The sequence below is a fragment of the Dipodomys spectabilis genome, unplaced genomic scaffold (genome assembly GCF_019054845.1).
Source record: "Dipodomys spectabilis isolate Male_0828 unplaced genomic scaffold, ASM1905484v1 ptg000347l, whole genome shotgun sequence".
NCBI lineage: Eukaryota > Metazoa > Chordata > Mammalia > Rodentia > Heteromyidae > Dipodomys > Dipodomys spectabilis.
Genome location: NW_024871024.1, coordinates 555430 through 699608, shown reverse-complemented (window position 1 = coordinate 699608; position 144179 = coordinate 555430). Strand labels below are relative to the sequence as shown.

Genomic DNA, 144179 nt, shown 5'->3' with positions numbered 1-144179 from the left:
CGGCAAGAACAAAGTATGCCATGTGAGCCAAAGGAAGGAAGGAGAGAGAAAGCCAGGAAAGGCTGCTCTGAGGAGGTGATATTTGAGCTGGGTCAGGTGGAAAAGCTATTCTAAGCAGCAAAAACTGTGAGCAAAGGCATACATATTTACCATCTTTGGGGAAACCCTGATGGACAGATAGGAAGTCTCCTATGGATAGTACTTTCCCAGGAAATTTATTAAATGAACGATATGTGGCTATAGAAAGATTCTTTTCAACTACGATCTACCTATTAGGCTGGAACCCAATGCTGGCCAGCATTTATAGGTGTCTAAGTGTGAGGAATTGTGGGTGGCTTCTCCTTGGGTGCCTAAGTTAGTATGTAAGTACCTTCCTTTAAATAGTGGCAGCAGTGGTGGCAGCCAAGGATGGCAGCTTTGTGACAGAATTAAATCTGAGAAGATTGAATTCACTCTTTTGCTGAGGAAGGCTTAACAAGGGGAAAACTCCTAATGAACCCCTGAGTATCTCCAACGTGTTCAGTATTGGTTTGAAAAGCCAAAGAAGATGAAAAGAAAGAAATCAAAGAGTCCTTCAAAGAAAAGAGGTAGACAGTAATGGCTATAGGATTTGGAGTCCCTTTTTTCCTGATTGGCAGGTTGGAATTGCAGCTTAGCTATGTTGAAGGGTAGTTCCTGTCTAATGTGGTTGTTCATACACGGATTCTCTGGGGAGAGCTGGGGGGGGGGAGGATAGAGAGAGGGGGAGGTGGTAGGGGAGGGGGAGGGGAAGCTCCCAAAGCTAAATTTTTCTCTCTGATGATATCCTTTTATTTGTTTCTCCTCAGTTTCTCTTCCTTTATCTCCCCTGCACTTCTTCATCTTCCTCTTATTTCTCTTGCCTTCTACAAATTTTGTTTTATTTTTACAAGAATGGAATTTTATGCATTCAGGAAATAAGGAGACCATATGTGTTCTCCCTAGCAGAGACACACACACAGACCCAGTGAGACAGAGAGAGAAAGAGAGAGCGATGTGTTCAGGAAGAAAGAATATATTTGATGTCTGATTCACAGGCATGCGGACTGGCCCATGCATTGTGGCAGAGAATGCCTTTTTTTCTTTTTCTTTTTTTCTAAACCAAAGCAAGCAAAAAAAAAAATGGGGGTCGTAAATGGCACACCATTACGTGCCTTTATTTTCCACGCCTTGCAAACTTACTGTCCTTACTGTAGTCAGGAGTAGAATGTTAAACCACTAGGTCAAACCACGAAGATCAGCATTTTCTGGTGCCCCCAGCAACACTGTTCGCTATAGAATCTAGTTTTACCATTGTGCTTGTGTAACATTGGCAAGGAAAGTATCTGAGTGCATCAGGTCTTGGGGGCCCCTTCCTTGTACAAATGGGGAATCTGAGGACTACAGAGAGTAGGGGCCTTCTTTGTGGTCATTCAACTTTTGGAGACAAAGACACGATTGGAAGTCAAGATTCTTTGTCCTAATCTTTGTACCAATCACAGACTGCTTTTGCCCAAAGCAAAACAAGTTCTCATGGAGAGGCAGGAGAGTGATTTCTCCATTACCCAATAATCAAGGTCTTGTTGCTTTCTATTCCTTATAAATGGGCCTATTTCTTTCTAGTGATTTCCCAACCACTGAACTTGTTGCCTAGATCATATGCCCAAAGCATCAGTGGACATAGGAGATCAGTGGCATAGGAGATACAGGTAGACAAAGTCATATTATGGATCTAAGACTCTTTGAAACAGGTTTGATCCTCAAACTGCCATAGGCAGACATACTTTAGCCCTCACATGATTTGATTTTGAAGATTGAGCTGCACAACCCCTCTCTGTGTTAGTCTGTAGTCCACTGTGTATCATAGGATAATGAGCTTCTTCTTCATGTTCCCAGTGTATACAATCAGGTATAACCCAAAGTAGACTATAAATTTTTTGTGTCAGTACTGGAATTTCATCTCAGGGCCTGACTGCTGTCCCTTTATTTTTGCTCTCAAGACTGGCACTCTATCACTTGAGTGACATACACTGATACTTTGGGCATTTTGGTGATTCATTGGACATAAGAGTGTCATGGATTTTCCTGCCCAAGCTAGCTTCAAACTTCAATCCTCAGATCTCAGTCTCCTGAGTAGCTAGGATTCCAGGTGTTTGCTACCAGAACCCGGGAATATATATTTTTGAATGCCTAAAGACTCAATTGGCCCAGGTAACAACATTTGCTTCTTGTTTTTTCAATTATTTCAAAAGCCAAAGATTCCAGGTGGAGAAATGGGCACTCCAAGTGAGATCTTTGTTGCTTGCTGGCCAGGATACTTCAGGGACTCTACTAGCTTGGAAAATAAATGATTATTCTCTGAGATAATGTGTTTGCCTTGGGAACAACAGGATAACCATTAGGGTTGGTTTTTCTTGGTGTCTATGTCTGTAGAGTTTAGGAAACACAGCACATGTTGATTGAGGAGATTTCAGTTGTAACAAAAGGCTGGCATTGGGTTCTGTTGTATTTGTCTTGAATGGCACATGAGTGCGCATCATCCAAAGCCAAGGTGTTAGCACGGTAATCACCGTGCTCTGAGGCATCAGAGCTTCAGGTGAGAACATATTGTCTCATTGGAATGTGACTTGGGGTTGCCTCTGTGATCATACATTGAATTTCCCAGGGTTCTCTTCAAAGGTATTGTTGTTTCTACATATTATATACCTGTAGGATTTTGGTCAATGGATGCAATGGCTTTGACATCGACACCTTTGCTCCGGGAAAAATGAACAAAGCATCTTGTTTTGTGTACTGTCGTCAAGATTGGACATGTTGAAAAACACTCATCCAGAAATCTGAAATCTGGAATATTCCAAATATGGAACAGTGACAAGATGCCACAAGTAGAAAAGTTCACATTGGCACCCATTGGTGGTCGTTCTCCATCCCACTTCAGCCCTGTGTCAGTTTGTCTAAGGTCACTTGGAATCAATCTACTATTCTTTCTGCATTTAACAAGAAGGTTATTAAAGAATAACTGAAGGGGGGCTGGGAAGGTAGCTCAGTGGTAGAGCGCTTGCCTTGCATGCATGAGGCCCTGGGTTCGATTCCTTAGAACCACATAAGCAGAAAAAGCCAGAAGTGGCACTGTGGCTCAAGTGGTAGAGCGCTAGCCTTGAGCTGAAGAGCTGAGGGACAGTGCCCAGGCCCAGAGTTCAGGCCCCACGACCGGACCCCCTCCCCCAAAAAAAGAATAATTAAAGGATATTCGAAGAGTGTTTTTTTTTTAAATTAAAAAAATACCTTTAAGTAGTTCTGCAAAGGCATTTGAATTCAATGTTTGTTTTTTTTTTTTTTTTTAATTTTTGCCAGTCCTGGGGCTTGATCTCACTGTCCCTGTGCTTCTTTTGCTCAAGGCTAGCCCAGTACCACTTAAGTCCAGCTCCACTTCTGGCTTTTTGTGGGCTTCATACATGCTAGGCAAGCAATCTACCACTAAGCCACATTCCCAGTCCTCAACATGTTAATTTTTGGAGCACAATGCATCTTGACCATCTGACAAGTATTTAAAACATTGTATAAAATTACCTTCAGGCTATGTCTGTACTGTGTATATGAAGCAAATGAATTTATATTTAGACTTGGGTCCCATCTGTAAGATATCTCATTACATATATGCAAATATTTTAAAATCTGGGAAAAAATCTGATATGTGCTGCACTTTTGGTACAAAGCATTCCATATTTACTTAAATTTTAGTAGCAGGGCCACCTACTAATGGATCATAAGAGATAAACAGCTTCTTTTCAGTTTCTTTTTTATTGTTATTATAAAAGTGATATACAAAGTGGTTATAGTTATATAAGTCAGATAAAGAGTACATTTCCTTTTGGAAAATGTCTACCCTTTCTCTCAGTGCATTCAGTTTTTAATTGGTCTGAGTCCACTATTCTGTACATGCATGTACTGTATATTCAAACCCTTTTATATAATACTAAGAATCTATTTTAACATTGTAGGTGAGGGGGTGGGGGAGACCATGGAGACCAGAGTTAATAGGAAAAACAATTGACATTCAGGGCCTACCAAAAGCAATTTCATCAGAATCTCATGGGTCAGGCCTGAAAATTTTAAAAACTCTCCAGATGATTTTAATGCACAGCCAGAATTGAGAACTACTGGTTTAAGTAGAAGGTGATAATGTTCTCACTCTTTATTCTCAGTGACTTTCTAAGGGACTCTAAAAGCTGGTGAGTCTTGAAACCAGACCTCTGCAATGGTCTGGGACTTGACAGATTTTTGAGAGAGATACTACTTTTACTCTCATATGGAGTTTGTTTCAGTCTCAATTGGGTCTGAATTGACATCACACCTATGGTTATGCGTACTAAGTTTCTGGATGAGGCTGTTCTATTCCTGCCCTGCCTTACAAAGCCCCTAGACGCTAATGAATTTGTTTTTCATTCTTTGGTTGGTAGACACATCTGGTTATTTCTTACAGTTCCAGAATTTCCTATGAAGCTTTTTAAAAAACAATAGTTCCAAAGTGCATTCCCAATAATATGTGCAGAACAGCTTTATAAAGCAATTTTCAGTCATTTTAGAGAGAACGAGAAAGTGCTTGCTACGTGTCCTCCATTCATTAATGCCTTTAGTCTGATTGTATGGTGAGCACATGTGTGGAAATAGAACTTTCACTTTGGGGCTTTTGAGGTTTGGGGCTTACTGAGAGAGCTCTTGTTGGGCAGGGTGCTTTGCTTATATAACCCTGCCTTTGTCTTTCTCTATATTCTGTATAGTCAACAAGATCAATGGAATGGAAAAACAATCTAGCCAAGCTATGGTCTGGTGGCTCATACCTAAAATCCTAGCTATTTGGAAAGTTGAGATTGGGAAGAACAAACTTTGAAACCAACCTAGGCAGAAAATTGTGCACGACTCATTCTTTATTCATAGCTGGCCATAGTAGCATGCGCCTGCCACCCGAAGCTATTATGTGATGCTGAGATTTGCAGGATTATGGTTCCAGGCCAACTCAGAACGAAAAGTTCATGAGACGCCATGGAGGAAAGCTGGATGCAGTTGAATGAGCCTGTCATCCCAGCAGTATCAGAAAACCTGAATTAGGTGGATTATAGTCCAAGTATATACCCGGGCAGAAAGTTAGAACTTATAAAAAAAAATAACTAGAAAAAAGCATGACTGGATGTGGCAGAATGACTCAATGATAGAATGACTACCTAGAAAGCACCAAAGCCTCAGAGTTCCAACTCTACTCCTGCCAAAAACCTTCTTGCTATAAGAATCACGAAGATAAGAGTCATGGGGATCTTGTATATTCCTTTTTCTAATTTGGGGAGAGGAAGGGAAATAACAAAATGCTGAAATAAAGTTACAGGTTGACCCATTATAACAATTAGATATACAAGACACTATGTTGAAAATGAACTTTACAACTTCAGGCGGAGGGGGAGGGAGAAGTTGGGGATGTGGGGAGAGTAGTTATGGTAGGGGAAAAACAATGGAGGAAGTAACAATGCTCAATAGGAAATGGACTCATTACCTTACTCATGTAACTGTCACCCCTCTGTACAGTATTTCTACAATGAAAATATATACAAAAAGAGAATTGGTATGATATTTTGAAATACAAAAGAACAAAAAAGATCTGCAGCTTAATGCCAGCACTAACTTGGACATCAATTGGTGGAGCCTAGTTGATCCAAGCCATCTGAACCACATTTGAGGAGAGCTATCTCCTCTATAGATATAACCACAAAATTGGATGAATCTTCTTTGTTGTGCTGAAGTACTTGAAATCTCTGGAGTGCCACATACTGAATACTTCTAAGTTTCCTGTTCAGAAAGGAGACAGGTGAGCATGGCTCTAGAATCAGATTCTTGCAGCTTAACGATGTCAAGCTGAAGGAGCAGCTTGACCTCTGGGCATTCGTTGATTATTCTCTCAATAGAAACAAGAATATTGTGTTATTTATTGGGGTTTTGGAGGGTTTTATGAGATTAAGCATAAATAATGCTTAGAAAGATCCTTGATGCATATCCATAGAATGCACCTAAATCTAATAAATACCAGCAATGAAGGATTCTGAAGGCAATTAATAATGTAATGGGTTGCAGTGTTTAGAATACTGACTTTAGTGTCAGATGGCCTGGGTTTGAATTCTGGCTTTACCATTTCCTGGGGTTGTTGGCTTCCGCAAGTTCCACTTTTCTCACACTGTCATAGTGTGCTCATAAGTACTCAAGAAATGATGTGTATAGTGATTAGCAATCATTACCCATCATGATATTTAATAGGGCATTCCCCTGTCTTCAGTGACTTTTCATTATGTTATATTCTTTTTGACTTTCCTCCCCCATTCGATTGGTTAGACTTTGGTTTACCATTAGCTTCTACAAGGAATGTAAGATAAAAAATGTACCCTTCCCTTAGAAACTGACTCTTTCCTCCACTGTTGCCAGCATCCTTCTGTTCAATCCTGCTAAGCTTCTGGTCAATAAAAGCCCCAACGTCCTATTGTATAGAATTTTGTAACTTTGGTCTCCCCCACCTTTTACCTAACTGATGTCCTCAAAATCTCAATCTACCCTTTGCCTTTTGTCATTGTCAAATACCACTCGAGTTTTGGCCAGCAATTTCAGCCAGTCACCAGGCCATTGTCTCCCACTTTCCTGATTCTCTCCTTTCAGTTGTGTTTGCTATGAAGTGTTTTGGGGTTGGTATTCATTTCAATGGTTTGAGATCATGTACAGACTTGCTATACTGTGTCCCATTACTTCTTGTGATTTTGTGAACCTTGTGTTCACTTATCTATTCTTCTCTTAGCCTTACAGAGAATCCTGACTGCTAAATGTATACTCTCAAATAGGCCTCACTGGTCATCTGCTGGCATTTGCCAGAAATGTTGCTGTTGTGTCTGGACAGGACATTGCAAAGCTTACCTCAGGCTCCTAAATCCTGTAAATATTGAGGAATGTCTATGCTTTTAACTATTGACTTGCGCTTCAGAAAATTAGGAAAACAGAACACCAGATGTTCATTACTGGCTTACAGATTAGACATGTAATTGTTTTCTTAAATGGATACACAAAAAATGAAGAGACAGGCTTTGAATGAACAGCTACACCAACAAAATCCACATTTGCACCTGTGGTTGGCAAAATATGTCCAATCATAATAATGTTAGCTGAGGATATGCAATGATAGGTTGTCCAAATATGGGATAATCTTTGTTTGGCCTCTGTGCAATGATTCCCATGCTAGCCTGCCAAGGGGACCTGGTACAGTTGCAATCCCACTCTATGACCTTGGCATTTGGAATCCCTTGTCTGCTAGATAGCTGATTTCCTCCATGACTTGAGCACACCATTGCCCATCTCTAAGTTTCAGTTCTCCACAGGGTTTGACCTTTGACTATTCTGGTAACTTCAAGAGACACAGCTGAATAATAGGGCATACTTATGTCTCAACCTTGAGCCATATTGTAGGCAAATGGCTCTGTTTGCCATAGCAGATACCAGATTGGGATCTGGTCGTGTTCTGTGCTGGCTCCTGTCGGTGCTCACTGTTTCTCAGTTCTGCCTATTGTCATACATTGCCTAGCCCCACCAATTTATGTCAACACTACATCTACAGGTCCTATTCTATATTCTCTCTCTCTGTCCATCCTGGAGGTTCTGTCTCCTTCTCCCTTCCTCTCCCTCTCTCCCTTCCTCTCCCTTCCTCTCCTTGTCTCCCTGTCTCCCTCTCCCCCTCTCCCTCTCCCTCCCTCTCGCCCTCTCTCTCTCCCTCTCTCTCTCCCTCTCTCTCTCTCTAACTCTCTCTCTCTCTAACTCTCTCTCTCGCTCGCTCGCTCGCTCGCTCCCTCCCCCCTCTCTGTTTTTGTTGGTCATGGGGCTCGAACTCAGGGCCTTGGCACTGTCCCTGAGCTTTTATGCTCAAGGCTAGCACTTTACTACTTTGAGCCATAGCACCACTTTTGGTTTTCTGGTGGTTCATGGGTCATAAGAGTCTCATGGATTTTCCTGCTTGGACTGGCTTTGAATCATAATCCTCATATCTCAGCTTCCTCAGTAGCTAGAATCATAGGCATGAGCCAACAGCACCCAGCCCTATTCTGTTGACTATCCTCAATGAAGCTTACTAGAGCGTTTATATCATTCTATGGCCACAGACATAACTAGCACTTACCACTCATGGGATGCTGTTAGACCCTGTCCTGTGTGACTTGTGACATTTTCCTTTTCTCTTCATAAAAATGCACTTTAGTAGGTTTTATTATTATCTTTACAGATGACACATGTAGGACAGAGAGGAGCAATGACTCTTTCAGGTGATACAGGTAATAAATACATGGCAGGTCCATTGCTAAGGATGTGGCTCAGAGGCAGAGCAGATGCTCAGTACATATAGAGACCCACTTTAACCTCCAGCAGATATATATAAGACAGACAAATTGCAGGACCACATTAACACCTTCAACTGTTTGTGCCTAACCCCTGCCTTTCCTGGTTCAGGGGCATGGGGGTGGTATATATGAACCAAGCCATATGCTAGGCAATTGCTCTGTGTGAAAATCATACTCCCAGCCCCAAATCTCAGAGTCTTATTAATATATGCAAGGCCTTTTGCATCTCTGGATAGAACTTGGATGTAGCAATAATAACAGTTGTAGTATGAGTATGTTATTGCAGGCTGTGAGGTAGGTACTCTATCTTTCATTTTACATGGGAAGACACACATTACAGAGATAGAGTAGTGTAGCCAACCTCTATGTGGACAAGGTGAAATGATCCTAAAGTTAAAAGCTTTCAAGCCTGTGCTATTTCTCCTATACCATGCTGTCTTTAAGGTAAGAATATGCCTTAATGGGATTTGAGAGGTCCTTTTACATTCTCTGCTTCCAGAACCTTCCATCCTTGTCTTCCTGAACAGCTTCACCAGCACAGCTGGCCAGGCCTGGGCAATTTAGAGTACAGTAGAATCCAGGCTCGCCCCTCAGTCCCCCTCCCCTATGGTTCCCAACAAGCATGAAATACTGACAATTGCAAGCCTGAAGTAGGTAATTTTGCCTTTTCACACACAAAGGAGTAAATCAAACGATACCCAAAATAGAGCAGAAGAAAAGAAGGAGCAAGCCAAGTAGGAAGAAATGCATTCTTCTATCTCTGATCCTCTTGAGCCAATGTAGTCTCATTGTCTAGAATGATTCCTCTGCTCAGCATTGCCTTCTACACTAGTGATCCATGCTCAAAATGCTGTCTATAGGACACTTGTGTTTAACTACTTACTATCTTCATGTGCCTGTCCGTCTCCACAGCTGTTTCCTCAGTTTCCCTAGCTTTAGAAGATTTAAGGTTTTTGTCTAACCAATGGAGGATTGCCATCCAGTGGTACATGTGGGGAATTGCATGGTCCAGGGGGGAAAAATCTTAAATTTTTCCCCCTTTCTAATGGCAGACTCCATCCATTCCTCAGTCCTAGTTAAGGGATTAAGCCATGTCCTTTCTTCTCTCTCTTTTTTTCTTAGTCTTTTGTCAACATTGCTGCCCATTAGCTCTAATTCTAATACTAGAAGCAGAGCAAGAGAAGCACATGTAAGGAAATACAAATCACTGCTGGATTTTTAACACTCCTACCCCACCCACCATTGTGAATAGTTTTTGGAGGGAGAAGCTGTAGAGCTTCTGATTGGGTGGGTACATTCAGAGAACACTATCCTCTGTCGTCCTGATCCCCCTCCCCTTCTCCTTTGGTATTGATAGCTCAGAACTGATTACATCTGCAGAGCAGTGTGAAGTGTAAGTCTTAAAAGGGGATAACACAAAGGACAATTCACAACGGATTAGGTACAAATAGCTAATAAACAAAAGGCAAAACATTCAACTTCACCACTAATCAATGAAGTGTAAATTAAAACTAATAGTGGACATTACTTTCACAGATGCAATCAGCTGAGAAATGTTAAAATAAAACTTCCCTGGGTTCATGAAGAGTGACTCAAATGGATATTTTTATACTGTGTTGGTAGGAGTCAGAAATCACTCAGCTGGTTCTGGAGAGTATGTTGAATAATGTCTTTAAGGGAAATGAAAACATTGGTGTGTGTTGACCTTACAGCTGTTGCTACTAGAAATGTCACCTGGAGAAACATTAGTGTATACAGATAGCAAAGCAATACTTACAAGAACATAAAACTTCCAATAATAAATATGCAAAACATGTTACCTAAGGTAATGTATAATTACAGATTAGAATCTTAAGCTGTGTATTCAAAATCATAGTCTTAGAAAATATTTAAAGATTTAAGATGATAGGAAAATGGTTATGAGATATTTTAAAATATCCTCTCAGGGTACAAAATTAATCATATCCTCCCTTTGTCAGTTATATCAAATTTGATAAAGAGATGCATAGATTACTAAGTATAATATATCATGCAAGTACTGACTATCTCCAAGATAGAAGATTATTATTTTTCCTATACTTTTACCTATTTTCCAATTTCCTATCATGAGTATGTATTCATTTTAGTTTGTGCTTTATCATTCTTTCAGTCCTAACAATCAAACCTAGAACGTTGCACTTGCTAGACACGCAGTCTGCCACTGAACTATATACACCCGCCCTTCATTTTGTAGTTAAAAACAACAACAAAATACTTGTGGGGCAGTGGCTTCCCAGGCAGGAAAATCTGTGAGATTCTTTTTATTTATTTATTTAATATTTTTTATTGTCAAGGTGATGTACAGAGGGGTTACAGTTATATGTTAGTAAGTACCGTTCTTGTCAAATTTTGTTATCCCTTCCCTCATTTCTCTCCTACTTTCCCTCCTCCCATTCTATCTCAAGTTGTACAGATCATTTCCAACATATTATCTTGTGTATATCGCTGTTGCATTGGTTCCCCCTTGTCCTTTGTCTCACCATTCTGTTGTTCCCCTTCCCTTCCCTAATTCAGATAAATGTGTATACAATACCAGGGTACCAAGATCAAATACAGTGACAGGAAGAACATACAAAAGAAACAAATCACATAGTACATTAAAACCAACAATAATAAAGAAAAACCTCTTGTATCAATGTCTTGGAGCAGAAAGAACAGTGCTGGAGGAATAGCAACACCAAACTTTTAAACTCTTACAAAGCCATAGTAATCTAAACAGCACAAGAACACACCTAAGGACCAATGGAATACAACTGAAGACCCAGAAACAAACCTGCAGGCCTATAACCACATAATCTTCAATAAGGGAGCAAAAAAAAAAAAAAAAAAAAGATGAAAAAAGACAGCCTCTATAGTAAATGGTGCTGGCAAAATTGGTTTAACACCTGTAGAAAACTAAAGTTAGATCCTTATATATTAGTCTGCACCAGAATCAACTCCAAATGGATCAAAGACCTCGAAGTTAAAGCAGACACTCTGAAACATTACAGGATGGAATAGGAGAAACCCTAGGTCTCCTTGGCACAGGCCGAAATTTTCTCAATAAAGACCCAGAAATAGAACAAATCAAAGAAAGGTTGGACAAATGGGATTGCATGAAGTTGCAGAGCTTCTGCATAGCAAAGGACATAGCTAGCAAGAGCAATAGAAAGCCCACGGACTGAGAGATCTTCACTAGCCATACAACGGACAAGGGTCTCATATCTAAAATATACTTAGAGCTCAAAAAACTAAATACCCCAACAACAAATCCTCAAAGAAACAACTGCCCAATAAATAAGTGGGCTAAAGACTTAAAGAGACACTTCTCAGAAGAGGAAATAAGAATGGAAGAGGAAATAAGAATGGCCAATAGACACATGAAGAGATGTTCAACATCTCTGGCTATTTAAGAAATGTGAGATTTTATTATCAATTAATTAAGTAATTAATTTGTTGGTTGTAGCACTTGAACTCTTGGCCTAGGCTCTGGCCCTGAGCTCTTCAGCTCAAGGCTAGCACTCTACCACTTGAGCCACAGCACCACTTCCCATTTTCTGGTGGTTACTGGAGATGGGGGGGGTAATAGTTGTGGAGGTGGGAGGGAAGTGAAAACAAAACAAAGGAGGAGACAACAATGCTCAATAGGAAATGTACTCATGACCTTGCTCATGTAACCCGTCTGTACAGTATTTTTACACTAAAAAACGTACAAAAAAAATAATCTCACAGACTTTCTTGCCCAGGCTGTCTTTGAACTGTGATCCTCAGATCTCAGCCTCCTGAGCAGCTCTGATTACAACCCTGAGCCACTGGTGCCCAGCAGAAATGTGAGATTCTAATCAGCAATGAACCACCTAAAATCTGGTAGTGGAGCTGTAACTCACGTGGTACAGTGCTATCCTTGAACAGGAAAGCTCAGATAGGGTGCAAATCCTGAGTTCAAGCTCCAGGACCACCCTACCTCCTTTAAAAAAACAAACCTAGAAATAGAAAGACAAGTTATTAAAAGCCTGAGCATTCTGTACTCACAGAATTAGAACTTAAAAGGACCTAGGAGAACATCTAGTGTGAAACGCACCAATGCAACCAAAACCCTCTCATTGCTTCTTGTTTCAAATGTTCATAAGCCTTTCTTTACACATGGTGCTTGAAAAATAGAACTGTAATGATAAACCCATCATTTGCCTCTATGTAGTGATTTATGATCTATGAAGCTTCTAAAGACATCTTTTTTCTTTTGTAACCCTTGTGATGGAAAACATATTTATCAGCATTTTTTTTTTTTTTGGTGAGTCATGGGGCTTGAACTTTGGGCCTGGATGCTGTCCCTGAGCTCTTTTGCTAGTTCTCTACCACATTGCATCCTAGGTCCACTTCTGGTTTTCCTGTGGTTAAGTGGAGATAAGAGTCGCAGGAATTCCCATTGGACTGTCATCCTCAGGTCTCAGTCTTCTGAGTTGCTAGGATTACAGGCATAAGCTACTGGTTTTCAGCTGTACCCAGGGCCTTGTTTTGATTGAACGTATATCGACCTTTCCTCTAGGTGCCATCCTCATGGCACCTGCTATAGTCTTTACATCATTGGAAAACATGCTTGGATAAAGTGCTGGATGCTAGTTAAGGTCCAGAGTAGGGGAAACATGGTGAAGCATGTGGAAACAGACAATGCCCCTTTGCTGCATATACTGGCAGTCTCTACTCAGGAAGCTGCAATCATATTTATGAACTCTTATTTTCCTAAACTGCTGGTTGTTCAATAATCCATAAATAGTATAAGATAGTTATTTCCTCTACAAAAATCCTTCAGTGTCAGAGCAGTTATTGCACGTTGTTTAGTTTCCTAAGAGATATGACACAGTGATTCACTGTTGATATCACACGTTGATATCAAAGTGCAGAGAGTCTCCTGTAGCTGTCAGCTGTCTCGTTCCATTTTTTCCTCACTGCTCTCCATCCTCTTGTGGGAAAGCATTTGTACACCTCCACTGCGAGGTGTACTCTAGCCCTGCACCCATTTGAATTTGCTGACATCAGGAGAAAGCAACAGGCAGGAAGACAACTTTCTTTGTTCTTAGGAGAGTATCTGTGACCAGGCCCTGGTGTTTCATGCCTGTAATCTTAGCAACTCGTGATGGATGATGCAATCTCAGGATCATAGTTCTAAGCCAGCCCTATTTGGGCATGAAAATTCGTGAGACTCTTTATCTCCAGTAAACCACCAAATAGCCAGAAGTAGAGCTGTGGCTCAAGAGGTAGAGTTCTAGCCTTGTGTGAAACAAAAAAACTCAGGGACAGCATCCAGGCCCTGGGTTGGCAAAACAAACTAATATTAAGTGCATGGAGGGTTACCCTTATAAACAGATGTCAATCCCGACCCTTCACTTGGCCCCCGCCATCCATCACAGAGTCTACAAAGAAGTGCAAGGAAGGCACCATAGATTTTTATTTTTACCCTAACTACGAAGGCAAGTGATTCCTATTAGAAGGGAAGAACAAGCCAGAAAAGATAGTATAGTTCACTCGTCAACAAGCAGTATGAGTTCCTCAGGGTGGTGACTTGCTGACAGCTATGAGTTACAGTCAGAAGAACTAGGTCAGGAAACTGCCCTGGCTTACATTCAAGGGTTGGATCTGCTTAGAAACAGCTCAGTAGGTTTGACACCACTGGCTAACATGGTAAGATCCTGATCAAACTTGGTGGCATCTTGCCTAGTACAGAGGTGCTGATTTCCAGGAACTGGATCTTACAGTTTTGCAAAAGGCTCCACTAGCCCTCCCATGCCTAATCTAGCTGCTATAGCTGGCACTTCCCCTGGGACCTCAATACTTCCCCTAGTGGAATGGGGCAGATTCTAGCCAGGGACATACCAAACTGTTCTGATGCCTTCCGCTAGGTTGACTGTTTTCCCAGAACTGACCTTGAAGGATTCAGTGAAAAAGATTAGATTCTATTAGAAAGTTAGTCAGACTGGTATCTAGGCTGAATTTATTATGGTGGCTGCAGCTGGGTTGCAAACCTAAACTTGTAACACAGGCTCTGACCATCTCTCCCTGCCAGAGAGAGGACAGATAAATACTTTAGAAAATAGAGGCACAGCAACTTTATTCCTTCATCCCATCTGATAAATATTGTTTCACTCTCCAGATAGCCCCAATCCTCTCTAGTAAGTTCTCATGATAACAATGCACATCTGTTTTGAAAAGGATCAGAAAATATTCTCTTTCACAGATGTTGGGATATGTAGATTTTCGATTTAACAAAAAAAGCTCCATAGGCCCATATGTTGGTACAAAGTCTATCTTGTGATCCTTTATTCAGTATATTTCTTAGTTTGGCTTGTATTCTTGGAACCCAAATTATTCTCTTCTAAGACGTTTTTCTTATTGGCACTAGGGATTGAAGTCAGGGCCTTACATTGACGAGGGAGAAGCTTTACCACTTGATGCATGCCTCTAACCACTTTTCCATTAGTTATTTTTGAGATAAGGTCTCATTTGGTGCCTGTGTCAGTCTGGATTGTGATCCTCCTATTTGTGCTTCTCCACATCGCTGGGGATGACAGGTACACATGAATACACAAGCCATTGTGCTTCTCCATGGAGCTCCGATAACAGTCATTGGTTGAGATGGAATCTCACAATCTTATGGGCCCTCGTTTGCATCCTAAGTGGCTAGGATTATAAGCTTGAGCCATGGCACTGTGTGTAAGATTCTTTTTGCTGAGGTCCCCACACAACTTAGCTATTTGGCCTTTGTGAAGTGGTATGTTTTCTTCTGAACCTTAACATCTTCTGAGCCCCTAAATGAGAGGATTTAAGTTTCATGAGGTCAGCAGGATCGTCTAGCTCAGGTATTCATTCTATGAGTTTCCGATTGTGGTTTCTTTGTTGTTGCCGTTTTTTTTCCAAACAGAAATTGCTTTTCTGGCATAGCCCAGATTTCTCATCCCTACCAATATTCTTATGAACTCAACTGTTTTCTATCTTCTCTGTCCTATACCATTGTGTACATACAAGTTCTTTTTGTTCCTTTCACAAAGTGTCCATTTTGTTTCTTTTCAGGAAGGCCAAGTAATGATCTTGTGTTCCTCTAAGATGCTCAGAAAGGTAGTATGAGATCTCATACTACTACCTTCATTTGTTTGATTTATTTCTTTGTTTTATTATTCATTCATTTGTGCATACATTTAGTTATCTGGGCTTACTATAGAGTTGCTTAGCATGTATGTAAAACATTGTACACCACGATCATTTTGGTAAGATCAGAAGAGGTTTGTGATGAGCACTGCTGTTCAGTTATTAAGCTGTGGGAGTCCCCTACCACCCTCAATGGCGAATCTACACCTTATAACTTATCAATAGGAATATAGTTAGCCACCTTGTATTTAAGATTATTACATATGATTGTTTCATAGCCTAAACAATGATTACTTGATAGGTATGTGCATATGATGATATACTGTTTATTGAAATGAACTCCAAGAAATGGAAACAAGGTTTTTTTTTTTAATTAATTTTTCTGTTTTTTCCCCCTATTTGTCCCTTTTGTCACTGTTTTTGAGTTCTGTACCTTTTGTCTTGTATATAAGTTTATCTGATTTCAGGAGGGGAAGGTGGAGCACAGAATTGGTGAGACAAAGCATGAACAAATGCAGCAGTGATATCCACTAGACACTATGTTGCAAATGAACTATACAACTTGTGGGGGAGGGGAGTCAGAAGGATAAAAACTGGGAGAAAACGAGGGAAGAGGTGACATGGCTCAAAAAAATGTACTCATTCTCTGACTATTGTAACTTCAAACCCCCTGTACCTCCCCTGTACAATAAAAATTTTTTCAAAAAACAAGAGAACAGTATATTAAACAAATAATAGAAGGTATGTGAGGGTTTTTTTGTTATCCCATGGTAGGATATTCATGATATATTTTACTTAGAGACTTTGAATATGAGACTATATTCAGAGCTATTTTTATATCTTTAGATTGAACAGACACTTTATATTATTCTTGTATAACTTCTAATCCTTTAGACAATTGACAGAATGGGAAATTTGGTATTTCAGTGCTCAGAGCATAGTCATGAAGCAGGTAAATAGGGTCCAATCCAAATTATGCAATAAAGTTACAAAGCCCTTAGTTTTCAGCTCCAACTGTATCTCCTTTGGGGCATCCTAAGATTCAATCATGCAATCCCAGCTCCATGTGGACTTGCATATGGACAAAGCATAATCAGAGGAAGCCTTAGGATCAGATTTTTTATTTAAGTGCTCATGATTGCTCGCTAAGAATTCTCATCACACTCCTTTCTTTCACAATGCTTGCATGTGCACACCTCTATAACCTGCCTGACCCTACCAGCATAATTAAGTGCCTGACTTTCTTTCCTTTTCGCTCTCTTTTTTTCTTTCTTTCTTTCCTTCTTTCTTTCTTTCCTTTCTCTCCCTCCTTCCCTCTCTTCCCTCCCTCCCTCCCTCCCTCCTTCCCTCCCTCCCTTCCTTCCTTCCTTCCTTCCTTCCTTCCTTCCTTCCTTCCTTCCTTCCTTCCTTCCTTCCTTCCTTCCTTCCTTCTTTCCTTCCTTCCTTCCTTTTTCCTTTTTCTTTTTCTTTTTCCTGTCCTGGTGCTTGAATTCTGTTCCTGGGCACTATCCTTGGGTTCCTTTTGCTCAAGGCTAGAGCTCTACCACTTGAGGCACAGCACCACTTCCAGTTTTTTCTGTGATTAATTGGAGGTAAGTCTCACCAACTCTCCTGCCTGGGCTGGCTTCAAACTGTGATCCTCAGATATCAGCCTCCTGAATAGCTAGGATTGAAGGTGTGAGCCGCTAGCTCTGCGCCTTATGCATTTTTCTTCTTGAAACCTCTGGAGTTTTTCTCTTTTGTTTTGTTTTGTTTGTTTACATGGGTTTTTTGTTTACATGGTCCTGACACCTGCTTTGACCTTTCAGATCTTTGACCTCTTGCCCAAGAGTATGTGTAACATATATCTTGCCTAGGGATTCCATGTTCTGGCCTGAATTAGTTCTGCCTTGATATCATCCTTCTCTGTGGGACAATAACTTTTCTAGCCAGGAGCTGGTGGCTCACAGTTGTAATTCTAGCTACTCAGGAGGCTGAGATCTGAGGATCACCAATTGAAGCCAGCTCAGGTAGAAAAGTCTTCCTGAGACTCATCTCCAATTAACCACCGGAAACCAGGAAGTGGCTCTGTGAGCTCAGAGACAGCCCATAGGCTCTGAGTTCAAGCCCTACAACTGCCACAAAAAAAGGGGCATTTGCCTTTATCATCAGAGCCCATGTGGGGAAAAGGCATGCCATCAGAGAGAGAGAGAGAGAGAGAGAGAGAGAGAGACAGACAGACAGACAGACAGACAGACAGACGAGAGAGACATAGAGAGTTCATAAGTGAGACAAATTTTCATCAGCTCTGTATACCTTATATAATTTTTCATCTTTAAATCTGCTTTCTTTGGGTTGGACTGATTGATACCATACTATTTGGTGCAGTTTTCCTCTACTTTTATTCCTTCATTGATACCGCTTTGGTTCTCTTCCTTTAACTGGCATTTTGTTTTAGAGGTTTGTTCTTCTGCTCTTTGCCTTTATACTTACTTAAAAAGCATATGGTATGAGAATTGCCTTAGTGTCACTAGATTAGATCTTTCTCAAGTTCTAGTTCAGACATACATTTGAATATAGTAAAAGGAAAAATTTTAGAATATTTTTTTTAAATAAAGAAATTTGAGGCTCAGAAAGAAGAAGATATTGTTCAAAGTCCTTTCAGTTATTTGACTCCAAATGGTACAATGGAAGTCAGGTACTAACATCAGGTACTGGTGCCTCACACTTTTAATCCTAGCTATTCAGAAGGCTGAGATCTTAGGCCTGCAGCTCACAACCAGCCCGAACAGGGAATCCTGTGAGACTCTAATCTCCACCAAATTATAAAAAACAAAAAAACAAAAACCAGAAGTAGAGTTGTAGCTCCAGTGATAGAGCACCATCCTTGATCACAGAAACTCAGGGACAGTGCCCAGGCCCTGATTTCAAGCCTCAGGACCAGCACATGCACCAAAGGTAAAATGGTTGCTATTGAGCTAATATTTTTGAGTGTAGACATGATACAGACAAATCGTTAGTATTAACCTACCATACTGAGAGAAAATAAGGCACCTACTTAAACTCGAGAACCAGCTTGATTTGTGTTCCTTTCAGAAGGTGGCTAAACTGAAGTTAGAAGACTAGTTTGTCTGACCTTTGTAGCTTTGATAAAGGCAACCTTGATTCATGATGCATGAGCTTGGGTCTTTGAAACCGATAAGAAATGTTTTGTTCATTGAACATGCAAACAAATTACTTTCTAAGGACTGAAATTTAAACTGACATTAAACTCCAAGAACATCTATATTTAATTATACATAAAGGCCAGAAAACAATTTGTAACCTTAAAATAGGAAAATTAAAAGAAAAGTCCCCCTATACAAATAATTTATTTCCTTACCAATGGTACCTTTTCATTTTGCCATCATTTGTCTGCATTAGGCATGCCAGGTTCACTAATCTTTCCAGAAAAGCCTTGAACTTTGTACACTTATAGAACCAGGGAGTACTTCTAGCTTAGTACCCAAAACAGTCATATGCTTTGTGGACCATTTCACCATTTGCTATTTAGAGAGACAAGTGAGCAAACTCAGTGCACCTTTTCCAGCTGTGTGCCCTGCTTCCACCACAAAGGTACAGCACATTTGTGTAGGGCAGGAGGGGGGAGTGCGACCACAAAGCCACATTCTGTGGAGTCACTACATGGCAAATGGCCCAAGGCACTGCTCTTCACTTCCCAGTTTTTACCTATCTGGGCTTTTCTTGAACTGTAGTTCTCTATTTAGGAGCCTGATTAAATCAATTGATTCCTGGCTTTTCAAAAATCTCTCTGGTGGGTTGCATGCTGCTTATCAAGATGTGTTAACGAAACTGGTGCCAGGTTGAATTCTTTATCCTGATCAGAGCTGGCTTGATACAAAAATGTATATGGTAGAAGGGGGAGAATGGCCTGTTATTCTCATTTACTTTAGTAAATAGAAGAGCATCACAGACCAATTGTACTTGCAGAGTGGAAAATGGAGGCACCACTGGGTATGGTCCCGGGTGGAATCTGTAGCTTATGGTACTCTTTAGCATAGTTTTGAGCACAGAGGAACACTCCCACAAAAGCTAAGTGCTCATGTTATTTTTGTGGCAGCCAAAAGTAAGGGAAGAGACGCTCCCTCAAGACGACCTTGATGTAACTCCAGCTATTCTTCACTTGCAAATGCTTTACACTTGCCTTCTGTAAGTTTCCTGGTCTCTAAAATGAGAGGGTTGAGTTCTATTACTTATTTCAAATGTAGTTCCTTGGAGTTCAGAGGAGGTACTTTCAAGTCTACCATACCCTCTCTCCTTCATCACCCAGAATCCCCAAGTCTTGGGTAAAACTTTACCATTCCTATCATATTCCATATTGGTGATTCTCAAACTTTCAGTCCCAGAACTCTTTTATATTCTTAGAAATTATGGAAAAGTCCAAAGAAATTTTGTTTATATGGGAGACAGCTAATAATAATGACTATTTTAGAATATAAAACGGAAAACCTCATAAACATGCATTAATTCATTTTTGTTAAAATGGCAGTATGCCTCTTAAATGGTATCATAAATAACATTTAATTCAGTTTTATTTACATAAAACGAGCTGCTTTTCATTGCCAAAAGATTTTGTGAATGGCATTGCTTTGTATTTTATAAATGTTCGTGATCTTGAGATCTTCATCAAAGATCCATGGGTTTTTATAGCAACTTCTGTATTTTATCTATTGTGGTAGGTTGTTTGGATTGAAGTTCAAGAAAAGAATTGAACTCCTGTAATCCTAGCTACTCAGGAGACTGAGTATCTGAGGATTGCGGTTCAATGCCAGCCCAGGCAGGAAAGTCCATGAGACTCTTAACTCTACCCACCAGAAAACCACAAATGGTGCTGTGGCTGAAGAGGTAGATCATTAGCTTTGAGCAAAAAGCACTCAGGTACAGCACCCAGGCCTTGAGTTCAAGCCCACTGTGGGAGGGGGGGAGAAAGAGAGACCGAGAGACAGAGAGAGAGAGAGAGAGACAGAGAGAGAGAACACTGAGCCATAACACAGAAAGGTACTTGGAAAGGATGACCTCAGAGATGTCCTTAATCATCCTAGTGGCCACCCAACTTGTGACTCCAATGAGAACTGCTGCTGTATATGAGTGGTACCCCTGGAGTGGTGCCCATTCTATGGGGGCGGTAAATAGAATCTTACCTCCTCTCTCTTGATCTCATCCACTAATCAAGTAAGAGGAGTCAGTTTTTTTGTATTTATACAATGGACTTATTGAATGATGTTGTTGGTAAAGGGGAGTCTACTAAAAAAGATTTGAAATCTCCCTAGTTCAGTGTTAGTTTATTACATCCCAAGGATTTGGGAGCAGATCAGGACCATGGATGCTCCATCTCTAGCACATTCTTGGGCTTTAAGAAGGGGGTTTTAGCCGGGCCCCGATGGCTTACACCTGTAATCCTAGCTACTCAGGAGGCTGAGATCTGAGGATCACGGTTCAAAGCCAGTCCAGGCAGAAAAGTCTGTGAGACTGTTATCTCCAATTAACAACTAGAAAACCGGAAATAGTGCTGTGGCTCAAGCGGTAGAGCTCTTGCCTTGAGCGGAAGAGCGCAGGGACAGTGCCCAAGCCCAGAGTTCCACTCAATGACCGACAAAAAAAAAAAAAGAAGGGGATTTTAGAATTGTGCCTCAGCTCCTCCTTGACAGCAAGTGGCATGTCATATTGACAATGACACTTTCAGTACCTGAAAATGGCATTGAATGACTTAAAAGATTTAATGTCACTGCAGAATAGAGCTGACCTATTGAGGGTATTATATAGGCTGTAGGGCAATGGATTGGTTCTGTATTTGTCGAGCTATCTGATCACTGAAGGAGACAGACGCGCTGTAAGGGCAAGTGTCAGTGATATACTTATGTTTCATCATCTTTAGAGCCGGACATTCATCATTGCTATTTATTTATTAGATTTATTTCAGACCTCTATTCTATGGGATAAAGGCTATCAGTGGTTGAATATTGTGAGATGGAAATGCCTTCAAAACTCACTGAAGCTTCTGCTAATTTCTTATGTAATAGACAGGGCCGTTCTGTTCTTGACCTTATTGCTATAATCATTCTTGATTTCCTATCATTTTTCACCATAAAATTACCTCCTGGGTTCTGCTGGGCCTGGCTCTTCTAGCCGAGGGGTGGGGGGAACATATATATATCGTCCTCTGCTGTGAACCCTATGATGTGAGTGAGGAACAGTTCAACAGCAGTTCGGTGCAATCTTTGTGAGCATGCACAAAGGCACTCCCAGAGATCTTGAAGGCAGGCTTTCCCATCCTCTGCTGTCCTCATTTGCTTTGTTTAGCCCACTGGCTTAAGCATTAATTAAGAAGAACCAGACCCAAAGACCTACCATTATGGTACATCATTTAGGCTAATTGGGTATCTTCAATTCAATGAAACTCTTCTTAGGAGTTAAAAGTAACCCTAGGAGAAAGTAGAACCCTTATACATTACTGGTGCGAATGAAAAGTGGTATAACTACTAAACAGCTTGGTAGTTCTCAAAATGTTGAAGTGAGTACTCCCTTAAGGTGTCCAGTTACACTCTTAGATATGTACCTAAGAGAAATGAATACATTTGTCCATATAGACACTTGTTCAGGAACCCTCAGAGAAGCATGAGTTATAATAGGGCAAGGTGGACAAAAGAAAAATGCATATTTGTGGATGAGTGGATGAACAGAGTGTCGTGTATCCATTCAATAGAATATTTTTCAGATATAAATAGGATTGGAGTCCTGATACAGGTTATGACATGAATTAATCTCAAAAGTCTTAGTGAAGTATAGTGAAACAATCCAGACTAAATGGGAGATATATATTTTATGATTTGATTTACATGAATAATATGCAATTGATATAGCTATAGAGACAGAAAACGTATTTGTGATACTAGATGATGAAGGGAGGGAGAAGACTGCTGGCTTAATGGCTGGCTTACTGGAGTGAATGCTTCATGGTTATGCAGATTTGTTTTGGGGTAATGAAAATGTTTTCAAATAGAATACATTGCACAACATGTCACCGTACCACACTCTTTTGAATTACATACTTTTCCTTATTTTGTCAGTTGTGGGGCTTGAACTTGTGGCCTAGATGCTGCCTCTGAGCTTTTTTGCTCAAGGCCAGCATTCTACCACTTGAGCCACAGCACCACTTCCAGTTTTTGAGTGGCTAATTGGAGATAACAGTCTCATGGGGACTTTTCTAATTGAGCTGGCACTGAACCAGGATCCTCAGATCTCAGCCTCCCAAGTAGCTAAGATTACAGGCATGAGCCACTGGTGCCTAAGTGAATTATATACTTTTAAATGATTCATTTGCTTCATTTTTCTTCAGTGTAAGTAGTTATTACTGGTGCATATTAAATTGTAAATAGTAAGAGGCTGGCTTTATCTTGACATTTTCTATATATGCATATAATGTACTTTGATCATATTTACCCCTTTATTACTCTTTTTTAAAATTTTTTTTGGGGGGAGTCTGGTCGTGGGGCCTGAACTCTGGGCCTGGGTGCTACCCCTCAGCTCTTCAGCTCAAGGCTAGTGCTCTACCACTTGAGCCACAGCGCCACTTCTGGCTTTTTTTTTCTTTTTGCTTTATGTGGTGCTGAGGAATCGAACCCAGGGCCTCAGGCATGCAAGGCAAGCACTCTACCACTGAGCCAACTTCCCAGCTTAAAAATTTTTTTAAAAATATTTTTGATTGTGAAAATACCATACAGAGGGGTTACAATTATATGGGCAAAGTAATGCGTACATTTTTTATCAAGCATTGTTGCCTCCTCCTTTGTTTCTCCTTCCCATCTCACTGTCACCCATCCCCTCCTGCCCCCCCGTCCCCCTCATCCCCCCCCATCCTCCCCCTGTGCCAAAGTTGTAAAGTTTGTTTTTCAACATAACTACTTGTACACCTCATTGTTGCAATGGGTCCACCTGTATCCCTAATTAAACAATTTGTTTTTTCTCTTCCCCTCCACAAATTATACCAACATCAAATACAGTGAAAACAGGAGTTATACTGTGGGGGACGGACATACAAAGCAACAAAGTAATATCTTATAAATACGTTAGAAACAATAACAAGAAAGAAAAACCATTTGAGTCCTTATCTTGAAGTTCATTTCGCCTAACATCAACTTATCTGACCATTTCTGCTTGTCTCAGACATATACTAGTTATTGCAAATAAGGAAAACCATGGGACCTATGTTTCTTTGGGCCTGTCTTACTTCACTTAATATAATTTTTTCCAAGTCTTTCTATTTCCTAACAAATGGGGCAATGTCATTCTTTCTAATGGAGGCATAGAATTCCATTGTGTATATATACCACATTTTCTTGATCTACTGAGGGGCATCTGCGTTGGTTCCATATCTTAGCTATGGTAAATAATGCTGCAATAAACATAGTTGTGCTGGTAGCTTTAGTATGGTCTTGTTTGTCATCATTTGGGTAAATGCTCAAAAGTGGGATTGCTGGGTCATAGGGAAGCTCTATGTGGAGACTTTTGAGGAACTTCCATACTACTTTCCAAAGTGGTTGAACGAGTTTACACTCCCACCAACAATGCAGTAAGGTTCCCTTCTGTCTACATCCTCTCCAGCATCTGTTGTTATTATATTTCTTGGGAGTGTAAACTTGTTCAACCACTTTGGAAAGTAAGTAGTATGGAGGTTTCTCAAAAGACTCCACATAGAGCTCCCCTATGACCCAGCAATCTCACTTTTGGACATTTACACAAATGATCACAAACAAGACCACACTAAAGCTACCAGCACAACTATATTTATTGCAGCATTATTTACCATAGCTAAGATATGGAACCAACACAGACGCCCCTCAGTAGATGAATGGATCCAGAAAATGTGGTATATATACACAATGGAATTCTATGCCTCCATCAGATAGAGTTCTTGATTATAGCCATTCTAACTGGGGTGAGGTGGTATCTCAATGTTGTTTTGATTTGCATTTCGTTTATGGCTAGAGAGGTTGAGCATTTCTTCATGTGTCTATTGGCCAGTCTATTACTCTTTCTTATTCTCCTTGCACTGTCTTTCCCTTTTCCCTTCAACCCCATTAATTACTAGTCTTCCTTTCACTTTCATCATGTTGGGGATTGTTTTTATTTTGTCTGATTTTTTTCCCTCTAGATTTGACAAAAAGAATAAAAACTGATCATCTCTCTCTCTTTGTGGGATTGACTTGTTTTCTTTAGTATGTCGATCCCTGGTTCCCCCATTTTCTCATTATTTTCTTCTTAATAACTGAATAAGTTCCCTTGTGCACATACAGCAAATTTTTAATCCACAGACTTGTTGATAGGCATCTAGCGTGATTGAATAATTTTGCTATCATGAATAATGCTAAAATAAATATGGATATGTGTATAGCAGCCTTTTTTCCTTTTGGATATACGCCCATAAGTGGTATGGCTAGATCATATTGGAGTTCTACTTTTGAGGCCCTCCTTATTGATTTTCATAGTGGCTAGACTGATTTACTTTTCTCCCACATTCTAGCCAACATTTGTTGTTGTTTATTTTCTTGATGACATCCATTTTGACTGAGGGGAGGTAGAATCTCAATGTAATTTTGATTGGGTTCCTGATACCTAAGCATGTTGAACATTTCTTTGTGTAGCTATTGACATCTGCACTTCATTTAGAAAGTTTTCAGTTCATTTGCTGTTTCTTGATTTGGTTATTCGGATTTTAGTGTTTAATCTGTTCACTTTTAATATAGTCTAGATATTAATCTCCCTTCAGGTGTTTAGCCAAGATTTTCTCTCATTTTGTAGGCTCTCTTCACTCTGAGTTTCTTCTTTGTGTGCAGAAGCTTTTTAACTTGATATATTCCCCTTTGTTGATTCTTGCTCTTATTTCCTGAGTTATTCAATCCTATTCAGAAAGTTGTTGCCTGAGCCTGTACTTTGACGTCTTTCCTCTATGTTGTCCTCTAGTAGTTTCAGAGTTTCAGGTCAGACATAGAGATCTTTGATCCATAAAATGGTGCATTTTATGCTACACGATTTTCATCTGAACTGAAAACAATGCAAAAAACACCTGATTCCCTTGCTACTGCCCTTTCTTGGGCTGCTTACCTTAATTTATGTTACTTTAGGGAGTTATGGCATAGTAGTTCAGGAATGAGAATGATGCCTGGTTTTGTATATTAGTGTCTTGCCTGTCTCTTTATGGAAGGCAAGTGTCTTGCTGACACTCCAAGTTTCTAAACAGCATTGCTTGTACATAAGAGACAAGCAATAGATTTTTTTATAAAAAGGAAGAACTGACTGACTGACTGAATGAATGAATGAAGAAACCTGTTCGTTATATGATTTGTGCCACATAATGCTACTAAATGCTCAGGACAAATTTGTGCACTTAACCAGAGACTGAGGACAAGACTGCTTAGATGTCTTTTACCTTTGGCAGTTTGGAAGTATCTATACAATGGAACACTGTTTGGGCTACAAATAGGAATGAATGTCTGCTCTGATATGTTCTTAGAAACATAGTAAGTGGGAAGAGCCTGTCACAAATGACGATTACTATATGATTCACTTTATTTCAAATAAGCATAACAGCAAAATCTATGGAAGCAGAAAATAGACTAATGGTAGTCAGAGTCCAGGAGGAATCGCAGATACAGTAATAAAAGCTAAAATGTATGGGGTTTCTTTTGTACCTGGTGAAAATATTCCAAAATCCATTGGAGTGATGCTTGTACATAGTAAATACAGTGCAAGACCACTAAATGCTACAATTTGAATAGATGCATTGTATGATATGTGAATTATACCTCAATAAAACTGTTACAATTTTTTGATTCAACACAGGTTGAATCAAAAAGAAGTGTTGGGGGGGGGGGGGAAGAGTTCCACTTAAAATGGAAAATAACTGGTCCAGCTATACTCAAAGGGTTTGTAAAAAATAAAATCCCTTTTATATTAGACTTCCCTTATAGGAGTAGCTCCTACAAGAGTAAAATTCTTTGAGTTTCCAGATTATTACCCACCTGATAGAAAGCTGGGGGCAGAGTCACTTAAAGCTAGAGTGTGAAGGGCAAGTGTCAACTGTTGGGTAGTGGGAGATTGATTGGAATATATGTCCAGGATTTGATTTACACAAGCTTAGCTGCCTGGTGCTTTCTGCCCGACTGTGATAGCCAGTGTACTTCAGTTTGGAGGCAAAGGAATGAAACAGCAGCTGGATGAGAAGCTGCTTGTGCAATGAGATACCAGCAAGTCAAACTTCCAATAAACAGTTCCAAATGCTCTTCCTACACCTAGGGACCATGCCTACTACTTAGGTGCCTCTTAAAACACAAGGCACTGATCTGCCACTTACAAGATTACCAAAATGGGATTGAGATGTGCCTCATTGAAGCCATAGTGGTGGAAATGTGCACTGATTAATGGTGGATACAGCAAGCAGTTGTATCCCTTGCTCAGCCTCTTGAGCTTCATCTCTACCTTCTGTGTTCCACTCATGCATCCTCAGCTCCAGTGGGGGCATTACAAAGTCCTTGGCAGTTATGAGGGAGTCTTGGTCTGATGGCTTCTTGTTTTCCTTGGCCTCAAGGCCAAAGGGAGTCCAAAGTATTTTAATAAAGCGGAAAATCCAGGTGCTGGTAGCTCACAACTGTGATCCTAGCTACTCAGGAGACTGAGATGGGTGGATGGAAGTAGAAAGTCTGCGAGACTCTTATCTCCAATAAAACACCAGAGTCAGAAATGGAGCTGTGGCTCAAGTGGCAGAGTGCTAGCCTTGAGCAAAAGAATCCCAGAGATAGCATTCAGGTCCTGTATTCGTGCCCTAGAATTGGCACAAACAAAAAAACTGATAATCCAGGTTGGATATGGACTGGCACATTAATGTGTATCCCATTACCATGATTGCCATAAATGATCAGGTAAAACTCACTTGTCACTTTGGAGGGACCTTTTTTTTTTTTTTTTTTTTTTCCATTTGGAAGATGGCTACCGAAAAATCATACAATCTTGTGTTGCTAGTGTTGAGAATCTCATAGCTTTTGGTATCCCCAAAAGCTCAAAGCTCCTTTCTCACTCTGTATTATTCAACTGCATGTCCTAGGGCAAGGTGCTTCATCTCTCCGATGCATGATTTTCTAGCCTATAAAAGGAGAGAGGAAGGAGCAGTTTACACGTTTTTGTTCTATTAAAACAACATGTCATGCCCAGGTCTCTACTGCTGGACCTCAACTGGCTTTTTAATTTTTTATTGTAAAAATACTGTATAGAGGGGTTACAATTACATGGACAAGGTAATGAGTACATTTCTTATCAAGCATTGTTGCCTCCTCCTCCGTTTCCCCTTCCCATCCCTTCTCATCTTCCCCCCACCCCCTCAGCCCTGCCCAGCCAAAGTTGTAAAGTTCATTTTTCGACATAACGACTTGTACATCTCATTGTTGCAATGGGTCCACCTGTATCCCTATTTAAACGATTTATTTTTTCTCTTCCCCTCCACAAATAATACCAACATCAAATACAATGAAAGCATCTTTCTAGTATACATGGCTACATTTGTTTTCTTGGAAAGGATGCTGGTCCTGTGTGTGTGTGTGTGTGTGTGTGTGTGTGTGTGTGTGTGTGTGTGTATTTGTGTCACTCCTGAGGCTTGAAGTCAAGTCCGGGGTGCTGACTATGAGCTTAAGGCTAATGTTCTACCACTTGAGCCACAGCTCCACTTCTGGCTTTTTGGTGGGTAATAAGTAAGACTTTTTTTCCCCCCAGGCTAGCTTTGAACTACGATCCTCAGATCTCAGCTTCCCGAGTAGCTAGGATTACAAGCATGAGCCACCAGCACCCAGCTAAAGATGCTGGTACTTTAAAGAGTTACCAAAAGTCATGAGGTCTAGGAGATAGTTTTTTTGTTTTAAGTCGTGTGACTCTGTACAGCTACCTTTATCCCTCAGATCCTAAATGCAGTTTATTTTCTCCAGCTACCTTCCAATTTTGACTTAAAACATGTAATTTTCCCCCCTCTTTCCTTTGAATATCTGGCCATGAGTAGACTATAAGTTCTGTCTGGAAAGTATTAATTCATTCCACAAACACTACAATTTGATAGTATTTACTTGCTTATTAAAGGTCAATTCACTCCTGAAAACTTTTTCGAGGGCTGTGTAACATCACTAGATGACTTAAAAAAATTTCATCCATATGACTGGAAAACAATTGAATTATCACCTGGGTGTGTGCCCTTAAACAAAACAACCTGAGCCAAGATCAAATTGTGAATGGCATTGCTCACCATGCTGGAGGTTAGTACATAAACCTTACTATTCCTACCAGAACCAGCCTAGAAGCAACAAGCAAGCAAGGACCTTCTTCCCTCAAATAGACTCACATGTCCCTGAAAAACAAGTCAAGAGCAAGGGCTGCAAAAGATAAAAAAGCAACCATAAAAGAACTCACGGATTTTAAATTCTTCTTGCCCAGTAACTCTCAACTTGCAAATGCATTTTCCTATGCTCCTCTGTCACATTTTGTTTTCTGCCTAAATATGATTTTACTCTATGATGTATGAACAGTGAATCTTAACATTCTTTTCATTGGAAAAATAATGAGGAGTACCTGGGCCATATATTGCTTGAGCACAAACATTTTGGAAATAAGACGAGGGAGATCACTGGAGAGCCCTTTGCAAATAAATGTTTTCTTATTCACTAGCAAGCCAGTCAGTCCTCTGCATGTGTATTCTCTAAGCTCTTCAATGTCCCAAGTCTCTACCAACTATGTCCTCTTTCTTCCCTGGCTTCCACCCTACCCACCCTATTTGGGGAGCAGGGGCAGGGGGAGAGCAGTTTGCCATTTTGGCATCATACAAGTGCCCCCTAGTGCTGATCTAATTAAGAATCTGGAGATTGAAGGACTCTTGTCATGGAAAATGGTTTGGCTCTAGCAAGCTGAAAACATTTCTACAAACATGTGTTCCATTTAAGGTTTGGGAAAGTAGTAAGAGGGATATTTTGTCATCAAATAAAGGAAAACACAACAAAATGGAGTGTGGAATGATTTAGAAAACATGACCTGTCTTCCCTTCCAAGAAGTAATTCCATTCATGACACATGCTCCAATCTGAGCAAAATAAGGTATATACATACAGAGTGAATCCAACAACTAAAAGCTAACAGTGATTTTCATAGGCGCCTTAGAGATCTCTAAACACAAACATCTGTATTTGCATGGTAAGTGGCTGCAGGTATGTGTTTCCTCAATTTGGTCACACAGATGCTTTTATCTCCATAGAAAGCAAAGAGATAAGAATCCTTTAGAAATTTTCTGGTTGTGATACAACTTCTTTTTTTATAGGTGCCTGAAACACATATCATTTACAATATAAATGTGTATGTTAGGAGCCATTTTGTCCCATTTTAATTCTAGGATTACAGAGCTTTGGGTCTATCACACAATGCGGTTGACCTTGTATGTTTTATCTTCTACTTTGCAAGGTGCTTCAACTGCATTGAACCCCAAATATTTTATGCTGAAGCAAACCATGACAAGCCACCAACATAAGAGGTCATTGTTTTATTCACATTTTAACATGTGTCAAACACAAGGAATCAAAATTTTCCTAAAAAGCAATGGTTGGACCAAGGCTAAAAGAATCCATAAGATCATTCTCAGGAAATGCTCAACAAAGTAATTAAGAGGATCAGACAATGGAGACATATGCAACCATCTATTTTATACATAATGTCATCTACTTGAAACATATTTTGGTCTCTAATGAATTAAACCATGGTGTCAACCAAATGATTTGGTCTTAAACTTCCTTTAAGCTGGTCCCAAATAAAGAGTGAATGGCGATCTTCAGAAGACAGAATGTGCTAAAGTGAAGAAGAGATGGGGCTTGACACTATTATTATTATTATTATTGTTATTATTATTAGTGTGTGTGTGTGTGTCTTGGACCTTGAACTAAGGGCCTAGGTGCTGTCTTGAGCTTTTGTATATAAGGCTAGGACCCTACCAGTTGGACCACAGCTCCACTTCTGGCTTTTTGAGTAGTTTATTAGAGATAAGGGTCTCATAGACATTCCTGTCCAGGCTGGCTTTGAACCACGATCCTCAGATCTCAGCCTCCTGAGTAGTTAGGATTGCAGGCGTGAGCCACCTGTTTCCTGCTTATTGCTTCAGCCTTAGTGTCATGTGTTACTTGAAGTTTCAAAACCAGGAGCCAAAATACTCAGTGTTTCTGCCCCAAGAATGCAAAATCTAGGGCAAGAATTATATGAAATTATACCTACATGACACTAATAGTCGTACTTATAGCAAAGATTTAATGAGTACGTCCTATAAGACACAAACCAAGGACTTTAGAGGAATTTGCTTATTTCATCTGGATTAAAATTCTTTTTTATTTTTTATTATTCTATTTTTTAAATTTTTATTTATTTTTTATCGTGAAAATACTGTGCAGAGGGGTTACAATTACATGGGCAAGATAATGAGTACATTTCTTATCAAGCATTGTAGCAGCCTCCTCTGGATTAAAATTCTAAACTCTTTGTTCAGCTACGAAATCCAAGTCTCAGTGAGCCTAACACTGTAAGGGGCAGAGTCTGGATTCAAATGTATTCCTAGGATGTCAGCACCCAACCAGTCTCATTGTCCACTACGTTGTACTAATTATACTTCTTTTTACTTTTATGCAACCCTGTGAGTATAGGAATCAACCTCATTTTACATGGAAGTAACCTGAGCCTCAATAGATAATGTGCTCAAGATCAAAGGCCTAAGTGAAGACACAAGGATAGCAACAGTCAATGTTCTCATATTTCAAATCTTATGAGTTGTGCTCTGTGCTCTGTTACCCTGATGGGGAAGCTCCTCTGTCCTACAGCACACTTCCACTGAAAGCTGGGACCTACACCCTAGTGACTGCCTAAGACTGCACCAGGCTCCAAACTACCTTCTGTGTCTGCCTTTCTTCAGGCTTCCCATAGGACTATTTTTTCATTTGAAATTCCAGGATAAGCTGGCAGGCTATGTGTGCCAAGCACTTGAATACCCAAGGAACAGATAGTAGTTCATTTGAAGATGAAAATTGTGTGTAAATCTTCACCATAGTGACAGTGCACCCTAGACATAAATCAAGTGGCAGCAGGTGGGCCTGGGGCCTGTAGAGAAAAGAAAGTGGGCCAGAAGATCAGTTCTCCTTCTGCAAGAGTAAGGAATGGGGCTGCTCTTAGCTGTTCTAACTACCTATATTTCCTAGACAGCAACAAAGACATTTGAATTAAAGACAACATTCAGAAAGTCCTGGTAAGAAGAGCAAATATAGAAGACAGAAAAAAACGCAACATAAGAATATGGTCATTTTAAAGATAAATAAAAGCACATCTAATTACAGTGCGAAAGGAGAATCATTGCCTTGTTGAAGAGTTTTAGAGCTGAGTGCCCATAGCTGACACCTGTAATCCTAGCTACTCAGGAGGCTGAGATCTGGGGATCACGATTCAAAGTCAGCCCGGGCAGGAAAGTCTGTGAGATTCTTATCTCCAATAAACCAGTCAGAAACCTGGAAGTGGCACTGTGGCTCAAGTGGTAGAGTGCTAGCATTGAGCAAAAGAAAATAAGAGACAGCACCCAGGCCTTAGTTCAAGCCCTAGGACTTCTGCCTTTCCTTCCCTAAAAATAAATGAAAGGAAGAAAGGAGGAAATGAAGGAAAGAAGGAAGGAAGAAAGAAAGAAAGGAAGGAAGGAGAGGAAGGAAGGAAGGAAGGAAGGAAGGAAGGAAGGAAGGAAGGAAGGAAGGAAGGAAGGAAGGAAGGAAGGAAGGAAGGAAGGAAGGAAGGAAGGAAGGAAAAGAAAGCGACGAGTAGATTTGGATCCTAGTCTTGGCTCTGTCACTGTTGATGCCCTGTGATCTGCTCCAAGTTTTTGCCCTCTTAGTGTGTCAGGATCTAGAAAGGGTTGGTTGATTCTAATAGCCCCTAAAAGATGACTAGAAAATGCCTTCTGGCCCTCGGAATCTATGATAGATGCAACAAGAGTTTTGCCTATAGAGATTTTTTTGTTTAGAATAGCCAAATTTGGTAGACATCTTGGAATAGAGGGCTAGCTAACTCCACACTGACAATAGAGGTTGTAAAGGAAGACCTTTCCAGCCCAGAGGGGCTCGTCTTCCCACACTGATCAGTCCAAACATAACCTCAGTGTCTTACCATGTTAAACCCTTAGTAGAACCCCTCCAACTTGCCTATTACGTCTAAGTTAGTTCCCAATTTGTCTTGTTTGGTGAGCATAATATATCCAAATGCAATTCCTGGAGGAGCGAGTATGCTGTTGTCATCCTAATGTCAACAGGAAGCTACTGAAGACCAACTTGCCTACACATAGTGGGCTCCTGGATCCTTTAGAGAAATACAACATTGTATGGCTCTATCTAGGTCTTGGTTTATAAGAATTTAGGCTATAGCTTATGGAAAAGTTTCTGACTGCATCAAATTTATTATTAAGTTATTAGTAAGGTTGTAGTTAATAGGGGACTTGGAAGTCATACCTAGTCCATCATTTCATTATGGAGACAATAGAAAACCATTATTCCCCTCTTGGGTATAGGCAGGTACAGGTTTTCACTGCCAGTTAATGACCAATCCTGAATAAGCACTTGTTTTTGACTTGTGTTACAGGCTTCTTTCTTTTTTACCTCTCTGCACTTGTGTACAGTAGCTTTGTGATACTTAGGTTGTTATTTAGAGAAATGTGCAGACTAGTTCTTATAAAAAATATTTCCCTGCTGGGTGCCAGTGGCTCACATCCATAATTGTATCTCCTTAGGAGGCTGAGATCTGAGGATTGAGGTTCAAAGTCAGCCTGGGCAGCAAAGTTTATGAGATTCTCATCTCCAATTAACCACCAGAAAAGCAGAAGTGGTGCTCTGTCTCAAAGTGGTGCTAGCCTTGAGTAAAAAAGCTTGAGCAGTAAAGCTTAGGGACAGCACCCAGATCCTGAGTTCATTCCCACAACCAAAACCAAAACAACAATAACAACAAACATTACTTTCTGTCATAGGACTAGAGATTAAACCAGTAGAAGGTAATTTCTTTGCATCAAAAAGTCTCTGTATTCTTAAAATGCCCTTTCCTAAAGAATCAGATGGAGATCTTTGTCATTTTTCAGAAAGTACAAAGACAAGAAGATGGGACTGAATGACCAAGCTTAGTGTCTTTGAGGAGGGGAAATATTGTGAAAAGAACAGTGAAACAAATTTAAAGGAGTTTACAGTTATGCCAAAGGCTGAGGCTTAGGGGATTAAAAACAAATAATCTAAGAATAACAGAAAGACTGTTCTAGATTCCAATATTTTCAGTCCAACTCTGAGGAGCTCCTCATGTAGCATGTATGTTTCTGGTAGACTTGGCATTGAACAGGAAAGAAAAGAAAATGTGTCTATATATGCACAATGGAATTCCACTCGTCCATCAGAAAGAATGATATTACACCATTTGTACGGAAATGGAAAGACTTGGAAAAAATTAAGTGAAGTAAGCCAGGCCCAAAGAAACATTGGTTGCCTGGTTTCCCTCACTTGTCGTAATTAGAATGTGCCTATAAATCCACATGTAAACACACTGGATGCTAAAAGACAAAAAAGTACTCTTGGATATTATAAATTATATAGGACTCTAGACATTCACACAGTGAGACCCAAGGAGGATATTCTTAGGATAGGATCACAAAGGCTCAATAGCTATGTGCATATGAGCATATAAAATGATGTTTATTGAAATGACCTCCAAGAAATGGAAACAAGAAGTTTTTCTTTTTTCCCGTTGTTGCTTTTTGGTTTTTGTAACTTCTTTCTTGTTTGTAAGTTTATCTGTTTGCAGGGAGAGTAAGAAGGGAGCTGAAATGGGGGAGGACAAAGAGTAAACAAATGCAACAGTGATACTAGATACTTGATTGAAAATGAACTATACAACTTATAGAAGGGGTTGGGAGGGGAAAACTAAGAGAAAATGGGGGATGGGGTGACACTGTTCAAAAAGAAATGTACTCTTTACTTGACTCACATAACTGTCTTGCCTCTGTACATCACCTTTACAATAGCAATAAAAAAGTACATACAGCCAGGCCCAAAGAAACATAGGTCCCATGGTTTCCCTTATTTGCAATATCTAGTATATGTATGAGTCAAGCGGAAAAGGTCAGATAATGTGATGTCAGGAAAATGAACCCTTAGATATGTATTTTAATGTTTTTTTTTCTTTCATGCATGTGTTTCTAACGCATTTATAAGATTATCTCTTTGTTGCTTTGTATGTCCCTCCCCCACAGTATAACCCCTGCTTTCACTATATTTGATGTCAGTATAACTTGTGGAGGAGATGGGGAAAAACCAGTTGTTTAAGGATACAGGTGGACCTGTTGCAACAATGAGAAGTACAAGTTGTCATGTCCAAAACGAGCTTTACAACGTCGGGGGGGGGGGGGGAAGGGGGGGAAGGAGAAGGATTGGGATTGGGGGGGAGGGGGGAGGCTGGGAAGGGATGTGAAGGGTAAACAAAGGAGGAGGCTGCAATGCTTGGTAAGAAATGTACACATTATCCTGCCCATGTAACTGTAACTCCTCTGTACAGTATGTTCAAAAATAAAATAAACTTAAATTAAAAAAAAAAAAAGTACACACACAGAGTAGTCAGAGTAAAACTCAGATGTTGGGTCATACCTTTCTACCCGACTAATAAATGTAGCTGCTTTCATTGTAGCCTTTTGTGTACATGTGTTTTTGACCACTTGCTTTGATAGGCTAGTTCTGTTTCCAGACCGATAAGATAGCTCTGCAACAGAGGCGTGGACGTTGTGTCTCTGGTTGCCATAGAGTTCCTATCATTTCAAACTATTTTCATATTTAGCCTTCTTCCCTAATAAAAGAAATAAGCTTACATAAAATTTACTACATCGTGAACTCAGGTAATCGTTACATGTAATGCGAGAGTCATCCTTTGAGACTCGACATCATTGGTCTGCTCATACAAGTTGTGAGCAGGTTTCTGCTCAATGTGGACTGTTTTCTCTTCTGATCTGGCAGCAACCATATCTTTGGTTATGGGTGGTGAATATCATCCATCACTAGTGTGCGTTCTTTGTAGGTGGGAATATCATGCAGTGAGTAAATGAGTCTCTGGATTATATTACCCAATCTGTATGGCTCCTGGGCTCATTTCATGGCCCCAGAATACCTCTCAGGCTTGACAATAAGAGAAAAGCTAAGGCTAAGCATTATAACACTTCATAAGTACAAAGACAAGTAGCTTTCTTTGCCCTTTGCCAACAGCAAATGGGTTCTCCATTTGCCTTTACCAGTTTGAACAGTCTTTAATTGGAGTCATTGGAGATTTGAATGTCTTCCTATTCAGGACAACTCAATTTAGCCATCAGACTATAAAAGGTGGGGTTTCTTTTTGTTTTTAATTATATTTTTATTATCTTTAAATATAAATAGTTGTACATACGTGTGACCAGTCTACAAATCTTCAGATAAGCATGATGTGTTCTCTTATTGGTCAGTCGTGGGGCTTGAATTGAGGGACTGGATGCTGCTCCTGAACTCTTTTGCTCAAGGCTAGCACTCTACCACTTTGACCCACAGTGCCACTCCTGATTTTCTGGTGGTTAAATGGAGATAAGAATCTCACAGTGACAAAAGCCAGGGCTGGCTTTGAACCATGATTCTCAGATCTCAGGCCTCTGAGTTGCGAGGATTGCAGGCTAGAGCCACTGGTGCCCAGTGTACAATGCATGTTATGCACAATTTTCTTAGTAGGTTATGCATTGAATTTCATGATTGTATTCTCCATAATTTCTGTCTTCATTCATCTACTCCCTCCCCTGCACCTCCTCCCCAACATCTTTCAAATGCCAGTTTCTTGGTATTCATATTGCCGCACTGTGAGTTAATATTTCCAAGGAATTTATTTGAATTCTCCCCTGCTAGTACCGTATTTCGATTCATACATTTGTGAACCCCTTGCATACAATCCCATATGTGTTTAGTTGTACATTTATAAATTAGAGTCCACATATGCAAGAAAACATATGTCGTTTGTCTCTCTGGATCTGACTTCACACAATTTTTTTCAGATCCATCCATCTCTTTGCAAAGATGTGTGTGTGTGTGTGTGTGTGTGTGTGTGTGTGTGTGTAACTACTAGTATTTATTGTATTTGACCTTCAAAGACTAAATGAAGAATGTAGCCTGTGCTACATAAGATGGTGTGTTAGTATACAGACCAGGATGAGGGTGGAAGGTCATTCTACTAAGGAAGGAAGAGCAAAATCACTGGTATAGCAGCTCTCCATGCAGTAGTTGGAGAGAGAGTAAGCAAAGCAGTCTAGTAGCAGAAATCACAGGTGGAATAGGCCATTTGCTAGGCAGCTCTGAAGCCATGGTAGGCAATGGCTTGCCAGAATATATTATCTGCCACAGATTTGTAATCAGACCCAAACAGTGTTGATGTGGGGTTTTGAATCACCCTTCACACAGTCTGTGCATGAATCTGGCTTTTCCTAGGAGCATGTGGGTGTGGAGATCTCTACTGACAACTAGCCATCAGTAGCATCTCAGGCTTTTGGCAGATGAAAAACCTACACAAGCTGAAAGAGAAATGGGGGGTAGGAGCAATTGTTCATCAATTAGATTTTTATGTTTGTCTCAAGCTTCCTTGATTAATTTCCTACTGTGAAGAGCCAGGCACTCTATATTTCAAATAAACAATGCTGTTTCCCTGGGCAGAATAACTTCAGCCACATTTCAATTTGGCCATTATTGTGTTGGCCCTGTTCTCATTTTCTCATCCTTGCAGGAATGCTGGGCTCTCAGCTCTCTGAACTACTAGTGGCATGTGGTACTAAGAAAACGGCTGGAGAGTGATATATTTTTAACAGACTTAGATTGAAAATGGAAGGCAATGCTAGTAGATAAATAAAGGCTATTGGAAGTGGGAGAGGTTTAGAAACTTCATGTCATACAGCTTCCTTGAGAGAATAGAGAAGAGAAATTTTCCAAGATCAAATGAATTATTGGTAAAATCAGGATTAGAAATCAGAGATATTGATTTCACACAAGGGCACCTGGGGTCTGATATCATTCCCCCCCCCCCCCCACCATAGCTCTTAATTTGGATCCTTAATATTAAAATGAATTACTTTACTTTATTTTTGAAGGCTTAGGTACTTACACTGGAGAATGTAAATACCATACATGTAAATATCATGTCATAGTGTTAGGGTGCTGGTAAAGATGAATTTCTAGCTCCAGTTTGAAGACTCCCAATTCACCTCTAAATTCCCATTACTCTAGTGATGGGGGGTGGTGGTCGTGCATGCTATCTTCCTAGCTGTGTTCACATGGTGGGGCAGTGACTGCTATTTAAGAGGTTACTCACATATTCCTGAAGTTAGTGGAGAGGAAGTTCGCCTTTATTGTTTCTTCTCTAGCTGGGTCCTGGGAATGATACAGGGCTCTTTTTGTTCACCTACTGCCATTGTTTTCCCCCTGAGATGGCTTGCTGGGGCCTGTTGAATCCAATCTCAGCATGTCACCTGGGCCAGCTCTTAGAGAAAAACAACAGCAACCAATGAGAAAAAGTCTATTAGGATGTGGGAATACAACATTACTGACACTGACACTGAAGAGAAGTGTAAGTTAATGGGGCCCACTGAACGAAAACCTGATTGACAGCCTTTTAGGGGGCCTTTTCACCCAGAGAAATCATGAATTTGTAAATGGCCTGTCTAATAAAAAAATGAGAGAGAATTATTTCTAAGACAGATGTTGAATCTGATGTTATGGGTATGTTCTCTATGTATATGCTATAACATAAATAAATGGGGAGATACTCTTTGCTAGAACTAATCATATACAATATATTTCTGCACCCTCATTCCAAGCAGATGGCCTACAAATCATTCCACAAGCTGGTAAATGTCACAGTGGCAGAGATGGTTGTCTATCTTATTCACTGATGTAGCCATTGTACCTATAACAATGTTTGGCACATAATCGATCATAAATATTTTAGAATAATTAAAGGATCTTTTTAAAGGATTCTGAGAACCTTCCCAAAGGGAGAATGTGTGTGTATTTGTATATAACATGTTCTTAAAAATTAAATCTATCAGCTGATGTGTCATACCTGAAATCCTAGCTGTCAAGGAGGCTGAGCTCTGAGGATTGTGACTTAAAGCCTGCCTGGGCAAGAAAGTCTCTGTGACTCTTACCTCTAATTAACCACCAAAAAACTCAGAAGTAGAGCTGTGGTTCAAGTGGTAGAGTGCTGGCTTTCAGCAAAGAAATCTCAAGGATAGCACCCAAACCCTAAATTCAAGCCCCTTCCCCCTTCCCACCCCCCCAAAGAAAGTTAAAAGCCTGGCCCCAGTGGCTCATGCCTGTAATCCTAGCTAATCAGTTAGATGAGATCTGAGGACAGCTGTTGAAAGCCAGTCCTGGTAGGAAAGTCCAAGAGACTCTTATCTCCAATTAATCACCAGAAAACCAGAAGTGGCTCTGTGACTCAAGTGGTAGAGCGCTCACCTTGGGCTGAAGAGCTCAGGGACAGCGCCCAGGTCCAGAGGTCAAGCCCCATGAATGACACCCCCCCCCTCAAAAAAAACCCAAAAGAAAACAAAAGTTTAAATGAATCAACATTCTTCTAATCGCCTTTCTTCTCCACTCAACCCCTTCTCTGGCCTGGCCTTCGGTTCACTTCCAATGACCATTCATCTTTGTGATTGGTGGGACCTGAATCATCATCATGGCTCATGATTGGATACTCCTCCTGGCCCTCTGCATTCCCAGGTAAGACAAAAAGCTTCTAAAAGCCCTCTAAGCAAATTTCAATCGGCAGTTGGGACGTTTGCCTAGGTGGTTCAGTGGTAGAGTGTTTGCCTGGCATGCATGAGGCCCTGGCATCGATTCCTCAGCACCACATAAGCAGAAAAAGCCAGAAGTGGTGCTGTGGCTCAAGTAGAAGAGCACTAGCCTTGAGCTGAAGAGCTAAGGGACAGCGCCCAGGCCCAGAGTTCAGACCCCATGACTGAGAAAAAAAAATTAGAAATTAGAAAGATACTAATCTCAAGAGAAAACAGTACCCTGATTAAAATATTTAACCCAGTCCCGAAATAATGTATATAGCTACATTATGTGCAAACTAAAAATCATGGTTTTAGAAAGTGCTACATATTTGGCTTTGCATGTTGCTGGTACTGAAAATCAACATATGGCTTAATAATTTTATTTTAAAAGTTTTTCTTGATGTTCTTTTTCTTGTTCTGGTGTTAGATCTTGTTTTGTATTGTATTTTACCCAAAGTCACATGTTTTAAAAAATTGCTGAGGCCAAGTGTGGTACAAGTGTCCTAGCTTCTGTGTAAGGAACTTAAGTCATGGGGTAGGTTAGTATATTCTAGATTATTTCTTCAGCTGGCTGGAGTGAAAGAGAACTCATTGGACCAATGAATGGTAAGTCAGCCCCATGAGTGTTACATTTTATCAGATGTGAAGTGAGGATTCACCAGGTTCCTAACACTTGAGTCTTAAAGACTGGCTCATTATCACATCAGGAAGTTATGATAAACGACATTGCTTGTCAAATGATGACACATGAGCTCTGCTACTAACCAGGTTACTAAAAACACTCAACTCATCTCTGAAATTGGCATTCACATTGTACCAAAAGAAACATTTCTCCCCAGTTAAATACAAAGGCTCTATAACCTACATACAGGCACAGAAATGTTGTAATGTCCCTTGTTTTGCTGTATAGAGAAGCAAGACGCTAATGGAGCTCACTAGAACCATCAGATTAGCAACTAACCTGTGCACAACTTCACAGACTGTGCTGATAGCAGACACAGTAGAATTTGTGTCTTATGACCCCTCTTACATGCATCATGAGAAGAGCTAAGCTAGTTTGTTCGTTTATTTTTGAATGGAGATCCATGCTTCCTTTGATGGATGTCTTCTGTTTGAGTGGAAAGAGCTAGAGAGATGATTTATGTATCACTTGGTGTGTGTGCTTTGAATTTTCATCTTTTTGAAGAGCATAAGCAAGGTCTAATCATTCTTTTCTTTTCCTTTTATTTGTTTCATATATTCTCATGTGTGAGGCATCTCTGCTAGTTTCTCTTCAGTCCTTTTATGTCATTGGTGGCACAGGATTGGACTTGGTTTGTGTTTAGGTTTTGTGGCTTTTTTGTTTGTTTAGATTGTCATCATTCTTTGTGTGTGTAAATGGAATTAACATGCGTGATCCAACTTCCCAGCCCATAGCCCTTTGGTGGACTGGCTTTTTCATGTTTCCCTGCCCTTTTCTGCTTCATGATCTACAATTCTCCCCCTTAAATTGGCAGGAGCTTATAGAGAGAAAACTGGGAAAGCCAACCATGAGTTATTTTTCTTACATTTTGGAAAGCTGGAAAATTATGATATCTAAGTGCAATTGGAAAAAATAATATTATTTCAACTCTTTTCTTGTCAAGCTCTTGCTAGCAATCGGTTTTACTGTTCCTTTTAACAGGTGGAAGATTTTTCAGATTCTAGATGCAGCAAGGTAAGTAAGAATAAATATTTTTTAGTTTAATGGAGCTCAAGATAGCATTAAAATAAGTAAACTTCACAGTTATCTGTTAGGTCAATTTTAATACAAAACATAGTTTACTTTTGATGTAGACATATTATTGACAGGATTCTTTCAATTTAAATAGCAGCTAATGTCAGATATGTTGGTTGACCCAGTTTAGAAGTAGGATGAATGCCATGGCTAACACCCCAGGCAGTTTGACAGTAGGTCGTAGGCTGCTTTTTATCTCCTTGCTGAAATGGGTTAACTAGATCCCACCATTAGCAACGTTTTCTTCCATGTTCCCAACCGTTCCTGCCTGTCCCCATGATGAATGGTGGTCTAAAGCATAGTTAGAAGTTGAGGCTGTTTTCCCTTATCTGTAATCCTAGCTTCTCAGGAAGCTGAGATCTGCGGATGATGGTTGAGTGCCAGTCCTGGCAAAAAAGACTATGAAACTCTTAGTCTTCAGTTAAATGTGCACATATGCACACGGGTGCCCTCTCTCCCTCTCTCCCTCTTCCTCCCTCCCTCCCCCTCCCCCTCCCCCTTCCCCCTCTCCCCCCACCTCACACACACACACACATGGGTGTGCACGTGCGCAAGCACTCCTCTCTCAGAGATAGCATCAGGTCCTGAGTTCAAGCCCAAGGAGAGAAAAAGAGTGGTGGACTCTAGTTGCGTTGTATTCTTTTTGGCCTGTCAGGCTTATTGGCTCCAGAAATATTTACCAGTACCTCTATTTTCTCTTCATACCCACTTGTACCTACAATGTGCTTTCTGGCCTTATGGCTTAGAGAGAATCAAGTTGATAACTTTAGTATTCCCCTGGTTCTCGGGCTTGAATTCAGGACCTGGGATATGTCCCTGAGCTTTTTGTGCTCTACCAGTTTGTGTTCCAGTTCCAGGTTTAGTTTTCTGGTGGTTAATTGAAGATAACTTTTATGGACTTTCTTTCTGAGGCTGGTTTTGAACTACAATCCTCTGATCTCATCCTCCTGCATAGCTAAGATTACAGGCATGAGCCACCAGAGCCTGACTGAAATGCACTAGTTTTTAAGATATTCATTTTAGCTTTCAGTAACTGGAGTTTCATATTCTCATTAGAGCCTGGGTAGATTTACTTAATAGCTGAGAATAGTAAATTCTGTATTTAACATTTTAGTCAGATTGCAATTCATTGACAGATTCCATAATAAATAAAAATTAAAGGTCATAGATTTCATGTGTTTTGGTGGCATGAATACTAGGTTCTGGTACTATGTAGTGGGGTGACTTTGAGCATGTCTCATGACTACACTGAGCCTTGATTCCTTTATGTGCAAAACAAAATAAAGTGGATGACTATTAATAGAGTAGCCAATCGTACATGTACTTTAGTGTCTGATTGATTTTATGACAGACATTTTGAGAATGCTTTCTTTCTTTTTTCCCCCCTATAAAATGTACTACAGGATAGCTTAGCAACATCTCTGTATAGGAGTTGTATTCTGTAACAAAACAAATCCTGAAATACTCTTAATTTCTGTTATGATGTTGATCATTTGGACCAGAGCAACATGTCTGTTCTCAGTAAGGAATAAGAGAAGAGTACAGATGGTGAGGTGGGGAAAAATGGCCTTGGTAGATATTGATGGAACTATTTTTTAAAATTTGGATAGACTGACTGATATCTGAAAAGTATTTGCAAGACTAGCATATTTTTTCAACTGCTGGTAAAATAATAGAGCAACAATTCATTTGGTAATCCCTATGGTATCTGCAGTTTCACAAATGTACAAGATTATGATTATCTTTGTCTCCTAATTAACAATTTACATAAGTACTAGCTGTTATTTAGTTGTTGGAATGGATTTTTATCATTCAGAGGAAGAAAGGAACAATCAGCAGAAACCATTGCAAAAGCCTAGTATTATTGCTATGCACAGGCACAATTAACAGCGAGACTAATTGCTTCAGACTAGAACCTCATTTATTTTTCCATAGACAGTAAAGACATTAATTGCCAGAATTTTTATCACTCTCTGTCTCTCTCCCTTTTTACTGCTGGTAAAACTGTATCATGTTTGGTCTACAATTGGTTGTAAGCAAATTATTCGCATGGATTTTCAAAGTACCACTTTGTGATGGAGTTTCCAAGCTTCTGTTTAAGTTAACAATCAATATTTATAATATTTTAATGTCAACCACTTCTGCTGCTGCGTTTACATCCTACTTCCTGCTTTATATCTTCTAAAAGTATTGGCATTAAGCTTGAATACAAGAATCATAGAAAGTCAGGCTAGAAGAAGATTTTAAGATCACCCTGCCAAATTCCCTTATTTTTCAGATGAGCCTGATTGTCAGTAATTTGAATTTCGCTAACAACCACCAAATCAATAATACCACACTTCTAAAAACATTAAAAAACCAAGAACTTTCAAATCATTAGAAACTATTGTAACATAATGCATTTGGAAACTATTGTAGTAAATATTTGTCCAAACAGATGGGTTAGAATTCTTAATTCTTTTAAATATGTGTATATGGAATTTACTTAAATATTGCCAGAATGATGATGATGGTGGTGGTGATGGTGGTGGTGGTATGTGTGTGTGTGTATGTATTATTAAAGGAGATGTTTTTCCTGATAATAGAAGCCACTCAACCCTTTCCCTTATGCATAGATTGCCTAACTAATGTGAGCATTGTGGTGTATTACTTCAGTAGGCCTTTCAGATGCAGAAAGACATCACATCCTATCCTGTAACACCTTGAGCAATTTATTTAACCTCTGTTGGCTTCAATTTGTTGTCTCTGATATAAAATGTAGCTACTTTATAGACTTGTGAGAATTCAAGTGAAATGATGTTCATTAAGTGTTCAGTACTACTCCTAACCCACCATAAAGACTCAATAAAAATTCATTATGTTGCACACCCAGTGCCAGCTTTATTCTACACAAATATTTAATCTTATGTGGCTTGGGGTACCTTCATATACAGCACAAGACTAGCATGAGGAATCCCAGACTGCTCACTCAAAGGTTATCACTGGTCACCATTTTTCCAATTCCAATGATTACCTCTCTAGTCTCCGTTTTCTGGACCTCTTCGGAGATTTTGGTATTTTAGCACATCTTCTCATGCTTAAGATTGTTCCTCATTTATATTAGGTGTTTTAGGTCCGTTGTTGGAATCTTTTACACACACACACACACACACACACACACACACACACACACACACACAGAGTTTCTCGCTCCTCCTTACTCGTTTAAATAGAGCAATTCCCTAGGTCCTGTCATTGATCTGCTTCTTTTCTCTTGCTCTGATGTCTCCCTGGGTAATTTCATCTCCTCACATAGCTTCGCCTTTAACCTCTACACTAATGATTCCCAAATTGACCCTGCCAATCCTTCATACACTCTGGAGCTTCAGGCTAACTCCAGTTTCCAATTGCTTGCTGAGAATCTCCAGGGCAGGATATCCTAGGAGGCTGAAAGTAGTCTGGCTTTTGTCATCCCCTCAGGAATGCAGATGGAAGAATCTAGCTTCAACAGGAGTGAGACCTGAAAAAACAAGGAACAAGTACAGAACATTAGCGTGAGGAGAAATAAAAGTAGCTTACGTTAGAAGTGGTTCAAAATGGACTTTTCACTGAAAGCATAGCATTCAAACTAAATTTCTGTTATTATAAAGTGAAAGTTTAAATGGCAGTAGGAACTTTAAAAGTTATTTGGAGCTTTATTTTATGGAGAAGTGAGCAGCTTTCCCAATGGAAATTGAATTCATTCTTTAGGTACTACATGATGGTTGTGTTTGGAGGGAATGTTAATTAAAATCATGTTTCTTGGGAAACTTAGGGTTGATGCTGTTTCTGTGTTTTGTTAAATGAATATCCCAATGGGATGGATGATGTGTCATCTTGAAAGATGAGTGTATGTGGATTTTGAAAGCATGTGTCCACATAGGTGCATATTTACATACTGCATCTGGTTTGCCTGAGATTTTGAGTACCTGCAAAATAATCAAGAAAATTGGTTTTGTTTCCATTCATTCTTCAAATATTTACTGACTATGCCAAGCTTTCTGTGAATGAATGAGACTGTGAAAATAGATCATGTAAGATCACTTCCCTGAAATGCATAATACATTTTTCTTTACTCATATGCAGGTATATCGAGAGTTTAATTTGGTCTAGAAAATATCTGCCTGTGACGAATAGTCCAATGAATGACTATGCCTTTGCTGACAATCTTAATAACCAAAAAGGAACTTAAGGAAAATAAAGCAGGGCTAAAGTGGGGAAAGAAAGTACATAAATTTGAAATTAGAAATTGATTACTTCCTTTCAATTTAGTAAATACTGAATTGCTTTGGGTTTTGCATTTCAAGCTTGGCTCTTTAGTGCTTCAGGCCAGATTAAGAATGATTATGTCTAACCCTAAAACTTAATTAGAGCCAAGGGATAGACAAATCTTGGCTAATGCATGTACTGTCATTGGGGAGACTTAGTTGTAAATGAGCCTTTCCTATGGAAATTACAGGCTCAGGGATGATATCTTTAGCAGACAACAATATCCTTTTTGCAGAAGAGTGGGCTCACCTATTTTTCTGAATAAAAGTATAATCATTTATGGTGGATCCCCTATCATATGAGATACCTAAAAAAAACACACACCTTATATTCCAAATAGAAATGGCTTATTGCATTTTGCTTTCCAGCTTTCCCCTTGGAAATCCAGTATGGTTGTTTGCTTACAGGCCTTAATTGCAAATCTTCTTGTTCTCACTGTCAGCTTCAGTGTCTTATGAACACTCTCACATCCCAAGGGTCCCAAATTGCTCTGTGAAGCCTGGAGATTTGCCTGGACACATGCCATGGAACTCCTGCTGTGGTTGTTGTGATTAGGGAGATTATGCTCCCATCCCATTCCAATATGGTAGCACTTTCTTTCTTTCTTTCTTTCTTTCTTTTTGTTGTAAAGGTGATGTATAGAGTGGTTACAGTTACATAAGTCAGGTAATGAATTCTTTCCTTCCTTCCTTCCTTCCTTCCTTCCTTCCTTCCTTCCTTCCTTCCTTCCTTCCTTCCTTCCTTCCTTCCTTCCTTCCTTCTTTCTTTCTTTCTTTCTTTCTTTCTTTCTTTCTTTCTTTCTCTCTCTTTCTCTCTTTCTCTCCTTCCTTTCTTCCTCTTTCTTTCTTTTCTTTCTCTCTTTCTCTCCTTCCTTCCTCCCTCCCTCCCTCCCTCCCTCCCTCCTTCCCACCCTCCTCCCTCCCTCCCTCCCTTCCTCCCTTCCTTTCTTTCTTTCCTTCTTCCTTTCTCTCTCTCTCTCTCTCTCTCTCTCTCTCTCTCTCTCTCTCTCTCTCTCTTTCTTTCTTTCTTTCTTTCTTTCTCATGGGGCTTGAACTCTGGGCTTGGGTGCTGTCCCTGAGCTCTTTAGCTCAAAGTGAGTGCTCTACCACTTGAGCCACAGCACCACTTTCATTTTTCTGGTGGTTAATTGGAGATGAGTCTCATGGACATCCCTGCCCAGGCTGGCTTTAAACCACGATCCTCAGATCTTAGCCTCCTGAGTAACTAGGATTACAGGCAGGAGCCACCAGTGCCCAGCTTGGTAGCACTTTCTTTATGCCACAAAACTCTCACTATTATGGTGCATATATTGATTGGTACTATCACTTTCTTTTGGTATTTGTAAGCATGCAACTAAATGAGGAAGATTGACTGAGAGTAAGAAGTGTTATGAAGGAAATAAATCAAATTGGATTAGGAACATACATTCCCCAGCAGTTCATTCAGTACCAATTCTAGTTTTCCTGCTTCTGGCCATGCTCATTTGGACACCTACCCGTAGTCAATTCTGAAGCGTAGTCTCTATAGTTGCTTGTCAAAAAAAATTCTATTCCATTTTTTTCCCAGTATAAACTTTAGAATTAAGCAGGTTCTCTCCCTTTGCCATTGTGGGACATAAATTAGCCTGCTAATTTCTTAGGAATATGTGACTTGATTACTTAAAACATTTTATTTACTCAGACTACCTTTTGAAATAAAAGTAAGTATTGAAAATTAGTGAGCACTTGGCTTTGACTATTTATGTATGGCAAAGAGCCCTGGAATGAGTGTTGGTAATCCTGATTCCGTGGCATAATTTTTCTTTGGGGGGGGGGGGGGCAGGACAGTTTTGGATTTGAACTTAGAGACTTGAGATCTCTCAGCTTGTGTGCTTACTCTCCTGATACTTTATCACTTGCAGCCATCCCAGCAGGCTAGCTTTTAACTGGTTATTTTCAAGGTGGACTCTCTTGACTTTTTCATATAAGCTAACTTCTAACCATAATTCTCTAGATCTCAGTCTTCTGAGTAGCTAGGATTACAGGTAGGAGCCATTCATACCTAGACCATGTAGTCTTAACTGCTACAAATGAACGGTGTGACCTTACACACTACTTCCCCTTTCTAAGCCCATTTCTTTATTAATAAAACTAATGCTCAAAGTATAGGATCTCTAAGGTTCTTTCTAGCTCAAAAGTGGTACAATTAGTTGTCTTCAGAGACATATGCCAAAATCTCTTCCCAACATTCTGTTTAATTTTGTAAAGTGAATATGGAAAAGCAATTTCCTTGTGTATCAGCACTGCTTAGATTAAACATACATTTTCTGGCCAATGCCAGCTTTACAATTCTTGTAAATGTCACAAAAAGTTAAAACATTGCTTCTTATTTTAACCTCTGCCAGCTAGGACAACAATACACAACAAAGGCAATTGTCAACTTCTTAAATGTGAATATTTGAAACTCCACTAGCTTTTCAGCTTGCACATAGGGAATCTTCAAAAAGAACCAACACCAATAAAATGAAGCAAGGCATATCCGAGTGGGTTTCAAAGTAACATTGTACATATAGTATTCGTGCTACAAATATTGGTCCCAAGAAAAGCATGTTAACTCTAAGAAGGATACTCAGGATTTTCTGGACATCATTGTGTATTGAACATAGAGCCTTAAACTCAAGACACAAGTGAGCCAGTCTTTGAGCTCAAGCTTTAAATTATGGAAGAAAAAGAAAAGGAGTCAGTTGAAATGAAGAAAGAAATAATGGTTTGTGGCTATAGATCAGGTAGCCACACTTAAAATTATATATTATCTCTTGATGTTATTATCATCATCATCATCATCATCATCATCATCACTGTGTTGAAAATAAGACCCAGGGACCTAAACATGCTAAGTAAGTGCAGTATTCACTCTTAACCATACCATAGCTTATTCTCCAACAAAAGATTCATATGTCTTTTCCTGTGAATATTTGTAGCCTATTTTTGTTTTTGTTTTTTGCTTTTTTTTTTAAGTCATGGGGCTTGAACTCAGGGCCTGGACACTGTCCCTGAGCTCATTTGCTCACGACAAGCATTTTACCACTTGGAGCCACAACCCCACTTCTTGTTTTTTCTGGTGGTTTATTCGAGATAAGAGTTTCACTGACTTTCCTGCCTGGGCTGGCTTTGAACTGTGATCTTCAGATCTCAGCCTCTTGAGTTGCTAGGATTACAGGCATGAGCCCCCAGTGCCCAGCTCCTAGCCTATCCTAGCCATGTAGAATAGTGTTTTTTCCCTTAAAAAATTTATCTCAATGTTTGCATGTCTATGATGGTTTTCCATTATTTTGGTCATACTGCCCCATCCAAGGAATTCACAATGAACTATATATTCATAGGAGATTATTTGTACATAATATGGAGAACATAATATAGAGTTATAAATTCCTAAATAATTTCTATTCCCCTTCTACAATTGAATTATTTCCTATTTGGCAAATGGTCTTCTCCATAATTTTAAATTTGTACCTAGATTTAAAATAAACGGCTGTCATATGGCCAACCTGGGCCTTCCTGTCTCTTCATTCCCGTTAGCATTATGGCTAGAGTTCATATGGCCCAGAGGGAAAAGGGAACTTCTTCCAGGCCTTGTGTGGTATAAAGACCTTCTCTCCTTCCTTTTTCTTCCATCCTTCTTTTTGTTTTTATTTTTCTTTTTCCTTCGTTATGGGGCTTGAACTCAGGGCCTGGGCATTGTCTGGGTGCCCTTTTGTTCAAGGCAGCCCTCTATCACTTTGAGCCAAACCTTCACTTCCAGTTTTTCATCAGTTAGTTGGAGATAACTTTGTGCCTGGGCTGGCTTTGAACTATGATCTCAGCCTCCTGAGTACTTAGAATTACATGTGTGAACCACCAACACCTGGCCCTTCCTTCCTTCCTTCCTTCCTTCCTTCCTTCCTTCCTTCCTTCCTTCCTTCCTTCCTTCCTTCCTTCCTTCCTTCCTTCCTTCCTTCCTTCCTCCCTCCCTCACTCCCTCCCTCCCTCCTTTCCATCTTTCTTCCCTTCCTGCTCTCCTGTTTTTCTTCACCTCTTTCTCTTTCTTCCCTAGTTCTTGTACTTGCAGCCTGGGTACTGTGCTTTAGCTTTTTCAGTCAAGTCTAGCTCTGGGCTACTTGAGTCACAGCCCCACTTCCAGCTTTTGCCCTTTAATTGGAGATAAGCGTCTCACAGACTTTTCTGCCTGGACTGACTTCAAATCAAGAGCCTCAGATCTCAGTCTTCTGAATAACTAGGTGTGAGCTACTGGTGCCTGGCTTGAAAACCTTTTGACTTTTCTAATTTGGTTGCTGGGTATGGTAGAAACCATCTACAAATGGTATTTGCTGCCTCATTAGTCTTTCTTCTTATGTCTTCTATAATATCTGGTGCCTGCTTGCTACAGACCCCAGTTTAACTTCTCTTCTCTGGGTGATCTTGTTCATTTTTCCAAGATTGCTCATGTACAGTAGAGGAATGTCAGAGACATAGTAAACTGACATATGTGGACATTTAAATAGCCTTTACTGTTCATTTCTATATTAGAATGTAAATGCCCACGAGTCTATATGACGAGTCTGTGCAGCCTTTCTCACCTTTTTTTCCTTTGAACTGGTTTGACAATGTCATAGATGATGCACAATGCAAAAGAAAGTGTTTTTTTAAAAACCCATTAGAGCTTATTTGCATGGCTAGGACTAAAAGGTGCAGAGGAAAAATGAACATTGTGCATTGCTTTAGGCAGAAGCCAGTTCCCCACTCACAAAAGTGTGCTGGAGAAAGTGGCCAATGTGATATTCTTCTGCTTGAATAATCTTTTTGGACTAATTAGTGAGAATTAGCTTCTAGTTACATAAGAAACAGAGTGGGTTTTCTGAAATTCACAAAGGGTAAAATAAACTGAAAGGATCTAAAAAAAACCCTAATTAGTTGTAATTATAAAGGTTGGCATCTTCTGAGAAAATGAAATCGGATAGGAGGGATCAGAGCTTAAGCTTGTGTGAAAACCACACAATGGCGTATTATTGAAGAGCCCTGTGATTTAATACTCATTGCTCATGAAATCTTATGGAAAGCCATCCAGCAGGAGAATTCGATAAGCTTAATTTATTCCTCTCTATGTGAGCAGCTTCAGTGTCTCTTTTATAATGCTTGTGAAATATTTGTAAATAAAATAATACTCCAGGTTGATTTTCAATTCAGCCTAGATGAGCTATGGCAGAGCGTGAATGTACGCATATTGCATTACTAATCCAAGTGTAATGTAAAAGCAAGATGAATTGGGAGATGATCCTGCATCTCAGCCTTTTGGCCAATAGCACTCTGAAACACAGGATATTTGATTTCCCTTTGTGTTAGATATATTTGCTGTTTGGGCAATGGGTAGTTTTCTTCAGTAATTTTCATATCTCTCACTCATAGGTGAGTTGATATTGAGTCATTTTCAGAGTGAGGAGAAACAATTGAGTCCTCCATAGATTTGGGGAAAACAGAAAAGACCTGTATAACTTGGTGGTTAACCAGTACAGTGAATGCAGATTTTCTACACACTGATTAATTCATTTTGTCATTAGGAATATATGCATTGAGCATGTACAACAACACAGAACTGTTTTTAGCACTGCGAATACGACAAGGAAAGTTATATTTTAGTGGTAGTGGTAGTTACAAATAACCTAAAGGAAACAAGTCAATGCCTAGATTGTTGGGAGTGTTATGGAAGATACATGAAAATGCTTGATAGTGAATATCTCACACAGTACAAACTATCCTTCATGGCTGGATTTGAATTTTAGATATATCAAAATGGCCTATGATCAACATACATTACATGCATGTATGGAAATGTCATGCTAAAGCCCCATGCTGTGTATACCTTACTATATCCGAATAAAACTTGATAGATCTAAGCTAGTGTCAGAAACACAGTGAAAAATCAAATTATCTGTAATTACCATAACATTTTGGAGTATGTATAAAAATGTATACTATGATAATAAATGATAAACATTTTTAAGATTTTTTAAGGCAGTACTGGAATTTGAACTCAAGGCATTGTGCTTGCTAGACAAGCCCTCAGGGCCACATTATCAGCCCCTTTCCAAGTTCTAATTGTAGTAGAAAGGCTCAAATAATGTTGTCCTTTCAGAACCCTTCCTATCTCCAATTCTGTTCGTCTCATGTTATTATTGGAAAATATGCTTTAACTGTGATGTTTCTATGTAAAGTGAAAACATGAAATTTATACCAGCCTATAATTTAGTCCTTTCATTTCATTAGTTCAAATAAAGTGAAATGTAATTTATGGTATTTTGCATGGAAGAAATCTGTAGAGGTACTCTGATGAGGTATAATCAATTCGATTCAAAGAAAAGCCAAAGTATTATAAGCAAGAATATTAAGTTGATCCAGGTGTCTGTGGCTCACACTTAGAATTCTAGCTGTTCAGGAAGCTGAGATATGAGCATGCAAAGCCAGGCCAGGTAGTAAAATCTATGAGACTCTTATCTCCAATTAGACACCAAAAAGTTGAGAATAAAGCATTGGCTTAAATGGTAGAGGGCTAGCCTTGAGCACACACAAAAATGCTAACAGTCAGTGCCTATGCTCTGAGTTCACTCATGAAGCAGAGAGAGAGAGAGAGAGAGAGAGGGAGAGAGAGAGAGAGAGAGAGAGAGAGAGAGAGAGAGAGAACACAGTACAAACAATCTCAAGATGGAGGTAAATAGGTAGGAAAACGGAAAACATTTTGCTATTTCATCCTAGTTGCTATCACTTACCTTCAGTTATTCCATTTGTTCTAGAACTATCTTCAGTAAAAAGAGAGCTAATAAAGATGGTTTTGTAAAATGGGAAGAAACCAATGATAGGGATTTAGCTACATCTTTTGTGTGATGTGAGCTCCTTTATTTAAGAAGTATTGCTTAGATCCGTGAGTACTTATTTGAGCTGCTTCTCAGCTCTAGTTCTAGTTGTAATTGTAGCTGAACCCAAAGCTAAATTCATTATCTATTGGCCATTTGCTACTGAATAGGCACTGGAGTGAGGATTAAGATAGTCTTGTCTTCTGGGAGCTTAGAGTCTAAAACAGACAACAACCTGGAGAGAATATCCATCACACATAATACCCTCATTTCCTTTCTCACATAAATTCAAAGAAAACAAAAAGTGGCGAATTATATCCTACAGGATTGGCAAAATCTCTGAGAGAATATTCTGTGTCTTTTTGTGAGTTTTTTTTTTTCACACTGGTGTAGTACTCTGCATCTAATATGCAATAGATGGCAGTTTCGTTTTTTAAAAGTGAGGAAGGAAGAGTAAGCAATATTCTTTTTCTTCTCTGCTTTCTTACTATCGGCAAGTTACACTGGAAGGTATGGATTAAATTAAAATTGGATTCTTGATTTGCCATGGGGAAATATATGCAGTATTTCAAATACTCTAAGGTCAGGATCAACTGAGAGTAGAAGAACTATCATACAAATTAAATTTAGAAACTAGCCCTGAGATATTTCCTAATAATTCCAGAGGTGATAGTAACATATGTGGAGTATTAAATGTGCTCAGAATGACCTTCTTAACATAAGGACTTATTATGAAAATATGGCCAAATCTTGGTGTTAACATGATATACAGTACTATAATCAGGGTATACAAAGTATTTATAAGGATGAGATCATTGATGAAAATATGGTGAGGGCTGGGAAGGTGGCTCAGTAGTAGAGTGCTTGCCTTGCATGCATGAGGCCCTGGGTTGATTCCTCAGCACCACATAAGCAGAAAATAGCTGGAAGTGGCGCTGTAGCTCAAGTAGTAGGGCATTAACGTTGAGCTGAAAAGCTGAAGGACAGTGCACAGGCCCAAAGTTCAACCCCATGACTGACCAAAAAAAAAGAAAGAAAGAAAGAAAATATGGTGAAAAGCATATATGTCGGACAAAGATGCATTTCTCATTGCTCATCTGTGAGATACCAAAGGAAAATGAAAGATCTGAATAGCACTTGGCAGAAAATGGAGTGAAAATATAAAGAATACTATAGATCTAGGTTAAAGGATAAGGATTCCATTGCTTAGGAAAATGAGAATGGGTATGGGAGCTAAGCCAAGAGTAAAAGAGCAACAACTGAAAATCAGCCAATCTAGATCACATTTCAATTCAGCCATTAAATTGTTCAATTTATTTATCTTGGAGCCTCTATTTCTCTGTCTGAAAAAGAAAGAGTTTACTAGAAGGTGATTGTATAGAATTTGCCAACTGCCTTATTACTTCTTGAGGATACTAAGTAAAGGAGAATATGATTTGATAGGAAATATACACAGACAGGTATGCAGACAAAGTCAAAGAATCTTTGTACAATGTGTAAATTTAATCAAAATAGGACATGCCCCAAACCATGGTGTGCCAGTGGACCATGAGAACAACCATATCACCCAATTCATCTTTTTTGTTGTTTTTGGTGGTGGTGGTGGTCATGGGGCTTGATCTCTAGGCCTGGGCGCTATCCCTCAGCTCAAGGCTAGTGCTCTACCACTTGAGCCACAGTCCCACTTCTGGTTTTCTGAGTGGTTTATTGGAGATTAGAGTCTCATGGACTTTCCTTCCAGGGCTGGCTTTGAACCGAGATCCTCAGATCTCAGCCTCCTGAGTAGCTATGATTACAGGCGTGAGCCACTGGTGCCCAGCCCAAATCACCTTTTACATGATTGCCATAGTGAACTGAGCAATTGGCAGTATTCTATTGCAAGCGCTGGCCCTCATTTCTGGAAGCCAGTAGGTAAGTACTTCTGACTGGCTTGAATGATTCTCCTTCCTTCCTAAACTCAGAATCAAAGGTGTGCAAGGATCTGTAAATGACCTGTGATGTTCAACTGGCAGAACTCACAGATATCAGGCTTTGTATACAAACCTATCACCCTGACATCCCGCAACATATCTCCCATTGAAGAACAAAAAGTACTGTGCTGACCTGAGGAGAAAATTTGGTGAGCTATCATGTTTACTCATGCAGATTTTGTCTGGACACCTGTCCATGAAGGTCTGTGGATAATTTTGAACATATTGAGTCCCCCCAGGCTTTCACAGTTTAGTACTTTTAAACTTGTGTGAGGATCCTCATTTCCAGAGTCATGGATCTGATGAGAATAATTAGTAATTGGCAGGCTTCCAGCTAGAGAATGACTTCAGTAAGAATTCAGTGGACACCCCGAGAGAGGCACAGCAATGAGGCTTTACGTATCGGTGTGGACGCCTGGTTTATTTCACTTTAATTTGAATTTGCAAGAAATAAAATCCTGTGATTTCATGGCTTTGATTACTTACCATAGTACCCCAAAGGAATAGCCCAAGAGTTTAGCTCGGATGATTGCTAAGTCCCCAACTACAAGAAGTTGATTCCATATTGGCTTTTCAAGAAACTCCTGTGGCATCTAAGGTGCCATTTTGAATCTACCCAGATTTTTACATTCCCATGCAAATACAAGTTAGGAGAGTATGTGAGAAGCACCTTTGTTCAAAATATAGACAAGGAGGAGGAAGAGGAAGAGGAGGAGGAAGAGGAAGAAGAAGAGGAGGAAGAGGAAGGAGAAGAGGAGGAGGAGGAGGAGGAAACCATGCTACTCCATCTGACATGGTACCAGCATGGGAGTGTTACTCTACCAAATGGCTACTGGTGTTGTTTTAGTTTCATGGATTCTACTTGGAGAAAATGCAGAAAAGTGAGTCTTGGCTTCCCCACACATCTCCAGCATAACTTTGTCCCTGCACTACAGACTCCTATTAGCCAACATCCCAGTCCTCAGCTTTACTTCCCAGTTCCATTGGTTTCTCCAAGTTCACCTGCCCCCAAACAAACTCTTGACTTCCCTTTCTCCAGAACTTGTAGATCTCCTACTCTTTCCCATCTCAGGATGTGGCAACTCTGGCCTTCAAGTTACTGAGGTGAAAATCTTCAGGGTCCCTTTCACACTTCTTTTTGTCTTCTAGGCCCAATCCAAACCATTAGCACTTTCTGTCCACTCTGCATTCATTACAGATTCTGATGACCTCTCCCCACCATCACCTCGGTGACCATTCTAGCAGAGGTTTCTGTATGCCTCTTGGCTGGTCTACTATTGGCCCTCTACATTCTTTCACCCACCCAATTATGGCAATGATGAGCCTTCAAATTGAATGTCAGTTCTTAACTAGTTGTGCTACTGTTCCACACTCTTTGTTGGCTCTCCATGTTATTCAAAATATAACACTCCAGGGCCTTTCAGTCTGTTCCTCTTCCCTCTCTGATTTTTCATTATTCTTCTCCATACTTAGTCCCCTATAATCATAGCAATCTCCTTGCTTGATTAAAAATAACCAGGCCTGTTGCCACCTTGGGGCCTTTGTAGTTGCTTCTCTTTCTATGTGGAAAGCTCTTTGGCAGAATATCCTTACATTTATTTAGGTTTTTCTTGAGATACCTTAGCAAGAGGATTGGCAAGGAGCCCCATTCCTCAAAAGATCTCTGGAGGGAATCAGCAGGAAGTCACTGAGGACCTCAAAAGGGATGCAGCAATCAGGAGGTAAAGAGCAACCAGACTGATTTTCTAACCAAGCTTCTGTATGTTTGGTACTGATGTCTCATTCCTTCTTACATCTCCAGCATCCTTCATCATACTTGATACCCCCTGGGTCCTTGGTCAATATTTATAGAGTGAGGGTAGAACTTTTATTTATTATTTTGTCTTTATTTTTGTTGGTTGGCCATGGGGCTTGAAATCAGGGCCTCAGCACTGTCCCTGAGCTTTTTCTGCTCAAGGTTATGCTCTACCACTTGGACCCACAGCTTCCGGTTTTCTGGTGGTTAATTAGAGATAAGAGTCTCACAGACAGACTTACCCGCCCAGGCTGGCTTTGAACCACAATCCTCAGATCTTGGCCTTCTGAGTAGCTAGGATTACAGGCGTGAATTATTGGCACCCAGAAAACTTGTATTTTTAAACAATTGATTAAACACATTGCACTGCTGAAAGTTTGTGCTTGCTGCCCCAGTGTGTGTTCCAGGGAATATGCTTGAAAAATAAAGTGTGTCTTCAGTGTAGAGACAATTCCCCTAGTACTGATGCATGACAGAATGTTAAGCATTTGATTGAGTGGTTTTTAATGTACACAGGTAAACGAGATAAGAACATTCAGTCTTTCCTGCTCTATTCACTACATCAGTCCCCTTTGTTTGTAATACTGGAAGGGTTACTTAACTTCAAAAGCTATCCATGGAATCAATTAAAAATCTTAATGATTTTAGGGAAAGATGTTTGACAGGTAATTCAGATTGTTAGCACCCACTGGTACTCATTAAAAAAAATAATTTTCATTGGGTTTACCCTCATCTCCTTTATCTTCAAGTTCTCTTTTCTTCCAGGTCCTAGGGCTTGAACTCAGGGCCTAGGCACTGTTTCTGGGCTTTTTTTACACAAGACTAGCAGTCTACCATTTGAGCCATACTTCCAATTTCAGCTTTTTCTGGTTAATTGGTCATGAGAGTATCACAGACTTTTCTACACAGGTTGGCTTTGAACCATGATCCTGAGATCTCAGCCTCCTGAGTAGCTAGGATTACAGGTGTGAGCCATGGGTACCCAGCTATCTCTTCTCTTTTATTTTCTTGTGTGTTGTAGTTTGAAACTCCAGAAAATCATGCTTCTTCTCATACACTACTCCATGTTTCAGGATTGGCCCCCCAAAATAATTTCCTATCTACCAGCTACAGAAAGTTGTCCTTCCCTGAATTACTTTATTGTTCAGCCTTCTGGCTGCAGCAGTAAATCTTCCCTTCCTTAATTTCCCTTTCCCTTATCCTTTCCCTTTCTCTTTCCATCTGAGAATTGCATGAAGATCATTTCAACAGCATGGGCCTCTATGCTAATTGCCAAGATGACTTGTCTGTACTTGGCACCCATTTCCATCATGGCTCTCCAACCGCCTCTGCTTGCAAATGTCAGTCATAGATTCCTAGGCTGTATTTCCTGAATGAGATACCAATGTGGTATTCTATTATCTGAGTCAGTTCCCCTTACCGTGACGTGGATTGTGTTTATCATGTGTCCTTTCCCTATATAGAGGTAAACATATTACAAGTGTCCCTAGGAAGCAGATGCCATTCTGTCACGAGTACAGTCAGTCATACTTCTTCAAAAATATTTTTCTGGGCTATAAATATAGTACGCACTTAAATGTTTTGTATCATCTAGACTCACTGTCCAAATACTTGCTAAAATGCTCTTTGGCTTGGGTGTAAGGAGGGGGAGCAAATGAAAAGATCAAAACTTTCCTTCAGAAAGCCCACAGTTCACAGAACACAAAAATACAGATAGATCTTATGCTTTAATGCAATGTAATCAGACTCTATCAAAGTAGAGGCTATGGTAGGAAATCATGTTGCCTGAGGCTGTAGAGAAGACTAACACTGGAAAAGTCAACTTTTCCTAATAGAATGAACAAATTTGTAGAAGCCCAGAGGCAAGGACGAGCATGGAAGAACTGAGAAAAGTGCTGGTCTGGCGTGTAGATGAAGTGTAAGAGCCAGGGGCTGGTGGCTCACACCTGTAATGCTAGCTACTCAGGAGGGTGAGATCTGAGGATCGAGGTTCAAAGCCAGCCCATGCAGGGAAGACTGGGAGACTTTATCTCCAATTAAGTACCCTCCCTAAAAAGAAGCTAGCTGTTGAGCTGTGTCTCAAGTGGTAGAGCAATAGCCTTGAACACACAAGTGCGCAAGGTCCTAATTTCAAGTCCCAAGAGGCACTTACACACACAGGTGTGCTCATATGTGTGCCTGTGTGTGTGTGCATGCGTGTGCACGTGCGCACACGCACACACACTAAAATAGTAAGGCTAAGGCAAGAGTAACAATGCTCGATAGGAAATGTAGTCATTACCTTGCTCATGTAACTGTATCCCCCCTGTACAGTATCTTTACAATAAAAATATATATTTAAAACAATTTAAAAAATTGAAAGTTAAAAAAAATAGTAAGGTTAGGTTCCATCATGTAAGATCTAAGGACCCATGAACATCTGATTTGTTATGCACTAATAATCTAGTATAATCAAACAGGAGAGGGATGAAGTGGCTGGGTTTTTTAAAAATTATTTTTTAATTTGTATTTTTTTAGAGATACTACTGGCTACATTGGGGAGCAGAGAAGGGAGAGGTTGCTGCTTTGATAGTACTCTCCCTATCACTCCCCTCGCTGACCACACCAAAGAAACAACTGTTAGTGGAAATGGGGGGCAGGGTGAAGATGAAGTGCAATCACATCACTTGTTCTCATGGCTGCTACACTAAACAGGGCAGATGAGAGCTCCTTGTTCCTGGGCAAAGGCCCTCAGTAGGAGACTGTTTGTAATCACGTCTAAAATTACTTCATTATTGGAACCAGTGTTTGATCTGTGATTAGCAACTGGATGAAGAAATCAAGTAATCAACCACTGAAATTGTAACCACAAATTGTTCTATAAACAACTAGCTTCCCCCGACTCCCCTATTCCAAGCAACAAACTTGAAAACAGATGCTTTTTCTGTTGTTTTTTGTCCCCATGGGTTTTAGCCAGTGCTTTTAAGCTTTGCACAAGTCAGAGAGCAATGCCTGAAGCTACAATAACCTCCCCCCTCCCCCGCACCCCTTCCCCAAATCTGTATTACTCATGTTGTACCTTGTCAGACTAAGGATGCCTTGGGTATGTTGGAGCTTTTTAAAAAAATGCAACTTATTAAGATTTGGCTCATGGAGGTGAAGAGGTTTACTTTGAAGCAAACTGAGGAGAAACTGCCTGGTGATCAAGATGAACAAGATGAGAAACCCCTTTGGGGATTGGTGCCTTCTGAATGATTTGTTGGAAGTAACTTTTGTTAAGGCATTCAAAAGCTAGCACCCACTGAGGTGTGTATTTCTTTAGAAAACCCTTGAGGTATATTGACTTTTCTTAGCTGGGACATACTTTCCCCTCCACATATGTAATAGCCATAAATTCTACGTATTGTCTAACTTTCACTATGGAAAAGACTGAACTGCAACTAAGCAATAAGGTCATCAGTGCAGTGAAAGTGTAACTACAACCTAACTTGCCCTCTGATGCTTATGGACAACCAAACAGGGGAAGCCTAGAATGTTTCCTTGTTAATCCTATTTGCGAAGTTAAGAGGTAGGGCCTACTAGTCTCCCCATCCCACCCCCAAGAATCCTTATCTTCTTCAAGGATCTGGTTAGACTTTGCATTATACATAGGAAGCAAGAGAGCTCACTGAAGCCAGCCTCTTTCCCCTTTATTCTAGGCTACACAACAGCAGAAACTGTTTTTCCTTAATAGATGATGCCAGATTTCACCTGCCCCTTGGGAAAGATTTCTATATGCCATTAGTAACACTGCCTCTTTTACTCCCAGTCCCCTCCCCCATCCCTCTCCCCCAATTACTTACCCAAGTTTGAAGTTTGAAATGTAACTACTGGGGTTGTACTGTCCTGGGTGGCTATCAAGGCTACGACTCTACCTCTTTAGCCCTGCTTGGGCTGGCTTCAAACAGTGATCCTCAGAGCTCAGCTTCTTGAGTAGCTAGGATTACAGGTGTGAGCCACTAGTGCCTGGCTTGTTCAATTTCCTTGCTTGTCACTGGTGCTCTACCATTTCAACCACACCCTCAGCCCTACGTTTTGCTGGGTTTTTGTGGGGGTTTTATTTTTTAAATTCAAGTATATGTATAAAGAGGTTTAAATTTTGCTTGTTATTTTGGAAGTTGAATTTCTTATTCTTTTTTTGGCTAGGCTGGTTTCAAGCCTCCATTCTCCAAATCTCAACCTCACGAGTCATAGGATTATAGGCCTGAACACCAGTGCTGGGCTATAAATAATTCCGTTTTTGAAAAGAGAACTGAGGAAGATTTTGTGTTGTTTTTTTAAAACCATTTCCTAAAGGACTTGTGGATAAATACATTAAAATATTCTTAATAAAAAAAATAAAAGAACCTTAGAATTGGAATGGATGTAAGGAGCAATAGCACAGAAATAAATGGAAGACTGTAGGTCAGGAATAAATGCTGATAATGGAATTCTTGAATCCTAAAAGCAACATATAGAAAAGATGGTTACTCAAAAAATAGTAGGAGGTAAAGGAAACAGACCAAGAGGAAGGGAAGAAAAAGGTGGAGACTAAGCAAGAAACTTCTGTATGAGAAACTAAGAAATGTTATCTTTTTTTCCCCTCACACTTATGCATTCTGGCATAAACAGCTAATATTGAAATATAAAGTTCCTAAGTCTCCCACATATTTACTTGCTTCCTTTTAGAATTCAGTACCTTGAGGATATGAAGGTCCTCGTCTCCACCCCCCCACCCTGTCTCTCCCCTCCACTCCCGCCCCTTCCATTTCTTACTATGTAAGTTGCCAACTTAAGGTTTTATATCAAAGGTCACCAAGTTATATCCCTGGTCCAAATCTATATGGACTAACAGCTAAGAATCCTTTTTATAGTTTCCAATGAGGAAATACTTAAAAACCCTGTTCTGTGACACTTCAAAATGATCTGAAATGCTAGTATAATAAGTGTCTCTAAATAATATTTCATTGGAACACAGCCATGCATTAATTCACATGTTGTCAGTGGCTGGTTTTGTGCTACAGCAACAGAATCTACTAATTTGAAAACGTTTACTATCTTGTTTTCTCCCCAGCTTTCTATTGCCATAGCTCTGTGATTGGGAAGGGTTAAAGAACTTTCTGTGGGGCCCAGCTCTTAAGCAGATGCAGACACTAGGAAAGTCCCGTGTCTGAAGTTTAACTCAATTCAATGGCTTGCACTTTTAACCACCATACTTTTAGAATCAAGTTAGAACCGCACAATCTTAGGCTTAGAGTCTAACCATAAATTACGTTCTACAGAGGTATATCAAATGTTTACATTTTCTAAAACATAATATTAAGTTTCTTAGTCATTCCCAATGGGATTAAGGGGAAATTTTATCATTTGCCCTTTGCAAAAATCTGCTTCACATAACCAGAAGCAAGCAATTTGGGGTCTGTAGGCTGTTTGAGGACACATTTTGAATCGATTACTTGTAGTTAAAGGCTGAGTTGTTAAGTCAGAAATTTGACTTAAAAAAAAAAAAACCTGTAAAATGAGAGATGTGGAAATGACAACAACAAAAAGTAGTAGAGAGGAGTACATTTGATGCAAGTATATTGTATTATAAGTATATACAGAACGATCACAATGAATATATGCTAAAAAGAAATTAAAATTTGTAGGTCCTGATTTCTGGAAGTTTTACAGCAATAGATTTGCTATTTAGTAAGTTGTGGGAACAGATAATTATTTATGCCAATTTCTGGTTGCTTCCTCAGGCATTTTGACATCTCTTTTTACATTGTACCAAATCAAAACTGGGCTTTCCAAGGGCATGGCTGAATTTAATCAGGAATTTCAATGCTCATCTAAAGCTTCACTCCAGATCTCATCACTAAGGATGAAGGATAGTTGATCCTGTTTTGGGATAGACACCTGGGAGATAGATAAAGGGATGAGAATGAGCACTGGAAGGTCAGGCAGGACCCATTTTGCACATTAAGACACGGAACCTGTACTCATGTCTCTTGCATTTTAAAGAAATATTTTTGCATTGATTAGCTGTCATGGAAGGCCATGCATTTTAGGCACTTTTCTATTTTCTGCTTGTTTATGGAGCACTTGTCTTAGGCACAGCTTAGATCTGAGAGAAAAAGATGAATTCTATGCCTGGCTGAGAGGACCAAGGGCCTTTCAACTTCAGCTTTCTATCACTGCCTCTTTGAATTAGATTACTTTAATGAGTACTATACTTTGTAATTTGCCCCTTCGTTTCTTGTATTTTGAATCAATAGTTTCATATGATTATGACCTTACATTTCTATTATGCTTTCTTTTGGAGATCTTGCAGTTATTTATGCCTTTCTACGGCTCTCTCCTTTTGGTTCTTGTAGAGTCTAAGCAGAAAGGTTTTCCCCGGGTCCATCCTCTAGCTTTTCTGCTCTGATAAAATCATCAGTACTGATAAGTCAGGTTGCTAGACTGAAGATTTGTATGAGGATTATCAGAAATGTCACCCCATGGGCAATTTACAGGCAATACAGCTTTCAACATGGCTTCTTGTAGGCCCCCTGATTTAAATTCCAAATGTTTTCCTGAATAGTCTAGAAAGTATCACTTCTCTGATAACCTTGAATGATTTCTAGTCAGCCATTCCTTATCCCAAAGGAGTTTCACTTATGATGAAATTCATTCAGAGAAGTATTGATCTGTCAGTCATCACAGCCCATTGATTCTCCCCTCCCCCAAGAGCTGAAAGGGTGTCCTTCATGGGGGCTGGAATATTCATATGGCCTCTAGATCCAATTGTTCATTCACTAAAGGCCTTCACTAAACCAAGCAACACTACAAGTGAAAGGGGCTGCTGCTTTAACACAGCAGGACCTGGATATGAGTTTCCTGGTTCTTTTTTATCACTTCACTTTTTTCCATGAGAGCATGGGAGCATCCACTGACACCCATCTGAACCCTTCCCTTCCACTGATGCTAAGTTCTCCAAGAGATCTGTTCTCAACCCCTAACTTCTTATGACTCAGAGAAAGATAGAGAATGTGGAGAGAATGCATCCAGTCCACAGCGTGAAGTAGTCCAAGATGGGCAGAGAAGGAGAAGCCCTGAAGAAAAGAAGCAACACAGGACTTCCCTTTCCTTTTTACATGTTCCTCCAAGCCTCTTGCCTGCTAGAAAGATACTTTATAACTTGAGCCACGCCTCCCAGTCCATGTTTACTGTTAATTATTTGGGGGGAGGGGAGGGAGGGCCTCATGGTTTTTGCCTATAGGCAGCCTTGAACATCCTTCTTCCAATGGCCAGGTATGTAGTTGGGGACCACAGATAGGCATCACACCCAATTTATTGATTCAAATTTGATCTTGCTGACTTTTTGACCAGGTGGGTTTTGAACTATCATCTTCCTGAGCTCTGCTTCCCAAGTACCTAGGATTAGAGGTATAAGGCACCCAATTCAAACATCAGAGGGGATTTTTGCATATATCTATACAGGAGGCATAAAGTCAGAGTCAGTTTATTTCCCATGAACTGGGCTTTACCGAGCAAGTTAGCAGGCTTACTTTAGTGTGCTAGCTTCTTGTATCACTAACATTTTACCCGTAGCAGATGGTAAGTGGCTTGTTATTGGAAAAACAGTGACTTATTCTTGAGAAGTTATACCATGAGCCCTATACCACTGAAGTATAAAGCCCACTTATCAAATTTTAATTACAAAATATTAATGTTATACTCCATCACTTCCTGTGTGTCAGCAGCATGACTCTGTGAGGTCAAGTGTGAAGATCACAACATTTAATCTCATGGCTTCTTTCTGAGAAATGATACATAGCAATCAACTGGCAGACTAGTGTGATGGCTTAGAAGAAGAACCCCAGTTTTCCAAGTATCCATATGGCATTCCTCCTGACAATCTGGCTGAAATCAGGAGCTAGCATCATACACGGTTGCTATTTACAAAAGTCTAATTAGTACCTCTCACTTCCTCATGCGATAGTTTCCCCTCACCCCACCCCCATAGATGAGCAGAGCCAAGCAAGTGACGTCAGAAAGCCACAGTGAATTATTGGGCTTGTGTCAACTCAAGCAGGGATGAAAAATCACCCCTGCGAACTTAATCCAGGAGTAATCAAAGGACCAAAATTTTAATTAGTAGAGGTAGTGATTTACATTTGTTCTCAAGATCCTAAGACTCCACTTTTTTTCAAACTTCTTCATTTTCCTTGTTGTTGTCTGACCCTACTTAGGATAGTTAGTATGCTATTCAATAACTATATTTAATGAATCTTTGAAGATACTATTGTATGAATCCATCTCCATACCTGTCAACAGAACTCATTCAATTAAAATAAGTCAGGGAAAGATTGTATACACAACTGAGCATGGGGGGGAATTTCCACTTGGTACCTGGTTCTTTCACCTATCTATCTCTACTGTGAAAGCTCATGAAACCTATCCAGGACAATTGACATAATGATTTATCATTATGATAGTCAATGGGAGAATGATGCAAAAGTGCTCAGTGAATAGAAAATATAATGGATGTATGTTTTAACAAACATTGCAGAAGTGATCAATTGAAATGGGTGCTGATGTCTTCAACATGCCAACCTTTCCATGTTGCTTTCATTGGTGAATACACTTGATAGCTATAGCATTTTCTTTTGACTCTTCTCATTTGGGAGATATCATTGTCCTTTTATCCTTTTATGTGTGGTTGTGGTTGTGGTTGTGGTTGTGTGTGTGTGTGTGTGTGTGTGTGTGAGCATGTGCGCATGTGCTGATACTGGGGCGTGAACACAGGGCATCATGTTCTTTTTTTTCTGCTCAAGCCTGACCCTGTACTACTTGAGCCACATTTCTGCTTCCTTGGAAGTTGGATTGGATGGGTAGGGTCAGTCAAATGTCATCAGAAGGCAATTAGGAAATACTAATTGAACAATCAAGTTGAGTCCTTTCATTTTTTGGGGGGGGGGGTCCGGTTGTGGGGCCTGAACTCTGGGCCTGGGCACTGTCCCTCAGCTCTTCAGCTCAAGGCTAGCACTCTACCACTTGAGCCACAGCACCACTTCCGGCTTTTTTCTTTTTGCTTATATGGTGCTGAGGAATCGAACCCAGGGCCTCAGGCATGCAAGGCAAGCGCTCTACCACTGAGCCACCTTCCCAGCCCAAGTTGAGTCCTTTCAACTTTGAGTAGATATATCTACTCAAATATCACTAATGAATGATATTTCTCACATGTCTCATAACTGCCTGTGAAGATGTTTACCAGGCAAGAACTCTGAAAGTGTTGTAAATGTCACCAGTGGCCTTGAATTCTGAAACAGCCTTTTCGATGACCAATTTTGAAATGACCAGCATGCATTGCATGTAATATGGGAATTAGCGGGCTTGCTAAAGATAAGTTTCAAGACTCTGTCACAATGCCTACATCATCTCTTCCTTTTCCAAAGAACTCCAAGCATGGTTCTCCTTCCAGCAGTCTGCATGTAGTCAGCATCTAAATTTACAAAGATCTGATTAATACCTCTTACTTACTAATGAGTTACTCCTCTTAACTCCATAGACAAGTAGGGCCAAGAACATGGTGTCAGAATTCTCTAAGTGAATTATTGAGCTTGTGACAATGTGGGCTAGAATGAAAAATCACTCCTGTATATTTAATCCAGGAGCAATTAAAGAGTCAAAGAATTAATTAATGTGAGTTTTAATTTGCCAAGGTCTGGAAGAGGGAGCCTGTTTGTTTTGGGTGCCCCATTACATGTCTTCTTTGATTACAGGTCAATGTGCCTTTGGGGAAAGATAACTGTTGTCTGACACTATTCCTTGGTAATCCATGGGCCAGAAAGAAATGAGGCCTCTGACTCTGCAAAGTATAACCATTTGTTGAATTTGTACTTCAGGCCAGTGCCCTGCCCTAAAGGATGGCTGCTTGAGCAACTGATAGGAGGCAAGGGAACAGAACTGTAGATAATAATAAGAACAGTATTGTGAGAAAATTGATGCTATGCTTGGTAAGAGAATAATGCCTCCAGGAGTCCTGAACAAAAGATTAGGGAGAAGCCCAAAGAAAAATATGAGTATGCCTCCCTTCAGCTCTTGAATGAATCTCCATACATCTCAAAAGGATGGATGTAGCAGATAGAGTCACTGATATAGGGCCAGTGTCCCCATACATATGCTATGTATGCTTGTGGGGTCTCAGGTTCCCTCAACACAAGATGCTGTCCAGTTAGCAAGCATTTGGAGGAGCCGTTGGTCTAAGGCTCATGTTTCAATACATGCTTCTCCATAGAGTATTTTCTCCTTTTCCACAGAGTCAGGTTAGATGTCTAGAAACACTGCCCCTGTGCCATATTGTCTTAGATTAACTGCCCTGGCTTACCTCATTAAAATGCTATTCTCTGTGGCTATCAAAAGCTAAACATGGTTGAATTTTACTGAATAGGAATTATACCCCAATCAACTTGACTTAAAAAAAAAATGTCTTCATAGATAGTGAGAAAGACAGACAGATAGTGATTGTATATAACGAGGTCTGAGTCAAAGATTTTGAGAATGAGAAAGTCATTCTGTCCCTTTGGAGATTCATATCCCATTTTGGTTTCTGGAATGCTAATGCTGAATTGTAGTCCCATAAGCCCTAGACAAGCTAGGTGTGTCAAAGGTAGCTTTAATAAAAATGTTCTGGGGATATAGTGTCTTGTACATCTCAAGACATTATGTTGAAAACGAACTTTACAACTTGGTGGGGGAGGGAGGAGCTGGGGAGGTGGGGAGGGAAGGGATGTTAGGGGAAAAACAAAGGAGGAGGTAACAATGCTCAATAGGAAATGTACTCAATACCATACTCGTAACTGCCACCCCTCTGTACAGCATTTTTACAATAAAGATATATACTAAAAAATGTTCTAGGGATAGCATAATTCCCAAGAAAAAGAAGATGTCACAAAACCCGGAATTCTATGTCTCCCAAGCTAAACATTAAATAGCTTTTTATTACTTATTTTGTTTGTCCCCAAGCCACAAAGAATTGTTAATATCCCTTTCATGCAATTGGTTGGATATATCTCCTCATAATTCTAAGAATGAAATGCTATCTTGTTTTCCTTGAAGAACCAATTCTGTCTTTCCTGGGTAGAATCCTCCATGCTACTTCCAGGGACCTCTTTTCTATTTTTTGTTTTGTTTTGTTTTTGGACTTGAACTCAGGACTGGGGCACTGTCCCAAGGCTAAAGTTCTACCACTTTAAATCACAGAGCCACTTCCAGTTTTCTGGTGGTCCGTTGGTGATTAAGGGTCTCATGGCTTTTCCTTCCTGGGCTGGCTTTGCCCTGTGATACTCTGATGTCAGCTTCCTGAGTAGCTAGGATTATAGGGGTGAGCCACCAATGCCCAGCTTAGGGACCTCTTCTTAGAGATGCAATTTGAAGGATTGCTCTACTTCATCTGAGCGTGCTGACTGACTGAAGTTTTTAAGTGCAAGTGAGGTCTCTTAAACCTTTTGTTTCTTCATTACTATAGTTTTTACCTCTCCATTTCTACATTTTCTCTAAGCCAAGAAGTGTCCCCACTTACAGCAAAAACATGTTTGAAGTCCTCCCCATAGATAAATAAAAACCTGATTTTTTTTAGTTTATTAAATAAGAAGCTAAATGTCTCAGACTAGGGACAAACAGAGAGCTACTTCAAAGCCTAAAATCTAGATCACAAACAGCCGAGATGATATCACAAATCTCAGAAAGAATTAATCCTTCCCAAGGATTAATCAGAACAAGTTGATATTGGCATGATTATACCAGAGTCAAGATTTTGTTGTTGTTGTTGTTTGGAAACCAAGTTGAGGGCATTCGTGCAATTTCTGTTTCTGCCCATAAGAGGAACCAAACAGAATAATCAAAAGTAGATCAGTTGTTTCTTACAGAAATCATAATCATATTTGCATAAACATTAGTATAATTAGTAGTATACTAATGTTTGACTTCTTCAACAATTTTGTATTATATTGACCTTTGTTACAATAAAAAAGGCCAGACCTCCCCCCAAAATGCATCTAAAACCCAGAATTATGGGTTTGTTTGGCACAAGACTCTTCCCTTAGCATACTTCAGATTGTCCTTGCCAGGAATTGATGAGAACAGGCTATATATGATCAAGAGACTTCTTGCCTATCCAGTGTTCTTGGTGTGATAAATGCCAGAATGAATGATGAAATGCCTCAACAAATCAGGAAGAAAAGTGCCCTAGGAGAAAGCAACATGTGGAACAATGGGAGACTTATGACACAAAACTCTCCTATAATCAGCAATGAGTCTTTAATGATTGGAATATTCATGCCCTCTGATCTCATTTCCCCATTGGCTAGCATGAGTCTCTGTTTTCTTCTCTAGCCTGTCCTGAACCATCTTCCCTGGAGAATAACTTCTCATTCTTCATTGTTCTGCTGTGTAGTTCCTTCTCCTCCAGCTACTACAAGACTCCCATGTCTAAAAGCTCTTCTTTAGCTCAGATCTCTAGGTCCTGCCAAGTTCTATATCCTCCTACCCAATGACCAACCCAGCCACTCAACACAATAGTCAGCATAGTTCAAAATAAAATACATGCTTCTTATAATCAAAGCAATAAAAGGCTTCTCCCCCTTCTTGAACTACTTTCATTAGCAAATGGAGCCACAGTTCATGTTACATCACCTTTGCCCCCAAGCCTTCCTGTCTTCTCCATGGGAGCTATAACCTTCATTTTTCTGCCATTCAAGTCCTGTCATTAAGTGTATGTATCCGTGTGTGTGTGTGTGTGTGTGGGTGTGGGTGTGGGTGTGTGTGTGTGTGTGTGTACATATCTCACTTCTCTCAGAACCTTTCTTTTCTCTAGGGATCCCTCTCCATTCCTTATGTCCATGATCTTTTCCATTCTCTCAGTGTTTCACAGTCAATAAAGAGCCTTTATCTTTGGATCAGCTAAGTATCCTGTGTTTGACTACACATATTAAAACTTGAGTGTGCCGACTGCCAGTGGCTCACGCCTGTAATCCTAGCTACTATAGAGGCTGAGATCTGAGGATTGTGGTTCAAAGTCAGCCTGGGCAGGAAAGTCCATGAAATTATCTCCAACAAAACACTGGAAAACCTGAAGTGGAGCTATGGCTCAAGTGGTAGAGCGCTTGCCTTTAGCTGAAGAGCTGAGGGACAGCGCCCAGGCCCGGAGTTCAAGCCCCATGACCAACAAAAATGAAAATAAACCTCGAGAACAAGTAGAGAAATATATTACTAGAGATTATATAATGTCATACATCTAACATTGTATATGATCAAGAGACTATCTGGTGCTCCTGGTATGATCAGGGCCTGCATTCCTATCTTGCATACTACATGGAATGAAGTGACTTTTATTTTCATGAATTACTAGAATTTTAATCTTTCATGAGCATTCATTCTAAAATAATGCTGTTTTCCAAATGGGACCACATTAGAAAGAAACTGACTCTTAAGTTTCATGAACAAAATGAAAGTAAACATGGTCTATAAAGTGGAATGCCTAACTTTCAGCATTGACATTCTTGGTGCCTAAACACATGATGTAAATACATTAAAAAAAAAAATTGAAGCAATAGCCTGGCACCAGTGCCTCACTCCTGTAATCTTAGCTACTGAGGAGCCTGAGATCTGTGGATCAGGGTTGAAAGCCAGACCAGGAAGGAAAGTCTGTGAGATTCTTATTTCCAATTAACCACTCAGAAAACTGGAAGTGACACTGTGGTAGAGCACTCGCCTTGAGCTGAAGAGCTGAGGGACAGCACCCAGGCCCAGAGGTCAAGCCTCATGACCTATGATAAAAGGGAGAGAAATGGAAGCATTTTCAACTTTTAACTACCCCTCTAACACATGAAAAATGTACAAACTTTCAGAATCAGCTCAATCCCATAAAAAGGCAGGTGGGAGCATAGTTTTGGGTAACTTTTCTTAGTACTTCACAGGATATATTCACTAGTTCAGCAGAGTCATTTCTTTTCATCTCTAATGCTCCAGAGGCACTTTCAAATCCTGTCTACATTTGCCCCCTTGGAAATCACTTAAGATACCAACTTTAGCAATAAGGATATATTTCAATGCTCTTGACTCTGGACACTAAGCTAAGGATTGATCCTTTTGTCAAGATCAGAGGTCCTGGATAGGAGCAACTCACTTTCATGACCTAATTCTTCCCAAAGCCTCCTGGTAATACAATGCTAGAATGTGAATCCAGTTCTGCTCCATTCTAGTGCCGATGCTTCCTGCACAATTCTAGCATTGTCCCCAGGTAGTAAAACAATATCATTCTCCATCATTACTGTCTTTTACTGGTTTTACTCTGCTTGACTTTCATATCTGTGTGTCCTGGATCTTAGAAATGGTGTTGCAATGGTGGTCTCCATTTTTTAGCTATGCAATGTGATCTGTCATAAGTATTCAAGGAAAAATAAATGAAGGCCACAATACTCCAATAATACACTTCTTTTTTTTTAGTTTAAAAATGTTGTCAATATAAATCTTATGTACAGAGGGGTAACAGTTACATAAGTCAGGTAAAGAATTCATTTCTTTTTGGACAGTCACCCCTTAATATACTTTTAATGTAATATGTGTCAGTCATCCAGGTGAATTCAACTAACTTATGTTAGAAGCCAGATTTATCAGGGATGGTTGTCAATCAGCAGATATTGAAAACCTTCTGTGTGATAAATGTTGATACTTGGTGAGCGATACATTAACACACTTTGTCCTTAAGAAAGTTAATATGTAACATGCAGGCAGAGAGGCCATTTTTGAAAATCCCTTAAGAATACATTCAATAGAAAATAAAAATGAAAGATAATTCACCAGGGAAAAGGACATTCTTGGTTCATATTATTCGGCTGTATAAAATCAGAATCTTAGTTCCAAGTAAATAGACTGGTAGTCTTCCTTCCCTCCCTCCCTCCCTCCCTCCCTCCCTCCCTCCCTCCCTCCCTCCCTCCTTCCTTCCTTCCTTCCTTCCTTCCTTCCTTCCTTCCTTCCTTCCTTCCTTCCTTCCTTCCCTTTCTTCCTTTTTCTTCCTCTTTCTCCTCTTCCTCTCCCTTGCCTCTTTTCTTCTTTCTTATGCTAATTCTTGCCATAGCAGTTGGCTGCTTGGCTTTTCCTAAAAAGTTGACCTGAGAATTTTCTGGCCTACTGTGGAGAGTTCCTAATGTAGAATGTTCCCTAACTAGGCTCCAGTTGTGAATTTTTAATTATACGCGATCGTTTTCAGTAAACAGAACTATGGGTTCAATTAATGCTTGTCAGATCCAATTCTTGTCTAACCTGCAATTGAGCTTCACTCTGTGGTGTCTGCAGACTTGGATGTGGGCAGCTCTCTTTTCTTTTCATTTAAATATATATATATATATATATATATATATATATTGTAAAGGTGTTATACAGAGAGGTTACAGTTATATAAGTAAGGTAATGAGTATATTTCTTTTGGAACACTGTTGCCGCCTTCCTCATTTGCTCCCACTTACCCCTCTCCACTCCCCTCCTCCCCATGTTTTAAAGTTTATTTCCAACATAGTATCTGGTGAGTGTCATTGTTGCATTAGTTCATCCTTTGTCCTGCTGTTTCTCTGAGTCTCTTTCCTTTCCATGGATCAGATAAGCTTATATACAAGGGTACATAAAATAAAGACAAAGGGTACAGAAAACTAAAACTAAAAAAATAAGAGCAACTGCTAACAGAATGTAATAAGAACCTCTTTTTTCCAAATCTTAGAGTTCATTTTGATACATATGGTTCTATGCACTTAGCCATTGGGCTATTGTTGATACCCTGCTAAACATATCATTATATCCTCCACTCTCCTGCCTCGGGGGGAGGGGGGGGGGCTTCCAACAGTGAATTGTAATGGTGTTCCTTGGAAATCAGAGGCAATGGATACAGCTGCTTCTTTGGGGATTTCTGGGAAGGAACCTGTGTACCAGTGGGTTTCAAGGTATGATCCATAGGGAAGGAAATAGCAGCATCATGTGGGAATTTGTTAGACTCACCAATTCTCAGGGCCTGGATTTGCTTCAAACAGCTTTCCTGAAACCTAACTGTGGTACTGGAACTAAAGTGTGGCATCTTTGTGCTATGCAGAAAACTGAGAGACTATGCCTGGGGGAGGGGGTTGAGGAGAGCAATGAATAAACCATCATGCAGAGACAGAACAGGAAAAGGAAATGGAATTATATAGAAAAATCAGAGTGGATTTTTACTATACTCCTTAACAGATTTGTAGTCCTTGGTTCCAAGGAACAGAAGAGAGGTGAATGAGTAAAGCCCAGGTTTAAGACTCAGTTTTGTTCATCAGAGTTGTCCTGTCCCTGCCAAGGTGACAGTAGCATGGGTATACTTTATAAGGTATGTCCATTATGGGAAGGAGTTGACAATAATTGCCAAGCCCTTTTCTCCACCAGGTAACTTTGTCATCTGGAAACCATCTGGGTAGGCCAGGACATGGAATAAAGCAAGCCATAGGGCTACATAAGGATTAAGGCCTGTGCTTCCTCTCATTAACCTTAGCATTGATCTTTATACAACTAAGTTAACTAGATCAGGCTCTTTTATTTGATCTGCTCTGCTGATATCCAAGTCGTGTGTGTTTGTGTGTGTGTGTGTGTGTGTGTGTGTGTGTGTGTGTTTTCCAGTCCTAGGACTTAAACTCATGGCTTGGGCACTGTATGTGAGCTTCTTCTGTCCAATGCTAGCATTCTACCACATGAGCTTTCTTTTATATATATCTATATATGTCTATATATAGATATATATGTGTTTTCATTTTAAAAATACTGTACAGAGGGGTTACAATTACATGAGTACAGTAATGAGTACATTTTCTATCGAGCATTATTACCTCCTCCTTTGTTTTTCCTCTACCATCCCTTCCCTCTCCACCTCCCTAATTCCTCCTTCCCCCAAGTGTTTAATTGGGGATGAGAGTCTCACAAAGTTTCCTGCTCAGTCTGGCTTTAAAATACCATCCTCATATCTCAGCTTTCTCATTATCTAGGTTTATAGGCATGAACCACTAGTACCCAAACAAGTCCTTTTAGTACACTTGCAAATTCTGATGATTTGGGGTAGAAGAATGCATATTATGGCACAAGATGCCTCCTGAAATGTTTATTCCTTAATCCCAATCCATCAGCCTCCCATCAGGCCACACTGCTTGTCTCAAGACTTATAATACCATTTTGGAGCAATGCCAATGCATCTGACCTTGCCTTTTTCTTGAGTTCCAGTGACATCTTTCTCCTTGCCTTGTGCATATGGTTTATCAATACTCACAACTTGATATGAGCCAAACCAAATCCATCATCTTCACTAGCCCACATCCTCCACCTAACTCATCTGTCTCTCTCTCTCTCTCTGAATCAATTTGTTTTCCGTCATCTCACTTCCAAACATTTGCAGCAAGTGCTGCTTTGATTTTGTTCTCATTCCCCAGATGTAGTCAAACCCCAAGTTTGTGTATATTTTCTTTCAGTAGTAAAGTTTCTTTTTTCTTACCTCCATAACTACCTTATCAACCCATGCTCCTTTCATATTTCAGGTGCAATTACCTTCAACCATACAATCCCATGACTATGATTGTATGCATGTGTCCATGTGTTGTATGTGTGTGTGTGTGTGTGTGCACACGCGCACGTGTGTCTCAGTCCTGGGACTTGAACTCAGGGCCTGGATCCTATCCCTGATAACAGTTTCATGGACTTTTTTTTGCCTTGAATCATGATCCTCAGATCTCAGCCTCCTGAGTTGGTACAATTACAGGTATGCTCAGCACAATGATTATGACTTTTGCTCTTAACGCTCTCATCTGATGTAGGAATAGAGGGCTAGATATGGATGCAAGAACAGAGCAAGAGGACTGTGACTATCAGAGTTTCACTCTCATTTGATACCCTAACCAAGATCCATACTCTTAGTAAAGGCATACATGATTAGCCTGCTTACCCAAGAGAATAATATAATTTAGAAACTGACTCCTGTTCTCTGTTGTCCCCAATGAGGCATTCAGGGATGACATTGCCACTCCCTGGGCAAAGCCAGCACATGCTAAATGATGAAGAGTACAAAATAGCAACAATGAGTGAGTTCATCGCTCCTCTTCCTCATGCGCAGTGGTGAGCTGTTACAGTGAAAAGTCAATGGAAGGGAAGAGAGAATGATAATGGAAGGCTGCCTTTTCCCAATGCTTTGCAAGGACAGAGTCACTATGAGATTCTCTATGAATGGTTTATGTGATCCATTTAATTCCCTTTCTTTAAAGATGATAGTGCTAAAGCCATAAAAATTTAAATTTCTTGCTGGCAGCCAAGATTAGAACTCAAGATTCCTAATTACTTAGGAGATGAGCTTTCTTCTTCTCTCTCTCACACGCACACACACACACACACACACACACACAGACCACACACGTCATTTTCCCTATTTATGATAAGGAAAACTAGGAAAGACAGTTAAGCAAAAGTACATCTTAGCCAGGCACCAGTGGCATGCATCTGTAATCCTAGCTACTCAGGAGGCTGAGATCTAAGGATCTAGACCGGGCAGAAAAGTCCCCATGAGACTCTTATCTCCAACTAACCACTCAAAAACCGGAAGTCGTGCTGTGGCTCAAGTGGTAGAGCACTACCCTTGAGCACAAAGAAGGTGAGGGATAGCACCTGGGCCCTGAGTTCAAGCCCCACAACCAACAAAAAAAAAGTACATCTTAGAGAACTGAACTTTTTCTGCTAAATGATTAACAGATATAGATAATAAGTACTGGACACTTCAGGGAGTATGGAACTCTAATGTAGACAATTCAAATAGAAGAACTGAAAAAGGAAAAACAATGCAGCAAAGAAAGAAAATCACTCAAGACATAACCTTACAATGTAGAAAAATGAACTACAGAAGTCTCATCAGCTTTAATTAAAGGAAATCAATAGTTGAAGGGCTGTCTTGCTCTGTGACACAAGGGCAAACTACTTTAGAAATGCAAGCCTCTTGGAAAAGAAAAGCAGGCTCTCAGAGGGAGTCAGTCACAATTTTAAAAGCCTTCAAAAGATTACCATTTGGTGGAAGGCTTCTGGAAGGGACTCAGGCACCTGTTGGGAAAGCAAACTAGACGAGCTCCTGTCCCTGCTTACATACAGTTCTATGTGTGGTAAATGCATTTTTGCAACCTGGGAGCTCTATGAGTAAAGAGTAGCCACTGTTTCCCCCAGAGAGACTTGAAACAATCCATCAACTAGAGTTCACATTTTGTATTCATTATCAATAAGAACACATATTGGAAAGCATTTAGAGCTGTACAGTTAATGATAGATTTATTGTTGTTATCACAGATGTAGCTAACCATCCAGCCAAGCTTGCTTGATTCCTTTCTGATCCACATAATGATCAACCATGAAGAACTAACCTCCCATTCTCCTGAAGATTCCTCTTCAAGGATGAAAGAGATGTGACCTGTGCACCACTTTCTTCTCTCCCACTGGTTTCAGACATTGTAAACCTGCTAAACAGTCTTTTCTATTGAGCTCACATTCAGCCTCTTTGTCAGTGTCTGTTCAATCAATATCTTGGGGGTGATGTCATTGTAGTTTTTGATTGCTTGAACAGAATATTTGGGAATAGGAAATGTATAAGCACAGAGGTTTCTTGTACCTGTCATTCTGGAGGTAGCAAAGCTAGAAGTGAGTCATATCTGATGAGGGTCTTGCCACATCGAGTAGCAGATAGTGTCTCACAATTAGAGCATATATACAGAAGAGGGTATGTGTGGGAAAGAAAGGGCAGCATGAGGCTCACTTTACCAGAAGCCTAGGCTTTGCCAATACTGGTCCTGCCAGCAGGGCATTGCAAATGGTGAATTGGGATGTTGTTGAAGAAACACATTCATGAGACTACTCATGAAAGTTAAGAAGAAAGAGTTGTGAATTCAGTATGGATCAGTCAAATGGGCTAGACTAAGTCAAACAACAGACAGGAAAAGTCTAGAGAACATTTCCCAGGTACCAGCAGGATGGACATCTGCAACACCCTTTTCTACTTCTAACCACCCAATACAGGTGGCCTTCTTGTCTCCCATAGAGATTCCTCCTTGTCTTTCCCACTCCACTGTCCATGTTGTCCATGGCCAGATATGTCTCAGTGTGCAAATAATAAACCAAGATGCCACACAGTTCTATAATATTGTTACAGATTTCTCACTCCTTTCTTTATCATATGCCTTTTGCAGATTGAGATCATGTGCCCTACCACATTAATCACGCCCCCAGTCCTTTCTTTGCCATGTTTATAGTGAGAAAAATCAATCACTTCTTTTAGGCAATTCCAAGAAATCAATTTTGGAGGATGGTAAGAAGTTTTGAATGATAGAAAGGGTAACAGTGATCAAGATGCATTTCATTCATAAATTGCTATGTTGAATTGAAACCCTTTACTACTTAATGATACTTGAACTTAAAAAAGAACTTTGGTACAACTCCTTGACTCAATTGTTACCAAAAAACAAGTTACTAGGTCTTGGGTGTTTTTTGTAAAAACAATGATTTATAAAGTTTCAGTACTATTCAGCTGCAGACATATAATTCATTTTTTTTTTGGATCCAAGACTAACTACACAAAAGGGATTGCAAAGTACTATGGGAAACAGGTTTATGTCACCCATAAAGATGATGAACCAAGGAGCTTTTAAACTACTAGGTTCCCCTCTCATAGGTACTTTTTTTTCTTTTTTTTGGGGGGGGGGTGGTGGTCCAGTCGTGGAGCCTGAACTCTGGGCCTGGGCGCTGTCCCTCAGCTCTTCAGCTCAAGGCTAGCGCTCTACCACTTGAGCCACAACACCACTTCTGGCTTTTTTCTTTTTGCTTATATGGTGCTGAGGAATCGAACCCAGGACCTTGAGCATGCAAGGCAAGCCCTCTACCACTGAGCCACCTTCCCAGCCCTCATAGGTACTTTTCTAACATAAGAAAAAACCATCATAACGGATCTGAACACCATTTGGTTGAATTTCCCTAGATATCAATTCAGCATCAAATTATTTAATTAGAAAGGCTTTGACAGTGCTGATGAACTAGATTTGCTAGCACTTTCCTACTTGGATGCAATGTACATCTTTCTACAGGATTTTCTATTGCACATATATACATATATATATATATGTATATATATATATAATTTTATTGTTATTCTTAAGTTAGTGTACAGAAGAGTTCCTGTTTCACAACTCAGGCTCTTTTGCACTTTTGTTGCATTGGAGCCTGTAGAAGAAAGTTTATTTGAAAAGAAGATTGGCCATCAAGCAAACAGAGGACTGGCATCCATTAGCTTTTAGTATCAGAAACTCACCTGAAATTGTCTTCCCAGGCCTTTGATGAGGCTTGGTTGAGAGACACTGGAAGGAAGAAAGAATCTTATCTTCAGAAGATGATCTCTACTTGGGGGGCAGGGGGGCCCACAGGGATTTAAGCCACAGCCTTTGAGATCATACTTGAAAGAGATGAAAGTGAAGAGGGCTGACAAGTGACCAAGACACAGATCAAAAGAATGACAAGTGGGGCAGGTTTGTTTCAGACACGTCGTTTACTAGTCAGCTCAAATTCTAGGTAAACCCCTCCCTAATCTCATCTACCTCCAAATTATCATCCAAGTATCCTTGAATCAGACAAAGTTTATTCCTGGAAATCTCTGGGATTGCTGGATGTTTCAGTGGCCAGAATTCTTGGCGGCATCTTAATCTTTAGGTCCTTGACCCCCCATCTTTTCAGATCTTGGAGGCTCCTACCCGTCTACAGCTGCAGGATTTTCTCTTTATCTCTTCTTTGGCATTTCTAACAACTAAAGGTCCTTGATTGCACTCTTTTAGATCTCTTTCTGTCTCAAGGTTGAAAAATTCTAGCATCTTGTCCAGGCTTATCTACCCAACTTGGGTCCTTGGGCGAGTAACAATGTTCTTTCCTGGCAATATTGAACAGACTTTTCTTTCTGTACAATAGCCCTTATTGTCACTGAAAAAAATTACCCCCTCTTAGGAGTCAAGCCTGCCATAAGTTCTTCTTGCCCCTCCCTTTTCTGATACATTTGCCCACCATGAATGGACCTGTTATTTGCACACACCAACATTTTGAGTCATTTCATTACTTTTTACCCTCTGTCTGATTTATCCTTAAGCCAGATATGCAATTGTAGGGTTTTTCCTAAGTCAAAGGATCCTTATTTCTGTCCTTTAAAGGCCTGGTGCAGGATCACTCAACTCTAGCAATAATGAGGCTGCCCCAGCCAGCTGACACTTTTCCCTGATGTCCTGCAGAGCCCCCTGTTGTGCTTAAACACAGTCCCTCCTAATGCAGACAACAGAGGACTGTCTTGCTCAAGGCATAGATGTGAGAATTTAGCAATGGAAAAGGGTATTGTTTTATTCAAAATCGCATGGATGCCTGCATGTAGAGACTCAGAAAGCATTCAATGCCCACCAACCCTGAGCCTTTTGTGCATAGGACACATCAAAAGACCCTGTTTTCTGAGTACTTCCACTGCTGCTATTTGACTGAGGGTTTGGGGAAAGAAAGGCTCATTGGCCAGTGAATGGGAATTATGCAGTTAAGGAAGCCAAAAACAACTTGGATTTTGTATCACATAGTATATTGCATCATTTACATTAGACTACACCAACCTTCTAGAAGAGCTCATTTTGAATTGTTCTGAGTGAGAATCTTTTGTCTCTTTTTTTTGTATTATCAGTTAATTTCAGAACTTGGTTCTAGATAACAAAGATAGTTGGTTATGGTCCTACATCTTGTTAAGAGCTTCCCCCACCCCAACTCATCATGCGTGTCTTAAGGCAAGTTTTCAGTTCCCATCCAACATGTAGCATGGAAAAATAGTCCTCACACTGAGTGGAAATCACAGCCAGGTGCTCACTCCTGTCTCCCTGCCCCCTCCCTTCCCTCCTCTCCCAAACCACCTACTAAGGATCAGAATAAGAATTCAGCTTCTGGGCTGGGAAGGTGGCTTAGTGGTAGATTGCTTGCCTCACATGCATGAGGCCCTAGGTTCGATTCCTCGGCACCACATATGCAGAAAAAGCTGGAAGTGGCCCTGTGGCTCTAGGGGTAGAGTGCTAGCATTGCGCTGAAGAGCTGAGGGACATCATCCAGGCCCAGAGTTCAGCCCCCACGACCAACCAAAAATAAAAAATAAGGAATCAGCTTCTACTTCGAACAGCTGCCTTTTAGACCTCCAGGATCCTGAGTCTGAACTACTAGGCCCTTTGTTATCCACTGGATTAGTGGTTGTCTCTGCCACCTTTGTAATCACCAGGAGTCCCTCAGCATCTCTTGTTCCATTCACATCTATGTAGCCATTGAAGCCAGGATCATTCATGACCTCCTGATCCAAACATAAATACAGCTAGACGCTGACGCTTCTCATCAGATGGTGCTAAAAAGCTCTTTAATATGACTCTCAGAAAATATTCTATACCATTGGGAGATCCTATAATACACCTTGAAAGGCAAGATAGACTTTTTTTTTTCTTTTACCTTCACTTTTGATAAAAAGGTTATGCTGACACAGATCTTCCTAACAGGAAAAAAAATATTTCTGATGAAATCAGGATAAATAATTCCACACACTATCAAGTGGAAAGAGAGAGGCTTGGAATCTGTTTCCATGGAAATCTGAAGATGAAGTAAAGTAATAATTTCATGTCAGAGTAGCTGAATTGAAGATAATGGTAAAATAGTTTGATAAAGGAAATAAAATGAAATAATCAAGGAGACTCCAATCAATTATTCCTTTTTGTTTACCTTGAGGTGATTAATTTGTCTGCATTTATTAACCTGATGAGATTAAGCAGAGTTTCCTTGTGATTTATTTAGTAATTGTTTCCAAGGTTTTCCATAAGCTGTGGAGTTATTGAAGGTGGAGATTTAAATTCAATTACTCATGAAGCAGGTGGTACTTCTCGTGAAAGAATATCTGAATTCATGGCCTTCCCATGTAACATTATGAGTGAAAATTATTAATTCATCTGATAGTATCACCCAAAGACTTTTTGAAGTCATTTGATATCCATACACTTCAGAACTAAACTTTCAATGCAGATAATACAGTGGCTGAAGGAAAGGATTTTATGTTAAATATTACTTTGTACTTTTTTTCTCCACTAAAACCTTCCTTTGGGCTTATTTGGGCTTTGGTGCTATCATTAATGAAATCTCCCAGCTCAAGGGTTTTGTGTGTGTGTGTGTGTGTGTGTGTGTGTGTGTGTGTGTGTGTGTGTGTGTGTGTGTGTGCGTGTGTGTGTGCGCGCGTGCGTGCGTGTGTGTGTGCGCGCACACGTGTGTGCATTCGTGATAGTAGTGGAGCTTGAACACCAAACCGGGGCTCTGTTCCTTAGCTTTTTAGCCCAAGACTGGTGCTCTATTATATGAGCCACAGCTCCAGTTCTAGCTTTTTGGTGGTTGACTGCAGAAAATGTCTCATGTATTTTTCTGCTCAGACTGGCTTTGAACCATGATCCTCAGATCTCAGCCTCCTATGAGTAACTGGAATTACAGGTATGAGCCTGTGGTGCCTAGCTTAGTTTCAAGTTTTGAAGGTCTTTAACAAAAGTTTTCTTTGAGCTTCACTAATGGTTCCTACTGTCTTTATTTTTGAAGAGCACCAGTGGATTAATCCATGCTTTATGTGAGAGAGAGAGACAGAGACAGACAGGGAGTCAGACACAAAGAGAGCCAGACAGAGATAGAGAACGTCTTAAAATCTGTTTTCAAATGAAGTGATTATCTTTTTGTCTCTTTGGTCCTTGTCATCAATTTTTTTTCTGTTCTTTTGTGGGTATAGTAAGGATAGACGGGGCTCTTCGAGCACTAACCCAGCCGCCAACTCTCCAGCAGCCACAAAGACTCGGAACACATCTAAGAGTGGGAAGTAAGTGAAAAGTGCTTCTGTGCATCTGACACAACTGTCCCAAAGCCATATGCTGTCCTCATTGTGTCATTCATTCATATCCATTCAAGAAAGATGTGTTGAATGCCTGCTGCGTTCCTCCCACTGGGTGGGTCACCTGGGAACCGGAAGCGTAGTGCATGTGTCACTCATATTGGCACATATGTCAGTCAGGAAAGCAGGGGAGGCAGCAGTCAGAGATAACTTCGGAAAGCCTTGTTTCAAAAATGTTTTAAAGGAAGCATCACTGACTGTTGCACCACTTTATGATGTACAAAATCCATGAAGATGTGTCTTTGAGCCATAAACGGGATTTGGGGTTGAGTTAGAAGAATCTGGGAAGCCATTCTATAAACTTCCTCATTCGAGTACATTTACATTGTAATCATATCACTGACTTATGTGATCCGTATATACTTGTCCTAGTACCCAGCATGCTCCATGTCTTACATGAAACTGTGTTTTCAGTATTGTTCAAACTTACATTGGTTGAATATTTGTGATATCAAATGTATGTCTTGGGACTTATTCCAGAAAATAACTTTGGCTGATGTCTCCTTTTGGGTTCAGCAGAGCTTGGCAATGTGAAATATTGTGGCAATTTCGTGCAAAAGACACAACTCTAGCTAGCCACTTCCCTTTCCAAGTAGTTGCAGTTCTCTGCTCCTGACTCAGGTTCTCTCTGTAAAATCTCTTCCTTAGGTAGGGAGGGGTTTGTGCTGGGCAGAACTACCTCTCACATCTAGAAGGTGAAAAAGATGGCTTCATCTTGCTAAAGGCTCTAATCAACCAATAACATATGTCACTACAAGAGGGCAGCTTTGTGATGAACAGTGGATTTGTAATGGTCATATATTTTATGTATTCACTATTGGACAGCAACTGCTGCAGTTTGAATGTGATTTTTGCATTCAATTCCCCAGATGAAATATCTATTGGCTCCTTTTTTTCTTCTCATCTCCCTCTGAATACCATTTCAGTGTTGCATATAAAGTTTACCATTATCTTGAAGCAGATGACATGTGGTGGTGAAGACAGAAGAGTAAGTCTCTGAGCAGTTAGAAGTCATTTCACTTATTTATTACTGAGCACCACAATCAAAATACTGTATGAATTGTGAATGAAGGGAATTGATACACACATTCTCAAGCAGCTGATTGTTTCCAAATGAATCCCAATTCTGTGTGAGTGCTTGGTTTCCCTTTGCAGTGATGGAGCTACAGAGTTACTTTTAACTCCATTCTTTTAGAGATGGCTGAATCCTACCTGGGCACCTTGTACACACCTGCCATGCTGACAATGATAGGGTTCAATCTCCACTTATTACACCCTACACAATCATGGATGTTTGTCTTTTCTCTTGTATGTGAACAACCTCTACATACTATAAAAGGTGCTCTTGGTAGAATGTGAGTTAAGATGACATGGAGAACGTATATCTAATTGTATACCTGGATGGTACCCTACAGCAGGCCTAAAGAAATACATTCTTAAAGCGTAGATAAATATGATTTTATGCCATGAGGAGGTGTTCTCTCTTCATGCATTCTGAGATAGATGTCCTATATTTACCATGGACAATGACTTGTAGATTGGCCCAGTTGATTTTTTGTTTATTTGTTTTCTGGTCTTGTAGCTTGAACTCTGGGCCTGGGCCCTGACTGAGCTTTTTTTGCTCAAGGCTAGCACTCTACAACTAGAGTAGCACTTCTGGCTTTTTTCTGAATAGTTTATTGGAGATAAGAGTCTCAGGGACTTTCCTGCCCGGACTGGGTTTGAATTGCGGATCCTTAAATCTCAGCCTCCTGAGTCGCAAGGATTACAGACAGGCATGAGCCACTGGTGCCAGAGTCAGTTATTTTAAACTCTATTATTTTTGTTGCTTCTTTAGTGTAAAAGAAAAAGTTTCCCAATATTCTCTTCATGAATATGCATAGATTCCTGTGTCTTGTGCCTCCCATTTTTCACTGGTTTTCGAGAGGTGGGATATTTGTTGGTTGGTTCTGTCACTACACATTTTCTGTTTCTCAGGATATCTTTGGCATCAGGAGCAGCACTGTTGTTCCCTGGCTCTGCTGAGTCTATCAGGGGCATTTTTCCCACAGTATAGCTAGAACAGTGTCTATCAAGTTTCCCCTCAGAGAAAGTTGTTACAGGGAGTTCCTGCCTCATTGTCCATACAGTTCCCTAGTTTGTGGCTATGTGATGGTGAGCAGCCGTCAGCTGGAGGATGCCATTCCAGCAGGTTTCCTGATGTTATTTGACCTAACAGCCTAAAAGAGGGTTTAAAAAAAAGTGTCTGTACTATTTTGAGGCCAAATATAGTCTGGAGGCTGTACCTTTTCTTCTCTGAAGAGAAATTGGGTCTCCTTTTTAAGGAAAAAAATGCAAGGGCTGGGAAGGTGGCTCTGTGGTAGAGCGCTTGCCTTGCATGCATGAGGCCCTGGGTTCGATTCCTCAGCACCACATAAGCAGAAAAAAAAAGCCAGAAGTGGCACTGTGGCTCAAGTGGTAGAGCGCTAGCCTTGAGCTGAAGAGCTAAGGGACAGCTCCCAGGCCCAGAGTTCAGGTCCTCAACCGGACCCCCTCCCCCCAAAAAAGAAAGAAAAAAATGCAAAAGTCCAGACAAAATGTATAAATCAAGCTTCCTTAACTAAGCATCCTGGCTAAAAAATAATAACATAATAAATAATAACATATACTCTCAGGCATTGGTAGCTCATGCCTGTAATCCTAGCTACTAAGGAGGCTGAGATCTGAGGATCAGATCCAGCCCAGGCAGGAAAGTCTGAGAAACTCTTATCTCCATCTATCCACCCAAAATCCAGAAGTGGAGGTGTGGTACAAGTGGTAGAGCACTAGTCTTGAGCAAAACAAAAATATGTTCAGTGTCTAGTGCCTGAGTTTAAGCCCCAAGACCACCCCTTCAACAACAACAATAATAATAAGTATGTACAAGAATTTGGGTTGGGGTCATGGCTCATTTGCTCTGAATTCAAACCTAAGTACTGCCCAAAAAAAAAGGAAAGAAAAAAGAAAAATATTATATATAAAGGATAATATAACATGTAAAATATTATATATAAATAAATACAAAAGATCTGTACAAATAGAAATATAAATCAAAGAGATATAAACTAGACAAAATATAAACTAAATAGAATAAGCTATAAAATAACAAGCAATAAATGATAGGATTTGCATGAGTGCTGTGACAGCCTGTGTACTGTACACTCAGATGGTTTTTTTCATTAGTTCTCATCCATATAAAACTTGTTATTATTACTATTTTAAATATGGTAAAACTGACACTTGGAATCATGGTGTGCACTTGAAGGCTCCAAAAGAACAAGTTGGTTGGTTTTTTGTTTTGTTTTTATTTTTTATCATGCCTGTCCTGGGGCTTGAACTGAGGTCCTGGGCACTGTCCCTGGGTGTTTTTCTTTTGCTCATATGGTGCTCTACCACTTGACCCACAGCTCCACTTTCAGCTCACATTCTTTCCTGTCCTGGCTAACTTCTAACTGCATTCCTCAGATCTCAGCCTCCTGAGTACCTAGGATTAGATGTTCCAGGCTTCAAAAGAAGGATTTTGATGCAAACTTTGGTTTAGCATATATAGTAGTAATAATAACAAATATACATGAATGACATACAAATATATACATGTATGTATTTACGATTTACTTTGCACCATTGTGCTAGATCATGGAGCCACATTGAGGAATATAAGATACAGTAGATACCCTCTAAGAGCTCACAATCTTAGTTAACACAAGTGAAGATGCTAATATGGTGTTTAAATAAAACAAAGTAATCATAAGATGTTGTTGGAGCCAAAAGAATTACCCCTACCTACTAATGCCAGTGTTGGGGTTCAGAGTAGGTCATGGGGATATTAGTAAAGGCTTCTTAGAAGTCACTTTGAAATGCTTTAATTTGATCCCTTCACCATTTAGGTAGCAAGGCTTAGATGAACAGAGGAAGATATAAGTGGGTCATTCCGGTGGATAGAATCCTCTGTCTATTGGACAGAACAAGGATGTGTTGTGGATTAAGTTGAAAGTATGACTGAATGGGCATCTCTGATTCTCCTGAATTTCCGTCCACTGGAGACTAATGAGATTCAAGGCAGCATTCTGGAGAGCTTGGGAAAGCCACCACTTGGAAGTTGCATCCATTTTGCTTGCTCTGTTTCATTGCCTGGATCTGATGCTACATTGCCAACACCGTGTTTCAGGAAAGAACAGATGGAATGGGATATGTACGAGCAGCAGAGCCAGACTATCCCTGGCAATGACTTTCAGGGAGTTGCAAGCAGTTTCTTGTGCATTGACAATGAGCCAAATTGACAAGATGTAAAAGAAATCAATGCAAAGCCATAGCATCGAAACCAGGAACTATCCACTTTTTGCTGAGGTTGACCCCTGACCAACCAGGCCAGTCCACTGTCCTGAGCCTCACATTGTGAACCTAATAGTCTGACCTCCTTAATGGGCCATGGTCAATCCATTCATTGCCCGTTGCATCATCTGGAAAAAGCACTGAAACCATCAGGAATAAAAATGTGTAACTGCCACCCAAGCCTTTGAAACTCTTCATTTGATTGTTTTTTGGTGGTGATGTTTGGTATTGGTTGGCTTTTTATTTTTTGCTGTCTTTTTTGTTTCATTTTATTTTTGATATGAGGTTCCTTACATTGCCCATACTAGTCTCAAACTTGTGATTCCCCCTCTTCAGCCTCTCAATAGTTGGCATTACAGGAAGTCACCATATCTGTATTTAAAAGTGTTTATTTTGTGACTAGGAATGTGGCTTAGCCGTAGAGTGCTTGCTTAGCATGGATGAAGACCTGGGTTTGACTCCTCAGTACCACATTAACAGAAAAAGCCGGAAGTGGCACTGTGACTCAAGTGGTAAAGCTACCCTTGAGCACAGAGAGGCTCAAGGACAGGCTCTGAGTTCAAGCGCTAGGACCAGAAAAAAAGTGTTTATTTTGGGGCTGGGATATAGCTCAGTGGCAAAGCACTTGCCTAGCAAGTGTAAGGCCCTGGGTTCGATCCCCAGTACTGAAATAAATAAGTAAATAAAAAATAAAAACAGAAGTGTTTCTTTTGTATCTGAATATTTTCCTTTTCATGCAGCCATATAAACATGTGGATTTTTGTTTTTGTTAAGGCACTAAGAACAAATCTGTTCCCCTGAGTCACCCACCTATCTAGTTGCACAGAATATTTTAGAAGCTTGATCTTTGCCTACTTGTCCAATGTTCTTTGTAGCAGAATGCTCATTATGGCTCCTCTTACAGAGTAGCATTCTTTGCCTAATATTTCAAGATTTCTAGCCCAGTGCTCTTCCCCTCCCTATTCTGCGATGCTTATGTGAAAAGGGACACTGAAAAAAAAATCAGAATCATCCCTCTCTAAAAAAAAAAAAAGTAAGATTAGCAGTGGCAAAGAAAGGCAAAAGGCAAGCATTTCTTAATATCATTTTGTTGGTGTTTAGAAAGTTTCCTTTTCTTGATATTATTGCTGAGCTGTCTTGAGCTTTTAAAGTAGTCCTTTATGAAAGACACAGAGAGAATGTATAGATCACTATAAGTATCCATTCGAACTCACACATACTCTCACTAACACATGCTCCTCAACTTACAATGGTTTCCTGTCTTAATAAAACCATCGTAAGCTGAAAGTATGGTAGGCCAAAAGTGCCTTTAATACCTCAATCAAATATCTATATGTGTGTATATAACATTCAGGGGTATCATTTGAAATGAGATTTTAAGCAATTAAAAATGATGAATCACTCATCTCAAACCAAGACATTCTTTATCTAGACTCAGACTAGGGCATGAGAGAAACCAAGGCTAGTTTTCAAACACTAACGAAGGCCATAAACATTAGAGGACAAAGGCCAGGCCCCCAAGCACAGTGCCAGGTAAATGATGCCAGAAATGAGGAACTAAGTGTTTTAAGTGTTGGCTTAAGTGAAGTATGTTAAGAACAGGAATAGCAAAGGGGATTAGGAGGAGACCATGTCAAACTTTACTCATGTCACAAATCTACCTTGGGCCAAACCTCATAAGTAGCAAATGCCATTGGAACACTGACTCCAATGTGTTTCTGATAAAAGTATCTCATAGCAAACAGACATCTTCCTCTATATCTACATGAGAGTAGACACGACTATGTAGCTTCCTAAGGAAATGAAACATTAGTACCTTGTGGTTTTTGATTAACAGCAGTCAAGTTGTTTGAACAACATTCACCGATGTCTTGCCTTCTTGTTTAGGACTCAACAGGGTGCAGTTTTATGTCTGATCCTCACTACAATCATGATTCCAGCATGTTCTAGTATGATTGGCCTTTCCTCTAACTGCAATGTAGTTCTTATGATTCATTAGAAAGTGTCTCCATCCAAAATCCTAATTTCATCTATGTGTATGTGGTTGGCATGCTATATGAACTTAACAATCAAATGGCCAACTATTGGACTTTTCCCCTAATTGCTATAGTTTTATGTGATGTTGCTTATCAACAGTGCCTTTGCTTTACCTATTACACTAGTCTACATCTCCTAGTGTATGGAGAACTAAAACAATAAAATGGATTGCTTATTTCCCCTCTTTTCTTTGCATTGCTTCTTTGCCAAAAAAAGGCAAATGACAAAACCACAAACCATTGTCAGAATAGGGTCCTATAAACAGCTTTTAGATGTGGCTCCAAGGATGAGTTCATTTATGGCTAATTGCTGTTTCCTTCCATATTTCCTGTCCAGGTTAGGCCTTTTGGTCATGACAAAAAAAAAAAAAAAAAAAAACGCGCATGCTAGAATATTTACTCATTAATAAGGCAAGAAAGCTTCCTAAGCCATTTTAAAAAGACTTTCAACAACCAGGGATAAATAACACCCGCTCAACATACTTTGATGTTTAACCTCAGGCTAAGCAGCTGCAACACTGGGCTGTTCAAAGGTCTCTTTAAATAAATTAATCAAGCAGCCTTGTGTGTATTTGAAAGGACATCAGCTTTGGAGTCAGATAGACTTGGATTTGTATCCTGACTCTCCCACTTAGAAACTATAGACCTACCTCATTGGGCTGTTGTGAGGATTAAATGTCCTAATCCAAGTGAGGCTCTCATAGTGCCTGGCACATGGCAAGTGCTCACTAAATGTCAACTACTGATTATGCTTGTTTCAGCTGCCAGTGTATCACAGCTGGGGACAGTATGACCTGGTGACTATGATTCTAGCCAATATGATTCTGATGGGTTCTGTTTGGCTCCACTTACTTGGTTATCAATTCTGCCAGCTCCTGAAATACAAAAGCAGAAATATCTCCACCATTACCACATAAATAATACTCCCAGATCAGATAAGGCAAAGAGTATCAGGGCAAGTTGTTAATGTTTCCTTCTATGAAAATCGCCAGGTGTGCCAGCACCACTTCTTGAGACCATTCTATCTTCTTTGAACCACCTTAGCAACTAGGTGAAGCATTAGTTGTTCATATGTACCTGGAGTCTCCATGATTGAAATATTTATCCATACTTCTGTATCTTGATTACTGTAGCTTCTTAAGCCTTGAAGTCAGGTGATGGGAGTCTGCCAACTTCAGGCTTCTTCTTGCATGGTGTTTTGGATATTCCTACATAGGTGATTCCCATTTTCATATGGATTTTAAAATAAGCCTATGCATTTCAACAGAAAAGTTTATGTGGCCCACTGAGATTTTTGGCATTGGTTGCAATGAATCTACATATCAACTTTAAGGAGAATTGACACTTTAAACGTATTAAGTTCCCATGAGCTCAATATATCTATCCCTTTATTAATGTTTTGTAGTTTTCAGTGCATATCATTATCCTGTGTTTTGTCCATTGAACCCCTAATTTTTTATACATGTTTTCCATGCTAGAGACTGAACCCATGGTTACAAATGCTAAGCATGTACTCTACCACAGAGTAAACTATTACTTTTGTTGCTAGGCAAATGATAATGATTTGCTTTTTTTTTTTGGTGTATGTGTGGTTCTTGAGTTTGATCTTAAGGCTTTGCATTTGCTAGACAGGTTTTCTACCATTTGAAGCATGCCTGTAGCCATTTGGTTATTTTTTAGACAGTATCTCACTTTTGCCTCAGGCCAGTCTGGGGCAAAGTAATCCCCCTATCTTATACTTACTGCCCTAGCTGAGATAACATGCACTTGCCACCATACTCAGTACTTTTTTTCTATTGAGATGGAGTCTCATGCCAGCCACTGCATCTAGCTTTTGGTTAACATGGATTCTCATGAACTATTTGCATCAGCTGGCCTCCAACCACAATTCTCTTTAGCCTTAGCTTCCAAGTAGTTAGAGTTATAGCTATGAGCCCCTGACACCTAGCTTTGTTTTGCTCATTTCAATTTCTGATCGCTCATTTCTAACATATAGAAGTACAACCATTTTTTGTTATGAATTTTGTGTCCTGAAAACGTGGTATGTTTACCCATTAATTCCAGGATCTTTCTTCTGTAGATAATTGAATATTTTATAAATGATTATGTCACTTGTGAATAAACACAGTTTTATTCTTTTCCAATTTTTTTCTTTTTTCTTTTTGTCCTATTATACTGGGTAGGACCACTAGTACACTGTTAAGTAGCTATGTTGTTTTACCAGTGTGTACTGCTTAACTTGGTAAAGGGACACATATAACAGTGGAGAGATAGTTGAACAATGGCAGTATTCTGTAAAAAGGCTACTTGTGAAGTTGATCACTGCCTTCATCAGAAAGCCAAAGATAGATTCTCAAAACATTTCATAGAGATTTCATTAGAAGATAGTAAATCCTATTCACAAAGAGTTAGAGGTAAAGAAATGGTAGAAGAAAGAGGAAGAAGAGGATAATTCTAAAATTTAAAGAATTACACAATGTTTCCATTATTGCATTCTCATTCTTCCCTCCATAAAGTATCATGGTTCAGATTGCAAATTCCAAAATTCCTAGTAATATCCTCCTGGGCAGGGTACTCAATGTCTCTGCAATACTTTTATCATTTGTAAAAAGAAGTTACTAACAGATTTTCAGGAAGATTCAATTCTTTATTTAAAAATGTGATTGAGCTGGGTTCTAGTGGCTCATACCTATAAACCTACTTACTTTGAGGAACATGTTTCAAAGCCAGTCGGGGCAGAAATGTCTATGAGATTCTTACGTCCAATTAACCAGAAGAAAAACAAAAGCTAGAAGTGGAGCTGTAGCTCAACTGGTAGAGCACTATCATTAAGCCAAAGAAGCTCAGGCCCTGAGTTCAAACTCCAAGACTAGCACATCAAAAAAAAATGTGATTGAGTGCATGCTAGGTACCAGCCATCATTCTTGACAATATTCCCTGTGTTTATGCCCATTTTAGCAGAGGGAAGTGGTAGTTAAATAGATAGAGCCAGATGTGGTGGTCTTTGAGAGGCTCAAACAGAATCTCAAGTTCAAGGCCAGCTTGTGTTATATAGCCAGACCATGTCTCAAAAGATTTTAAAAAATTCAGTAAACCATTTAGTATTTTTAAAGGAATAAATCATCACAGGGGAAATGTAGGTGTAAGGATTAACAAGTGGGGAGGGGACAGGAAAGTTGTACATTTAAATAAAGTGATTGGAAACAAAACCCCTTTGTACAATTTATACTATTAAAAGGAAAGTAAGAAAGTAGCTGGGGGAAACCTCACTAGAAGATGGCATTGGTAGAAATGTTTGATGTACGTAAATGAGTTCTTGCATGTAAAAGAATTACAACAGTCCCTCATATAGAGTAAAAATATAATCATGCTTTCATTAAATGTAATCTATTGAGCATTTGCTCTGTGTCAGGGACAATTATAACATGGTAGTTCTTAGCTTGTTTTACAGAGTAGAATCTGGTATCAGCCACTCTTGTCTAAAGTCACATAGTTGCAGAGCTATGGAGCTAACATGTGGACTATATGCATGCTTGTTCCAAAAGAGTAGGTTCACTCACACTTGGCAGAGACAAGCTTTGTGCTCAGAGATTACTGGTGGATGATGGAGGCCTTGGTTAAAGAAATGGTTTTGTGTTAAAGGAACTGGAGTGAGTGGTTGAATCCCATTTTCTTAGAATTTCTCTTTGAGAGTAAGGCTGATCATGTAGAGGACTACAGTACCATCTGACTCTGACACTTTCATTACTATATGTACTGTAAACTGAACATAACAAGATGAGAATAGAAATAGGTGACATGTTTGGTCAGTGGCTGTCACTTTAAAAAAAGATGTCAGGTTTTCAGGGTGGTCATTTGTGTAAGTTTAAACAAAAGATAAATGAAGTAGGACACAGTTCACTGATGAGTATACTATAAATTTTGCCTTGAAAATGCTGCCAATGATATAAAATTCAAGCCACCATCTGTCAGTGCTGCTTGAAGTAACGTTTGTAGTGGATAATGAACACGTCATTTGTGCCTTGGAAGCACAAATCATCAGTGCAGGGATGCCTTAGCATCCCTGGAAAAGATGTAGATAGTGAAGAAGGTGTCAGAAGCATCACACCTTTGTTCTAAGGATATGTTTATATTTATATTGTATCTTCAAAGCTGCTGTTTTGGGGGCTGGTAAGGTGGCTCAGTGGTAGAGTGCTTGCCTTGCCTGCATGAGGCCTTTGGTTCTATTCCTTAGCACCACATAAGAAGAAAAGGCTGGAAGTGGTACTGTGGCTCAAGTGGTAGACTACTAGCCTTGAGCTGAAGAGCTGAGGGACAGTGCCCAGGCCCAGAGTTCAGGCCCCATGACCAACACCCCCCCCCAAAAAAAAAGAACTGCCATTTTGGATTACTTGAGTAGAGTCAAGTTGAGAAAGACAAGGGGATAATTGGAAAAACTACTTGCTTAAATTGATTCCGTTCTTTAATGAAAATGATCAATGGTTGCAGCCCTACCCAACTGGTAGTCCTAATAATTGTTTGACTATCACTTTCTGAAAAGCCTCATAGTGATTTGGAGAGTCTGAGGGAATGCAATCTATGTCTGTCTGAGTTTGGAATTCCTAAGATTAAGAAATATATTGTGTCATGTAATTTGCAAAAGAGCCTTTTCATCTATTATCCTATTTAATTTTACCACCAATCCTATAAGTCAGAAAGTGTATCTCCATCTTCCAGGTCAGAAATGGCATAGTTTACCCAAAACCACACAGGTAGTTAGGCAACAGAGCTGTGATCGAAAACAGTGCCCATGCTAGTCCATCTTCTTATGTGCAGGTAGAAAAGAGAATTCACTTCCAAAATGTGGGAAAGACTGCCACAAACAACAAGATCAAGGATGTTTTAAATAATAAGTAACATGAATGCAATGCTTCTTCTGCTCCAGCCTTGTTCAAAGTGCTTTAAATCCATGCATTATCTCATCTAATCCCGGAACACATTCCTTCCTGTTGATTCAAGAATTACTCAGTTGCTTTGATGCCATTGGCCTATAGAAAATCCTGAAAAGTCCCTTTGAGGTACACATTTAGGTGCTTCCACCAGACATGGGTCTTAGCACAGATGGCTTGTAGAGCTTAGCCAAGGGAGTGACGCTTCCAGTCATGGAGTCTAAACAATTTGGCTTTCTAACATCAAAGTTCATAACTGATAGAATTACGAATGCTGGGCTTGCTTCCAAGTGGCTCATCAAGAATGTTCTTCTTTCTCATCATGGCTGGGGAGGAGATTCATGCCTCATAGACTTTAATGAGATGCTGTCTACTCATCATTTGCATTTAGCTTCATTTCCGCCTTGGTACCTATGGACCCCTTAAGGGTGACAAAACTATGCTGTGCTTTCACACTAAGCATTGGGGCTGCTGCTTCCATTAGGATCATTGTCAGAAAATAGTTTGCTGCCACTGCCCATTAGACAACTCCCCACCCCCACCCCGTGAAACATATGCAATCCATCTTGTCCCCCTCTTGCTTTCATTAGAAGGAGAATGTCTCTAAGGACCTTGCCCCAAACAACCCAAATAATGATTAGTATACTGTCTTGTGGCTTTCAGGAACTTTGGGGGAGATGGTGCATCTCCACAGAAATCCAGTTGACAGGCTCAGACCTTTTCCCTCCCAGAGAAGGCTTTCTTGCCATCGTTTGGGTCATCTTTGCAATGGCTCCTCTTCCATTGCACCACTTGTCATCTTCTTTCCCAACCTCATGCCTAGTGCTTTTCCAATACTTTTTTCTCAACTGCTCTCCTTTAGCACCCATAACTTAAGGGCTAATTAGACACAATCTAGCTTTCTTTGTCTTGGAACATGCACTATGGGTTTTGTGATTAATTGGGTCTCTACCTTCCACCCTTGATGGCAAGGGAAAACAACAACAATAACAACAACACATGCCTTTATATCGTGGAGGGGTGGTCCCTTTTTTCTGTGTTGCCCTTTGGATAAAAAATGCCCCCTGCTGAGTAAGTTATGTACTGCAGTCCCCATCTGGTGGCTTGTCCTTCTGCCAATGTGATTGTGCCTGTCACATTGGAGCCAGCCAATTGTGGACCAAAACCTCAAATCATGAGCCAAAAGAAATCCTTCTTCCCTTTAAGTCGTTTGTCTCAGGTTGTTTGTCACAGCAATGGAAACATTGACTAGCTTCTAAAATTGGAGACACTGTTACTTTCCATTACAGCACCCACAATATGCAAAGCATTTAGTGTTGAAAGGGCCCCCTAGTGGACAATTTGTACCTATGCATTGTATCACCATTCTCCATTTGCTTTTTGATGGATGGAACACAGGCTAAATGAGGTGTAAAGAAGCAACCTGTGCTCATATAGCCAGAGCAATGCACTTACTGCATCTTTTTATTTTTGTAGACCAGTGGTTTTCTGTCTCTCTCCCAAGCCTTTTGTAGGTGTGAGTGATAGATAGGTTGAAGTGAGAAATAGATGGAACTCTAAGTCCCCTCTCCCACTTTTCCTGGAGTGACTCTATTTTCATCTATTTCATATATGGAAATTTACTAGGTTTCCCTTTTAAAGCTCTGCTGCTAAGAATGAGCTGTAAGTACCACTGTAGACTTAGCTTGGGAATACTCAGGGAGCCGAATATGGAAAACAGCCTAGCTCCACCATGCCCCAGCTCCCCAGAGACAGGTAAAGTAGTCTCTATCCTCACTTTTGCAAGCTCAAAAAAGAAAAGGAAAAAAAAAAGAATTGTTTCCTTTCACATGGCCAAATTGCTCAGAACAGATGATAAGGGGACCAGACTGATAGGTGATTGTTTCCCAAGATTACAGACTATACCCAGGCTGAACTTAAAATGCTTGGAGGGGGGAAAATGCCCTAGGTTTTGAGTAATGCTCCACAACTGGCTCCTGTTCTCCAGACTAAATGAACACACACCATTTCCACTCCATTTCCTTCAACTGGCCTCTGTACGAGGCTGTAATGAAACCTGTAGGGGAAGAAAAGAGCATTAGCTTCGGGAAAGGATTATTGTAGTTGCTTAAGCCATTTACTCTTGGAAAATAGGTGAAGGTTTAGGCCAAAATCTGCCTGGTTCATTTGAATGGCTTTAGAAAGCCAGTGGGCTTTTCTAAGAGGTATTCATCATAAGTATTTTCGTTGAATCCTAAGCATAATTTGGCTATAATATTTAACTCTCTAGAGTGTTGTATATTATGTGTGTTCACCGATTCAACTTTTTACCACCAATCATTTAGTGTCATCATCATGCCTATCCTAATGATGGAGGCACTGTACTCCTCCATAATTAGCCCAACAGTCCCTTTCCCATACCATAGTGACCTATGTCCTTCAACTACCACTATCCAAACCTTAATTCATTGGTTATAAGTCCACTCCTTCAAATGATTTAGACATAAGTTTTTATTCCAGCCTTGACACCTCATACAACCTTGTTGGTGCCTCAATATCTTCACCTGCAAATTTGGAATAATAATTGGTCCTTCTCTATCACAGATCCTTTTATTTGTGTTTGACTGATTCTCAAAGCATTAAAGTCTTAGGCTTATTAATGGAAGAATACCATGTAATATTTAAAACATGTATATATTTAAATCAGGTCAAAGAGTGTACTCCTTGTCATTAAAACTTTCAAAAATGGGGCTGGGAAGGTGGCTCAGTGGCAGAGCACTTGCCTTGCATGCATGAAGCCATGGGTTTGATTCCTCAGCACCACATAAGCAAAAAAAGCCAGAAATGGTGCTGTGGCTCAAGTGATAGAGCGCTAGCCTTGAGCTGAAGAGCCTAGGGACAGCGCCCAGGCCCAGAGTTCATGCCCCATGACCGGAAAAAAAAAAAAAAAAAACCACCTTTCAGAAAATATAACTTTTGGAAATATACACTATTATCTCTTAGAGATTCTTTGAGAATTCAGTGAAATAACATAAATATTCTGGTATGTGTAGTATACTTATTAAATGGAATCATCGTTATTACTCATCTTTTAAATGATTTTTGTGCTTTTTCTCTCATCATATCTCTCTTAGTATACCCTGAGATCATCTTCACCTATTGAAACTGATTTTCATTTGTCATTGAATAGGGAACACAATTTATTAGCCCATTTTTGATTCATTCATAGTGCCCCTACAATTTGACAGACATAGAACCAGAAACCGAAGTGGGTTTAATATAGACTTACAGGAGAGAAGGAAGATATTGCAAGGCTGAAACATTCAAATTCAGCCACTGTAAGGGAGATACTACCATATAAGGAACAATGTGGTATCCTTCTTAAAGGAAAGAGCTATCAGACATGTGGCTATAGCACTGTAGACATGGGCCTTGAAAGACAAATCCCTGGAAGTAACAGCTCTCTTTCTTGTTAACTATTCCTGTATGTGTTAATGGCTATGTCTACTTCAGGAAAAGTAGGGCTACTTCTATTTTTCTGTCCAGACCCTACCCAAGTAGCACATGGGTCCCCATTTATATCTGCTGAAATGTGTAGTAACAGATCAGAGCTTCTAAGACACATCCCAGAAAAAACCCACCTATTTTCTGGTCTCATCTTCTTTGAAAGGACAAGAAATTAACCACTTGAGCTCAGTGTATGAAAGGGTTTAAGAGATGGTTCCATGTTTTCATAAGTAGATTATTAAGGAAATCCTCCTTGAATCTGAAAGATCCTTGAACTTAAAGAACGAGTCTTAGCCAGGCACTGGTGGCTCATGCCTGTAATCCTAGCTACTCAGGAGGCTGAGATCTGAGGATTGCAGTTCAAAGCCAGTCCGGGAAGAAAGTCTGTGAGACTCTTATCTCCAGTTAACCACTAGAAAACTGGAAGTGGCACTGTGGCTCAAGTGGTAGAGCACTTGCCTTCCATGCCTGAGGCCTCGGATTTAATTCCTCAGCACCATATAAGCAGAAAGAAGCCAGAAGTGGTTCTGTGTCTCAAGTGGTAGAGCACTAGCCTTGAGCTGAAGAGCTGAGGGACAGCACCCAGGCCCAGAGTTCAAGACTCACGAAAGACAAAAAAAAAAAAAAAAATGAGTCTTGTGTTAAGGACTCAGGTATTGAATGAAATATAGGACTGATTCACTGCATTGCTCTGAATCTTGTGAGATCAGGGAGACTGGTTGAAAGTACTTTTGTGATGCAAGCATCCCATTTCTTCTCCTTGAATCTTGCCCTTGCCCTTCCCTCTCCAAACTGTTGTCTGGGATATAGTGCCTGACAGTACTTTAAAAAAATAATCTTTGTTGGTATGTGATTGTCATATGGATATTTTATATATGTATGTGTGTAGATATATAGTGTATATATTTCCATGTATCTGAGTATAAGTATACATCTGTGAAATCATTGCTGACATCAAGGCCCTAAATGTACCTGTCATTCCCCTCAAAGTTTCCTCCTGCTCTGTGTATGTACATGTGTGCATGGCGCTTGAAGTCAAGACCAGGGACTTTCCCTTATTTTTTTTCTCAAGTCTGGTGTTCAAGCACTTGGGCCACACCTCCACTTCTGGCTTTTTTTTTTTTTTTTGGTGATTAATGGGAGATGAGAGTCTCATTGACTTTTTTGCCCCAGCTGGCTTCAAACCTGATCCTCTGATCTCAGCCTCCTGAGTAACTAGGATTACAGGCATGAGCCACCAGCACCCAGCTTCTCCTGCTCCCTTTGTATTATTTTCTTTCCTTTCTCTTTCTTTTGTTTTGCTAAGAACACTTACCATTTATCCTCTTAGCAAATTTTAAGTAAATAAAACACTGCTGTTTGCTCTATGCAATATGTCATGCAGTGGATCTCCAGAATTCACCTATCTTATATTTGTGGAAGTTTGTACCATTTAGCCATCACCTGCCTACTTTCTTTACTTACTCCTCTCCCCTAGTAATCAATCGCTTTTCTATTCTGCTTCAGTGAGTTTCCTAACAAAGCTTCATGCATTGCTATGGGTGCTGTACCCATCCTCCCTAGGGCTGGCTGTACCCATGGGAGCTGTTGGAATTTGAATGTCCTTCCCCATCTCAGCACACAATCTCCCTCCATTTCTTCAACTCCCTCTTCAGCCCCCTCATTCACCAGAGGTCTTATTCAATAAGATACTGGGCTACACACTAGCAGCATTAGGGGGAGGGGTGCCGAAAAAGCTCCTGAGAGTCAAAAGACTGGTCTTCTGTCTGCAGATTTGACTTTCACTAGTTTTGCCTTCTTGAGAAAGTCACTGAGGCTCTCTGATTCTTTGTTTGCTGTGCTGTTAATGAAGGTCTGGCTTTGCAGCCTTTCAAGTCAGCAAGCAGATAGCTAGACAACCCCTATCACTGCTATGCACACAAATAATGGAGCTGGAAACATGAGATCCTTTCCAGGTAATTTAATACTGCTGCATTTTAAGGGTGGTGGGCTGGGGAGATGAGTCTTAAAAGGAGGCAAAAGTAATTCACGTCTCCCAAGATAGTGTTTATAATGGTCTATTAAGAACACATTTAAAAGAAATGGCCTAATTCTGTAGGCTTCTACCCAGGACAGCAGGCTAGTGGAGCCAAAGTGTTTTTTGAATAGGGCCATAAGCAAAACCCTTCTCAGTGAATCTTTGAACTGCTTTGCAGAAAGGGAGAGGGAAAAAAAAAAAAAGACTTTTCCCCTAATACATTTTTAAATGGTCACTTTTCCATTGCCAAACTTCATTACCGCTCCTAAGAGCTAAAGCTTAGAAATGATGGATCTGTAGCCCACAGAGCAATGAGAAGAAAAAGAAAAAATCCCCAGCACATGCTATTTACTATTCTACACTCTTTTGAGAATTAATGTCAATAATACTGTTGCAACATTTTTCAAAGAAAGGATGAGATTTTCTAATTGTCTAGTATTAAAAAACAAAGCAAAACTCCTAGTCTGAATCCCCTGAGAAGAAACCTGAGTTGAAATCATTAACACCACAAATCTCTGATAATTGTGGAATGTTTGCTGGTACCTTAATCCGAGTGGCCTGTTTTAATTGGATCACACTGATTAAGTTTCTGTAAGCTAGTATATGTTGCCTTTCCAATTCAATTAAATGAGAACCTCCTGCCATTACTAGATATTACTAAAATGCCCTGGTGGGCGGAAAACTCGACTTTGTATTTTCGATTGCTACTGACTTCCTGATTATATAATCTTTGTATTAAATGAAATCAATGAAAGTTCAAATTAAACTGAGCAAACCTTAAGAAACAAAAATATTTTCTCCATATTTTTGGCTATATTTTTCACCTCAAGGTGTGGAAGCACATTAGTTGAAACTAATTGATTACCTTTAGTGATACATTTTACAGGGCTCTCTACCCTCATATACCAGTTCCTAGAATAGTCTACCCTGTTCATAGGCATTTTAAAAGTGGGTGATGAATAGGCTCTCTCTATTATATATGTATTAGAGTGTGCCTCTCTCAGCTGTAGATACGAGCTTATCTTATGTAAATGCAATTGCTTTGTAAATGTAAATGCCTATTGGGTCATCGATCATCCTGATGATAGTAGAAGCAGAACAATAGGAAGAGGTGTGAGACAAACTGTCTAGGGACAAAAATGAAGAAAATTACTACGTGGGTAAAGGATTGAATCAATGAAGCTAGAGAACTTCATGGAGGGGGCTGGTCTGGAAAGAACTATGGAGATGCCGCTGGGACAGGTATGTTGGAGCTGCCCACTGGTTTCTACATGCAGAAGCCTCTAAAGGCCTTGCTGTCATGAGATCCTGAGAAGAGACTAAAAGAGAAGTGGGCCTAGTTGGTGTCAGTTACAGTAAATAAGTTATAGCCGGGAGCCATTGACTCAGGCCTATAGTAAAGCTAGCTACTCAGGAGGCTGAGAATAGTGACTCCAAGTCAGCCTGGGCTCGAAAGTCCATGAGACTAATTTCCAATTAACTGCCAAAAATTTAAAAAAAAGGAAATATAGCTGTGGCTAGAGTGGTATCATGCTAGCCTTGAGCAAAAAAAAAAAAAAAAAAAAATTAGGGAGAGGACCCAGGTCCTGAGTTCAAATACCAGGACAAGCACAAAAGAAAGAGAAGAAAGAAGGAAAGAAAGAAGGAAAGGAAGGAAGGAAGAAGGGAAAGAAGGAAGAAGTCAAAGAAACAGAGAGAAAGGAAGGAAGGAATAGGTTATGTCCTTTCTAAGGAAGTCTAGATTTCAAAATTTGCTGTAAGCCAAATGTATGCATGTGACTCATAGAGTAATAAAGTCCTCTAAGTCCATTTGTAAGACATCTTAAAGATAATCAAGGGGGCAAAGAAGTTTTCTATTTTTGTTCTGGTCCTGCCTTTTTTAATAACCCACCTACTTCCATAAAAGATTTGAGGTGCTTCCCAAAGGCATTCTTGCTCATACCTTAGGATTAAAGAAGTATTTCTGAAAGTCAAGTCCATGTGTACCACATACATAGAGAGGAATGATTATATAGAAATGAGACTCAGGGCCCTCTCATGCTGCTCAGCTCATCAGCTTGAGGATGTAGTTGAAGATGGGAAGCATTTTGGTCCCCCACTTCATTCTTCTCTCAGGTGTTCTGCTTGATCCTTATCCTGGGCCTCTGTGCTTTCCCAGCAGTGCTAATAAAGTCTGTGCTAATACACAGAAACTAGTGATCAGCTGTCCTTATGCTCAGTTGAACATTGAGGCCAGAAATCATACTGCATTGATCCCAACCTGTAAAGTGTACATTATTTAGGAACCAATGGCAGAATCTAGGGAAAAAAAACAGACCCTGAGTCCAATTAACACTTGATACTCAGGTACTCAAAGGCACCAAAGAGCCCCCATGCCATATCAGAGTCTGTCAATGGTACCCAGCAAATGCTCAAGGAACAGAAAAGAGCCTCTGTGGACTGCTTGAGATTCCTTTCCCATCAGCCAATCTCCTCTCTCTCAGCCTCCTCTGTACCTGCCTCTTACCATCTATGGCATCCTTCCACTTCTTCAGTTTACTTTTTTTCCCTCCCTGCCTGTACTTTTCCTGTTCTCCCTTGGTCTTTTCTTTCCACCTCTCCAGCTTCTATGTCTCCTCATTTTGTTCTTCTGATGACTCTTCTTTGTTCCCACCTGTCGATTTCCCTCAACCAGTTGCCATAGCTGCTCAAAGAGTTTCTAGTGGGAAGTAATGAGACTTGGAAATCCTGGGTATGGGTTCAAAGTTGGAGGCAGGTGGAAAACAAGGAGATCCTTTGTACCTCCTTGAAATTTCTTTCTTCTGATTCTCCTGCTGGGGGGCCCAATACTCCTAGATACCTGTGGTCTTTGGCCAATTGTGTCTTTGATCTTCATCTGCCCGCCCCGCCCCATTCCCTACACACTTTTTCTTTGCTTTAACCTTGTCCCTCTATCACTTTGTTAGGAATCAGCCAAACTCAGTTGCTCACTTCAATAGGCTTCAGCATGTGGCCAGAGGAAAAGTGAGCGTTTTGTCAAAACAATTCAGGAAGATTAAAAAGTCTTCCTTGAGGTACTTCAGGCAGATTCCAAGTGACATATCTAACAAGAGAGTTCTTTAAATGTTTTTGGTTGGCAAGGAAATATGGAGTACAAGTATAAACTTTACAGATATCCTATGAGGATTTGAAACCCAGTTCTACCTCTTTGTGCGTGTGTGTGTGTGTGTGTGTGTGTGTGTGTGTGTGTACACATGTGCGCACACATTCGCACTACTTCTGGGGCTTGAACTCAGGGACTAGGAGCTGTCCCTGAGCTTCACACACTCCTGCCCAAAGACTAACACTTTGCCACTTGAGCCACAGCTTCCCTTCTGGCTTTTTGGTGGTTCAGTGAAGATAAGAATCATGTAGTTTCCTGCCTGGGCTGACTTCAAACGGTGATCTTCAGATTTCAGCCTCCTAAGCTAGGGTTACAGCTGTGAGGCACTGGTGCCCAGCCCAGTTCTACCTCGTACTAGCCAGTGGTGGGACATGAGGAGAGATGTTTCACCTTTCATCTCTGCTTCCATTTCTTTATGCATAAAATGAGGCTGCTAATAATAATACCTACCTCACAGAGAGATTATGATCATTAAATTAATTAATGCCTGTTGTTCTTCTGGAATTGTGTCTGCCACAAAGTAAAAGTTAAATGAGCCCTTGTGATCATTGAAATTCAGTGCATGTGCGGCTTCTTTGAAGCCTTTAAAAAGTGTCTGATTCATGTGGCAAACATATAGCTATGTTTGATGCTAAATGTGTTTCCCAGGACCTCATCCTGGTCTGCATAGCCAGCATTCTACGTTATTTCTAAAATCAAGGGCATTGGCACTTGCTCTTTGCCTTGGAACCACACCGTTTACATATGCACTTCCTGCAGGCCCCAATTACATGAAGACCAAGAAGGAAGAAAAGAATTGTCTATATCATGGCTCGATCTGGCCTTGAAGTAACAGCTCCTTTGATGTGTCTTGGGGGTCATCCAAATCCTTTGGCTAAGTTGATGGTGTTCATTGTGAAATGAGATACTGAAAAATCCCTGGTCATTGACCATTGGTTACTGCACCTAGAAAGGTACAGAGAAATGCTTGGGGTAAAAAAAGATACAGAGAACACATTTAAATTGTAGGCAGATACAGAACATCTCATTTCCCTTTTATAAAAGCCTTTAGCTCTGAATTCTACCTAATCCCTCTACGTCTATACTTTGTAGCTGGCTAGTAATTGCACAGTGTACATGGAATTCCCACACTTGTTTTTCTTGATTCCCTTTTGTAGCTGTAGTCTGACATCGTGGGAACAAATAGCTTTATTGTCTTTTTAGACCAGGATCTAGACAGAATGTTTTGTTGACTATCTTTGTCAAAAAGAGCCAGGAGTTTTGGTTTAGTTGTAAAGGTATCCTGGTGAATGGGCACAGCCATTGTAGTGTTTGAGCCCCACAAAGAGGTTCTCAAAGCTAACTAATGTTTCCTTTAAAAAAAAAAACAACTCTGAAATGTGTGTGGGGTAACACATATTTTATCATAGTTATTCTGGCTCTGCGAGTGCAATGAAAATGTTAGCCTTGGCATATCAATCGTGTTTTACAGATGACTGTAATTTCCTGAATGTCAAAACTCCAAATTTTTCTACTAAGCAAACTTTTCAGTGGCAAAACAGATTGCCTCCATAATGTATCACTGTGGGCAGAAAAAAAAATGAAATCTTTCTGCACTGTATTATGAATCAATGAGGCATTGAGATTCCTGGAAGGGTGAGTGGACTCTGGAAAATGAAAAACTGCCGCTATTCCATCTCTACAAAGCACTGTTGAGTTCGTAGAGGCTTCAATGTGGACCCCAGAAATAGCAAATTCACGTTGAAACCAGTTCCTGTCTTTCTCTGCATGCTGAAGGGTAAATGTCACTGTAAATATAGTCTGAGTCAGGTCATTGAACAAATCCTTGCCTCCTAATGTGATTCCCTTTGCTTCTGGGATAATACCTCTATTGGGTTATTTTAAAGAGAGTTTGAGAGGAGTGCACGTTTCATTAAAAGCAGGCTGATCTCACCAGTGAAACAGAGCCATGGAATTTTTACCCTGTGCTGGTTGTAGAATATACACTGTGCTAGGGGAGTAAAAAAACAAAAACAACAACAAAAACATCGCAACTCTGTGAAAGGAATGCTGGGAATAAAGTAGCGTGTGGATTTCTGAAGTTACAGAGGCTAGATCTGGCTTCCAGAATCTTCTGACTGCAGTGACTCTTGATTACAAAGTGTTTATCAATGGTTGGCTTTACAAAATTCTGAGCCAACGAGGCTCCAGGGCAGCAAGGAGCAAGTGACAGAAAAAGGACCTTTTCTATGTCTAAACTGTATAGAGCCTTGCAATATCCGAGTCAGATGAGACGCCCCCAAAACCCTTTCTGGAGGTTTACAGGAAAGCATGCCCGATTGAGCTGAGGACATGAGGAGGAAGGAAGTCTTGAGAAAACACTACAGGTGGCATTCTGTATCTGTGGATTCTACATCTGTGGGCTCAATCAAGTATGAATGGGAAATACTTGGGAAAATATTACAACTGTAAGGAACACCTGCAGACATTTTTATCCCTTCTCCTTATCCCCCAAACAGTATAGTATAAGAACTATTTACATAGCAGTTACATTGTATTAGGCATGAATGCCATCCTCAAGTCTAAGGGAGGATATGCTTAGATTCTGTGCAAATACTGTCCTATAAGGGAGAAGAGTGTGTGTGAATTTGGGTGTCCATGTGGCTCCTGAAATACATTCCCTGTGGCTTACCCATGTACTATGTGGGCAGAAAGCTATAACAGGAAATGCTGTGCTTTGAAGCAACAGCATGATCAAAGATGGCAGCTAAGTGGGATGCAGGTAGAGTTTGCATATGGGGTCTCTAAGCAAGACAGCAATAATGGGCTGGAAGATGAGACCAAACCAATAACTTAGTGAGAAAAGTCATGGACATTATTGCACTAAAATGTAGCTTGCTATTTTTCTCTGCATTGCTTGTGGATTAGCCTGTATATCTTTGCTTTTATGGGTATCTTAAACCAGGTATTTCTGACAATAGAATCCAAGTCAAGCTACATCCACCTTTAGAATTGTCAGTGTTTTTCTTTCTTTCTTTTGTACTTTTTTTTTGTAAAAATACAGTACAGAGAAGTTACAGTTACATGAACAAGGTAATGAGTATATTTTCTATCTAGCATTGTTGCCTCCTCCTTTGTTTTTCCCCTACCATCCCTTCCCTCCCACCTCCACAACTATACCCTCCCCAAATTGTAAAGTTCATTTTCAACATAGTATCTTGTACATCTCATTGTTATAATGGGTCAATCCGTATCCTTATTTAAGCATTTTGTTTTTTCCCTTCCCCTTCGTGAATTAGAGAAGTGTATATACAAGATGCAGGGCACCGGCATCAAATACAGTAAAAACAGGGGTTGTACCATGGGGGAGGAACATACAAACAAACAAAAACAATCACATAGCACATTATAAATGTGTTAGAAACAATAGCAAGAAAAAAAAAGATATTTGTGTCCCTATTCTGGGGTTCATTTTGTTTAACATCATCTTATATGGTCATATGTACATAGCTTTTGGCCTTTTTCTGCTTGAGGGGATGTGGCCAGAAGGGAACCCTACTGCATTGTTGGTGGGAGTGTAAACTTGTTCAATCACTTTGAAAAGTATTATAGATGTTCCTCAAAAGACTCCACATAGAGCTCCCCTATAACCCAGCAATCCCACTTTTGGGCATTTACCCAAATGATCACAAACAAGGCTATACTAAAGCTACCAGCACAACCATGTTTATCACATTATTCACCATAGCTAAGATATGGAACCAACCCAGATGCCCCTCAGTAGATGAATGGATCAAGAAAATGTCACACACACACACACACACACACACACACACACACACACACACACACACACACTGGAATTCTATGCCTCCATCAGAAAAAATAACACCACCCCATTTATTAGGAAATGGAAAGACTTGGAAAAATTATATTAAGTGAAGTAAGCCAGGCCCAAAGAAACATAGGTCCCATGTTTTCCCTTGTTTGCAATAACTAGTACGTGTATATTTTCTTTCCTTAAAACTGGATGCCAAAAAACACAAACAAAACAACTGGATGCCTAGACCAGGCTCATGCCTGTAATCCTAGTTACTCAGGAGGCTGAGAATCTGAGGATCACAGTTCAAAGCCAGCCTGGCCAGGAAAGTCTGTGACACTCATCTCCAGTTAACCACCCGAAAACTAGAAGTAGCACTGTAGCTCAAGAGGTAGAGAACTCACCTTGAGAGAAAAAGCCCAGGAACAGAGCTCAGGCCCAGAGTTCAAGCCAGCAAACAAAAACTGGTACCCACCTGCATACATACCCTACATGTCTCCTTTTCCATCCATTTAGTGGTTGACATCCTTCCACTCCCTATCTCTTATTTTCCCCCAACACACAAGCAGGCCTTTGTTTCCCCACATTTGTTATTAGTATCAATTAATTATACGGGGATTTATTTTGACCTGTCCATATATGCATACAATTTAGCTTGATCTCTTACACATCCCTCTCCTCTCCTCTCCAACCAATCTCAACAAGTTTCATTGTTCCATTCTCAAACATGTGGGCAAAGTATAACGTATTTTCACCATATCCTCTCTCTGCCCTCTCTATTAGCCCCCTTCAAAGTGTTAATTGTTCAAAGGGATTTCACTGTGGTCCATCACACATATCAGACAGTACTTTAATTAGATTGGACCCCCCCCACTTGACTCTCACTGTCTGAACCCCCTACTCTTTATGCAAAAGCTTTCAGTGGGTTTTATTTTGTTATCTTCATTCACAGATGCAGTGTATGTCCGTGTTGTTTACTTTCTAACACTCTCTTTTCCCTGGAGACAGACCTTTTAAGCCAAAGGAATAAACCTTGTTTTGTGTGAGGGAGGGGCATCTCAGCACCCCCAAAATTATACCACCCCACAAAGTTGGCTCTGGTTGCACATCCTGTGAGGGTATTGGGGAAAGATCTGCTCTATGTCACGCAAAATTCTTTTCATTCCTAAATAAAATAAGCAAAGTGGCACTCGGTAGCCAAATGAGTCTGGATGTCTAGACATGGGTTTAAGACGTAGGTAACCTGATCACTTACTAGCTGTGTGACCTTTCACCTTTCTGTGCACTAATTTCTGTCTATGGTATGGGGCCAGACCTGTCTATTTTACAGGCTCTAATGAGAAAGAAAGCAAATGTGCTGTTTTAAAAAAGATATTCACCATGAAGAATTTTCTTTTAAAACAGGGCGTAAAGCCTATAGAAAGATTTACAATAATAGTTCTTTAATCCTTGAAAATAAACTGAGAAATACAAATATTTCTGATGAACAATCTCAGAGGTAAGTCTCTCATCACCTTCATTTACTGAAATGCAACAGTACCAGCATCTCCGACATGTACCTGCCCATATTTCAACTGTCAACGCATTCTTTCCACCATGTGGATTGTAGAAGGTGAAGGTCAATGGGTTTTACCCTCACTCTCTGCACACATTTCAAGAAACACCTGCACTCCTGAAGGTTAAATAGAAGGGAGATGGGAGAAACAACAAGACTTCAAAAAATAGCCCTAGGGAAATCAAATCTTGTTTTAACTTAGTGCATTCATGACTGATTCCTGATTCTGAAAAGGGAAAAGAAGTTTGATCAAAACTGTCACCAAATGGTTTCATTTTAAATTCCTTTGCTTTCTATGACTATTGAAGCAGGCTTTCCCCAACACACAATAAGCAACTACCTGGAAGTCATGATTTCAGGATGGCCCCTGACTTGTAATTTGCTGTCTGAACTACCACTTTAAGTGAAGAGAGTGCTTGGGGCTCTTAGAAGATGCCTGTTTTCTACTGGAAAGCCTTCTGGTGTTCCTAAGAAGGTGACACCTTGATGAAAATGCAATTTATTAATTGTTTCTTTCCAGATTTAGATCTTGAGTGGGGAGTAGAGGAATGAGACCACATATAGTAAGGGATGGACAATGTTGGAGCAGCAGGTCTTCTGGCTACCATAAAGGACAAAAGAAATAGCAAGTAAGAGTGGGGATTTTAGGCCTCAATGGGTAGAGTTGATTAAGATAGGGCCTTCTACACTCTTTCACACATGACATTATGAGTTCTACAGTCTCTCCTGGCTAGGGAAATGCTACCACTGGGGCCTGAAGACCTGCTAAAGTCAAGCACAGGGTTGTGTTGTGAGCATAGGGCTTTGTCTGGCTTGCAGCTATCACCCTGTAATCCTGATTGGTGAGAGGAGGAACTTATGGACAGCTATTAGGAGAGAAGAACATTCTGGATAATTTCCAAGATTCATGATAGATGATTCATTCTTTGGAACTGAATTCCCATAATGAGATGGATCCTGTACTGAGAGATAAGAGAACCATCTTGAGCATGCCATTTGAGAAACTGAGCAAGGAGATAGTGATATGGGGGTGGATTCTGGCTCTTCCTGAAACAGGACATGTGACCCTGGAGAGGTTCCTGTCCATCATCTCTGAGCTCTTATGTTCTCATTAGTGAAGTGAGCAGATCATGTGATCTCTGAAAGGCCTGCCAAGCTTCTCAGCAATATATGGGTTTATCACCTACATCTGTGGCCATCTCCTGCCATTTATCAGGTGGTCAGTTTCCACACACGAACCATGGCTTCATTTGTCTAGAGTGCAACCCTAACTCAGTCTCTGCATAAAGGGGGATGTAGAGACCTCCTGAGCTTCCCTCCTCAGGAAAACCATACTCAACTATGATGCATAAAATGGCTCTAACCCCTTTCTGTGAAATAGATTTCTAATTTTTCACAAACTAGTGCTTTCGAATGCATGCATGTGTGAGTGTGGGGTGGGTGTTCTGGTCCTCGGGCTTGAATTCAGGGTCTAGGTGCTATTCCTGAGCTTTTGTGCTTAGAGGTAGCATTCTACTACTTGAACCACAGCTCCACTTGAGGGGTTTTTTGTGGGGGTAGTTCATTGGCGAAAAGTGTCTCTTGGACTTTTTTGCGTGGGCTGGCTTTGAACCATGATCATCAGATCTCAGCCTTCTGAATAGCTAGGGTTACAGGCCAGGTATGGATTCCCTTTTTTTTTTTTTTAAAGTTTGTACTCATCAAAAATTGTACAAAATTTATGCTTTCATCCAACAAAATAGCACAATGGTGTCTATTTCACAATGGGCATAGATGCCTATTTTCACATATTCATTTTGGTCAGTCGTGGGCTTGAACTCTGGGCCTGGGAGCTGTCCCTCAGCTCTTCAGCTCAAGGCTAGCACTCTACTGCTTGAGCCATAACACCACTTCCGGTTTTCTGGTGGTTGGTTAATTGGAGATAAGAGTCTCATGGACTTTCCTGCCCAGGCTGGCTTTGAACTGCGATCCTCAGATCTCAGTCTCTTGAGTAGCTAGGATGACAGGTGTGAGCCACCGGCGCCTGGCTTCACATATTCTTAATATACCAGATCTGACGTGTTTTGGGTGGTACAAACATACATTTTCTCTAGAATTTGGGACATTGCAGTATGTTATTTAGTAGAGGCTCATAGGAGAATGCTGTGAGTGGTGAGAAGTCTACAATGCTATTTTACTCATTCCAGAAAATGGCCTCATTTGCTCTTAAAGAAAACACAACTGTCCAAAGTCCTTGAAATACAATAAATCTTGGAAGCTCATAATGTAGGGTCCTCTTCTAAGCTTCCAGCACTACCATTGCCTTCAAAATGATTCCTTCCTTTTAATCAAGAGCATCATGTGTCCCATGTTTCCCACCTGTACTCACTCCAATGTGACATCAGATTCATAGGCAGAGAGGTTGGGTGGAAGATTAATGTGTTACTTTTTTCTTTGCTCCCAACATTCCCAATGTGCAAGCACAAGGCTGGGCCTGTCACTGTATGTCCTCTTCCTTCCCACACACATGCGGCCCAACCCTGGTATTCAATAATTATGCATTTTGCAGCCTGAATACCTGAAGCAAAAGTCTCCCTAGGGAAAAGAGGCATGACCCTGCCAGCCCTTGAAATTCTGAATGGCTCCAATTCTTTACAGTTTCAATGGTTAAGGAGGGTCTGCTTCCCCCTCAAAAGCCAGGGTTTGCACTTCATTTCTCTCAGCACCTTCAAAACAATATTAGAGCTCATTAAAATCAAGCCAGGGCTTCCAGAAGGGCAGCCTTCATTTAGGGGAAAACTTTTCCCCTGTGTTGTTCTGGAAAATAGCACAATGCTAAGAGCAGGCATTTTTTTTCCCCCTGACTAGGTTTCCTTTAATGATTTCTGCAAAGCACACTCCGAGATGTTTTTCTGCCAGACATCAAGTGAACAAGTGGACCAGGCTATAGCCACCTTAAATAATATTTATTGACTGCCGACCATGTGTAAAACTCCTGTTACTTGATTCCACATCTCTGTGGAGTCCCCACAGAAATGATTCCATGTGTACCTGCATTTCTCACAGTTCAGAGACCTTGAGGAAGCAGGCTATCTGGTTTCACGTCTATGGAATGGGAAGTTTGGGCTCAAATAGCCACCAGGTGAGCCCCCAGCGCTAGGCTCCACAGTTCTGAAGGGCTCAGATTCTATCCTTACATCTCAGTAAGGGCCCACAAAAACTGCAGCATCAGCCCTCTTATTTGACATTCTGGCCTAGCCAACGGCCTCTACTTCCAGTGTCTTGTCCCACCAGACCAGTTATGCTGGAAAACACTTGAAGTGTTCTCAGTTCAGAAAAAGTCCATTTCAAGAACTCAGTACCAACATGGGCTGGTGGTCACCATATTAGAGACCATAACCCTAGAATACACACCCTCTTGTTCCCATGCACTGCACCCAGCTAAACACATTAGCAGCTATAGAATAACTTGTTGGGGATGATAAAACAGCTAGCATTGTGCTTGGCTCTTGCTAAAGCAGAACATTTAAGGGTATCTTCTTTGATGTGCTGTGCATTTAAGCCTTCCATCCTCCCCACCCTCATCAGACCCTCAGTACAACTTTGCTACACACACAGTTAAATCCTTTACAGCCCTCTCAGATTCTTCTTCCTCCTCCTTCCTCCTCCTCCTCCTCCTGGAAGCCAGCTTTGATGATGGTAGCACACCAGTGATCTCTTTAATCCCTGACTCATTCTGCACTCACTCTCTGCGTAACAGTTAGCACTTAATGCACTTAACTATATTCTACCTTTATCTCCTCCCCTATCTGAAATGTGCTCCATCTACCTAAATGCTAAGCTCTTTGAAAGCAGGTAACCAATGCCCATGGCTTCCTTTATCTGTCTGAAGTTCTAATAATGGCAACCTAAGGGTGGACCTGACTTGATCACTGGATTTAAATATTTATCCAAGCCCTTCACCTTCCAAAGGACACTACCTATTTTTTGTCATTTGTGGGGCCTGAACTCAGGGCCTGGGTGCTGTCCCTCAGCTCTTCAGCTCAAGGTAAGCACTCTATCACTTGAGCCACAGCTCCACTTCTGGCTTTTTCTGCTTATGTGGTGCTGAGGAATGAACCCAGGGCCTCATTCATGCAAGGCAAGCGCTCTACCACTGAGCCACCTTCCAGCCCAGGACACTACCTTTGCCTTGCCTTTTCCATTCCTGAACTGCATGTCACAAAGTTTTGTTACTTCTTAGTTGAGACCTGGAATTTACAGTGTGTCATAATGGATGCACAGGCCAATAAAATGGCAGGGAGAAGCAATGGATTTCCAGGTGCAGCCATTCTAGGATAAATTATCCAAAGAGCAAGACATTGACTATAGTATAATAGTCACAGTGGGCGGCATTTGGAATTTTTCCTATCCGGTTTCCATTCTCTCTGTTTCATCTCAAAGTTGGAGAGAAAGTCAAACATTTCTTCCTTGCTGCTCCAGATGCCAAATCTCAAGGGACGGCTCCTTGAAACACTCAGTATACTGAGAAGTGCCTTATGGCAAAACTGGTCTGTATGTGACTTGGGCAAATTCTATTCCTTCTTCGGTCTTGGTCCATCTCATGTGCATATAGAGAGGGTTTTCTCTATAAGTTCTTTCGACCTCAAAAACACCCTGAGCATTAATGAAGCAAAACTCACAACATTATTGTAGACTGCAGCAGCTTCACGGGAGGTAGTGTAAACTGCAAAACTTTTCAAGATGCCAACGATTTGAGTGGATTCTAGGTAAAACCTGGTGACTACGGGTCATAAAGCTTGGAATTTCACATCTTGTTTGCAAAATACCTGAGATTTATATGCTTCAGTACTAGGCTGTAGGAAAGAGGAGAGTGATTTCTTTAAAAAAAAAATAAAAATAAAAAAGAAGGAATTCTCACCATGACTGATTGTGGGAAGAATTACATCTTGAACTTGAATTTACACCCAGATCTTAATTTTCCATGAAGACAAAAAAATCCATTATTTGTTGACTTTATGAGCGAGAGAAAGACAGAGACAGAGACAGAGACAGAGAGACAGAGAGAGGGGGGGAATGGCACAGAAAAATATACCTTTGTGTTTAAGGAAAGTCTGTGGAGTGCTCCCCTCCAACACATAGAAAAGCTCAGTTTTCAGATAAGCAGAGGAGGGGAAATCAATTCATGAAGTTGTTTATATATATATATATATGTATATATATATATATATGTATATATATATATTATATATAGTAGGAAACCTCTAGAAGCAGAACGAAATATAGTAATACATTGTTTAAGGACTGGGAAATGTCTTGAGATATATACATCAGACTTTGAATTGTATCCACATCATAGAGTGTGCTTACACCGATGTAGATTGTGTAGTCTGCTACACACCTAGCCTCTCTTTATCATCCCACAGGACCACCATTATATATGCCATCCATCCTTGAGAAGTATGTAGCACGTGATTGTTGCTTCTTTGGCCCAAGTGAGACCTTTTATCTTTAGACTTCTTTGTGTTGCTAAGGAAACAAGGTCATCCCTTGGATCATCCTGTAGATCAGTGGGTTTCCAAGGCATGGTCCTGGCCCCCCATCTCTACTGGGAGCCTGGCAATGTGGGGGAGTACGCAATATTCACATGAAAGGGGAAAGGAGTGGTTCAGCATTTAGATAATTTCGGTCATTCTAGGAAGACAATCAAATGAATTCACAGTGTCACTGCTCTCTGTAGCCTGCTGACTGTAAACGTGAGGGCTTACTCTTCTCACTAGATAAAGCACCATCACTAAGGAAAAGACTGTTGTGTCAAATGTACCAAAACCAGCACATTTGAATGAGCACCCATCTGCTTTAAAGAAAGCCTCTTACAATGCCTCACATTTCCTTTATGCTGCTAGTGCTGGTCGTGGCATTTATGAAACTCCTCTTTGGGGACTTCTGGTACATGAAGCACACAAGAAAGTCAGTTAAAAGACCAACTGCAGAGCTGGAGGGGTCTGTTCCCATAGGAGCCATGTTTGCTTTTGATTAAATTTATTATACTTTAATTTAGTCTGGACTCCCATATTAACATCTTTGGATCGAAAAGCCATCCTTTTCCTTTTGTTATTTACATGTATGGCAAAAACATTCATGGCACTTTCTTTGGACATCATTTAGCTGAGGACAGCGATGCTGTCTTTGCTATGAATGACTCTGTGACATGCATGTGCCCCTCCTCCCCTGCCCCACCCCCCTGCCCTTCCTCCCCCCTCCCAGCCACTGTGCAGTTTTCTTAGGATCACCAACCACAGTTCTTGTTCTATCATTAGTCCACAAGTAAGATATGCGTAGACTGAACTTAAACACAAAAATCTGAATTAAGCTACAGGTAAAATAAAATATTCACTCCTTATTGATTTGGGCTAGGAATTTGTTTCCTTTCTTAAATTAGCATTTTATTGATTCCTCCTACGACCTTAACTGCTACAAGTTTGCTGGCCTTCTTCCATGCAAAGAAATGGCGTTGTGATTTATTTCCTCTTGCAGTACTGAAGGCAGAAGCTTATCATAGCCATTTATGAACTGGTAGTCCGTTAAAGGAAAATAAATATGTACAGCATGATATTCAGGCCTTTCTACAGGACAGGTTTCCTGGGCTTTCTGACAGAAATGGGCATCCCCAAGGTACTCGAACTTGGAACTTGGACTTGCTCTTGAGGGTTCACAGAGTTTACCCATATCATGGTTATCTCCTGGGATTACTTTGGATCACTGCAATCACATGTAAAAGATAACAGCTCTCCAACTCCAGTGTGTGGATGTACAGTAGCATTAGACTAGACAGAAAGGAAAGGAAGGCTATGTGTGACATGCAGAATGTCATTGCTGATGACTCTAGGGCCTCACTTTGAGAGAGAAAAAAATACACACACACACACACACACACACACACACACACACACACACACACACACACACACACACACACACACACACAGCCCAGAAATGGCCTTACATTGACTTTCACGTGTTATTTATAATTTAGGATTTGTTGGTCCCTGCTTCTCTTGCTAGGCCTCAATTTCCCTGTCTCTGAAGTCCCAAAGTTTCAGTCTTGCTCTTCCAATGGCTTGGAACTCAGGTACTTATTTTACAATTGTTGAAGAAAATAAGGATAAAAATATGAGTTGTTTATATCTGTTTCTTTATTTTCTTCATATTGAACTTTCTTCCTTTTTAAACAGGCCTATTGCACAAATCAGTCAGGTACAACTAAATAAAACAAGATCTCCTTAAAATGCTTAAAATGGTGTGAGTGTATCTGTTATTTTGTAGTGACATCTAGTGGCTTTTCCTTACCAAATAATAACATAGGCATTTTCCAAAACACTAAACTCTAATGTTTCTGCTGCATTTGGTCAGCAATCTTATATTTATAAAACTTACATTATGTCAAACATCCCTCTAGGTTGACAGGCATATATTGATAAACAATATATGATCCATACCCTCCCGGACCTTGTAGTCTAGTGGGTAAGGCAATAAAATCACTACATCATAATAGATGGTAATGGATTATGATAAAGTGTTACTATGAGAGAATACCAGGGCAAGAAGGCAGAGATGAAGGAGCTTATTTTGCCCAGGATGGTACAAGAAGATTTTGTAGAAGACATACACCTTGAATAGAGTTTGTAAGTCTCAGGCAACTTATTTCCCAGGTAACTTGTGAAGGACAAATAGATGCCATTGGAAAGAGTTGTTGCCTGGGGCAAACTTGGATAATCAAGAATAGTTTTGTATTCTAGAGTTTCTCATTTTCATACTGCTGACATTTGGGGAGCTCATTGATTCTTTGCTGGTAGTGGGGGGGGTGGTTCCTAGGCTTGCAGAATGTTTCACATAGTATCTAGATTGAATGCACTAGATGCCAGTAGCAACCTGTCCTCTGTTATAACAACCAAAATGTTTTCAGATATTACAAAGCCCCCATCTCTGGTAGGGTAGGGAGGATGGACAATCGCTCCCAGTAGACACATATTTGGGCAGAGTGAGCTCACTGGCAATTAGGCTGGACCCAAGGAAAAGTAGTTGTTGGGTTCTAGAAGGCTGTGTCTGTCATGGGGAAGAGTTAGAAGTTATTGAGAAGGTTTAACTAGTAAATGACAGGTCCAATGACCAGGATTCACATCGTACAACAGGATGTATACACTTTTCCTGAGAATTGACCTTGCTTGATTGGCTTAAAATGAAATTAGTCCATAGAGGGTTGATTTAAAATGAAATCAGTCCATTCAGGTTCATGCCAGCTTGAAGGGAGATTCGTCGTTCACTATCACAGACTTGCTCTCACTCATACCTTGTTCTATGTTTGTTTTGTTTTGTTTTTTATGGTCATGGGCTTGAACTCAGAGCTGGGGTGCTATCCCTCGTGCTCAAGGCTAGCCACAGCACCACTTCCTGCTTTCGGGTGGTCAATTAGAGATAAGGGTGTCACAGACTTCCCTGCCCAGGCTGGCTTCGAACTGTGATCCTCAGATTTCAGCCTTCTGTGTAACTAGGATTACAGATTTGAGCCACTAGTCCCTAGTTCCTTGTTCTGTTTTGAACAAGGCCCATGTAAACACACTGGCCACAAGGACAAGAAAGATACTGAGGGATACGATCAGAAGCCATATGCATTTTGACTACTCCACTTCTGCAAATTAGAAGGAATTAAGTGACCACCAGTACTTGTACCAGACACAATAGATTTTCAAAATGGCATGTAGTATGTTAAAAACAAATGGCATGATTTAGTTGATTGTGGGCCAATGGTGTGGTGTGTTTGTCAGAAGGAGGCATATGATGTGATCTGCATGCAGAGAAATGATGCAAAGATGAGGAAATGATAGACTGCCCTGTCTGGTCACTTGTCAGAGCACGCATGGAGGACCATGTTCTAAAAATTGGGACATACTCAGATATAATCAACAGGACACTGAGCACCCTGACAGCAGGGTAGAGAACAGTTGGAAACCATATTTGGCATGAAGAAGAGAAGTTCTGGGGGTTATCAATGCTTTCTTGAGATGTTTGAAGCCACACAAGTAGAGTTACAAATGGATCTCAAAGTAGTCCCTCATGGTCTGGAAGAGGCCATTTTTGCTGACCACCTGTGTCTATATCTGGAGGCCAGATTACCCTCTAAAGTGTTCCTTCAGTTCTATTTGAATCTTCCCCAGACACCTCCAGCCTCCCTCCAGAGACCTAGGAAGCTTCTTTAATTTCTCCTCCCTTTCCCTTCCATCCATCTTCTCACCAAGTCTTGTTTATTCTGTGTCCTAAGTATTTCTCTAGCTGGCCCTGCCTCCTCCTTTTGCCTTGTTTTCCATAGTAGCCTCTAAATCAATGTGTGTAACATCCTCTATTCATACAGCACATATTTTGGGAGCACCGAGTGATAATTTGATGCACGTGTACTAGTCCCTTTCATTTGGGGTATTTCTGGGATTCAAAATCAGGAATCTTTTGCTTGCTAGACACGTGCTCTACCACTTGAGCCACTTGTTATTTTTGAGATAAGAATCTTGTTTTGGGCCTATGCCAGGCTGGCCCATAGTCCTCCTGTTTATACTTCCTGCTGTGGCTGAGATGACAGATGTATGCCATCATACCCAAAACGGGAGTGTTACAAACTTTTTGCCGTGGCTTGCCTAGAACTAGATTCTTCTTATCTCCACCTTCCAAGAAGCTAGGATTATAAGCTTGAGCCATGGGTGCCTGACTATAAATCCTTTAATGTGCATGTGAGGCCTTCCACAACTAGCTCTGATCATTTTTTAAAATTTTATTTTCTTGTAAAGATGCTGTACAGAGGGGTTCCAGTTTCATGAGTAAGGCAATGAGTACAGAGCCCTAATCATTTTTGTCTCTTTGATTTCTGCCCTCTCCTAAGCTCCCTATTTCTCTTCTACACAACAAGCCACTCTGTTTCCTCTAGGCCTTCTCCCATGCTTCTCCTTTTCATATTCCTTTCCTCTCTTTCCTTGTCTCATTCTTTTTTTTGGGGGGGACAGGCGGGCCGAGGGATGAACAAAGGTATACAACACATTCCTCTCACATTAGTTACAGGTCCTTGCAAGATGTTTCCCTTGTACCCTGTATTTTCTCAGTCATCATTGGGTCATTGTAATAGTTCATTACGTTTTCATGTCTTATTCTTGAGGCATCCTCAGTGCCTATCTTCTCACCAAACACACATATGGTGCTGAGAGGAAAGAAGTCATGGAACTGAACTGACTAGCCTCATCCCTAGACCAGTACTGTCCAGGTTTCTGAGTCTGTTTGCCTCTCCAGCCATGTTCCTAATTATACTGGGTTTTTCTATCTCAGTTGCACTGGGTAAGAAGACTTGTTTTGCAGCTATTTCCTTACAAATTCTCCCCTCAAGATATTGCATCCTGGAGGTATGCAACAAAAAACCTCCAGGGTATTATCCTTATCTGTCTTGTTTTTCCCATTGCCAACACACCCATGGAACTTGGGAGGCTGCTGGACACTGATGACCTTATCTTTAGCACGTCGTCTATTTCATCTATGGGATCATATTTTCAGCAGCATTAAGCATTGCTAGTTGAGGAAATTCTTACCAATCTCAGCCCCTTAGAATATTTTCTCTGGTGCCGGGTGCCAATGGCTCACACCTGTAATCCTAGCTAGTCTGGAGGCTGAGATCTGAGAACTGCACTTCAAAGCCAGCCCAGGCAGGAAAGTCCCTGAGACTCTTATCTCCAATGAACCACCAGAAAACTGGAGGTGGCACTGTGACTCAAGGCAGAGCGCTAGCCTTGAGCTGAAGAGCTGAGGGGCAGCGCCCAGGCCCAGAGTTCAAGTCCCACGACTGACCAAAAGAAAAAAAAAAAGAATGTTTTCTCCAGAAGAAGTGGGTTAACTCTCATGGAATCTCCAGGGTATTTTTTTTAATTTTTTTTTGTTGTTGTTGATTGTGGAGCTTGAACTCAGGGCCTAGGCACTGTCCCTGAGCTTTTGTGCTCAAGGCTAGTGCTCTACCACTTTGAGCTGCACCCCACTTCCAGTTTGGAGGTGGTTAATTGGAGATGTCTCAGGGCCTTTACCTGCCTGGGCTGTCTTTGAGCCATGATTCTCAGATCTCAGCCTCCTGAGTAGTTAAGATTACATGTGTGAGCCACTGGTGCCCAGCCAGAATCTGGTTATTTTTACCTAAGTGACTGTAGCTATAATTACTAGGGTTCTCTGTATTTTATGTCTCTGCCTGTCTGCTACAGTGATAATCTTACAGTGTTCAGACTGAGCCTGGCTCTGTTGGGGTGTCTTTGTCTCATATGATGCTAATCAACCCTCAGGTGAAAGCTATACTGGATCCCCACATCTGTAATGAAAGAGAGTCACTGAGTGTCTCAATCTCTTTGCATTGCCTCTTCACTCTCTGCATGTGGGGGCGGGGCTGATAAATCATGGATTCCTACACTAGCCTTCGAGATTGGGTTCTAGCTGTTGAGGAGGGCAAAGTGAACATTTTAGGAAGGAGTCTCTCAGCCTTGCATTGTGGTGCACTCTAAGACTTACCAGAAGATGTCACTGCAGGCTTAAACCAGCAGAATAAATCTGGGCAAGAAAACTTCAGTTAAGGATGAAGGTGACTCCATTATGGGAGTTTAAAGCACCCAGCAGTCCCTATTACAATGCACCCTTGGGAAGACTGGTTAAAAAGTTAATCCAAATATGACATTGTGCTAAATTAAAAAAATATTTTCAAATAACCAGACTAATTGCCTCCAAACTATTGCCTTGGGCCTAGCAAAGAGTTTCAATAAAAATGTGGTGAATGGAGCTGGGTGCCTGTGGCTCACGCCTATAATCCTAGCTACTCAGCTGGCTGAGATCTGAGGATTGCAGTTCAAAGCCAGCCCAGTCAGGAAAGTCTGTGAGACTCTTATCTCCAATGAACCAACAGAAAACCGGAAGTGATACTGTGGCTCAAGTGGTAGAGCCCTAGCCTTGAGGTAAAGAACTCAGGGACAGTGCTCAGGCCCAGACTTCAAGACCCAGGACCGACTGAAAAAATGTATTGAATGAATGATAGAATGAACAAATGCCAAAAACAAGAGAGAGCCTGAAGGGTATGCTGCCACAAACTACTAGGGAGCAGAAGTAGCTATTTTTTGGCACTGGTCTTTGCAGAGGGGAAGTATAGTGGCATCATCAAAGTCAGGTCAGAGCTCAATGAAGGTGCCCTTCCCTCTCCTCAGTTTCACTGCCAGATGCTTCTGTGTGCCCAATGCTTTTCTGTTCCAGAAGAACATATGAGGAAGAAAAGAACAACTTCCTGTGATCTTTGGCCACTGTATGTAACGGAAGTTACTTCTTAAAAGTACAATGACTGGGTCCTTTGTTTGAGTATGCTCCTATGCTTTGATATTTCCGAGGTGTGGATCATGTGTGTGTACCCATTATATATGAGTGTGAATGTGTCAGCGAGTGGTTTAAGCATTTGCCCTCCTGCTATTTGAGCAAAGAATACCTCTTTACAACTCAAAAAACAACATAACTATTCAGCAAGGCCTCCATAGTTGTTGGCATCTGTGCCTCCATTCAGTAGATTGGGGGTGGGAAAAGGTATTTTGGAGTGGATATAGTTAACTTCCCTATCTTTGGAATATCAGCATGGTAGCAAAGGTTAAAATCAACATATGATTTTGGCAGCTTCCATGTGTTTGTTTTAAAAATAAAACAACAACAAGATTTCCAGGTTAAGCTGAATATTGGGAAATACATTTGTATACTTAATAAGAAGTGTTAGAATTGGAGCTCACTTTCCAATTCCTTTCTACTTCTATACATTGTAAGTCTCCATGTCATGATCCGTAAATGGATGCCTGGCGCTGGCAGAACAGGCCATTAGAAGTTTGACTTCTGGCCAGTGGGCATCCCTGAGAAGATTTCCTTTTCATTGATTGGAGAGAGAGAAAAGGACAGGAGAAAGAAGGGGGAGGTGAAGAATGACAAGGCCACAGTCTTTGAGTCTAACTTTCACATACCTCTTGTGGTGGCTGCAAATCCAAGGTAGTTGGCTCCATGGCAAGGCTAGCAGAAACTTACACTGGAGCTCAGTTCATTGGACAAATCCAGCACACCTGTTGTCCTCCCCCCTTTGCCTTCTTTACCAGCCAGTGACCAGCACAGAGGCCATGTTCCTCCATGAGCCCTCTTCTGTCACTGATGGACATCTCTGACTATGGATCTTTGTGCTTCATCCACAGGAACTTTCACTACATCACCATCCTCCGGGACCCAGTGTCCCGGTACTTGAGTGAGTGGAGGCATGTCCAGAGAGGCGCTACATGGAAAGCATCTCTTCATGTCTGCGATGGGAGACCCCCGACCTCTGAAGAGCTGCCCAGCTGCTACACAGGTGATGATTGGTCTGGCTGCCCCCTCAAAGAATTCATGGACTGCCCCTATAATCTGGCCAACAACCGCCAGGTGCGCATGCTCTCCGACCTGACCCTAGTAGGCTGCTACAACCTCTCAGTCATGCCTGAAAAGCAACGGAACAAGGTCCTTCTGGAAAGCGCCAAATCCAATCTGAAGCACATGGCATTCTTCGGCCTGACGGAATTTCAGCGCAAGACCCAGTACCTGTTTGAGAAGACCTTCAACATGAACTTTATTTCGCCGTTTACCCAATATAATACCACTAGGGCCTCTAGTGTCGAGATCAATGGGGAGATCCAAAAGCGTATTGAGGGACTGAATTTTCTGGATATGGAGTTGTACAGCTATGCAAAAGACCTCTTTCTGCAAAGGTATCAATTCATGAGGCAGAAAGAGCATCAGGAGGCCAGGCGGAAGCGCCAGGAGCAACGCAAATTTCTGAAGGGACGATTCCTTCAGACCCACTTTCAGAGTCAGGGCCAAGGGCAGAGCCGGAATCCCGGTCAGAATCAGAATCAGAACCCAAACCAGAATAATGTGACTCACAATCTGATGCAGAATCTGACTCAGAGTTCAAGTCAGAAAGAGAACCGAGTGAGGCAGAAGCAGAGCCCAGGCCAGGAGCAGAGTGACAACCCCACCAATGGCACTCATGACTACATAGGCAGCGTAGAGAAATGGCGTTAAGTGCCTGTGAAAGGCATGTGTATTTTGCTCTCAAAGTGCCACCCAAAAGATGGCATATGTTAAAGAGGCATAAATATCCAAACACATCCTGCTTCCTTAATCGTGGAAGTTTAAGAACGCTTAGATGTTGCCTTTACAGTTGCCTTTCAAATAAATGTTATACTGTGTGTGGGTAAAGCCAATTTCAATATGTAATTAAATTGTCTTCGGTGGGGAGGGAATTGGAACTATTTATGAAATCCAAAAGCCAAACCACACTCACCACAAATTGCTGTTTCGATATTTTAAGAAACTCTCACGTGAGGTATGGAGATAAAAGGAAAATATAAAATGTGACCCTTTAACTTGTGGCTAAGTAACTGACTTGCAGTGATTCACTGTTAAACAACAAAACCCAATCTTGGAAACCCTGATTCCAGACCTAAGCATAAGTCAAAGCGTGAAATGAAACACAGACCTTTCCTTTTCTTCTGATTTTAACAAGGAGTCTATTTAAATAGAATAACAACTGTTGATAAATTTTACCGAACTTTAGTAAATAGTCACTCTCTCAAGTTTAGGTGGGTTTATGGAAAAAATAGTGGCTTTTCAAGTACAACAGGACCTATATCTTGCGTTGTAAGGGATGATTAAAGTTTTAAACTTTTTTTAAACGTTCTACTGTTGAAAGGTTTTAAACAGGGTGTATCTCATAGAAAACAAAAGCATAAATTTCCCAATTGGAACACCAATGTTAAGAATCCAATTTCTACATGATGTCAGGGCACTGTAATTCCAACAGCTCTGGAATCTTTTGGGCAATGCCTCTCATTCATTTTCAAGCTTCTTGAAGTTGTGCTCATTCCAATCGAACCCGTGAATAGCAGCTTTCTTCATCATGTACATGGTGTGTTGCTGAATATATTGTGGTATTTAATCCTGGATTAATGTCAGGACTTAACTTTCTGTAGAGTTGTCTTATCAATGTTTGTGCAGTGAGGTGCTTATCAAGAAACTCTTGAAGAGAAAAAAAATATGTCTAAAAATATTGCTGACATTATTCTTGATTGGATTGAATTGAACCTGAGTGTGAACAGTTCATTACTTTTTGTACCTCTTTATTGTAATGTATCCAGTTTGGCTGACTATTTCTGGCCTATTAGTTCTCCTTTGTATTGACAGATGTTTAGACAATTGCAAGAACAATAAAAGAAAATGGTAGAATAAGAATGAGTAGGCAGAATGACTCAGAATCACCAATAGTTTCTCCTCCCCACTCCCCCCAATACTTTTGAGTTTGCCATCCTACCAGGTTTTTGATCATGAAGGAGCAAAAGTAAAGAGTATTATTCTGCAGTGAAGTTTAAGTATCTGAAACATGCAAGTTGAGCGGAGTAATTTGGCAGTGCGAAGTCCATACGAAAACACCCTTATAGTGTCAGTTACATTCTGAACCAAGTTCAAAGAAGTACATGGTGACTTGGGCTGTCAGGTACCACAATGCCCAGCAACTGGCATTTTATGGGCTTTGCTCCACTTTTATAAGAACTTACACTCACTCTTTGGCTATCAATCAAACTAGGTGACTGGAAGTGACATTTATGTTTTCAGGTGGGCCATGTTTAAAAGTGTGACCATAAAAGTCATGTCTTGTACAATCTGGCCCCGTGCATGAGCTACTTTCATCTGTAATAATATGGCCACAAACCTGGACAAAGAAGCCGAGCGTTTGGATTTCAAAAGGACTTTTCTTGACTCTGAACTTTTCTCAGTAGTTATAGTTTTTGTTTTGTCTGATGTAATTGCAGTCTTGAGAATGATGAGACCTACAACCTGGAATGAATTTTAGAAAGAACAACAAAAAAAAATACACACCTTAAGATCAAAGCGTTTTAGAGTGAAAATATTTTGTGCACATTGTGTTTGAAAATTATTCTGTAGGTTGCTATGGTATTTCAATTTTGTTTAGTTTTAATTGATACTGTTTATTCTTCCAATGGACAAAGTTAGTGTTGGAAGGCAGGAAGAAGCCTGAGCCAGTGGAAAAGTTTGTCCAGAACAATAGGCATTTGTGTTATTGCTGTGGTGTGCATGGTTTTCAGAGATTAAGTGCATTTTCTCTGTCTATACTGATTATTGTATATAGGGGATGTTATAAATATACATTTTTGTCATCATCATGTAAATCCCATGATTTCAACTGTAAACATCTGTTCAATGGTGTAGCTTTACAAACCATTCACAGATTTTGTGTAATTTAACAATAGATATGAAATAAAGTTTAAATTGCAAGTTGTGAGTAATTTCATAATTACAAGGATTTCAGCCACCACACACAGTGGCATCATTGACTAGAACAGATTTTTTTTTCACTCTTGACAGCAGGGGTATAAAAACAAGATTGCCAACTGAGTACAGTGGTGGGGATGAGGGAATTGGGGTTCAGAGTCAGCCTGGGCAAAAAATAAAAATAAATTCATGAGACTCTATGTCTGCCAGTGCTAGTTGCAGTAGCACATGCCTGTTACCCTAGCTATGGGAGAAGCACAATGGCTGGACAGGGGTGACACCTGTCATCTCCAGCAACATGGAGAAGCACAATAGGAGGATTGCAGTCCAGCTGAGGCATAAATCAAGGCCCTATTTTGAAAACAACAAATGCAAAAGGGCACTGTAGGCATGGCTCAAGACGTAGTACAACTGCCAAGAAGTGTGAGGCCCTGATTTTAGTCTTAACCAAGATTGTCCATTCTATTCCTCCATATTAAAATGGCCTTAATTTGAGATACTTCCTTCTGGGGAGGGGGAGGTCTATGAAGGGCGAGACTTGCAATAGAAATAAAATATGCACATTTTAACTTACATGTTATTAAAGTAGATCATTTCACATTGAGGAACATACAGGAAGGAAAACATAACCTCCTTAATTTCCTGTCTCTCTACTCTGTCCACAGGGGAGAGGTTAAAGGTAGCATGAACATTTTGGCTTTTAAAGCCCTGACCACAGTTTGACCTAATTATACTCAATGTACACATTTCCCCAAAGTCTTGGGGTTAGGATTGTGGGTGTGGGTGATGTGAGCTTTCTCCTTTCCAAGTAGATATTATTTCCAGAGGATTGGAGAGAAATAATCTACATGTGGTGGGGGGGGGAGAGGGGAGAGCCTCAGTTTGTAAACTATACTTATAAGGTTTTGTCCATCGACTGTTTATTGAACAATAATGGGGTGACCAGTGGTGTAGCTCAATACTAGAATACCTGTTTCACATGTGTGAGGTCATGGGTTCTATTTCCAATGGGTCAAAAAAGAAAAATGGATCAGCCAAATGTCTGCAGTGTATGACAGTCCCATGACCCCTTTGAGAAGAATTTTGAACAGCAACAGGCTGGTTAGGAACTTAACATATTTGAAAAATGAAAGCAGAACCTGTCCTTTGTTTCTTTTCCTTGTTTTTTTGTTCATGGGGCTTAGATGCTGTCCCTGAGCTCTTTTTGCTCTAGGCTAGCACTCCACCACTTTGAGCCACAGTGCCACTTCTGGTTTTTCCAGTGGTTTATTGGAGATAAGAGTCTCACAGACTTTCCTGCCCTGGCTGACTTTGAACCATGGTCCTCAAATCTCAGCCTCCTGAATAGCTAGGGTTACAGGCTTGAGCCACCAGCATGTGGCTCCCCCTTTCCTTTTAGAGAGCAGTCACTCTCACACAAGTGAGACAGGAACATTTGCTTCAGGACCCCAAATCAGAATTTTTTGACCAAGGAAATGAATTATTTGAGCCAAGAGAGGAATTACAATGAAGAAAGAACAATGTGGTCTAGTTCCCAAACACTTAGGATTCTCCCTAGGAGTTATAACTAAGGAAGAGTCGTCCTATGGCTGGAGGAGAGGTCTAAGTGAACAATGACTTCCTTCTATGAGAGATGAAAAGAAGCAAGTAAGCACTACGTTGCACTCTTGCTGGAGTTGACATGGAAGAAAACCACTGAATAGTCCTGGGTGGGGATGCCTGACCCACACTTTCTGCCATTGTCCTAAAGGCACTCTGTCCCTGTCACTTAAAACTTGGAAAGGCAGAGGCTGTTCCTTCAGCACAAGTGGCCACCATCACTCCAATGTCTTTCTAGCTGAGGATTAGAGGAAGCCACCAACCCTGGGAACCAAATGGCAGGATCAGTGCTCCAGATAGTACTGATCAGGAACTAAATGTAGCTTTCTGCCTGCTTTTGGTTAATAAAGTTTTCTTTTTTTTTTTTGTCGGTCGTGGGGCTTGAACTCTGGGCCTGGGTGTTGTCCCTCAGCTCTTCAGCTGAAGGTGAGCGCTCTACCACTTGAGCTACAGCGCCATTTCTGGTTTTCTGGTGGTTTATTGGAGATAGGAGTCTCACGGTCTCTCCTGCCCTGGCTGGCTTTGAACCGCAATCCTCAGATCTCAGCCTCCTGAGTAGCTAGGATTACAGGCGTGAGCCACCAGCGCCCGGCTTGGTTAATAAAGTTTTATTGGAACACAACCTGCTCACATTTTGGCATATCCTCTCTAACTGTTCCCAAGCTGTAGTATCCAGAATAGTTGACAATTTATGGTCTACGAAACCTAAAGGGGTTGATTTTCTTTGTCTTTGCAGAAGGAAATGATCAAATTTAGAACTAGTGAGACAATATACATTCCCTCCAGTTTCCCAGAGGTTAAGAAATTAGAAGCTAGCAACGTGACTCACCCGTGTAATTCCAGTTACAGTGGAGGTAAAGATCAGGAGATCATGTTGGGAGGCCAAGGCAACAAACAAAACACAAGAAAATAAAATAGCAAGATCTCATCTCAGTCAGTAAACCAGGAATGGTGGCATGCACTTAGAATCCCATCTATGTGGAGGACTACAGATAGGAAGATGGAAGACTCTGGGGCTGGCCTTGGGCAAAAACACAAGACAGGGCAAAGGGTTAGGTGGTTAAGTGTATGACTCAAGTGACAGAGTGCCTGCCTATGAAGAAAGAAGCCCTGAGTTCAAACTCAGTACATCGAAAACAAGTAAGACCAGACGTGTGATACAATTAACATATTTCCCCAAAGTACTACACCACAGACGACATCATGAAACTGACCTCATCAAGTCCAAGAGTAGGAAGAGGCTGACCTTTTCTTTCCAGATTGAGAAAAGCAAAGGCAAATGCTAAGACAGTGAGCATAAGGAAAAGCGTAAATATTCTCAAATAATCTCACATACTTCCTTGATGCCCATCAGTTAGTTCCTTGAAGGGTACATTTGTGTACCATGCTCTTGTAAGAACTAAAGCAATAAGCTGGGTGCTGGTAGCTCACGCCTATCCACAAGAGACTTGGATCTGAGGATCTCAGTTCAGAGCCAACCTGGGCTGGAAAGTCTGTGAGATTCTTATCTCCAATTAATCACATAAAAAGCCTAGAGTGGTCCTGTGGTTCAAGTGGTAGAGTGCTAGCCTTGAGCAAAAGAACTCAGGGACAGTGCTCAGGACTTGAGTTCAAGCCCCATAATAGACAAAAACAAAAAAGAAAGAAAAAAGAAAAGAAAGCAATATAGAAATGTGAAGTGAAATCACTTATACATTCCCCACTCCCCACAAGGAACTCCAGCCCTCCTTGTCCTAGTTACACTGAAATCTACTACAATCTCTCTCACATGCAACTACAACTAATATTTATAAGAAGGATGACACTGTATTGTTTTCAGGTTTATTCAATTTCTTTTTTTTTTCAAAGCTTAATCATGTTATGTGATTTGCCTTCCAAAAGAGGAATCTAGTAGATGATTTACCCCAACTCTCCAAACTGACTGTTGTTGGAGATAGAGTTTGAGAATATAGGCTCTCGGTGCATACTGCCTGTCTTCAAACCCCAGCTCTACCAAACACCTCTGTCACCTTTGGAAAGTCATTAACCTCCCCATATGTCAGACTCTTTTCCTGCAAATGGAGAAAATAACCCCCAAAACTTTAGAAGTCTGCTGTGAGCATTAAATGAGCTGCTATATTTTTTCGAGTCATGGAGCTTAGACTCAGGGTCTAGGCACTGTCCCTGTGCTGTTCTATAGTTAACTGGAGATAAAAGTCTCATGGACTTTCCTGTCTGGGCTGGATTTGAACCTCAATCCTCAGATCTCAGTCGCGAGTAGCTAGGAGCCACTGGCACCTTGCTTGAGCTGCTATTTTTAAGGGACTTGGCATATCTTGTGTTGCACAGTAACCCTTGTACGTGTTTAATAGTGTGATCAGCATACTCATTACTCTTAGTAGCCTGAAAGATCACATGCATGTTGGATTCCATGTCTTCAGTAAAGAGTGAGTCTGACATTAAGAATTAAAAATACAAGCAAGAAGCCAAGCTAGTAGCTCATGCCTATAAAATCACATAAAAATCCAAAAGTGGTGCTTTGGCTCAAATGGTAGAGTACTAGCCTTGAACAACAAGGAAGTCGGGGACAGCGCCCAGGTCCAGAATTCAAGTCCCAGGATTGAAAAAAAAAAAAAAAAAGCAACAAAAGAAGCAAAAGATAGAACACATCCTATTGGAACTAACTTTTTAAAAAAGTAGATTTCTAAATATAAATGTTTATGACATATAACCTACTGTACAAAGACCCTTGGAAAGTATTGAATGTAGCCAGTGACAGAAAAAGCACCTTGAAAGATGTAATCCACAAAATGAGTCACGGTCATTCTCTCCATCAATAAAAACACATTATCTGACAGTCCTGGCTGATCAGGGGACCTACTTTATCACACTTAGGCTAGGATGAGTTGGCTCCCTTCCAACTCCCTTCCCTGACCACCATCTTGACCCACCATCACCAGAGGTCAGGCTGGCTGCCTGATGAGATCTGAGAGTGCTCCCAAAGTCTAGCTAACAGTGTGCCACAGGTCTGACCTAGTTCCTGGAATTCCCATACTCTATGCTGGGTGAAAGCTATGTGTTTAGAAGGTCCTATTTAAATGGGCATGAACCATCCTAGGAAAGAGAAAAACAGAGTTACCCATTAACTGACATGCTAGCACATGCTAGTTTATCAGATTAGCAGTCATGAAGTCTCCTTGAGGGAGGGACATTATAGACCTTGTAAGTTCGGGTAGCAAACATCAATTGAAAGAAGAAGAAATAAAAGGAAGGAAGAAAAGTAAAGAAAAGGAAGGAAGGACTGGGCACAGGTGCCTCACACCTGTAATCCTAGCTACTCAGGAGGCTGAGATCTGAGGATCACAGTTCAAAGCCAGCTTGGGTAGGAACGTCCATGAGACTCCAATGAACCACTAGAAAACTGGAAGTGGTGCTGTGGCTCAAGTGGTAGAGCACTGGCTTTGAGCTGAAGAGCTGAGGGACAGTACCCAGGCCCAGAGCTCAAAACCCATGATTGACAAAAGAAGAAAAAGGAAAAAAGAAAGGGAAGAAAGGAAGGAAAGAAAAGAATGTTTTGCTTCTTTGGATTTGGATTGTGACATTTCTAGATAATAGTAATACTCATCAAGTCTCATTAGTTGTATAAATTCTATTCTTATTATGCCTGGTTAAATCTTATGACTTTACTAATTTTGGCGAGAGTTAATGATCCCTAACCTAGCCTAAGAAAAGTTGAACTTTTTTGTTTGTATGTTTTGGTTTTTCTCATTTAACCCTTTGATTTAACTGGATTTCCTGGGAGTTGGGAAGATCTGAAAGGAATTGGCAAGTCTCAAAAGAGAGTCCTACACCATAGCTTGATAGAATGTAGCCACACACTTGAGGCAGTGTTGACTGATTTCTTCATGGAAATCTAGAACAGGGTCAAGATTCTAGTTCTAAGAACCCCATGAATAAAACCTCCCTGTGGGGCTTCCTGCCTTTGTCCATCTCCAACTGTCTCCTGCTTACAGAAGCTCTATACAGAAGCTCTTTGACAGTTCATTTGCTTCTGCTCTGGCTTGAAAAGGTCTGAATGGGAGAGGCTAGAAAGAGGCATGATAGCTCCACTTCACTACAAGAAAACAGGTTTGTTTTTTTTTTTCGTTTTCTTTTTTTGTTGGTTGTGTGACTGGAACTCAGGGCCTGGATGCTCTTTTTGCTCAAGGCTAGCACTCTACCACTGTGAGCCACAACTCGACTTTTAATTTTTGCATAGGTAATTTAAGATAAGGGTCTCATGGAGACTTCTCTGCCTGGGCTGGCTTCAAACAGCTACTGTGAGATCTCCTGAGTAACCAGGACTACAGGAGTGAGACACTGGCACCCAGCAATTCTTTTGTTGTTGTTGCTGCTGATGGTTTAATTAACATATTTTATTTCCTCAGAGCACTGGACATCTATTTTTCATTTCTTTTTTTTTCCTCTTCATTAAAAATATTTTTTTTGTCAGTCATGAGGCTTGAACTCAGGGCCTGGGCACTGTCCCTGAGCTCTTTTGCTCAAGGCTGTGGCTCTACTACTTTGAACCATAGTTCCACTACCACTTTTTGAGTGGTTAATTGGAGATAAGAGTTTCACAGGGCCTTTTTTGACCTGCCTGGCTTTGAACTGTGGTCCTCAGATCTCAGCCTCCTGAGTTGTGAGGATAATAGGCGTGAGCCACTGGCACTCAGCTGTTTTGGTTTTTAACCTTTCAGTAGTTGGACAAAGGAGATGCCATTGAACAAAGCCGTTTATGAGCCAGGTGCTGGTTCTTTGGTCTGCACCCTACCCAGCACTTGTCCTTCATCATTCATATGCATATTCTTAGACAGGAATTGCCTGCTACCATTGCCCTTAATGTGACACCCTGGAATTGAGCCCATTGTGTTTGGACCCATAAATATACTTCAGGGTCCCATAAGCAGAAATGCATGAACTTGGCCCTTGATGTTTGGATTTAGTTCTTGGTTTTGCTTTCCACAATCAAAATTCCATTCTGGGGCATTAAGAGAGTATTTCAATGCCTATCAAAATGGTTTTAGATTTGGGTCTGTTGTACTTTGTATGTGACATTTAGATGTCACTAAACACAGTCTTCTACAATGTATTTCTACAAATGGAAGAAGGGCTAACTCTTTATATTGTACTTAGTGGCTAAGATTCATCTGGAACTGGACAACTCCTTTAAAATCATCTGAAAGCATTTTGAAGCCTTTCTCATTTCTAACACTGGGCCTCTTGCTCTTGCTTAGCTTTTCTTCTCAAGGCTGGTGATCTACTAGTTGAGCCACACCTTTTCTTCTGGCTTTGTGCTTATTATTGGACATGAGGGTCTCTCAGATTTGGTTAGCTGGCTTTTGAACTTCAGTTCTCTGATCTCAGCTCTCTGGGTTGCTAGGATTACAGGCGTGGCTCCAGCACTTGGCATGACCTAATGTTTAATAAAAAATATTTTTCAAACGGTCTATTTTTCTTCTGTATTCTCTTTGTTCCACAACCTGTTGGTCTTCAACCTAAAGTAGAATCTTTTCTGGAGCAATGTAATACTCCAAAGCACAATCTCTAGAGTTAATTCCCTGGGATCTTAATCATGGTTGTATCCCTTCCAACTTTTGTGGTCTGCAGTACACAACTGCTCTTTCTGCTCCTTGTTTCAAATTGAAGTTATACTCACATTTATCCCGTAGAGTTATCACACTGACTGGATGAAGGAAAGCATGTAAAGAATTTAAAAACAGAATTCTGGTGCTGGACAACTTGATTGGATTAATAAAAGCAAACACTTGTTACCACTGAGGCAATTGATTATTATTTTGACAGATAACGTTTTATTCATTCAGTACATTTTAATGGAACGCCTACGCTATTTTTCTTGGTAATGATTTATATTCCTTTCTCCATTAATTGCATTCTGATAAGTTATCCAGTAATTGAATTCACTAACAATAAAAGGAAATGGTTCTACCTAAAATCCTTGCACATGCTAGATTTCTGCCTTTTTGCTTTATGCTTTTTTTCTTCTTACTCTCCCCCCTCCCTGTGGAGTCCTAGGCTGTACTTTACATGCGCTAGGTATTTTGTTGGACACTGTGAATGTCCATCTGAAGTTGACAGACACCTTTGTTATGTTAAGAACAAGGTCACTCTTCCTCATCCCGTTCCACTCTTCCCAAACCAATCTCAGCAAGCTACATTTTTCCATTTTTATACAAGTACATAAGGTTGTTTGGAGGTTTGTTTTGTTTTTGTTTTTGCTAGTCCTGGGGCTTGAATTCAGGGCCTGGACCTTGTCCCTGAACTTCTTTGTGCTCAAGGCAAGTGCTCTACCACTTGAGCCACAGCTCCACTCGTGGCTTTTTCTGAATAGTATTTGGAGATAAGAATCTCATGGGGCTGGGAAGGTGGCTCAGTGGTAGAGCGCTTGCCTTGCATGCATGAGGCCCTGGGTTCAATTCTTCTGCACCACATAAACAAAAAAGAAAAAAGCTGGAAGTGGTACTGTGGCTCAAGTGGTAGAGCACTAGCCTTGAGCTGAAGACCTGAGGGACAGCACCCAGGTCCAGAGTTCAGGCCCCATGACTGCTCTCCCCCCCAAAAAAAAGAATCTCACGAACTATTCTGCTCAGGTTGGCTTCCAATCACAATCTTCAGATCTCAGCCTCCTGAGGAACTAGGATTACAGGCATGAGCCTCTGGCATCTGACTATGTTTTTTTCTTAAAACCTATATTCACTCTCCTTTCTGTTTGCCCTATTCTGAATTCTTCAGTCTAACCTTCAAGATCCTTAGGATCTGTCCTGGTAAATTGTGCCACAATTGTTAAGAGGTGGTGATTACATTGTTTGAGGTAGCTGCTGAAGCTTGAACTTTAAAAGTTGGGAAGGGGAAAGATGACTATAAAGCAAGTACACTGTGGAACTTACGAGTAGGGACTGATATCTGTGTCAGCTCTTTTTTTTAGTCATGGGGCTTGAACTCTGGGCCTGGGCGCTGTCCCTGAGCTTTTCAGCTCAAGGCTAGCACTCTACCACTTGAGCCACAGTGCCACTTCCGGCTTTTTCTGCTTATGTGGGGCTGAGGAATTGAACCCAGGGCTTCATGCATGCAAGGCAAGCGCTCTACCACTGAGCCACCTCCCCAGCCCTTGTGTCATTTCTTAACTCTGGTTTTGTCACAGGAGAATAGTCACAGGACTTCCCCCAGCTTGCATGTTTCCACACAAAACCACAGGCCCTTGAGATCCACATGTGAAAAACCTTCCAGGGTCTGTCACCAAAAGGAGATCATCACAAGGTGAAAATTTTAGTATAGTAGCGTTAAAGGAGGGAGAAAGAAAGAAACACTTCTGGTTCCCACAGGCGGGAAGTAAGAGTGAAAGACTCAAAATGGCAGCTGTTCCTTGCTGTCTTTATTCTTTCTGAGCTGGAATCATGGTGTCTAGCAACTCCCAAACCTGAGGTAATGGCACTGGGTGGCCAAAATGGGTGTGACATGTCTCTGGGCCTCCCCCAAATGTATGGATAATAGTTGAGTTTTAGGGCTTTTATTTCTCAGATAAGTGTCTCCTGTTTTCTACCCATTCACCCAGAGTTGTCAAGTTGTTACCATTTCAAAAATGAGGACTGGTTTTTAGCAGCTAGCTAGCTCTTTTTAGGTCCCTCAAACCTTCCATTTAAATGGAAGGATACTTAATTGCCTTGTGAATTGCTTCCTGGCTTCAGCTTCTGAGTCCTGGCTTTTTTTATGTGTATTTTAAAAGATATTAGCCTCCTGTCTGTCTCTTCCCCAGTGTCTCTTGTCACTGTGTGATGGGTGGGTGAGCAGAAGTAGCCTGCACTTTGTCACACAGGTAAGCACCCCTCCCCACACCCGCATACCTGGCTCAAAAATGGAAATGAAAGGATGCAAAGCAAGATGGAAAGATAAGGGAATGGCAGGCCCAGCCATAGTGTCTCACCAAGGAGGCTGGAGAAGCAGATAAACAACCAGGTGTGTGAATTGCAAAATAGTTGTCTCCCCAGGTTCCAACACAAGGATCTCTCTTGGGAACCACTCTAATCAAAACACAGACAGAAAGGAATTCTAAGAGATGTGTAGCCCCTCTGGTGTATTCTAAAGGCAATACAATGGTGTTGACTCAGGCCTCCTTCTTTGGCACTTAAAACCGATCAAAGCCCATTTGGTCCCTCAGGGTGACAGTGACCTTTTATTTTTATTTTTTTTTAACCAACTTTGCCTGCGTATGTCACAGTTGCCTCTTTGACGGACTCAGCCTGGGGATATTTTAACGAGCCTGTCTCATCATCACTTGCTTGAAAGGCAGGCTGTTTTGCTAACTTGGTAAGGTCATATTTTTTGCAGTGTTTAGCCTAATTTTTGTTTATTCCTTGTTGCATTGTACATATGTAGTGCTGGAGATGAAACCCTTAGAGCCTCCTAAAAGTATTTTTGCAAACTTGCTACTACCACTTAGCCACACCCCAACTGTTGCTTTTAATGGGTCTTTGCTTGTTTTTACTCATGAATGGAATATAGCTGGGCACCTGTGGTTCTCAGTGATTTTTTTTTCTTCAGGAGCTGTATAGTATTCAAAGGCAAGTGTTTCAAAAACTCAAATACAGAGCTTCTATTTACGCAAATTAAAGGGAATCAAGCACACTTTTGCGAAATATGTTTTTCTAGAATCCCCTTTATCTGACTTTCAAGATTTTCCGATTGAGCCTTCATAGCTGGTTGAGAAATTGAAGTACAGTAGGATAAGTGCATTTGTCCTTTCGAATATTTCCTCTCTTTTCATCCCCTGTAAGTATTGAAAGAGATTGATAGATAAGGAAACACGATGGGTATGCTCTGTTTTATAGCATAGCCTTTCTTTTCCAATTTAGTGGCTGGATAGACAAAGAGCAGAGACAAGATGGTGATGGATCTTTTGCAAGGTTTCAGCAGAAATGATCTTGGCAGGCTGCCTGCTGGAAGAGAACATGCAATTCACAGACATGGCCACAAGGTGGTGCAGTGACCATGCATACGACGCACTCCAGTGGTGGTGATCAGGCCCTATAACTAGCCCTTTTGCCAAATATTATGCGCAGTGTTTGAGAATGAAGAAAATCTATTTACATCCATACTTGGCTCTGAAATCCTGGTGAAGGGTAGTAGTTATGCAATGTGTAAATGTCAGTTAATTATGAGCTCTTTGCTTTGTCACATACAGATAGCTGCTAAACTGTGTTGCATATTGGCAATTTTCATACAGCAGATTTTATTCCAGTTGGAAATACTCTGTGGGCTGCAGTGTGGAATGGGACACAGAAATTTTATTCCTCTCCCCATGGATGTGTCTCTTGAAGGCCGGATTATGAGCTTTTTTTACGATGATGTCCAAAATGAACGAATAAAGTGTCTCAATTCAGGTAATTTTAAATGTGTGGCCCACTCTGGGCTTAGCCATGCAATGACTCAGTTCAGACACAATGTGAAAGAAAGGGTAACCAGGCATCTCCACACAGATCTAGGAGCCCAGAGAGCACAAAGAACCTTATCCCCAGGGCAGTCATCTGGTTCCATCTCACAGGATGGAACAAGACAATCCTGAAGCCACGTGGCCACAGATAACATTTTGTTGAACACAAAGTATATGCACCAAACTAACACATTTACACAGGTTAGATACACAATCAGAAGGCTATAGAATAGATTTAAGTTTTAAATCATTTTATATGTGAGGAAAATCTGAAAGCCCTAATTATGGCTTTATCCACTCTTGTAATTCCTTCAACTCTAGTGCATACCAGACACACAATAAACCACACATAAAAGTCAGATACGGAAGGCTCCATGCTTGTAATCCCAGCTACTCAGGAATCTGAGACCTGGACAGTATCAAAGCCAGCCCAAATGGAAAATTCTATAAGACTCCATCTCCAAAAAGTGAAGCAAAACAAACAGCAACAAAAGAAACCAGCAAAAACTGGACTGGAGGCACAGTTCAAATGGTAGGGCACCAACCTTGAGCAAGGAAGTTGAGAAAGAGCATGAGGTGCTGAGTTTAGTATGTGTACCTATAGCAAAAAAAAAAACAAACCAAATCAAACAAACATATGCAAAAGTATTCATTATAAAAATTTTAGTGCAGAAAGTATATATACATAATGGGACACTTTAATAAAAATGATTAGCTTTTATAGGCATACTACCAAATGGCTGACATCTTTTTTTGGGGAGGGGGTCTGGTCGTAGGGACTGAACTCTGGGCCTGGGCGCTGTCACTCAGCTCTTCAGCTCAAGGCTAGCGCTCTACCACTTGAGCCACAGCACCACTTCCGGCTTTTTTCTTTTTGCTTATGTGGTGCTGAGGAATCGAACCCAGGGCCTCAGGCATGCAAGGCAAGCGCTCTACCACTGAGCCACCTTCCCAGCCCTGGCTGACATCTTTTTAAACAGATGTATAACTATTTTTTCCAAATTACTTAAAATGACAATAAGATGAGAAAAGGATTCAGATTAAGGTTGTTAACCCAGAACTCAAGAAAAAAAAATTGCAAATGATGTGTTCTGTGTAGCAGTTATAGGAAAAAAAAGCCCAACAATGGAGTGTGTTAAGAAGGAAAATTGAACTGAAAATTAGATTTCAGTGGGGGAAATTTGATTCCTGCAGGTAGACGTGATTTGAAGAGCCTGGCTAAAGTTTCAGAATGGATCAGATTTAAATACTTGCAAAAAGAATGGATGACGCAACAGGTAAATTCGGACTTATTTACTGGTTAAGAAAAAAAACTGTATTTATAGCAGAATAAAACAAAGTAAATTTTATTTTATACAAAAGTAAAACTTAATGATCCAAGTTTTAAAAATTGTTGTGGTTTTTTAAAAGGAAAATTATCAAGACAATTCTAAGGTATTGAAGACATAAATGACAAATGACAGTCTATAAGAAAATAACTGGCTCATACCTATAATCCTAGCTACTTAGTAGGCTGAAATCTGGAGGATCATGGGCTGTGGCCAACCTGAGCAAAAAGTTCTTGAGAACCTGCCTCAAAAAAAATTGGGCATGCTAGAGTTCATCTATTATCGCCCAGTAAGATGGGAAGTGTAAGGAGGAGGATCGTGGTACCAGTTAGCTCAGACAAGAAGGAAAACAACAGCTCAGGAATAACTATCGTAAAAAGAGGTGGGAGCATGGTCCAAATGGTTACTAAGCACAAAGCTCTGAGTTCAAATGCCGGTACCGCAACACAAAAAAGAACATTCCATACACAACCATGTAAGCCAGTAATTGTAAGCCCAGTAACCATGTAAGCCCATGTAATTGTAACTCCTCTGTACAGTATGTTCACAAAAAAAAATTTAAATTAAATTTAAAAAAAAAGAAAAGGATAAACAACCTTTTGACTATTGTCAAAAATAATTCACAGAAAAAAATATAAACTGCCAATAAACATTTGAAAAGAAGCTCAGTCTCATTGGACAATATAGAATACTTCCTTTAATTTTTTGCCTATCAGGCACAAAAAGAAAAATTATGCATACAGGGTTGCTGATGGTGCAGAGGAAGAACTGCTGCCTTACTCTCTTGAGAATAAATGACAGCAGCAATTCTGGATACTAATTTGGCAGCTTCTATCGCAAAAATCTAATAGATATGCTGGAAATTCAACTTTGGGGGATGTCTTCTCTCCTGTACTCAACACATGTTCATCTATGCTCATATACAGTATATGCCAACATTTTCATAAGCAAAGACATATAACTACAACTGTCTATCAACTAGGTTAGTAATAAGTAAACTATGGGATATTCAGTTACTAAAGGAACCTGGGAGAATTTCACATACTGATATGGGGCAATCTCAACTGTACATAAAGAAATGTGTGTGTGTGTGTGTATGTGTGTGTTTGTAAATATACAGAAACACAAGTGGAAGTGCATGTATCAAACTGATAATACTCATTACCTTGAGCTCTCAGTGGGGAATTTGGATGATCCATGCATAGGAAGGGACATCACCATATTTCTCATCATCTACTTTTCTCTGTATTTTTTTTCTTCTTTAGTTGGTCATGGGGTTTGAACTCAGGGCCTGAGCACAGGCCCTAGGCTGTTTTACTCAAGGCTAGCACTCTACCACGTTGAGCCACAGCTCTGCTTCTGGGGTACGTGTGTGTGTGTATGTGTGTGTGTGTGTGTGTGTGTTTAATTGGAGATAAGAGTGTCACATGCTTTGAACCGTGATTCTCAGATATCTTTCTCCTGAGTAATTACGCTTACAGGCATGAGCCACCAGCCTCTGACTTTTCTCTGTATCTTAAATCAGGAGTAGCTATTATGGTATTAAGAAATCACAAGCATCAATTTACTTGAAACGTATTGCTTGCATTAGAAAAGTTCTCATTTTTCTTCTCCAGGCTTCACAGGTGCCCAACTAATCCTCAATAACAAAACCAAGAAGATGGAGATGACCAGTCCTGGGCTCCCAGTCAGTTTTCAGTTCATTCTTTTCATGAGAAGATTTTCCTGGCTGCCATTTGGCCATCACTGTCTGAAGGACTATATGAGGGGCTAGGGTTTTCTTCCCTTCAACCTCTTTTGGTGCCTAAATAAATGGGAAAAAATGTTTTGTTCTTGAGTTTCCCTATCCTTTTCATATTAAGGCTTTCCAAATCATATATCTATATTATATATATATATTATATTATATTCTTATTTATATAATGTGCAAACATATTCATTCTATTTATACTTTATAAATTTATATATTATATTTTATACATTTTATTTATACATTATATATTATATTATAGTATTATATCTTATACATTATATTATGGTATCGTATATTATACATTAGTATGTGACATTTGAGCTTTGTGATTGGCTAGATTCAAACTTTTCAGAAAGCATTCCGAGCCTCTGGAGAATTTATACTCCAACCAATTCTACCTCTTGCTTTTTCTTCTCTTTCTTCCCAAGGATTAATAATGAAATAATCCATTTCCAGATCCATAGAACCATTCTTTGCTTCTCTCATGACCACCTGGGGGCTTTTGATCATGGTTTTTGCTTACTAGAAACATTTTCCTTCTTCCACTGCATTTTCTCTAATGCTCCTGTGTGCTCCTGCACCAAGCAACATTCCACCAGGGCTCCAACCACATTCAACCCCTAAACTATTGACCCTCACAGGGAAGAAGCCATAATAGATGCTATCCATTTTATCTGATTACTTCACCTTTGCTGAGCAGTCACCTTAAACACATTCCTAAGGCATATTTGGCAATTTGCGTCCTTTGTTTCCTTTGTTTTTCTAGAGATTGCTTGTCACACATCACCATGAGATTCTGACCTGCAGTCATATTTGTAAATGACTTCCCAGGCTTCTTCAGTAGCTCCCCTGATGTGCATTTCTATAAAGGCCCCCTTCCCTGAGAACCCTATCATTTCTTTGCTCCTTCCCTTTTAACTTCTTGACCTCATACCTTTATCTTAGAAGGTGCTGTGCATCAAAGATGAGTCTTGTCTTCCTTTGTCCTTCTTTCCTGTAATTCTTCTAGGTCATTTTCCTTTTGTTATTAGAGGTAAAGAATGAATCCTTTCCACGTATCATGATATCTCTTCTTGATGTGTGAAAAACTCCATAGTTTGATTTTCCTGTAGTGAACAGGCATATTTTGTTTTCTACCCACTAAAGCATTGATGAAAATAATGAATGATGTCAACCTTAAGTCAGTTCCCAGAAAAATACAAAAGAAATGAACAGCACTGTACCAAACACATCCAAAGGTTAACATCTGTAATGAACAGAGAACTCATAGAAGTCAGTAGAAAGGAAAAGATAAGCAACCTAAAAGACAACAGTAATTCATAGGAAAAATACAAAAGGCCAATAGGCATTTGAAAACGTACTCAGTCTCCTTGGACAATGTAGGTATTGATATTAGGGAAAGGCAGATCCAACCAAAAATAGAGCCCTTTTTTTGGTCAATCCTGGGGCTTGGACTCTGGGCTTGGGCATGGTCCTTCAGCTCTTCAGCTCAAGGTGAGTGCTCTACCACTTGAGCCACAGCACCACTTCTGGTTTTCTGGTGGTTTATTGGAGATAAGAGTCTCATAAACATTCTTGCCTGGGCTGGCTTCTAACCACAGTCCTCAGATCTCAGCGTCCTGAGTAGCTAGGATTACAGGTGAGAGCCACTAGCACCTGACTATGAGCTTTTAAAAAATTTTTTTTTTGCCTCTCAAGAAAATATACAGGGTTGTATATGGTCTTGTGCCTCTGGTTCTTATTGGATTCTCAAAACCAAGATGGCCAATATTATCTTCCAGTGCCAATTATGTATGATCTGCACCATATTTTTGAAGCAAAATAAAAATAAAAAAACCTTCTAAAGTAAATATATATTACATTGCTTCCTACTGAATAGTCCATTAGAGTTGTTATCCATTACCAACAAAAATTTAATTGGGTGATTTCCTCATGGTGCAATGATAATGATTGCTATTTGACACCTTGTGCTATTTTTACCTTTTTATAAAATTTTGATTGTAGAGGTTTTTGGTGGTTTTTTTTTAAAGTTATTCTATGGCTACAATTGGGTTGATATAACCTTTCATCTCTTTACAATTCCTGAAGAGGTAGATTTTATCCTCATCTTTCTATCAGGAACTTTGTTTTACATGCCTATGTATTGTTTAAAACATTGTTACAGGGATAACAAGATCCACAGTCCTTACTCTCTGTATTCTTTTTTTTTTTTTTTTTTTTGGTCAGTCATGGGGTTTGAACTCTGGGCCTGGGCGCTGTCCCTCAGCTCTTCAGCTCAAGGCTAGCGCTCTACCACTTGAGCTACAGCGCCACTTCTGGTTTTCTGGTGGTTTGTTGGAGATAGGAGTCTCACGGTCTCTCCTGCCCGGGCTGGCTTTGAACCGGGATCCTCAGATCTCAGCCTCCTGAGTAGCTAGGATTACAGGCGTGAGCCACCAGCGCCCAGCTTACTCTCTGTATTCTTATAACAAGTGGTAAAGAAAAAGTGTTTTGCAACAAGATAGAGCTTGTCATTTTTCTTTGTCAGTTGTAGAGCTTGAACTCAGAGCCTGGGTGCTGTCCCTGCACCTCTTTGTGCTCAAGGCTAGTGATCTATCACTTGAACCACAGCACCACTTCCAGTTTTTGAGTGGTTAATTGGAGATAAGAGTCTCAGGAGGACTGTTCTGCCTAGGCTGTCTTTGAATTGTGATCTTCATAGCTCAGCTTCCTGAGTAGCGAGGATTACAGGCATTAGCCACGAGCACCTGGCTTAATCATGTCATTTTTGTATAGCATAAATACAATCTAAGAATACTGCATGAGTTTTTTTATTTGTATTTTTATATGTTTAAGTAGTAGTGCAAAGCAGTTACCATTGAACCAATCAATGTATGAATACAACATATCTTGATTGAAGTCAATCATTTTCCTTCAACACAAGATATACTATTTTTCTATATATTTGTTGCTATCAGGACATTCTATTTTTCTTTGGCTCTCTCCATTTTTTTTGAGATGGGGTCTCAGTGGGTTGTCCAAACTGCTAGGCTCAAATGATCCTTCTGCTTCCGTTTCCAAGTAGCTGAGATTACAGTTATGGACCATCACACCTGGCCACTCATTTTATCTTTAAATATAACCACTTCAAATTTCTTGTGTGGGCAAGACAAAAGTATTAAGAAATAAATGCACCTCTTGAATCTACACAGGCAGATTTGCCACACAGTTCATGTACACTGAAGACTGCGATCATTTGTTGGATGAAGTAGTGTTGGATGATGGGGACAATGCCTGAGACAGCCCCTTCTTATTCCACTAAGGGGCAGAAGTTGAAATAACTAGCCTTTGGTTATATAATCTCTGTGCTTTTTTTTCTACACAGTACAATGTGCCATTTAAAATAAATATATGACAAGCATGTACTCTGGCTTTATGCTGTTACATTTCTCTTTTCCTTTGTATCACAAGTGTGCTTTCATTAATGCAAGGAAAGTGTGAACAATAGAGAAGTTATATGGTGGCTGCAAACTTACCAAAGCTGCCTTTGTATTTTTTGGCAGACAAAAGCAAAGCAATAGTTGCTAGACATTTTCTCTTCTCATCTTCGCTTTCTATCTGAATTAAAGGGGAAGTATAATGATATTGTAGCCAATAATAGCTATCTTATTGAATGCTTACGGGGAGACAGATTTCATGTTGTCTTTTGGACTCAATCTCTAGTTTTAAATTATGAGTCAATGGATATTCAGAGAGGTTAAGAGACTTGCCCAAAGTTACAAGGGTCATTAGTCACTCCTTAGGCCACTTTTGAGTAGTAGAATTGGGTAGTTCTGGCACAAGAGATCATTTTAAGGGGCATTTTAAAAAAAATCTATGATATGCACATTTCTCTGATAAGTCATGGCACTCTAGATATATATAATTTTATTTATTTATTTATTTATTTAGTTTTGGTCGTGAGGCTTGAGCTCTAGGCCTGGGCTCTGTCCCTCAGCTCCTTAAGGCGAGCACTCTACTATTTGAGCCACAGCACCACTTCTGGTGGTTCATTGGAGATAAGAGTCTCATGTACTTTCTTGCCTGATCTGGCTTTGAATAGTGATCCTCAGATCTCAGTGTCCTGAGTAGCTAGGATTACAGGGGCCCAGCTACTGAACACAATATTTTTGATAAATAATACTGTTTCTATTATAAAAGATATGCGCTCATATTTTAAAAGTTTTGGGAAGTGCACATTACCTGACTACTTTATTATATTTCCAACTATTTGGTTTTCATGGTTTGGAGGTACATGGTTTCATATACTTTAAAATTTTTATCTTTATAGCACATTTTCCCCACTGTTACATTTTAAATGCTATTTCAATTGAGTTGAACATACACTTTGCTTAGCCTTTTCCATATTTATTTTCTTTTTGTTATTATAACTATCACCACAAATAAACACATCTAAGTGCATTTAAATTTTTTAAGCATAAAGCTTTGCTGAATCTTGATTTCATAGAAAGAAACCACTAGATCAAAGTATGTGAAACTCCTAAAGCTCTTAATAAAAATTTCTAAGATTGATTACTTTGTTGCTCCCCCTCCCCTGGCCTCCCAGATTGATTTCAGAACTGGTTGTACCAGTCAATAATCTCAGAGTTTAAGGGATAACAAGCAAGAAATATTTCCATAGCTGCCTGAAGGTACCCGATTTCTCATTATTCCATTCATTCTGAATCTTTATTCAAGGATAAAACCAGAAAGGATACTGGGAGTGATATATTATAATCCTTCTTTGTATGGACAGAATCACAGGTTGTGATTTATGAAAGTTCTTTTCCAGAGAGAGATGAAGAACCGGGAATTAAAACAGAAACTCCTGGCTTCTAGGTGTATGCAGTTTGCCACTGTTATTGTACAATTCTCATCTTGATCTGGTAAGGGTCCCATGAGTATTTCAACTTGAAGACATGGATCAACTTACCCTAGCAAAGAAGGCATTGTGTGAACAAGGTGGTCTTAGTCATGCCTAATTGTACCAGGTTAACTGTCACTGAAGCTAGATAAACTAGGGAAAAATGAGATATGGTCAGTTTACAGCAAATACAGGAGATATTCCTTTATGTACTTAAGATTAAGGGGACAAAAATCATTTTAGGGGAAACGAAGCAGGAGAACTTCTGGAAACTGAGGCCTCGTGAAGGCAACTCAGAAATAATGGTATTTAGAAACATAGAAATGCTATCTTTGCTTCAAAGAGAGACAACAGGATGCATTCATTCCTGAGAGATGCATTTATGTATGCCTTCCTGAGAAAAATGCTTCCCCAAACTTCAGCCACCAGCCCCAAAATGCAGACAGCAAGGCGCCTTCTTGCCTCAAAGATAAAGATTTGTTTTATGGCAGGATGCATTCTTACCTGGAAACTCAGAAAATAAAGCCAGGTATGGTAGAGCAAAGACAAAGAACCTAGCTTTGCATAACTTTGAAGCCAGACCCCCTGCCTTTACCATATAAATACACCAACAGCCCAGGGAGCTGTGCGTCTCCCTGTGAGAGCATCCACACGCTTTTAGAGTGAGCCCCTGCCCTGATGTGTTTGTCTGCTTTTTGACTGGCTGCTAGCCTGCTTGTTTACTTAATAAAGCTCTGCCATGTTTTCTTATCATCATGACTTTTCCAGAAATTCTTATTCTGTGATCAAAGTCAACGACCCTAAGTGAAGAGTTCCTACCTTTGAAGTTCCTTTCCTTTAAAAAAAAAAACTTCTCTAAACTTCACCTCTGTCCGGTAACATCACCGCATCTGCCAATACATGAGGCTGTGAGGCTGTTTTTATTTAGAAATAGTTTCGAGAGAAGTCTAGTTCTGCTCTTCTGATCTTAGGTCTCTATTCAGCTCCTTTCCTGGGCTTACCAGGGATGAAGAGTAGAAGGGAGCTCTAAAAAAATGGAAAACCGATCTATCTCAGAGTCCACTGAGAAGTGGAGAAGGCAAATGCTGTTATGATAAAATTAAAGAGCTATGAAAGTGTATAGCACAAATCATCTAGGCTACAAAGATTTTAGGCTGATGGAATATATGGAGAAAGTTCTACCCAGGGACAGGATATTGAGGCAGGGTATGGATGGACAGTAAGCAGGAAGTACATCTTTTTTTGTTGTTGGTGGTGGTGGTGGGGTTTGATCTCGGCCTGGGCACTGTCCCCCAGCTCTTCAGCTCAAGGTAAGCGCTCTCCCACTTGAGCCACAGTGCCACTTCTGGTTTTCTGGTGGTTTATTGGAGATAAAAGTCTTGCAGACTTTCCTGCCCTGTCTGGCTTTGAATCATGATCCTCAGATCTTAGCCTCCTGAGTCGCTAGGATTACAATAACCACCAGCACCCACCAGGAAGTACATTCTGAATGAAGGCCACCAAGCTGGCAGCTATAGTTATAAGGGCATAGAGGGCGTATGGTGGGCATCTAGTCGTAGTTAAAGACAAGCTCAGGCCAGTGAGTAGGGAAACAGCTCTCGAATATCTGAGGACATTTTGAGGCAGGATACTTTCGGGAGAATGAGGCATGGTAAGCTTACAGCAAATACAGGGGAGATTCATCCATCTACTTATTAAGAGGGACCAAAGTTATTTTAGGGGAAAATGAGGCAGGATAAATTGAGGAAAAAGACCTGGTGAAGGCAACTCAGAAACATGGCATTTAAAAACACAGAAACACTCTCTTTGTTTCAAAGAGAGAGAATAGCATGCGTTCCTTCCTGAGAGATGCATTTCTAGCCCCAAGAATTAACATGTTTGGCAGGATTTATGCTTTCCTGAGAGAAATGCTTTCCCAAAATGTAAGCAACCTCCTACCCCAAATGTAGACAACAGGATGCCTTCCTTACCTCAATGATAAGCACCTGTTTTATGGCAGGATGCTTTCTTACCTGGAAAGAATGCCCCAAATAGCCAGAAACTCAAAAAGTGTACCACCAGGAATGATTAGAGCAAAGTTAAAACACCTATCTTTGCATAACTCTGAAGTCAGACTCCCTCCTTGCCTTTACCATATAAATACCCCCAAGGCCTGTTTGTCTGCATGTCTGTTTGTCTGTTGGCCTGTTTGCTTGATTATTCGCCTACTCAATAAAGCTCCATCAAGTTTTTTTTACCATGGCAAAAGGATACCACCACTTGGTCCAGGCAGAAAA

General features: G+C 40.4%; 1 protein-coding gene across 1 annotated transcript; it reads left to right on the top strand.

The window, feature by feature from the left end:
* The first annotated feature begins 72067 nt into the window (after nt 1–72067).
* On the top strand, nt 72068–121792 carry LOC122095389 (heparan-sulfate 6-O-sulfotransferase 2-like). Its single transcript, XM_042665796.1, has 3 exons — nt 72068–72129; nt 81021–81107; nt 119746–121792. Exons 1-3 carry the CDS (start codon nt 72068–72070, stop codon nt 120605–120607), a joined length of 1011 nt encoding a protein of 336 aa, XP_042521730.1. The 3' UTR covers nt 120608–121792.
* Nucleotides 121793–144179: the final 22387 nt, after the last annotated feature.

What these genes read in the sequence shown, in the direction of transcription:
- LOC122095389 (XM_042665796.1), top strand. Translation starts at nt 72,068, where the DNA reads ATGGATACAGCTGCTTCTTTGGGGATTTCTGGGAAGGAACCTGTGTAC. An exon ending in GTGTACCAGTGGGTTTCAAG is followed by an intron (nt 72,130 to 81,020) that starts GTATGATCCATA and finishes TTGTGGGTATAG; the next exon opens with TAAGGATAGACGGGGCTCTT. An exon ending in AACACATCTAAGAGTGGGAA is followed by an intron (nt 81,108 to 119,745) that starts GTAAGTGAAAAG and finishes CTTCATCCACAG; the next exon opens with GAACTTTCACTACATCACCA.